Below are 144,179 nucleotides of genomic sequence, written 5' to 3' on the forward strand. Positions count from 1 at the left end.
CGAATCGGCAGTGCCATTAGCTCCAAATGGGTAGGTGAACCCTATTGACACCCTTGTTCTGACTATGAAGAGACTCCATCGTCCACGGCCACCCTAGTGCAAGAGCACCTAAGTAGTCTAGTTTGTACCTAGTGCTTCTTTCTTGTCATTTTGGCTTGTAGTTATGCTAGCCGCATCAATAGTGGTTTAATAAGACCTATTAGGTCCTTAGGTAAGGTTAGATTAGTTGCTAATTGGGTTTTTGCACCTAGGTTGCTATTATGCCTATAAGTTGCTCAATGGGGGTTAGGTTGACCAAAGTGGTAGAAAAGTTGACCAAGGGTCAAAACCATCTTGGAATGTCTAAATCAACCTAATAGGACCCCTTACTAGGTTTGGTGAACTTTTCTAATTAAGAATTTTAAGTTATAGCAAAAATTGTTCAAAATTGCAAAAGTTGCAAAATTGTAACTTTTGCAACTTTTTCTTGCAAAGTAAAAATGAGTGCAAAGAGTTAGTTAGGGGTTTGAGCATGACCATACAAGGTTTTAAACACCTATATAAGGTGTGAAATGATCTTGCTATGACTATGATTTTAATGTGCTAACAACAACATCTAATTGAAATTTGTTTGAGATATTGTTTTTTAGTTATTTTAGAGCTATTGGATGATCCAAACTCATACATATCAATGTCATAATGCTGATGGAAGCCTTGAATATTTCTTTCATTGCCAAAATGTTATGTGGGCTTGTCTCATAATAGAACTTGTTCTCATTTTTCTTTGTAAAGTTGATGTAGCAGGGTGGAGGTGGATTGCAGAGATTATTTCAAATTAAACATTACATCAAAATTTGATAATAAAGGTTGTTAAAATGTTATTCACAAATTATTGCATTTGAATCGAATATGACAAACATGATCAAAATGAATGATATTTCATAGACGTGAACAATACACATGATCCATGATAAATTGAACAATACTATCCTAATTTAATATGTAGATCATTGTGCACATAAACGAAAAAAATACATATCAAAATAAATGTATCCATAGAAAAATTACACAAATATATATCAAATTTCATGTATCCATAGACAAATTACACAAATATATATATCAAAATACATAGATCCATATACAAAATGTGGCTGATCATGCCATCAGAAAGTGTGTAGTATCAATGTTTGTGTAAACAATGTGGCATATGCCATCTCAAAATGTTTCATGACGCATCTTGTGACAACTATACTATCCTAGGTTACTGGTGGATGATCAAAATGAAACCTCTTCGTTGCACTAGGTGGATCGGATGCCTCCTACATAAACAAAAAAGGAAAACCCAAAGTTAGACTACTAAATTTATATGATTCTTTGTATCTAACATTGAATTACTTAAATGCATAATGATCTTTTTTTTAATGAAGGTTTATAGTATTAAACTTTTATCATAAATACCTCTCTCGTCAACCTCCTACATCGATCAGGAGTCCTCTCATATGTCCTCGGAAATGCTTGCACCTCACTGATTGTGGCCTATGTATGTTCAAATATGAATTTCAGATGAATCTACAACTTAAACTATAACATTATAATTCATAGCATGCTAAATTTATAACATATAATCAAGAATTCAAACTACAACTTACTTGTGTCGACTTCTCCTCAGGATATAATGGTTGCATCAAAAAAGATACAAAACTCTATCGTCCAACCTCCTGTGCACTAGGTGTTTCCTATGAGATACAAAATACTAGTTGTTATTATCACGAAAATCAGTTTTGAATTTATTTATGAAAATAAGAAAAATAAAAAATAAATGATACTTATACATACAATGGGGCTCTCAGTGCGAATGGAAATGCCAAAGCATCTATGACGTGGAATCTGCATGGGCTTATCACTAGTAGCCATGCCCTATACAATAAAGAATGTAATTAAATTTTATTACCACAAACATTTTACAAGAATGCATCAATATTTAATCAAATAGAAAGCACCTAATTACCTTTCCCCTGTCAATGGGTCCTACCTCATCCCTCGCACTCTGTCCCCCACTGACAGGTGATACCTACAAGAAAAAAGAAAGATTAAAAACCATATATGCTACAATATCAAATAGAAAAAACAATGAGAACACAACATAATGTACCGTAGATGTCTCAAGGCCAAATGAAATAGCTGAGAGCGTAATATCATCAACCTATCTAAGCTCCTCTTTAGTCATCAGCTAAACATGAATGAAAATCACATACATGTATAAGTCAATATGGGTTAAAAATTAAAATTACTCTATTATAAAGATTAACTTTAAATCTCATATGTCATAACAAAAAAATGTATGTGCATACTAACATAGAAGGAGTCCATACCTCTACATGCCCCTCCTCTCTCGTGTCAAGGTGTGTAGCCTCTGTATGCGCATCTAGTGTATCCTCGTCAAATACAAACTGATACTCAGAAAGATTACCTATGGGACCCAGACAAATATTCTTGCACGTTATGCAAGTATGGGGCACACAAACATGTGATGAGCTCATTGATGATGAACTCACACTAGCATCATCAACATGGGGAGGCAACATTGAGCTAGCTTGGGATATCAATAGGCTACTCAATCTATGGATGGCTCTAATAGTCTGAGAGCTAGCCTCTACGATGATATCAAGATGTTGCACTCGAGGAGCAGGGGAGACATTAGTAAGGGGGGCCAAAGTGTCGGCTTTCTTCCATTGGGCAAAGGCTCTATCTTAAGGAGCTCCTCCTCCTACACCCATCTTGGGCTTCATGCTCCAATAGTTCACCTTGAGGCCCAACACAAACTTTGCATACAATTTTCTAAGGAAATAAAATGGCACCTCTAAATTGTTGTGTGGAGGGATGTCAAAAACAATCCACCAACGATACCAAAATTTCACACATATAGTGCCATTTGTGTATCATTTAATTGATAGTTTGGGCTTTTTGTGGTCAACTTGTATACCAGTTTTTGGGTTCGCAAAAAGGGCAACCAAATCATCTTTACTTATATTGAGGGTCGCAACCTCTTCATAGTCCAACCCATCATCAAACATGGCATGCATTTTGTCACGCCAACAAAGAGCGACTTTTTTTCATTGGTAAGCGTTTCAATATTATCCACTATGGTGTTTAACGTGGATAACATAGGAGCCATTGTGGGTATAGTATTATATGTCGTTCACAAAGCCCTCAATTCGGTGAGATTTTCAAATATCAAATCTTTGATTTGAGGAGGGTTTTGAGGGGGTAGGGGATCGTTCGATGGATGGTTTTGAGGGGGCACTGGATCGTTTGATGGAGGGTTACGAGGAACATTATTTCTTCCCTCAGTATCATCATTTCGGTCAGCCATACCTATTTATTTGCAAAACATAATTTCTATTAAAAACAATTTAAATTTCAACAATTTTTATTAAAAAGAAACCTAATTTTTAACAAATTCAATTAAAAATAACTAATCTATAATAAAATTCATTCAAAACTTTTTTTTTTTTTAAATACTCATTGATATCGTATACCCATTCTAAGATCAGATACCGGAAAGAGGAGCTTCAAACAACAAAAAAATGCAATGTAAAACAGTGCTCAGGTTTTTTTTTTAAATCAAAGTCACAGGTATTGAGTATCCATTTTCATATCGGATAGATAAGGCTTGGTCCTAACTTTTTAGCTTTGGTATCAGGATGGGTGGAAAAAAGTCAAAGCAAATTTTGAAATGCTTTTAGACGTTTTCATACTATTTTTTTCACATCGCCACTTTTTCGTACACCATGATCCTGCACATACCCAAATAGTTTATGTAATGTTCTACATGATTTAGGACTTGTCTTATTTATTGTGATACATTTTTTGTTCAAAAAGAATATAGTTGATTCCTTGGAGAACTTGCATTTGTGTGGCCTATATAAGCAATGTAATGGATTTCTAGAGGGGGAAATGATCTTTAGAGTATTAAGATTTGATTCAAGTTCAATCACTGAAGTTTTTCTAAGCAATCAGGTTTATTTATCCTTAACCATAAGAAGGTTGTTGACAACTATTTGTAATTGATATTCTAATTGACTAATTGTTGATCTAGAATTTTCACTCCATTTTCTTATTTTTCTATTGTGTTTACTCTTATTGCATGCTTGGATAGATCTCTTTGATGTGCCTCCATCTTTGACTGCACCAATGTAAATGAAAACTTGGTCAATAGAGTTTAAATCCAAGGTCAAATGAAGAAAATGTTGATTTTAAATGCATAATTGAAGCAAAGAAGATTGTCCAATTCTATTTTTAAAAAATAAAATTTGAAATTTGAAACAAATTTGAAGGGGACCTAGAGGGACTAGGTCGACTAGGTTAGCATATTCCCTACAGTTCTTTTTTTTTCATTGTAGATGGTACCTAGAGTCTTGTACTTCTTCAATTTGATCTTGAAATTGGTACCACTTGTTCTGACATAGAGAAAAGAGAGAAAATGATTGGTAGAGAGGGGTTTTCCTTAGTCAAGGTCTTGGTTAAGGAACCAACCTTTAAATTAAAATTTAATATGTATAAAGAAAAAACCTATTAATATAAAGAAGAGTTTAGATCTAACAATGATGTTTATAGCTTCAAAAATGAACTTGGACTGTTAATGTCTATGAATATTATTTGATAGTGTTTGTATTTTCTTTAATTGTTGAGAATAATGGAGGATTCCTTCCACAAATGTCTAGATTTTTAAATACTCCTCAAATCTCTAATGTTTTTATGTTTATCAACGCATGCCTTACAAAGGAGTTGATTCACATTAATATTTGTGTCATTGAAAGAGCAATATCCTTGCTTAGTTGAGGTATCCTCTGCTTGGCTTTCATGAGGGAGAGAATCTTGTTGTAATATAAAATAGTACCTTTGAAACATGCCTTCAATTCTTGAAATATTCCTTAGAGTGTTTGATTGCTTGGGTCTAGAATTCTTACATCTAACTTCCTTGTCAAAATGAGAAGAGGTAGGCTTCTTATATAAGCTTCAAAAACATTTTGAGGCTCAGATGAAGGAAGATTAAATGAATTTGAATTTACCTATCAAACATTGAAGCTAACTCCTAAATCAAATTTGAAGAAAACCCCATGGAAATTTCCCCTAAAAGGCTTCTAAGTTTGGTCAAGGGGTCCCAATCATGAAGAAGGTGTTGAAAAGAGATGTAAAAAAATTGGGGTTGGATCAAGAATAAAAAATATAGAATCTCAATAAAACTAAAATAGGACCTAAATAAGCATTCAATTTAGATGAGTACAACTCAGGATATGTGGGGGAGGAAATAATGCATAAACCTAGAGATAATTAAAGTCTCAAGGGATACATGATTCACTTCTAACCACCACACTTAGCCAGCTAGGAGTGTCAAGAAGATCAGACTCTAAGGTATAGGTAGTTTCTTGGTCAAATAATTTGATGAGGTCCATTGATTAACTTGGTTTGTGATCAAATGATGGTTGAGTTAAAGCCAACTATGTGATTGTGAATAATCGATGTTTAATAGACAAAGGTGGAAAGATATTCAAATGTAGTTATATGTCTATTATGTGTGTGGACAAAGTAATATGAGTATTTTGATTATGGGAACTAAAAATATAGACTGGGAGGGAAAAATCCTAAGGCTAAAATGCTTATTGGCTCGAACAAACACACGACCCAAAAGAATACAGTGCAACTATAGGATGCTAGCATGCCACAGTAGTGCCTCACATGGACTGGATGCAAAGATCACAAATTTCAACATAAATATGTCAGAATAGAGTCTAGAATAATATATTAATGATTATAAGAAACAAAATAGAAATAGAATGCAATAGAGTCTATTCTAAGAGCTAAAAATGGAGAAAATACAACAAATAAATAGGTTTTTAAATATGTAATGAAAATATTTTATCCAAAGTGAAAGACATGCAATTTATGTATGTATGATGATAAAAGAGTGAGATAGAAGAAAAGGACTTGATTTGACGATTGATAATGTGTTCTAAGTGGAGTCCTATAAGTCCAAGCAAAGAAAGGAAAAAAAAAAATTGGACAGTTCGAGAGGCTTGTCTTAGTCAAACCCCTATTTTGGTGTTTCCACCTCCATGGATGGGTGAATAGAAATAATAAAATGGTGATAGATAATCCATAGATATAGATATAATGCTAAATGATGTGTAATAGTGTAAATCAAAATATAGAAATATGATCAAGAAGACAATAATATGCTTAAGACACAATAAGGATATTAGATGAACTCTCTAAATGAGATTGAGAAACTTGGTCAGAGGAGAACTTGAGTAGCTTGAACTTGTTCGCCAATGTACAAAACTTTCAAATAGAGTGGGAATGGGAGCCACAAAAAATAGATGTAGATAATCGTGTAACTGTATAGAAAGAAAAATATTAATATGAATGCTTGAGAATTCGAATGAGTGTTGAGAGATAGCCAAAATGGCATGCAAGTAGGATTTTTAACAAAACCAAATGGAATCCACGTAGGAAAAGCCATCATTTTTGGTTACAAACATAAGATGACAGGTTTGTAACGCTCAAAGGACTCTCTACCATCATTTTTGGTTACAAACATAAGATGACAGATTTGTAACGCTGAAAGGGTTCTCTACCCTTCTGCAGATTCATGGATGTGAGTCGGCTACACAGACATCTCTGCAGTGTGCATGTATATGTGGTCATCAAGACATTCTTTCATATAATATTGGCTGAATAATGAGTTGGCAAGTGACAGAGAATAGAGACGATGGCAAAATTGTGTCTTGAGTAAAGGGGAACAAAGTGTGCAAATGGACCCCATTGGGGATGTAAACTTTATGCCATTTCTCTTTTCCCCACTTTAGCCAGCATATTGTTTTGGAATGCAAAGCTACAGCACAGAACATTACCGAACTCACCTTTGGGAATTTCACTAATGGAGTTGCCCCCAATTAGGAATTCCTATTGTACTGTTGAGATGGATTTCATTGGTATGTTGATATGGTTGACGAGTTGTGTTAGTTAAACATATGACATGACTATTGGACATGTGAACAACTGGTTTGAAGTAAGTGGTTTTTCCCCACAGAGGCAATTAATGACGGATTTTCCCTTTCAAAGGAAAATGATGACGGATTGGCACCTGCAAAGACAAACAACAATGATTTGGCCTTGCAAAGCCAAGATAATAGTTTGGCCCCCACGAAGGCTTGTAATGATGAATTGGCATTGGTGAAGACGAGATGGTTGTCTAACCCTTACTAAGGTGAGATAGTGGTCTGGCTGCATGACATATAGAAGAAGATGATGATGATGAAAAATAAAGGAAGGTTCACAATAGAAAAAACCTCTCATTTCAAGTACCAAGGGAGTACAAGTGTTCTTTAGGAGAGAACAGTAATAAAAACAAGCATTTAGGAGGAAGACACACAATTGGTAATATACAAACAATATCAACTTTCATAGGTCATTCATTTGTTTATATCATCAGTCTTAAACATCTCACATTAAGGAAGAAATTAAGCTTAGAAAAATAAGTTAATTTTGACTATTTAACATTTTTAGTCGAAGAATGAGTTTGGATTAGTCCTAACAATCTTGATCATAGGGTGAAGGAGGTCGACATTACAATGAAATGGATACTAAGGTGGTCGAAGGGGTCTTGCTGGCAACCAAGGCTAGGGACGAGGCACTAGATAGGTCCTTTAGAGAAGCTCAATTGTGGCAAGAGAGAGGGATTTGTGAAGATCGTCATCAATGTTGGAATATCATCCAGGGAATCGAATATGCACATGTCAGCGCTTGAGGGAGATTCTCAAGGAGTAAGTGATGAATAAGATGTTTTTCCACAAATGAATTTGGGAGAAGCTAAGACTTTCTCCACTACTAGTACTGAAATGGGAAGAGGGACCCCATATACAAACTTGCAACATCGAGATCTTGGGACCGAGCCTTACTCATGTTTACACTTAAAAGGAGGCATGGACCTCCTATCTATTATGATTGTCTTTAGAGAATCATGGCATTTGGAAAGATGATGGCGATGCAAGGGAGAAGTGGAGACAATTTGCAATTAGAATAAAAGTGATAACTTGTGTATGAAGCATGTTGACCAACTTTGAAAGGGGGAACATTAGGAAGAGATGTATTGAGAGGTGGCTCCTACGAAAAAGAGATAAAGACTTGGACCCACTTAGAGCAAGGCCTAATGGTCACTCTTGGTATAGAGGGAAGGATGACATAGAAAGTAGGTTCCTACAAAATGACAAGAATAAGAGCAATGTTGGAGACTAAAGTTGATGCATGGGTGGATACGGGTCCTGAAGATGCACTCTCTACCTATGTGATGGCCTCTTGAGCTAGAGCTTTTTCACACCCATGTTCAAGCTACTTTCAATACAAGTGGGGTATAGTGTGGTATAGGATGAGGAGTTTGTACATGAGCAACACCATATTTCTCCATAGGTTGGACTTGCAGTGCCATAGAAGAGACTGTGGAGGATCCCATTGATAGAGGCACTGGTCGCTAAATTAGAGGTGACCTTACCCGGTACTAGTGACTCAATTACAAGTGACCTTACCCCTTTTTCCCTATGGAAGCTTAGGGAATAGGAGGATCCCTTGTAGGCTAAGTGACATGTTCCAAGGATGATTGTACGATCTTATGGCAGGACTTCCTATCCTAACCAAAAAAGTTAAGATGAGATATGTTTGGAATGATGGGGATGACCAAAGGTAGATGCACCTTGGGCTTTAGCAACATCGATGACTTGTTTTCCTTTTATAAAGAGGTCATCAGGAAAAAAGACACTATTATGGGTTATGTGACCTTTGATAGCTTTGTGGCTTTTTGTGAGGCATGTTGAGCCTCATAGGTAGAGGGGATGATCGAAGCATCAATGGCATGTAAAATCTATTCCATATCCTTGAGTATTTGGTGGACAAGGAGTGTCACATCCTACCAAGAACACAAGGGCCAGATAGGTTTAGGCAAAATGTGGTCTAGAGAAAAAAAAAAACCCATGAAATAATAATAGATCAAATCCAGTGTACTAGACCATACAAATGATCCCTTTATATGTGAATTTGAGGTATTTGTAAACCATTGAGGGGACATCTCCCATGGATATCATCTTATAGGGGATGTACATCCTGATCCTAAAGAGGTTTGACTCAAGTACCACAATGAACATAGTGAAAACTACTTTAGGACCCTCTTGGATAGTTAATGCGATGGGTCCCAAGGTAGGTAGCGATATATGTTACCGTGATGGCATCACACTCATCATATTTTCCATTATTCAAGTCATTTAAGAAGAGGGCCTCTTCCATAATCACATGAATACAACTTGAGGGGTACACCATGACACCATTGATGAAATTTAGGACATAAAGAGGAGAAGGCTCCTCATTGTAAGGCCAACAAGTTCATTGTCTTGGACAAGCGCACAACGTAAAGGACTACCTCAAGATTATAGGATGCTAGTGTGTTATGTTGGTGTCTTCTATGGATAGGACACAAAAATCACATATTTGAATAGAAAAATACCAAAATAGAGTCCAAAAAAATAGAATAACGGTGATAAGAAGAAATAGAATAGAAACAGAATGCAATAGAGTCTATTCTAAGCACTAAAAATAGAGGAAATACAACAAGTAAATATGTTTTTAAATATTTAATGATCAGATTTTATACGAAGTGAAAGACATGCATTTTATGTATGATGGGATGATAAAAGAGAGATATGAATGGACTTGATTTGACTATTTATAATGTATTTCAATCTGTGTTCTCCAAGCCCAAAAAATCTTGCACACACAGAAATAAAGGAAATTGTTTGGGCCATTTGAGAGGATTGCCTCACTCAAGCCTTGATTTTGTTGTCTCCACCTCCTCAAATAGTCAAATAGACGCAATAAAACAATGATAGATAACTAATAGATATGGAGTAATGCTAAATAATGTGTAATAAAATAAATTGAATAATAGAAATATGATCAAGAAGTATAGTGATGTGTTCAAGAAACAATGAGCATATGACATGATCTTTCCAAAAAAATTGGAAAACTTGAATGTATGAGACAAGAAGTTGGATAAGAGCTTGATTAGCTTGAACTTGTTTGCCAATGGAGAAAACTTGCAAATAGAGTGAAAATGGGATGCAAAAATAGAAGTAGATAGTTGTGTATAGAGAAAAATATATATATGAAAATGATGGCTTGAGAATTCAAATGAGTGTTGAGAGAGAGCCAAAATGGCATGCAAGAGGGGTTTTTTAAAAACCTAGATAGAATCTACGAAGGAAAAGCCATGATTTTGGGTGTTACAAATGCAAGGTGGTAGGTTTGTTATGCTCAAATGGCTCTATGCATGTCTACAAATTCAAGAATGTGAGTCTACTGTGTGAACTTCTCTATAGTGTGTATGTGTTTGTGGTTGTCAGGACTTTCTTTCACAAAATCTTGGCTAAATAATGATTTGGCAAGTGACTTGGAAGGGAGATGGTGATTGAATTATTTCTTAGACTAGTGGGGAACAAACTGTACAAATGACCCTTAATGGGGGTCTTAATTTTACACCATTACGAGATGATACATTAAGTTTTAGAAGAGACAATCTCAATCATCTCCTAATTAGAGAAAATGGTGAGAGATTTACCAAGAGAAGACAAGCACTTATCGTGACCCCTTTCATCTATTTTTTAGTGCCCATCATCTCTGTTTGCCTCAAGAAATCTTGCAAAGGTGTCAATATTTACCTTTACTTGCGCAAGAGCCTCGCAAAAGGATTCCAACTTAGGTTTAATTTGAGCCAAAGTACCCCCAACATCACACCCACCTCCAAAGTCATTAGATTGATTTGAGGCTTCTGTCATTAACACATACGAGAACCAACCATCCATGGTAATAATAATTGAGCGCAAAACCAACAAATAGTACCATCCAACCAAAAATATAAGACAAACAAAACAAGAGAAAAAAAATTTACTGATAAATGACAATGCCTAACGGATTGTTGATATTCAAGTTCAGAAAAGAGGTCATTCAAGTGTAGGGATTCTATTGAAGACAGAGATGAAGGCAATTCTTCTTGGGCATTAGAAAATAGATTCTCAGGTTGTGAAACTCCTACAAATGGATTTTCAAATGGTGGATCTTCTTCAATTTCTGGTTCAACCTCAATGTCTTCTTCTATCAGAAGAAGGTTGTTTGGAATAAATCTCCCAAAATGATCTCTTCTTCTATGCATGCAAACAAAGTATCTCTAAGCTCATCTCGTTCAAAACTATCAAAAACTAGTTGCACTAAAAACTTCCAAAAATGACCCTTATGAGAGGTTTAAATTGACACCAACCCCAACAATGATGCCAAAAATGCTTGGCCAAACATATCGAATTGGAAACTATACTTATAACTTGTGATTTGGACATTCTCAAGCAGCTACGAATGACCTATTGGACTCATTTACTATATCAACCAAGGATGTAGACTTGAAATGATGTCTCTAAAGTACATGCTTTTAATCATCTTTAAAATGTCATTACTAAGCTACAAGAGTGAAATGTTTAAGCTAACTTACTAAAATTTAAATGAAAGCAACAACTCTAATGTAGGTAACATTATTAAGCAATGAACCCATTCTATTGCCTATGTTGCAGGAACAACCACTAGTTATGTTACCAATGGTTGTAGGAGTAACAAAGTTCTATCTAATCCTAGAAAGAAAAAAAATCAATCTAAACAACTAAATTCACTCACCAAATGGGCCCCCTTGGATGAGTGAATGATTAACTCAAGAAAAAGTACTAGAAAACAATGAAGTTAAATTTTATTGATATAAAATCATAAACATTACAACTGAAAATAATAGCCTTGTATTCTAAATGTTGTTACAAGCTACAATCCCCTCTCTAAACCTTTATAGGTTCAAAGCAACAACTTATTTATAACTTCTACGAAGAATTAACTTCTACAATCTAGCCTCAACGAACAAGGATTTAGCAACATCATAAATGAATTCCACCAACATGAAACACATCCCTCTTGTTTGAACAAGTCTTCATAAGATATAGCGCGTTACAACTTCTCGATTTGTGCAACTACGTTGTATTAATCTTCAACTAACCATTGACATGGGGCAGCTACATGATTTTGTCATTACTTCTCCTTGCTTGTGCTCCTTTAAGCTCCATTTGACTTGTTCGTGCAAGAGATTAGTACACATACAATATACTGAAACACATGTCCATTCCAATAACTTCATAGAAATCATTAAATGCATATATAGACTAATCTTTTCCCACAACACTTGGCTACACGAACCTACATATTAACAGCTTGAAAGGAGAAAATATGTTATCTATCCATCAATATACACATATAATCCCATTTGTCTCATTTAAGTTCTAAGTATGACATTATATTTAGGAAACCATACGATGTCTCAAAACCATAAAAAAGTAAAGTAAGTATAGGTTTATATAGAGCATACGATAAAAATCCCTTAAACTTGAACAAGAAAAAGACCCCTTAATCAACCAAAAATTTATAAAACTTATACTATTTCATAGTCCCATCATTAGTTGTCAAGCTACTACTTTCAAGAGGTTGGGTTCACGTTAGGTTCACCAAAATGTGGAGGAAATAATGCAGCAAACTAGAGCCTAGTAGTCTGAAAGGATACACGATTCCCTTCTGCCCACCTCACTTGGTCAGTTAGGAGTGTTGAAAAGATTGGACTCTAAGGTATAGGTAGTTTCTTGGTCAAAGAGTTTAGTGAGGTGTGTTGATTAACTTGGTTTGTAATCAAATGATGATTTAGTTAAAGTCAACTATGTGATTATGAAACAACTAGAATTTAATAGACAAGGTAGAAAGATGGTCAAATGCAATTATATGTTTATTATGTGTGTGGATGAAGTGATTATTTATTATTGGAACTAGAAATATAGACTAAGAGGATAAAATCTTGAGGCCAACAAGCTCATTGTCTTGGACAGATGCACAAGCCAAAGGACTACATAGTGATTATAGGATATTAGTGCAGTGTGTTGGTGTCTCATATGGATAGGACACAAAGATCACATATTTGAATAGAAAAATAGCAAAATAAGGTTCAGAAAAACAGAATAGATGTGATAACAAGAAATAGAATAGATAAGATAAGATAAATTTATTGATGTCCAACAGAAGACCAACAAGGGTCTAAGGGACTAGAAATAGTACAAAGGGAAAACATCAGCAAGGGGGGCACCAAATGGTGTCTGCAGAAAGAGCGTGAAAGAAAAACAACAAAAGAACCAAGGGAAGGAAGAGCAACAACTAAGAACTCTTTACAGGCAAGAAGTAGTCAAGAACGGAAAGGTGTGCAATAGAAGAAAATGTGATAGAGTCTATTCTAAGCACTAAAAATGGAGGAAATACAAGTAAATAGGTTTTTAAATATGTAATGAACAGATTTTATCCATAGTGAAAGACATGCAATTATGTATGATGGGATGATAAAAGAGAGAGATATTAGTGGACTTGATTCGACGGTTTATAATGTATTCTAAGTGGAGTTCTCCAAGTCCAAAAAAACTTGTACACACAAAAATAAAGGAAATTGTTTGGGCCATTTGAGAGGATTGCCTCATTCAAACCCTTATTTTGTTGTCTTCACCTCCTCAAATAGTCAAATAGATGTGATAAAACAATGATAGATAACCAATAGATATGGAGTAATGTTGAATAACGTGTAATAAAACAAATCAAATGATAGAAATATGATCAATAAGTACAATGATATGCTCAAGAAACAATGAGGATATGAGATGAACTCTCCAAGAGAGATTGGAAAACTTGAATGTATGAAATGAGGTTGGATGAGAGCTTGATTAGCTTGAACTTGTTTGCCAACGAACAAAACTTGCAAATAGAGTGAAGATCGGATGCAAAATTAGAAGTAGATAGTTGTGTAAAGAGACAAATATGTGAAAATGAAGACTTGAAAATTCAAATGAGTGTTGAGAGAGAGCCCAAATGGCATGCAAGAAGGGTTTTTAAAAAAACCCAGATAGAATCAACATAGGGAAAGCCATGATTTGGGTGTTACAAATGCAAGGTGGCATATTTGTAATGCTCAAATCTCTACATGTCTATGAATTTGTGAATGCAAGTGCACTATGTGAACATCTCTATAGTGTGCATGTGTTTGTGGTTGTCAAGACTTTCTTTCAATAAATCTTGGCTAAATAATGATTTGGCAAGTGACTTGGAAGGGAGATGGTAGTTAAAATTGTTTCTTAAACTAGAGGGGAACAAAGTGTGCAAATGGCCCCTAATGGGGGTGTTAATTTTATACCATTATGGGATGATACATTGAGTTTCAGATGAGACAACCTCAATCATCTCCTAATTAGAGAAAATGGTGAGAGATTTACCAAGAGATGACAAACAGTTGCCTTGACCTCTTTCATCTATTTTTCAGTGTCCATTGTCTCCTTCTACCTCAACAAATCTTGTAAAGGCGTCAAAACTTTACTCCCGTAAGAACCTTGCAAAAGTATTTAGATTTAAGTTTTATTTGAGCCAAAGTACGCCCAACATCACACTTACCTTTAGGGTCAATAGGTTGACTTGAGGCTTTTATCATTAGCACATACGAAAAACCCAATCATCCATGGTAATAATAATTGAATGCAAAACCAACAAGCACCACCATCTAACCAAAAATATGGAACAAAGACTTTTTTTAAAAAATAGGAAGAGGAGAATAATTATGCAAATCAAACTTTAGAAGGGTTTATCCTTATGCAAACTAAATGCCCTAGGTTTTCTTAGCATCTTTCACTCAGGATTTTTCCACAACTACTACAACCTACATGTATTCTCTTGTTATCTCTTATCTTTTTTTCCAACCCTCATGCTTCTTGTCAAACTTATGACTATTGCAACTGATCTCTTTATAGACATATTTGTGCTTAATTATATTAAATATATAAAGATATAATAAATAACATTAATTCTTAAGTACTTTATAATAAGGTGATTAGTGTTTCATCTATCTATCATAACAAATTGTTTAAAGGATATATTTTTAAACAAACTCCTTACAATGATTTTTTGTTTTTCAATTTAATTGTGTTCGATTTTTTGACATCACGATGAGAAAGATGTAATATGATTTTTTAAACAAATTCCTTACATCTAGCTCAATTGAAATGACTTCAATTGCTCATGTCGTTGCTTTCACCAAGGCTCTTGCACCATCCCCTGATTTTGTATATTTACTTCCTTGTAATGTTCTGCCACCCGTGAAGGCCTCTTTTGTGTATGTGACACTTCCTTCTTGCACTCCTCCCATGGGTTCCCCTTCTGCAGCTAGGGCTCATGCTGCTTCGGGTACCAACGGTGCTTCTAGTTCGAGCAGTGTTATTGCCCTCTCAGGCCCTATGTCTTTTGGGATTCTCGCACATGGATTTTCCTCTGGTGGCGTCCGGATGGCATCTGTCGTAGGTGCCTTATCTGCTAAGGGTTCACCTTCATCGTCGGTAGGAGAAGTGCTACCGAGTTCTATAGCTATGTTGCCTTTTACAGGGGCTTTGGGTGTTGTTCTGTCTAGTTTGAATCATGTACCTTCCTCCTCAAATTGGTAGTCATGTCTACTGATTTGCTTCATAAGGAATTGTTTCCTGTCTGTAAATCTATTTCCTTCGGGCTTTCTATGGAGATGGAGAAGGGAGTTTTTTCACAACACCAATGTCTTCACGTCTCATGGGGTGATTTGTCATATTTTTGGGGCTTCCAGTTGAGTCTTCTACAACTTCATGAATGGATCTTCCAAAATTGGGAACCTATCTTAACTAGTATTGTTCATATTTTCCCAATGGCTTAGGATTTTATTGCAAATTTTGATAAAGTTGAGGATAAATCCAAGGTCTTGTGTGATCATTTTTTTAAGCTAGGACGACAATTTTGTGTTGATGGTCACACCTTGGTTTCATGATTTTAATCTCTCCTTTGAGCTATTTGGTAAGATATCAATATGGGCTAGACTTCCCAACCTTCCCCTTCATCTACAAACTAACTCCCTATTAGACGAAGTGGGTAAGGCTTTGAAGGAAATTTTTGATGTTGGATTCTGACTCTTCTAATATCTTTCACTCCAATTATGTTTGCATTCTAGTTGATTTGGACATTTCTAAAGGTCTCTTTACTGAGATCAAGATTGACTCTTATATAGGAACTTGGATTCAGTCGCTTGACTATGAATACATTCCCTTAGATGTTGAACATGTTTCACGATTGGTCATGTCTCTACCTAGTTAGGTTTAGAGATAAAGAAAAAATCAGCCTCTTAGTGGACAATTGTTTCTTTTCAGAATAATATTGTGAGGAAGAAGAGTTTTCCCTGGGTGGTTACGTAGAACTCTTTGAATGTTGTAGCTAGTCTACCTCTAGTAGATGAGGTTGTTCATGGCAATGATGTTTCTCATAGCTCAGGTAAGCTTCTAGCTACTTGTAGTTCTGACGCTCTTGTCCCTCACAAGTGTAGTGATGTTGATTGAGTTTTGGTTGATGATTGTACCCATGTGGTTGTCTTTGGTTCTGATGCGGTTGTCCCTCGTGAGTTTGTTGTTGTTGTTGTTGTTTGGGATATGGTTAATGGTTGTCCCCCTATGGTTGTCAATGGTTGGTTTTGTGTCTCAAGGTGGGGGTATTTCTATTTTGGATTTGATTTATTGGCAGAACGTTGCTACTAGGGTGGAATAGGGTTAGATCATAGTTAAAACTAAGAAATCTAATTCTCCTTAATCCTTCTTTGATATGACCCTTTGCTCTCACAGGGGTGAAACTAAAGGAAAATCTTAACTATACCCAATTGGTTTGGGTTGGCTTTCCTTGTAGCCCTAATTTTTTTGTTGCATGTTATAGTTCTTGGATTTTTCTTCATGCAGCATCTTGTCTTGTTGGGGGAAGTTGTTGGTATGTCCCCTTTCTTGGCCTTGTCATGTTTCATCTTGTCCTATTTCATGTAGTGAATAGTCTTGAATATCTTTAGTGGTGGGGTTTTAAGTCCCTCTAGTACCTTCTTTGTAAAGGTTTTAGGTCCCTTCAAAACTATTTTTTATTTTTTACTATTTGGTGCTCCCCCCCTGCTGGCATTTGCCCTTTGTATTATTTCCAGTCCCTTAGACCCTCGTTGGTCTCCTATTGGATATTAATAAATTTATCTTAATCAAAAACAAATTCTTTACATTTAAAGAAATCATTGAAATGGCTAGTTGTCAAACTTACAGTATGGGTTGTGGATTACCACATTCATTTTTTTTAAATGGAGACAACTTATTGATGAATTTTAGTTTACTTTCTAGGAGAAGATGAACAAGGTTTCAAAAAAGTATTCAAATATTGGAAAACAAAGGTAGTAAATAGAAGCTACAATAGCAAGAATCCAATGCTTCGGACAGGTTACAACCTTTCACACTCGAACAAAAAGGCAAATCATTCCTCTATAAATAAATCACATTTTCAAGTGTGTATGGGTTATGGGATAAAAAGTCTACTTGATGTTTCACTTAAGCAATGGAATACACAGGTAGGTTTGAATTGAAAGATGAAAAATAACAAAATTAATTTGAGAGAATTTTGGTAAACCCAACTCAAGGTGAATATTCAATTGAAGTATACTTTTCATGAAGCATAATATTAAGGAAGGTGCAAGGCATGGTTGTCTATAGGAAAAGAGTGGACCAAAGGAGCAACAAGGAAGACTAAGCCTCTAAGGTGTGTGTTTGGAGTGCATTTAGGTTGGACCTACCTTGTTAAATAAAACTTCATTTAATGATCAATTATGAACATATTTGGTTGTATGAACTATTCATATAAAGATGATCTAGGGCTACTTTGTTGGAAGACTCAGTTTTTGAAAAACAAGACTTGCTTCTTGAGGACATGGTACTTTAAAGCAAATTAAGAGAGACCAAAAAGAGAGTCTCAAAATTCCAATGAGAAGATAAATACAATGTTTCTTCGATAACTCAATAATGCTTTGTGCATAGAATGCCTCTTTATGAAGTGAGGTTGGTTCAAAAAAAAATCAAGGTCGAATGAGGAACAAATAAAAATGGTTATTTTTTTAAATTTCCATAATGTGCAAATACATATTTAATATAACCAAATTTGTTGCCTAAAAAAGTGGCAAATTGTCAAGTTGAACAAGCAAATGTATAAGAATACATCAACAAAATGCAATGGTAGACAAGAAAACACCATAGAAAATTCTTAACTTCCGTAAGGAAACCATCCCCTATGAAAGGTTTTTAAAAATACCATTGTGAAATCAATAGCTAGCGAAGTGGGTAAACTTCACTTTTAATGCTTCTACCTAAATCGTGGAGGATTCTATGTGTAAGAGGACCATGCCACAATTAGAGGGAGGTTGGAAATATCTATTTAATATTATGAAGTAGCAAGGGAGTTTGGAAATATGTTTTTTATTAAAATTAGCATCATAACAAGGGTTTGGACCCTTACACAAATTACAATTATAGTCTAGAGGCATCAAAAGATATCTACAACACACTAAGAAAAAAGTGTTGGTATTTACAAAATATAAACAATACAATAACAAGAAGGCTAGTAGGCCACCCCAATAGTGGGCAAATAAATTACCAGTTGCATGGGGAGGAGGCAAGGTTAACAAACAATTTTTCCAATGCCATCGAACAATTGTCTAGACAATGTTCTCAATAGGACCCTCACCACAAGAAGCAATAGCTCATGACACTCTTTCAAAAACTATCCACACAAGGGGCCAAGTGTTAAGATAGGTGTACATAGCCAAAAAGGGTCTCACCAACAAGAGTAAGAATAGTAGTATCCATATGGAGTTATGAGGCTCAATTGGCAATAGGAACATCACCAAGATTTGCAGGAGCTTTGTTCAAATTGAAAAATTGTTAAGCTTCTTAAAAGTTTTGAAAAAAAAGTAAGGCACCGTTTTTAAGCATCAAAAGCACAATTTGAATCATAGTAAGTCAAACATAAGATTGGAACACCCAATAGAATCATTCCTCCTGTTTGTATTGATGTATAAGAAATAACAATAGGCCAAAATAGTATTGGCACCTACTAGGTGAGCTTTTCTCCCCGAAATTAGGGATTTCAAAAGTAAAGGTAACAATGTTTGACTATGCCTACTTGTGTCAATATTAATTTCAACTTACAAGGCTCAAGAACTATTCTAGATTATAATATTATGAGATACTAGTAATCTATCATCCACAAAGCATAGTTTTGTAGTCAATTATGCATCATGCACCCCTTCAGCTTCATGTTTATTTCGTGTCACTTTTTACAACCCCATATACTTAGTATGGATCTATAACTAGGTAAGGCAAGAGATGAGGGTGCTTTAAGCACCATCATTTCTTTGTGTTCTTGTCTTGTCTTTTCTATTTGTGATATCTTGTTTTATGCTATTCGTTTCCCCATACCAATTGTGTCCTCACCTAAAACTACATATCACAAACCCCTATCCTAAATATTCACGTGAAGTATAATTTTCATCACATGAAGCATAATATTAAGGAAGGTGCAAGGCATGGTTACCTATAGGAAAAGAGTGGAGCCAATGAGCAACAAGGAAGACTAAACCTCTAAGGCATGTGTTACTCACAATTTAGAAGAAATTGGGGTGCATTTATGTTGGACCTACCTTGTTTCATAAAACTTAATTTAATGATCAATTATGAACAAATTTGGTTATCTGAACTATTCATAGGAAGAGGATCTGAGGCTACTTTGTTGGAAGACTTGTTCTAAGAAAAACAAGAATGGCTTCTTGAGGACATGGTACTTTAAAGTAAATTAAGGGAGACCAAAAAGAGAGTCCAAGTGTCTTGGAATTCCAATGAGAAGATGAAGAAAATGTTTCATTGATAACTCAATAATACTTTGTGCCACAAAAGGCCTTTTTATGTAGTGAGGTGTGATTCAAAGAAGATCAAGGTGGAGTGAGGAATAAATAAACATGGTTATTATTTAAAAAATTCCAAAACGTCCAAAAACATCCAACTAAACTAGTGAGGAGCAAATAAGCATGATTATTTTTCATGAAGTGAGGTGTCCTCACATAAACTACATATCACAAACCCCTATCCTCTCTTCTTTCTCTCTCAATTCTCTTGCTTAAACTCTTTCTATATAGTTGTCACCATATACTTTTACATCCTCATATTCTCTTAAGCATTTATCATCCATGATTTTTCGTGTGTAGTTGCTCCTATAGGTTATATCACACAGAGAACTCTTTCTCTCATCCCAATAACTCTATCATAATTAGCATTCTTCCTACGTACTTGACCACTTTCTATTTTCCTATTTATTATACTTAGAAGCTTTCTCATTGTCACACCTACCATTACCATGGAGTGAACTTGTGGTCATTATCAATGGCAACACCTTTTTTTTTCCATTTATCCCCTTTCCTAACTAAATATTATAGTTTTGCTCTTTCCTACCACCACCATCCTCATACTTCCATTTACCTCCTCTTAAATTCATGGCCTCCGATACTACAATAAATTCAAAGGATATATTACCTCCATAGTTTAGACTACCAAATGCATTCAATGAATAATAAGGTTATTCATGAGCCCTACAATGCACAATGCACACCCATACTTAAAATGCATCTTTGTGATTCCATCATTCTCTTGGATAGTGCAAGCTCCCTCAACCCTCAACTTAATTTTTTACATCAACCACTCTACATCCATATGCCTCCACCATTCCTTGTCAAAGAAACCCTCCATGAATGCTACACCACCTCACCTCTTTCTAAACCTCCACTATTATGGAGCCTTGATCTATTGCATATGCATAACTAGCCTTAGGCGATCAAATTCAATAGACTTTAAGTGAAACCAATTATAAAATGTGTGGAACATATTCTTCAAAGTATTTCATACCAAACATTGACTTATTCTTGTGTAGTACCAATTCAATGATAAAGCTTTTGTGGAAGACAGACAAAGATTCTTTAATATCCTTATAAAATCTTTTTCAATCAAATGTTAACACTTGATTCATTACAACTCAAACGTGTGCTTGCGTGGGAAAAATTAGAATCAAGTGCTTTAGTAGGATTTTTTAAGTATCCTTCCAAAATCAATTTTAATCAAATGTTACTATAATGTTTCATCCATCTTAACACTTAGATCACTACAACTCGCCCATATGCTAAACTGTGGGAAAATATAGAAACAAGTACATACTTTGCCACCACCTTTTGTACTCATTTTTAGTACCCACTTACACCATAAATAGTTGGGAGCAATTATAATCTACTTGGAGCACAAATAACCTAGTACAGGAGCATTAACAATTTTGGCTCTTTTTTTTCTTGTTTAACTGGTGCGTTTTTCCTTTACATCTCAACGGTTCATTTTGTTCTCTCACAAAGGTTCATTTTGTTCTCTCACAAATTAATCATTAGTTTGGACGGTAGCAGTTGGAAACTGGTTGGTGAGAGGTAGCAATTAGAGAACAAGTGGAAATTATATTATAGAGTGAGTTGGCGAGCAAGGTAGAAATCAGATCATGCCGTGTGGAGGAAAAGGGCAGCAATAAAAAGTGTAATGAACCAAATTTCTGAATTGCTCCTTTTCTTCTTATTATTATATTTCTTCCTCCGTGCAATCCCTCAACCCTGTCATTTGGTATCAGAGGATGCATGGGATGTTGCCATCATAACCCTACAAATCGCAAGCACTCGATTCTATCCATGTTCACACATGTATCATTTGGATGATTGTTGCAATGCACTAGAATTCATTATAAACAAAGGATATGTAACAAGAGAAGTCATAATTGTAGAGCACTAGTGTCCCATTTCTTCAAACTTGCATTTTTCTCCATAATTTCACTAAAGCCTAATACCTCAATTCGTAACTAGTAGTCATATTGAACTTCCAACGTACTTATTTAATTGGATTTTCCAAAATGGATCAAACATCTAGCATATACTTCAACACACACCATTTTTAAATCCTAGGAGATCCACCATTGCTGTTGCAAACACCCACCTTCATAACCATGGCTCCTTATAACAGCACAAATGGTCACGAACCTATTGCATTTTGACTATTTCAAGAGGAGACGTGTTATTTGGGTCTTGTATGAGATGTGCTTCCATTGTTACAGGCACACCCGTTTCCTCTTTATAGGGTTACAAATGTGAATAATTTAAGTTCCCTATATTTGAATTGACTTAAGCAGAAAAAAGGCCTTTCATCCCCTATCACATTTATCATCCTAGAAATGCATTCCCACAAATTCGACCGTCTCTTGCTTTCCCAAGAATGCCCTATTGCATCATTCAACATCATGGAACAAAGGCAATTGGTGAGAATCAAGTCAGCAGCAAAATTTGAGCTGGTTACCAAATGTAATTTTCAACATGCAACTCGTAGCACTGGACATTGCTTCAACCCAAAGTAATGAGAATTGGAATCGGATTGGAATCAGCAAGGCCGAATTGATTCGTGAATCGGCCATGAGTCAGAATCGAATTGGCTATGAATCGGCAAATTTGAAAAACCCTTGAAATTTAGAAATTTTAACAATTTAAAACTTATTCCATGCACCTTTTATTGAATATAACTTAAACACACTATAATATCATCAAATAGAATCTAACATACATAAACAAGGAACATAGATGATAAATCCATCACAAGTGTAAAATATAAATTTTATATAAATTTTAGCTTAAGTAAATAGAAATCATTGGATCATAATGATTCACAACATAGATATATAGAATCATAAATGTATGTAAGATGAAGATCTATGAAATATATGTCTATTGTAAACAAAATGAAAAGACAAGTCTATCTGCTCTAGCTCTAGCTCAAGCTCAAGTATATCTCTAACTTTTCCTCTCTTTTTGTCATACTCAACAAATAGAAGGATTTTTAGAGTTATAAGAAAGAGAAATGTGGAAAAAAATCATTAAAAAAGTTTTATTTTTTATGTTTTTAAGTTGCCCAATCAGGCTGCCCAATTTTTCCAGCCAATTTATGGCAATTCATGCCGATTCATGCCAAGAAATCGTTGATTCGATTCACCAATTCACAAAAAATTGCCTACCTTGAATCGAACTGCTTCAGAAATAACTTGAATTTAAGGTCGAGGAATCGTAGTCAAATAATATAGGGAGAATACTTCAAACTAACATGCCAGGTGGTCAGGGTCTAGGAAAATATTCTGCTCTGTAAGAAACTTATAATCAATTACGACACAACGCATTTGCAAATTGTAATATCCAAAAAGACCAGCATTAATTTTATTGGTTGAACAGTGCATTGCAGTGATAAGCCCATCACCAACAGCACCTATGAAGACCAAGCTGCCTCCTAAGCTCCTTCCTTTAATTTTCAACTAAATAAATAGTTCACCACCTCATTCATACTCTGACAGAGAAAACAGCCATCCCACATGGTTTTATCATTTATCAAATTCATTTTCAAATATGTAGACTCTTAAGGAAGGAAACATTTTATTCATTTATATAATCAATTGGTTGAAAAAAGATGCAATACACCACTAAGAATACCATTTTGATAATACAGTTCTATGAGTCGATTCTGATATTTCATTGATCTTCAGAAACCACTCTGAATTATGGTACTGATCATCTGCTCTTTCTGTGCATCAAGGCTGCATAAGAACTCTGTAGAAGACATGGGCAGAACAATATTCCAATACAGGCAATTCATTTCTTTGTCTTGTCAAGAACTTCTATATATTTCTTGGGAACTCCATATTGCTGAACTAAATGTCTTGCTAAGTCTTCTATAACCCCACCTTGAACAAGCACCTCATTTTGTCCCTTTTTACCTGAAAAGGTTTAGCATTTTAGAGATATATACCATCTGTAAGAAGAAAATTTGGAAAACATGTGCATTTTCTAAGGTCATAGATTACTAGAGGAATTGGATTGTGCAGCCATATGCTACAAAAGAAACTAATCTAATAAGGTGGACAGTCGGACATTGTTAGTCTAATCAAATATGATTGATAAGTCATTCAAAATACTGCTTGCAGTCCACCAAATTGGTGGTTAAAAAACAGTGATTCAATCAAAAAGAAGGATGATAGGGAAATCTCATTCTGTCAAGGCCTCATTAACTGTGGATCAGAAACATGGAAATAGAAAGATACACGATTTTTATGGCATTAAAAATAGACATCCAACCAAAGTTGAAATTCCAAAAGGAGACGAAAACCATTAGTTCTTATATTTATACAAACTAACATAAACGAGTAGGTCACACAATAAAACTGAAAACAATGATGGCCTCTAGAAGCTCTATAAGTAGGAATCTCAAGGAAGCTGAAGTTTAGAAGAAGCTTAAAAGAAGGCTGTGAAGAAGAGGAAATAGTTGGATTTGCCCAAAAGTAATAAATGTTGTAGCACACACTCGAAAGAGGGAACCACAGAAATTTCAGTTCACATGTAAAACCAAAAGAAAAAGAATGCAGTTTACAGAACTGTAAAAATAAAATCAGTTCATGATATATGCATACATGTTAAAACAGAAAAAAAGTTAAAACAGAAGAGATACCACCAAAATTCAAATACAATAAAATAATGACAAAAATGGGACTTTACCAGGCAGTTCTGCAACCGAAGTGCTGCAGGCAAATTTTTTTTGCAATTCAGAGGCTAAGGCATCTGCATCAATCAGAAATGACTCTATGCCTGAAACTTTTGTAACCTTTTTATTTCCTTGCCTTCGCTCAGTCATTATCTGAATAGTTTTAAGTGCACCCTTTCTCACAAATGATTCATTTCCTCTTGTCACTCGGTGGTTAGATTGCATGCGGTTCAAAAATGTTGGACCCAGATCTTTCTTGTGAATCTCTGTGGGATACATCAAACCCTTTTTCACTGTTCCTTTGTAAAGAGCATCGCATAAAGCAGCATTGAGCACTATCATAGATTTGTTATCTGGCATTACTAATTTTTCCTTCTCAACATAGGAAAAAACAATATCAGTTGCCTCTGATGCAGTGTAAAACTGATTCGGGTTTGCTCCAACAGCTTCCAGGATAGGATTAACATGGGTTGTAGATTTCCAAAGTTCAGTAACTTCAAGTTGCATCTGTGACCGAGCAACATCACTTGGAGCACTATCAGGTGCCTCAGTAAGAACAGCTTTTTTCTTCTCAGGTTTGAATGCTTGATAGTCTGGGTTTCCACGATTTACAGCAAGTAACATCACCTCCTTACGATGTTTATCTTCCTTCGCTGAAATCTACTTAAAAAGCAATATGTTAAATTAAAAGCACTTTTTTTTTAATGTTACTTATAAAGCACCTAAACTTCACTTACATTACAAGAAAATAATACCAGTTTTATGCAGCACTCGTAGAAAATGATCAATAAAGTTTGGCAAACACAGATGTGTTTGAATATGTACATACCAGTCCATGAGAAGATTTTGTCTGTAACCACTTTGAAAGTTTTTTATGAGATGATTTCTTAATGTCTAGTGTGATTCCTGGTGGCCTGCAGGCCAGGATGTGATTTGACCTTCACATATAACACCAGAATGATATTTAAACCATGAACCATCAACATAATAGGTATTGCTGACAAGAAACTGATATGAAAGGTAATAAAAATGTCTTATTTGCTGTTGGAAACAAAACAAGAAATTAAGACTTCCAAAAAAAGCATGAAAAAGAGCGAGAAGAAATCAAAAAGGAAAGTTCATTTTACATACATGGAAACAAAATATTTCATGAGATAAATATAGATATTAATTTATATGATTCCGGGAATCAGATTTTTTAAGCATTAAAAAATATAACCAATGACTATTTTGCATGACCGTATTAACAAAAGGCAATGTTTGAAGATTCCTTAGAGATAGGACTACATAGTAACCCTAAGTACTTTAATTTCCTAGTTATCTATTAACCTGATCATACCAAACCTACAACTACTTAAGTTGGACATTAGATATAATGTCCCAAAGGCGAACTCGGCCCAAAGGCGATCTCGCCCTAAAGGGGATCTCTATTCGTAGGCAATCTCGACCCAAAGGTGATCTCTGTCCGGAAGCAATCTCAATCCGAAGGCAATCTCAGCCCGAAGGGGATCTCGACCCGAAGGGAATCTCAACCCGAAGGCAACAACTTCCCGAAGGGAATATCGACCCGAAGGGATTCTTTGTCCATAGGCAATCTCGACCCAAAGGGGATCTCTAGCCAGAGGCAATCTCAATCCGAAGGCTATCTCGGCCCGAAAGGGATCTCAACCCAAAGAGGATCTCAACCCAAAGGCAACGACTTTCCGAAGGGGATCTCGACCTGAAGCCAATTGCTCTGATACCACTGTAATGTTTCGTTCTTATCTGTAGGCAAAGATTCCAGACTCAATAATTTCCTTGGTTAAACGTCAACTTGTGCTGCTTGTGCAACGGACACTAGGAGTCCGTATAGTGGATAGAGGGCAGTCTGCAGGTGTGAAGGAATGGTTCGTATGGCAATCAGGAGGGATCTGCATGGTATGGAAATCTACAAGCCATACAGTAGGAGTAAATGTTGTAGGGTTGGAAGGGAGGTCATACAAAGGAAGAAGATTCGTTGTACGGTGTGGATACCATACAAAGGAAGAGGATTTGTCGTATGGTGGTGGTGAGTGGAAGGTTGTATAGTGGGATGAGAAGGAATGGAGCGTACGGTAGTGAAGATGTATGTCGAGGGAGATCAATGTTGATTATATTTGTGAATTAAATAAAATATCCAAACGCTAATGCACAAATAATATAGAGAAGGTACGCCAAACATGAAATTGTACTTATCTTGAAAACAAATTACAAATTGTATTTGCAGACAAAGATGGTGCTCCAACTTGCCAAATACGAGCCAAGTAGTACACAGACGGAATAGGATGAGTGTTGAATCCCAGCAAAACCAAAAAGCCAAATAGGGAAGATTTTTCACTTTTGAAATGGCAAACAATACTGAACTCCAACAAGAATTCACAGTACAAAGAAAATAATCCAAATCACATACTAAACAATTACCTATAGCCGGTCATAAATTCCCCCTAAGAAGTTAACTTCCGAAGGGTTTACAAGTAACACCGACACAACACCTACAAATAAAATAAAAGATGGGTCTGAGATATACATAAATCAATCAAAAACCACAAATACAAATATTATTAACTTGGGTCCTATATTTATTAATTAAAGTAGCTAATTAAAGGTCCTTTTATTATATTATTTAAATTTTGGGACCAATTAACTAATTAATTTAATTTAATTATTACATTAAAATTTGGAGACATGACAAATCCTTGTTGCCCAAAGATTGCTTACCCTCAAGCAATCCATCAACAAACGAAAGGCCTACAACTCCAAGGTCCCAAATCAAATGCGTAGGCGAGATGAGTGAAATGAAATCAATCCTTCGCAGCACCACATTGCCATCAAACTTTCGTTGCGCCACTCTGATATAAATATTGTCGTGTCCTAAGTCACCAGAATTCCAAAGATGCCAATCATAAAATACATCGATCTCATTATATTCATCGATCTCTTCGAGAAACTTGTAACTTAGGCAAACCCTATTGCTCTTGCACGAAAGTCCCTCACATAGAAAGATTGCAATTATACATGCCTTGAGCACAGTTAAGACTCCATCATCAATCAACTGTAGCAATTGTTCCTATAAACAAACTTCACCCCATTCACTAGTTTCATGATCCCATTAATGTGACTCCAGATTATTATCCATGCTCTCCTGAAGATTAGCAGCCTTGCTCTCATCCCACACATTGAGAGCATTATGGGGTTTCACTTCAACATTGGTTTTGTTGTCAGCACCAAAATCCCAAACCAAGCACGTAAGCAAGATGAGTGAATTGTCATCAAACCTCCCCTGTACCACGTTGTTCGGCGTCCGCTGCGCCACTCTGATATAAACATTGTCGTGCCCTTCAACAAGATCCCAATGATGTAGATCGATGAAATCTTTCACGTCCTTATGTGCAACAATCTCTTTGGGTATGGTCATACACACAAACACCGACGTTGGCACAAACTTTGCCACTGACATAATCACAACAACCACTATTATATTCCTAACGAATGAAACCTCGACGAAGACAACCTCGGTGGTGAGAATGTCACTGAAGGGGAGCTTCACTGTAAGTACCTTGACAACAAGAGCCTCAGCAAAGGGTGTCGTGACGATGGGAGCCTCAGTGAAGAGTACCTTAGTGAAGGGAATCTCAACAAAGAGTAATTCAGCGAAGGGTACCTTGGCAGAGAAAGCCTTGACAAAAAGTACCTCAGCGGCAAACAAAATTTAGCTGCAGATAAAACCTCTATGGCACACAGCCCAGCCGAAGCCTCGAGGATGGATAGAACCTCGACAGTGAACAACATTTCAATAGCGATAGACGTAGCTACTAGATGAACGCAGCCACAATGATGGACACAATGATGACAGAGACCACCACGACGACATCAACAGGCACAACTATGGCAACGAACACAAACTCGATGACAGACATAGACTCACCGTCGGTGATGGACACGACGGTGACAAACACAACGATGGTGACAGACATGACGATGGACTCGGCAACGGACACGGCGGCGATGACAACAATGGACACAATGACAATGACAGACATGGCGATGGTGACAACAACGAACACGACGACGGTGACAACAACAGACACAGCAATGAGCACGATGACGGTTACGAAAAGACACAACTACAATGACAAACACAACGACAGTGACGACAACAAACACAACTATGGTGATGGATACAACCACAATGACGAATATAAAACCTTGGCAACGGACATGACCACGATGATGGACATAGCTTAGATGACAAACACACAACCTCGGCAACAAACACGACCTTGGAGACGGACACAGCCTCAGGGATGAACACAGCCTCGATGAAAGATTGAGCCTCAACAACAGACACAACTATGATGGACACAACCTCGGCAACTGATAGAACCTCCACGACAAATAGTGCCTCGGCAAAAAGCACAACCTCGGGCACAACTTCAGCGATGAGTACAACTTGATCCATCCATGTCTTCACAAGATCCATGCAAGTAACATCTTCATTTTTTTAGGTGTAGTAGAAAGATTTAGCAAATCCTCTTGGAGCAGCCTTGTAATCATGCCTTCCTTCTTGCATAGTGCCTTCCTTCTTGCATAATGCATCACACTTATTGTTGTCGTCTATTTTCTCCCACTTGTGCAAATGAGATATTAGTTTTGCTTCACAATTCTTGAAAACATTACTGACCAATCTACATGCTTCTATAAAGGGGACACATTCAAGATTACGAACAATCCATAACATAGATGTGATGGGTTGGGATATTTCATCTATCTCTTCAATGGACAAAATCATAAGGCTCTCCATAGCAACTGAAACCTTAGTATCATGATCTTCCTTGATGGTGACCAAGAAGTGATGAAACATGTCATGAACCAAATTTTGCAACTTGAGATCTAAGAGGAGGTTACCCACTTTGACATTTGCACAATTCTTCAAGATTGTAGATTTCCTGCCAAAAGGATCACCACTAATGTCATCTGGGCTCTGAAGGTTGTCAACAATCAAATGCAAGATCTCTATCATGCTGTTATCATCATACAGTGCCCTAGGAGCCGAAATTCTCAAAACCTCACTGAGACATGCTGCAATTGCCAACCTTTTTTCCTTGTCATGGTATCTCAAAAGCCTAGGTTGACTTAAGACATCCTTAATTGGTGAGAGGATTCTTTGCATAAATCTGGAAGGTAATTGGTTCACTTTACCCAAACATACTTCCAATATATCTAATGGAAGATCAACACCCTCACTGAGCTCTTTGCCAATCTTTTGTAGTGCCTTCAACCACCACTCTCCATCACTATTCGGCACCATAATGTGATCCAAATACCAAAATCTCTCAATCATCCCAATAGGTTGGCAAGCTCACCAACTCTGATACCATTGTAATGTCCCGAAGGCGAACTCGACCTAAAGGCGATCTTCACCCGAAGGCAATCTTGGCCTGAAGGGGATCTCGTCCCCAAGGCAATCTCGACCCAAAGGGGATCTCTATCTAGAGGCAATCTCAATTCGAAGGCAATCTCAAACTGAAGGGGATCTTGACCCGAAGGGGATCTCAACACAAAGTCAACAACTTCCTGAAGGGGATCTTGATCTGAAGGCAATTGCTCTAAAACCACTGCAATGTCTCGAAGGCGAGCTCGGCCCGAAGGCAATCTCGACCGAAAGGCAATTTCGTCCCAAAGGGTATCTTTGTCCGAAGGCAATCTCAATCCGAAAGCAATCTCAGCCCGAAGGGGATCTCGACCTGAAGGCAACAACTTCCCAAAGGGGATCTCGACCTGAAGGCAATTTCTCTGATACCAGTGTAATGTTTTGTTCTGATCTGTAGGCGAAGATTCCAAACTCAATAATTCCCTCGGTTAAATGTCAGCTTCTGCAACCTGTGCAGTGGATACTAGAAGTCCATATGGTGGATATAGGGTAGTCGAGATATGCACAGTATGGAAATCTACAAGCCATACAGTAGGAGGGAATGTCGTATAGTTGGAGGGAATGTTGTATGAAGGAAGGAGATTTGTTGTACAGTGTGGATACCATACAGTGGGAGTAGGGGAAATAAAGTGTCATACAGTGGGATGAGAGGGAATGGAGCACACGGTAGTGATGATGTATGCCGAGGGAGATCAATGTTGATTATATCTGTGAATTAAATAAAATATCCAGACGCTAATGCACAGAGATAATATAGAGAAGGTATGCCAAACATGAAATTGTACTTATCTCGAAAACGAATTATAAATTTTATTTGCAGACAAAGATGGTGCTCTGACTTGCCAAATCCAAGCCAAGTAGTACACAAATGGAATAGGGTGAGGGTTGAATCCCACTGAAACCGGAAAGCCAAATAGGAAGATCTTTCACATCCGAAATGGGGAACAATACTGAACTCCAATAGGAATTCACAGCACAAAGAAAATAATCCAAATCGCCCACTAAACAACTACCTACAGCGAGTCATAAATATCTCTACGGGTAAACTTCCCGAGGGTTTACAAGTAACGCCAACACGACAACACCTACAAATAAAAATGAAAGATGGGTTTAAGATATACATAAATCAATCAGAACCACAAATATAAGTATTATTTACTTGGGCCCCATATTTATTGATTAAAGTAACTAATTAAAGGTCTTTTTATTATATTATTTAAATTTTGGGACCAACTAATTAATTAATTTAATTTAATTATTACATTAAAATTTGGGGACATGACATTAGATTGCATTTATAACACAAATTTTATTGCTCTAACCCAATTAGTTGTGGATGGACATTGTCTAAACATAAAGGTTATAATTCAGAATTATCTAATGTTGAAAGCCCTGCAGTTCTACTTATGATATTGCACCCTTCCATAATAGTGTATAAAGTTTAGCAAAAAGGATTGAATAAGAAAAGAAGTAGTATTTTACAGGCAACTAGTTGCAACAGCAGATTTATGGGTTTCAGATGGTTACAAATCATTTTGCTGCAACCAGCTTCCTAGAAAGTATAGAAGTGCCCAATCAAACGATGCCTCATTATCATCTACAATTGTTTTCTTATTCTTCCAATAGGCGTGATTTGTCAGAGATGATTTAATATCTTTCTCAAAAGTTCACTGGGATTGGTACATTATGATTATCCTTACAATTGAATTAAGATATGCAAAACTCATATTAAAATCAATCTAAAAAAATTGGTCACCAAATCTGGTGCCTTTCTCTGTTTAGATTTATCATTACAGATGTACCTAGCTAATGCAGTTAATCTAATTAGTAGCTCTTTTCATCACTTCCATAATATGTGTTCTAGCAAAGCATGGAATTAATATGTCGGGACTTGCCCCCTGCAGAGTCCTTTCTTATCAAGTCTTGTTCTCATGGCTGTTGAATTGTGATTTGCTGGTAAATTCCCATATACCATCCGACTGATCATTCTGTTCCAGTTTTGTGGAAGACTGTTTGAAAATGGCATTCTTGGGATTGTTATAGACTTGACTACTGCATTATCAATGGGATCAATATATTATGCTTTTAGTACAGCTCTGATTATCCATCTATCAACCCTAAAAGTGTTCCGTTTTTAATCATCTATCAGTCCCCTGATTCAGAATAACATGTCTCATTAGAAATATTGGTAAAAGCTCATACTTAGCTCTGTAATTATTGATTAAGTTATATATGTTTGAAATTCCCGTTTCTTAACTTTGAATGCAAATGTTTTCTATTCATAAAGGGTAAATCTTGTTGATTTGCAGAAAGTTTAACAATATTAATTGCAGGGAGTTGAGAGAAAAAGTGCTTACCAGTTACTGGCAACCTCTTTTCTAAGTTTTCTAGCTCAGCTGTATGCAGAATTTTGAATTTAAAAACATTTTTGTCCCCAGACATAGCAAGTAATGATGTAAGTGATGATCATTGAATTTATCCATGATTTTCATTAATTTCTGTGTGGCAACCTATAAATGGATCCCTTTTGATTATCCCAAAATAAAATAAAGAACTCAACTGTAAATATATGCAGATAGGCTTGTAGGTAAATGCTATGAACTTGTTCAACTCATAGCTTTCTAGTAATCACAGTAGTTGTGTATTACATGTACCTGCCTAATTTTGAACAAAGTGTACGTATTGTTTTTTTTAATAAAAGTTTTAGCTGTAGATCTCTTTCCATAACTATCTAATGTTGGAACAAGCAAAAATATTTGTGGACAAATTAAAGAATGAGTTCTTCCAAAAAAATTATCAATAATCAAAATGCATGATAACACAACTCAGGGTAGCTTCCATTTAAAAGCAATAAACAAATCCAGACATTGCAGGATGTTGGGCTGAGTTTCATAAATCACACTTCCAGACTTCTGAACCATCCGGAATGCTGTGAAATCATTCCAATATTACAAAGTGGAAAATCATGGATCTTTTCTTTCAAACAAACTCCATTTCCAAATTTAAAAAATTCATTTATAAGTTAGCTTATCATATTTGTTCATCCTAAATATAATTTTACAACCATATTTCCAAAATTTAAAACATGGTCATATCTAGAAACTTCAGCGATCGGGAATTATAATTCAATATGGGAAGGACAAAAAATCAAACCCAAAACATACCATAATGTGCTTCCAGGCATGGGAAGATCTTTCTCTTTGACAGTTGTATGCAGTGCTTGAAGCAAACACTTGTCCAAAAGAGTATCTATCTCCTCTACAGTCATTGAGGCTGATTGACCTTTGCTACTACTTGCTTCTTCTTCAATATTATCAGCCACGTTTAATTCCTCCAAGTGTTTAGCAACATGCTCTGAAGGTTCATTCTTATCATTCAGCTGTACTTTTGTTTTATCATCAGGATCAAGCTCAGCTCCATCCTGCACATATACATCACCACCATTACCACTTCCCTGTTGTAAGTGTTCTAGAGAATTCAAGACCTCAGATTCAGGTGTCTCTGTTGTCCGAAAGGCTGCAACATGTGCAGGATCTTCTACAACTAAATCTTCTAGGAACCCTTGATTGGGTACGTATCGGCCTTCTGCGGACTCCCTGGAACCAATACATTCCTAGTTAGAGGAAGGGTAAATTCCACGAATCTGGACCTTACATAGTTAGAAGTTTAGAACAATGCATCATGTTACAGAAGAATTCATTCGTCTTCTAGCCAATGCTTCCCTGGTTAGAGACAAGGCAACTTTCCACAAAACTGGACCTAACATAATCCATCATCTTAGAAAAGGACTCATCTGTGTCCTCACCATAAAGTATCTCGATAATAATGTGTGATGCGCAAAGCTTTCCCACGTAATCCAGCTTTGGATGCTTCTGCACTACTCATGTATGTAACTCCTACCTACAATTGTAATTATATTATTTTGGAACAATAATAAATAAGCCATCCTACCAGTGCAGAATCCCAATGACACATGTATGTACATATTTTGAGACAAAAATTATAAAAATAACTTATATTATTAAATAAATGATAAAATAATCTTTTCAAAATGCAATAAAAACCAGAATGGAAATATCATAACACTTACAGCAATAGGATAAGCATTTCCTGGAACTTTAACTGACCAGGCCTCCCCAGCAGAGAAAGAAGGCCATCCTTCTGGAGGGATACTAATACCAGGGAACATCAAGTCTGCTCCACTGATAATAAAGCGTGAAACTTCCCCGCCTTTGAGAACAAATGAAGGTAGGAGTGTTGGCACCTTCCATAGTGCATAAACTACATTCCAAAAAGGAAAGACATAAGTCTAAAAGCCATGCCTAATGAAATCAAGCTTCTCATTCATTCATGCTTAATGCTGACATACACAATAATAATTAATGATTTATCCCAATTCCTAAAAATGGTTTCAGATTACACCTAAAGGCCCAACGATACAGATGAGTCGGATAAGTGTGAAACTGCACAAAGAATTGGTTAGTGATAACTGTGACTTCTACAAACAAGCCGCCATGTAAGCATGACTGGTATGATTAACACGAACCATTTTATGGAATGTGCCAAAGATACCTTGAAAAGGTATGCTTAACCATGATTTTCTAACAGACAGACACTTTAATCCTAAACACAGTGGCCGAAAGCATGCCACAGTCAACACACTTACACTATGCACTTAACTAAATAGTTTACTCAACTTCATAATATACACACTCCCAGAGAATATGATGAAACCAAGGAGTACACAAGCCACTAAGGAAGAGTATTGTACATGATGCCCAGAAAAATGACAGGAAACTTCAGAATGATCTGCAGCTAATGGGGAAATAAAAAGAGGATGTTCTTGTCCCATAATGGATGACTAGAGGGAACAAGATTAATATGTCATTAACTCCTTTTGAGCATATTATTTGATATATCTCAAACATGTAGTAAGCGGTACTCCCCATAAAGGCCAAAAGACCAGAAAAGGACAATCCACCTACTGATTTTCAACTAATCTCTGTGGATTCGTTACAAAACAAATGGAGTTAAAAGAATATATGTCAATTACCATGGTCCATTACGTTTTGAGCTGGATCCATTGGTGTTGATGCTGGCTCGGAAGGAGGATGGATGAGTCAACGTATTTTCCAGGGTCCATTACAGTTCCATCCCAATTGCAGTCTTCCCCAGCCATGTGGCATGAGTACACAAAGGGGACAAGTATTAATGCATCAGCCCCTCCAGGGGTGCTTCTTGAAGCTTCCATAAAAAGAAAATAAAACTGCAGTTTACAATATACAAAAAGGTTAAAGTGCAGAAATCTAGCATCTATGACTGTTGAGTTTGAAATTTTATAGGATGGAAGGGAACAAACATCTTAAAAGACTGTCGGGAGACGGAATGTATCAAACAAAACACATTTTATGATGGCACACACCATTCGCATAACCAAGGACCGTCAGTAGGAGCAGTCAAGAAGTCTACAAGAAGATGCGCTGTGCATTTTCTAGTTTTCTATAATATATCACTTTTTAAAAGTTTATTGTAAAAGAGAATATTCAATGAGCTTTGTATGTCTATTTTTTCTACGGAGTTCAAGTGGGAAACATTCATCTGCTATATACTGTTATTCTAAGTTTCTCCCTATGTTGTCTTCACCAAGGGCCTAAGTTTGGAGGCAGTGCGGGAATGGCAGTGGAACAGCGGGGTGGGGGGTTGGGATAATAGAAGTAGTTGCAAAAAAGGTGGATAAGAATTACAAATGAAAAGTGAGCAAACTAGTAAAATTTGACATTGAACAATGAGAACGTTTAATTTTGAAAATTATTTCATACTCAAGATATCATAATGATGATTACAATGACAAATAATGGAGTGAATGAAGTGTCTAATCATATCATAATGATGATTACAATGACAAATAATGAAGCGAATTAAGTCTCTAATCATTCCCAAACTCTTCATCACTAGCTGTGAGATCTGGATGGTTAAACTCCTGAAAAATGCTTGGAACTTCGCATCACTCTTCTTGCTTTTCTTCAACCCTCTAGCTCTTCACTCTCACTCTTTCACCTTTCACTTGTAGCTTTAAAACTCATACTCACCTTATCAACTTCTTTTGAATTTTTTTGCGAGCTGAAATAAGGATGGGAGGGTGTTTTATAGAGTTTGTGGGGTTTGGGTGGGACCCTAGGGCATTAGGGTTCGATTTGGGCACGATGATATAAAAAATAATCATTTTGGCCATCTAGCAGCAAGAGACGCTTAGGTCTTTGAGATGGAAAGGGGAATCCTAGGAGTTCCTCAAAAATCTTGGGGACATCCTATCAATGGCATTTGTGGCGAGAAGGCACGGGGGCATCCCTATAAATCTCCACATCTTGAAGATTATAGCATCCCCTTTTTAGCTAGTGTTAGAGGATGAGTTGTGAGCCTATCATTGCAACTCCCATGGGCTAGTGTTATTGATATAAGGGTCTCGGTTGAGCTAGTGGCTATTTTCCCACTCTAGTGGTCGAGAATGTTTAGGATTTCTCTGTTTGGGTCAGTTTGGCACAATTACTATTTATAGGAAGTGTCTATTTTGGGAAAGTCAGAGTTTCTATCCTTAGCAGGGCACCTAAACAGATTGGTAGGACTGTGGCGTTGTGGTAATGTTGTCAGAGCTTTTACTAAGGGACTTACTATTTATAGTAAGTTAGTTATGTCATATTGCTATTTTTTGCAGGGCATTTAGGTGCCAGACTCGGGTAGTATCAGAATTTTCAGTTGATAGGGTTGTGGATTTGATTACATATTTATTGATTATTATTATTAATTAAGTTATATGTCTAGTGCATTAAATGTTTTATTATAAAATGACTTTGACACCTAAGTATGGAGGGTTTACAATTAAATGTATTAATTTGAAATCAACCAAAGAAAAGAGCACAAAAGACGAGTACTATTTCAAGTTATGCAGAAAGTGAATGAATTTGAAGCTACAGGTCGATTAGAGTTTGAAGATTATAAAATGACAAACAAGAAGAAATTGACATCATTTGGGATGCTTTTGATTATTGAATTTGGGTCTTGGTTCAAAATCACAAGGGTTTCAGTACCTCAAATTGGAAGAATTGTGAATTCTATCAGATTTTCCTTGCACTTTCAATTGATTACCCATTGCCAATGAATCGTGCCAATTGATGACCTTACTCAAAGGTTGTATATGAGCTTTAAGGAGAATGAAGGGTGTAAGGGATTCTGCATTCTTCATCAAGGAGTCATCACAGGGTTTAAGCTTGGAGTTTTACTGCAGATCGCAGCATTAGTTAAGGGCTGCACCTATTTCAACTGGCTGCTATGGCTACCAACCCAGGCACGACATCATCTTAAAGCTGCAATATATCTAACAGGGCCAGTGTTTATGTCCAGCAGGCACGTTATGTTCATGTGGTGTCATCACTACGCACTCTATGCCTGATGTCCTTGAATTCTCCCTTTACAGAGTGTTGTGTCTCATTCGGGGAAATTTAACACTCATTTCAGAACCAGAATCCCAGGTTCTTCTACATTGAATTCAAATATATATTATTAGAAATGCATTCATACTTGTAAATCTTGTTTGGAAAACAAATGAACAAAAATGTTAAGGAGAATTGCATAGTGATAGGAATTATGATTGCTCAATGAATAGGCTTGATTAACTCTGAAATGCCAAGCTATGCATTTCTATTACATCTATGGTCAAAAATTTTAAAAGATTATGTTTAAAAAAAACAAGTTGCTGATGTAAACCTTGCAAAAACCAAACAAGAAATAGAGCTTGCATGCAAACTAAGTTGCGACATTCGTCCATCAAGGCCATTCATCCATCAAGGCCCACAGTCAGAAGTCAGTTTGCTGTGTTACACAGGCCAGATGGTAGAATAATGACATGATCTTGTTATTATTAAACAGAGGAATGAACGTTCCTTATATAGAATCTAGATATACAAAGACATTGTTTCTAAAAGAAACAAACGTTGACAAAAGACTGAATAGGAAACTTTCCTATACAGACAAAAGATGACTAGATGACCATCAAAGAAACATCATATCTTAGAAGATATTATCCTAAAACCCTCCCATAATGGTTATTAAACAAATGTCGGAGCATTCTGTGGTAGCTGAGACCCTCCCTCAATTGGCAAAATGTTAGACCGAGAACTTTTGCGGAAGAGTACTACGACCCGGAACAGACTGCAAGAAGCCACAGTTTTTTTGATAAAAACAGAAAAACCCAAAAATTGAAATTTAATGCATCATTTTTTTCTGAAAAAATGATAAAAACCTTGAATTGCACACAACTTTGCATGGTACAAAACCCAAAGAATGATTTTTGAGGAAAAAATTGACAAACCCAGAAAACAAAATCTCGGGCTAATATCGTGGATTACAGACAACTAGATACAATTTTAGAGGAAAACATTGATCAAAACTGAACGAGCACAGATTTTGAGAAAATGATTCGGCTGACCCAGAGAAATCTGATGAAGACCCAAAGAGATCTCAAAAAACCCAGAAGGAACCTGAAATCAGAATAAAATTCTGACAACATGGAATTTGAGGCACAAAAATTGATGTACCCAGAAAAAATTGACAACCCAATTGAGATCTCAAAATCAATGGTGTTAACCGGATGTGCGGGCCCGAGGTAAAACCCTGGCGCACAGCGTGCACGTACGTCCCGGGTGCGGGTACGTCACACACCTGCACACCACCACCACAGCTGCAGCGACGTCGCACCACAGCTACACTGTTCGATGCCTCTTGGATGCGAGGGTGTGTACACAGGTGCACGCTGGGTGCGTCCAGAACCAATGTTGAATAGTCAATTTTTTAAGTTTTTTAATATTATCTTACCCATGAGAAGTCTAGTAGTTCTATCGATGAGGACTTTGATTTAGAGGATGATTAGAGAGCTCCCACCCTTAAATTCTCATTATTGACATTTTGTAAATTCTACTCACTTTGATATGGCCAAGATACAGTATTTCATTTCACTATTTCATGCTACTCTGCTCATTGTAATCATGAGCATCTTGATCTTTATGATATATCATATTTATAATTTGAATTTTGAACAATGAATTTTGAATCTTTCATCTTTTTTATTTGATACTTCATAGTCAATGGTTGATTTACATGGTACTATGTATGGTTTATATTTTTTAATTATCATTATCATTATGTTTAAAAATTTAATGTTATTGATGTTGCACCTTACCATGAGCATGTTACTACGTTCAACTGTCAATAGCCGATAGGCTATTATACAACAAACTTCAATCAGGAAGTGCAATCTCTCACCCAAGAAAGTCATTATGTTGACAAGAAAAAATAAATCCAGTAAGTTGTTAAAGTCTTGCAGTCTTTGCACATCATAGTCTCTCGAAATTGGATTCTCTCACCTCACACGCCCTCCCAACCGAGACAAAGAACTGTCGGAGGATGGTGCCATGTCGATGTCCAAAGCGGTGGGACTTGCTGGAAGAAACCAAGGACAAGATAGAATTGATGAAATCTTTTTGAGATCAGTTTGGGAATAAGGCAGTGACAGCCTGATTAAAACCCAAGACATAGATCCTTTGGCCGAGCATCAAACCCTCTAAATTAAGTAACTTGATGCAATGTTTTGATGGTTTTTGGTTGGTCTTTGCTCTGTTGAACAAAATTTAAAAAACACTATTTTGAATGCGATTTAAATATCTATGTACAATTTCAAAAAATCCTCGTAGAACACCTGAAAAGGATAAAATTTAGTGAAGACGTCCAAGCCAACTCAATATAAAATATGACTGTCATTTATGAATGAAAATTTTTATATGCAATTTGGAAAAGAGATCTTAACACCAAAAAATAAGGAGGAATGATATAATTATTTATGTAGAGTTATTCTATGCTGGGGTGCGGAGAAAGAATACAAATTCTATGTGCCTTATGCATGCTTGATAGAGTTATTAGAAGTATTTGTTGATAAAGATGTAGCTTTTGGTTGTCATTTTTCAGCTATGAAAAAACTGTCAATGTTTATTTTATTAATTGGACACTTCCATGAAATACAAACTTAGAGATTAAAATATATTGTAGTTTATAGATGACAAGAGCCTGTTGTCTGGCATAAGTGCATGGTGAGTCTTTGTGTTGTACTATCCGCTATCATTCGAACAAAGTCATTGATATTTGTCGTCGTGTATTTTGCTAAGTTGCTTTTATATTAGCATAGTGGTGTATGAACTTATTTGCTGCAACATATTTTACATATATATAACTGTTATTTATTGAAAATAAAAATAAACCCGTATGGATAAAAATAAAAATAAACCCGTACGGACGAACTCAAACCCAACCCAAAAATATTTGGACGAATTTCAAACTGAAATCTAGAACCCGCATCCGTACGAGAATCCAAACTGGAAACTTAGCATGTAAAGTGTTTCACAAAGTGTTGAACATCTGAAAAGTAAAGCAATTTAGTGTTTGTCAAAATTAGAACCACAAGGGTTCTTACAAAGATGTCCCTATCCTAGAAATGCTATGTATCCCATAATTTTAAATATCTACTTTTCCCAACTACAGTAAATATAGTGCTAATTGGGGAATCTTGCCAAAAATCTATGATTAATAGGAATAAGGCAATACTTGATAAAACCATAAGACAATTGTCTAGTATATAACGACTGTTGTCAGGTTTCTAACTTAGATGACCTATGATTGACATTAACAATTATGAATCGAAATGCACACGCATGAACCCACCATGATGACCATATGAGTGGAAGATGCTTGGTAGCTAAGCCATATAGTTTTTAGCTTGATAAACTTTGTTAAAACCATATTGGATTTTATTTTTAAAAATTCATATGTCAAAATCTAAGAAAAAGTTCTTATCCACCAATTCTTCGGACTTCCCTATATATAATTGTTTAGCCAGTTGACTTCGACTTGAATGCATAAAATTGAATCCCTAACTCTACAAAGTGCATTCAAAAGCACTTAGAAAGACTAAAACAAACTAGTTTACCTCAAGGTCAATACAAAATACAAAAACTATTTATTCTTGTTTGTTGTCACATGAATATAGTTGACTAATTGATGAAGGTTCCAAAGTTGTTGGTTTGCTCTTCCTTTGCATGTGCATGACCCCATTTGTCATCAAGGAGATTTTTGCAATAAAGGTAAGTGTTAGTTTTTCCTTCTCCTTCATTTTTGTTTTGAAAATGAGCTCACATGTTTTGGTTTGAAGTTGTATTATTATCATTTTCTATGAATTTGTGAGATATGCTTATGTTTTTTAAATGAATGAGGTTTTATATATTTTTTATTCTCATTTAATTTAACTTTTAAATGTGTTTTTGATCATACTTGTTGACATTAAAATCCAGATTACCATGGCAGCCAATTCTAGTTTTGTAGACCAAAAACAAAATTATATTCTCTTCTTTCGACATTTGTTGAAATGGTACAACTAGTTCGAGATGGTGGGGAATGTGTTTTCATTTGCAATAGCTGTGGTATTGAGAATTCAAGGTCATACAATTGGTTGAAATCCCATTTGTATCTCATTAATTTCTTAAGAAAGCATCAAAGGTTTTCTTAGGAAAAAATTAAACCATTCCACTAGAGCAATTCATAAGCATATATTAGTGATCAAGAGACGGGAGAAGAGCAACAAGCCATAGATAAAATCATCATTTGGCAAAGAAAGGATCTTGAGGAAAGCAGCCCCTCTCATTCCCCAATCAATCCTCAACTTGTAGAGAACTACCCATTTTTAGACACTCTTGAAGATGTACCATGGCGATTACACAAAGAGACCAAAAAATAAAAAATGGAAATTCACAATGAGTCTCATCAGATTGCTGACCAACACATTGCAAGATGTATCCATGCAAATCAATTAGCTTTCAATGTTGTTTGTTCACCAAATTGACAAAGACTAATGAAAAAAATCAATGAAGCTCTAAAAAATTGACAACACCTTGGAAAAGGAGGTGAAGCTTGTAGAGCATTCATTGAATCCCAGAGAGAAGATCTGTGGGTCAAAACAAGAGTGTCCATTGTTTTCAATGGATGAAAGGATGTAAAAAAACATATCATTAATCAATATCTTTGTAGTGTCCCATAGAGAGGCAATGTCTTGAGTCATGGATGTTGAGGGGGTGATGGAGGATGGTGCATTTATTGTCGAAATCCTCATGATAGTGATTGATGAAGTGGGGCCTCAAAACTTTGTTCAAGCCACAATGAAGTATATTAAATATACTTCATCAGTTCAGCAGCATTATCACAAATCTTTCAAATACCTTGTAATGTCCACTCTGTCAAACTTATACTACAAAACTTCAGCACAAAATTGATTGGTACAAACAAATGTATGTCAAAGCTGAAGAGATCCAAATGTTCATTACCAAGTGCATATTTAGAACATACCCAAAAAGAGCTATTGAAGGTAAGTGAAACAATAAATCTTAATTAATATTTCAGTTTCATTGTAGTAAAAATGTTGTAGCTTAATTACGTTTCTTCTTTGTTTTCTATTTCCTTTTGTTTCGATTTTTGAATAATAATTCAAGACTTGTTTATGTCCACAATCATCTTACAATGACTTGTGAATTTTTAAAAAGCACTTTCAAACATGGTGATAAACCAAAAATGGTCCATATGGAGGCAACCTAGCATTAAGAGGGTAGAAAATATTAAGTGGATAACCTTAGATGACATTTAATGGAATGTGTCTAATCTCTCCTTATTTTCGCCAAGCCCATTTGAGTATGATTTATATCACTAAGATGAATAGGCAATGTTTGGAAGAGATGTATGCTAGCATCAACTCAATGATTGAAAGCTCCAAGATAATCACAAATTAGAAAGCAAAATCTTGATGAAACTTTCTTTAGGTGCACAAATTGAAGGTAGATGGAACACAATGACCACCCCACTTGGTTTTCTTGCCTTCATATTCAGTCCAAAATACAACAATGCAAAAACCTCTTTTGTACCAACGAGGCTTGCCTCATATAGAGATTTCCAAGTCAGGTGTGTGCAAGGCAACAATTAATAGATTATTCCATGATCCTAATTACAAGATTGAGTTCATGCATTTCGTACACTCCAATGAGTTACTATGGTTGTATCATCATACATTTTCACACCTACAATCTCTTGCTGTCAAAATTTAATGCAAATAAGTATTATAAAAAATTGAACATTATCTCTGAGGTTTCATTATAGTTATAATTTTAGTTCTTATATTCTATAGCTCTTAACTCTCCAACTTTGTTTTAATAGGTTGTTTGTTCATATATATCCAAGAAGAATTGGAACAAAGACTACTACATCCCATTCAATAAGACAGAACTGATTACACTCAAAAAATAGTAGTGTGCACCTATCCTAACTTGTGCCTCCTTTCACACAAGTGGCTACAAGGAAGGAGAGATAAGGAAGTGGGGTATCAAGCTAAAGCACACTAGATTGAATCCTTCCAATTCCCAATCTGCCGCAATTGATGTCGAGGACGAGTCGGTCAGCAACCATGCAAATGCCAATGGCACTGCTTGTGGTTATGTTGACATACCAATATATATAGATGTATGGTGATGATATTTTCAAAAACCAATATGATGCTGAAGCCTGATTAGAGATGGCTGGTTGTTGACATTATTTTTATTTTTATAGTACATCATGATAAGTTGATTGATTGACATTATAATATTTTGAATTTTTAAGATGGATTTGCTTATTATGCTGAATTTAATTACTGCTAGAAATATGTATGTATTTCTGATTTTTATATGTTTTTGTATGGGCAAACCCAACCCCAAATTTCTTTTTGACCAAGTCCATCAACCAAACTCCCAAAACCACACCAGAACTAGTAAAAGGATCAATAACTAAGGCCACAACATTGAAAAATAAAAAGGATGACTATATCATACAAAGACTTGATGTGAACCTAAAAAATCTTGCCAAGTTTGCAAAAAAGTTTTCAAAAGGCCAATCAGCAAATTGCAGGCGACCAGTCCATATAATGTTTCAGAGAAAACAAGGCCATGATTGTTCATACCTTCACCAAAGGCATGTAATGACCCATAATGATTATATGCAGAGAGAAAACAGCCCCTTTCCTCACCCCAGTGACACTGGTCTAAATAGAAGAATGTGATTTGTCATTCTGAACGGACTCTAATTAATCATGTACATTTAACTTTAAAATGTCCAAGGTGGTCAAATCGGCAACCATTGAAAAAGGCTCAAAATATAAAGTCAGAAGATCTCATGCCATTATCCATCTATCCAAAAATAGAAGGGAGATCGGCTATTCAATATTTTTGAAACTGGGAATTATGCATAAAGAGCAAATTCGTGCATAAACCAACAAGAATATAGTGCAGTGCATTATTGAATATATTTCACTTTCACAGTTAGGTACCTTACATAATCTCAACGGGTCAAACACATTAGAACTCCATTCATTGGACAATTTAGCTTCGCAAATCAATACTCTTATGATTCATGGCAGAAATCATTCAGATAATGGTTAAACTTATTTGGTCATTGTTATTGTGGCCTTGCAATATTTTTGAGGCAAATTTTCACCAAATCCATACAAAAATATTAATCATTCTTTGCAACCCTCTAAGGAAAAGAGGGCATAACTCTCATTACATATTCCCAGCTTCAAATCTATACGAACCCATTCAATCCTATTGTTATAAAGGATTGAAAAAGTGCCTGACGGTTCCATAAAATAGACTATATAAAACACTGAGCAAAACAATACATGCAAGCATATTAACTACCAACAAAGGTTGACTACAACAATGATAGTAGCTTCATAATATCAAATATAAAAGGAAAATAAAGGGCATGAAGAATCCTAATGGTGAAACATATATTCCTGTCATAAAGATTATACAAAGTGGAAAACTTTAAAAAAAGAGAGAATAATGCATACTAAAATATTAAATGCAGTGAGCACCTGTTGGAAAAATGTCATTTCCTCGTCCATCAACATCAAAAATCATTGGAGGTCCTCCTTCCACTGCATATACATGTACGCGATTTGTGAGCTTTGTGATTGTTATTTCTGCCTGCAAAGCAAATCAAGAAATAAGCAACAGTAACAAAATAAGTTTTTAACACAACCAAGGTGCAAAAAATGTCAATTGATAATTTCAAAATAAAATGCAGAAAGTGAATTTGTCTTTGTTATTTGAATTTCTGCCAGTAATGGAATTCAACAAATAAAAAGTAACTAAAAATATCCAAGACTGTACAAATTAAAAATCTGATGCAGATGTAACTAAATAAGTTGTTTAAACAAACACAAGAAATTATCAATTAATAATTTCAAAAATTTAATGCAAAAAATGAGCTTCAAAATTTATATTTCTGGGTGTAATGGAACTCAAATAACAAGCAGTAATTAAACATGACCAGTAAATTATCTATAAATAACTTGAAAATAAGATGCATAAATGGTGATGAATATGGTGTTAACAACATCTAGACAATAGATTATAGAACTGATGGATGCATATTGCAGTCTCCAATCTTTCATGAATAGCATAATAAATGCATGAGTGGAACTATATTCCCTTTCCTACTGACGTCCAGTGATCGATTTAAATTTCACACAAGATTAAATCAAAACCGAACTGGAACTAACTACTACTCATGACAACCCTGTACTTTCCTGTTAAAGATTTGAAAAAAATAAAAATAAAAAACTTGCTTTTTGAATGAATATTGTCTTGCAAAAGAAGTATGCATTTTGTCTGTATTCAAGAGCACAATTCTCCAAAGAATTCAAATTTCGTATACTCTTGGCCCTTGGGTAACATATATAAACAACATTTCATCGAATTCGAACTGTAACTTGCACATAGTAATAATGTCTTGTGCTTTTCTCTCAATGATTGGAAAACAAACCTGCCTTTGGATCAATGTTGTCTTGCAGAAGAAGCAAATATTTTGTTGAAATTGAATACAAAAACTGCTCTGATATCCTGTTGTATCAACGTTTATTTGTGGAAGAATAAAACTAAACAACTACGTCATAGCATTTTCAATGATTTGAATACAGCCTGCCACTACTACATGAAATTTCATCAATAACAAACAGTTTGAGGACTGAATCTAAGGGACTGTAGAGTCCACCTTAGGATTTACCTAAAACAGCAATTCCAACTCTGGATGAGAATCGCATTATCTTTACCAATAAACTTCAAAATAAAATTACCAATTGTAATGCCCTTTATGTGATTTAGGGTCTGCAAGCAATATTAATTGCTAGAAAAACTGAGATTAAAAACAAGTATCAAGAATCCATGATAGCATCTAAATCCATACAAGCATCATTCTAAATCAATACACCCTAATATCATTGATAATTGGTCAGCTATTCCTTACAATCAACCGCATTAGGAATTGTAGCATCATAAATTGCATCCCTATGCAATTTCTTGCTTACCTAGGCCCTATTTTAGCATTTCTGGCTTCGGTACCCGACATGCTTGATCTAGCTCCATTTCAGCTGTAATTCTGGCTTCTTCTTTCAATTTAAGACCTCAGGTCCCAATTTGGGACCACATGAGAGGGAGCAAGGCCCCTTGGGCACCCTGCTCCCATGAGCAGGACGACCTGGGTGCCCTACTCTCTGATGTATGGGTCCAAATTTTAACTGCTTCACAGGCAGCTTGCTTGAGCAGGAATTTTAAACTTGCATCTGCATGGTTCGAGTTTAACACCCCAGAATGTTTGGGAGAGGTGTATAAGCAAGCTATCGTCCCTCAATTTGCAATCCACAAACATCAATTCAGTCTCTCAACTACAGTTTTGCATCATAAGTCCTAAAGCAAGAGATCATGCATACAAAGCATTAAAGACAAGGAGTGATTTGCAGATATATGCATTTGTGATGGCCTCCATGATCTTCCTAACCTAAAGTCAACATCAACATCTTCATGAGCATTTCGATATCAAGAAGATTTGTGAAGGTAAAAGCATTCCATTTTTCAGACCTAGCTACACATCAACGCACTTCCAATTCAAGTTCAATTTATTTCCAAATCAAAGTTAATTCCTAAACCAAGGCTTGACTTAGGCAAACTCCTTTCTATACAACATTCCTTTTCTTGTTTGTGTGTTGGAACAAATTATGGACACGCGAAAGAGTTACTGATAAATTAGGAGAGCTACAACTTGCAATTTGTCAGATCTGGAACTGTTGGAAGCGGGCCAAGCTGGGCACCTCAGTCCAAGGAGCAAGCCAACCTTGGCACCCCAATCCCTCTGTTTCAGCATTAAATTCAAACCATAGGTCACTTATGGCCTGTGTTTCTTCTGCGATCTATCTGTTAGTTTATTGTCTCCCTATGCATGCAAAAAACCACCATTTCATTCTATTCAGACCTATTTCTTGCAGTCTTCATTTACAATAGCATAGTCATAGTCCACCCACAATGAAGGACCGTTAAATCCACTTTGCATTCTCCTCTGAATGAAGTGGGATAAGCATGAAATAGATTCCTTGTTTGCATGCATGAACTTGTGAATCTTATTTCAACTTTTCCCTACATTACATTTTGGTGAATCTGATGGATACTCACATTAATTTCTGATTCCATTTGTATGCATTTCGTTGAATTGTATCATATCATTATGCATTTAGAGACATTGTTCACTGAACATAGATTTTGGTGAACCCAGCGCATCCGACATCTCCTTTAAATCTGACTTGGATGCTAGATCTAATTTGTATGCATTTCATTAACCTATATTTATATAATTGTTATAGTCAATGCATTTAAAGGAATTTACTACACATTATGCAATGTTTAAATGGTTAATTTGTTGAGGATTTCTATTGTTTCAGCATTTTCTTCTTTTATAGCTTGGTGCATGAGTTTTATGACCTTAACCCAGACATCCAATATCTCTGTGAGAAGTTAAAGGCTTATAGCTCCCCTTAAGGGTATTGAGTCCAAATCAACATCTTGAAATGCTTCGGAGAGGTATATAAGCAAGCTATCTTCCTTCATTTTGCAATCCTCAAGCATCAATTCAAGCTTACAACTACAATTTTGCACCTCAAGTCTGAAAGCAAGAGATCAAGCATCCAAGGTATTGAATACAAGGAGTAATTTGCAGATCTACGCATTTGTGATGGCATCCATGATCTTCCTGTCCTAAAGTCAACTACATCATGTCAGCCTTAAAATTTTCATAAGCATTATGATATCAAGAAGGCCTGAGAAGGTAAAAGCATTCCACTTTTCAGATGTAGCCTCTGCTACACATCAACACGCTTTCAATCCAAGTTCAATTTATTTCCAATTCAAGGTTAATTCCTAAACCAGATATTGACTTAGGCAAACCCCTTTCTAAACAACATCTCTCTTCTTGTATGTGAAGGAATGGGTTACGAACGCACAAAAAGAGTTACAGACAGATAGGAGGAGAGCTACAATTTACGATTTGTCAGTTCTGGAACTGTTGGGAACAGGCCAATTTGGGTGCGTCAATCTATGCGATGTCCCAGCCTAAATGTTGCAGTGATGCAGATTCCTACCGGGTTAGCACCCAAGCCTAGGACCCACCCATGATCAGGCAGCCACATGCCAACAAGGGGGCTGGCTTGCGCTAGCACTCTGATGGGACAGAAATCCCACTCTTAATGCTGATAAGTGCCATTCACCATCAGTTTGGGCTTTTGGTGTAGCAGTTGTCTTTCTTAGCATCAAAGTCAAGGTCTCGAGGTCGAGCCTTATAGAGCATGGTGGGCTAAGTCCCAGCATAAATGTTGTGATGGTGTGAATTCTCGTTAGGCATGTACCCAAGGTTCAGACCCACCCATGATCGGGCAGCCACTTGTCCACGAGGGGGTTGGCCTGTGCTGGCACTTTGGGGGGACAAAACCCCCTCTTAACGCCATTGGGCACCATTCACCATGACCCTGAGCTTTTGGTGTAGTGGTTGCCTTTCTCTGCTATCTGGTATCTGATTATAGCTTATGTTTTTTGGGTCTACAACTATTGCCAATTCAAATAGAAATGTGTAGAAAATGCATATTATGCCATCCACAACCAACAACCTTCATATTTCATGCAAACATTTTTGTCCTCACACTATTTTTAGAGAGAACATAAACATGATGAAATGACAGTAATGGCAGATATATGCAGATTACAAACCACTAGTTAGAATATCTGACCTTATTTGCCAAATCAACTTAGAAGAGTGTTGTTATATAGTTCAGTTCAAGTCTCATGAAGTATGTCAAAAAGATGTCGATAAACATGCCCTGCCGATCCCTCCAAACAAGAAAGATGTATTACAATAAAATGACATATAAATCAACTCCAAAAATACATCATGATGGCTGCTAGGATTTGCTGAAGTGAAATATGCAAGGCTGTCCCAAAAACAACTGAAAATGCCGATCAAAATGTAGGACTGTTCCAAAGGTCTTCTCTAAAAAACAGAACGCCAACCAAACCCTAGCAGCCAGCATATGCATAAAAAACCCTCCTTTGGTCAAGTTGCTTCCTTACTCTATGAATGGTGTCAAGGTTAGGGTTTGAAACCCTAAGCCTTCATGTCACAATGCCACAAATGAATGCCTCCAAACTGATCTAAAAATCTACAGTGCAATGTAGCTTCAAACCTGTTCTGAAATGCAATGTAGCTCCATGGAATCCCGTGATGAATCCCTTCTTAAGTGATCTTGGTTTTCCATCCAAGTCATGCAATATCTCCAAGGGTTTTTGTCCTAGAAGATGATCCAATAGAAAGCTCTCCAAAACAAGTGAAGACAAATAAACTCTCCATATAACATATCCTTAGAGAAAGATGAGGCTCCTTTATAAAGACCTCCCAAAACATTGGTGAGCCTCCATTCTCAATGTGTGATTGAAAATCACTCTTTATTTTCTCTCCAAAAGTAACCTTATGTATTATTTAAAGTTGACATTATAATAAAGTTACTTTATTATTTTAAACTCCCATTGCTCCGAAATGACCTTTTCATTAAAATAATGATAATTTGACACTCAAGTTGTTTGTTTTATGTGCCCGAGATTTAAAACTTCTCATGCCAATTCCAACAAGCTATAGCACTAAGGTTCTCATTGGACAATTTTCATTAAAATAGTAACCTTAGTAAATTTAACTAAATTATAGCCAATAGTAAAATGACTGGAAAACATTGGAATCAAAATTTGACAACATAGAAGTGATCCTGACGATGAAAAGTGATAAATGAGCCTAACTACGTGACTTGCCAAAAATAGATGCTCCAAGAATCTTGGAGCTCAAAACAAAAGCCGAAAATAACATCTAAAAGTGTCATTTAACTCCTCTAAACCAACCAAGCTCATTGAAATTATCAAAACACCCTTGAATCAACTCAAAATGTTTGCAACAACTAGATTGCTAGAAGACCCAAAAACGGGGAAATTATAATCCAAGGAACAAGCCGACCTAGTCGGCCTAGTCCCTCTATTTCAACCTAAAATGCACACTGCAAGTCAATTACAGTAAAATGATTGAAAAGCATTGAAATCAAAATCTGACAACGTAAAAGTGATCCTAATGATATAAAATGATAAATGAGCCTAACTGTGTGACTTACCAAAAATAGATGCTCCCTCCAAGAATCTTGGAACTCAAAACAAAAGCCGAAAATAACAACTAAAACTTAAAAGCGTCATTTAACTCCTCTAAACCAACCAAGCTCATTGGAAATATCAAAACACCCCTTGAATCAACTCAAAATGTTTGCAACAACTAGATTGCTAGAAGACCCAAAAACAGGGAAATTATAGTCCAAGGAGCAAGCCAACCTAATTGCCCTAGTCCCTCTATTTCAACCTAAAATGTATATTGCAAGTCAGTTACAGTCTGCATTTGTTGAATCTTTTCTGCAATTTGTCTGTTAGTCTTATGTCTCCCTATGCATGTAAAAAACCACCACTTCATCCTATTTAGCCTTATTTCTCACATTCTTCATTTACAATTGCATAGTTATAGTTCCCTACAATAGACTACTACATCCACTTTGTACTTGAGTCATCTTGAGCCTATTAGATCATTCTCCTTCAAATGTAGTGGGATAAGCATAAAGTAGATTACATGTTTGAATGCATGAATTTGTGGTTCCTATTTCACCTTTTACCCGCGTTACATTTTGGTGACCCAATGTATGCTTGCATTACTTTTTGAACTATATGCATCTAGTTAAATCATATCATATCACTTATGCACTTAGAGACCTAGTTCACCAAACATTACATTTTGATTAACCCAACGTATCTTACATCTTCAAATCTGATTTGGAAGTCTACATGTAATTTCTATGCATTTTATTAACCTATATCTATATCATTATGTTGATGTTTGGTAGCTTTAGTTGGATAAACTATGAGACTAAAGTGCAGAAATATATATATATATATAAGTGTGAGATATTATATATATGAGATATTATATAATTAAATAATCATTTGTTATTATATTAAATTAGATAATTATGGATAGGCATGTCTCTCCGTGTCTCTTCCTTAATATAAATAAGAGTGATATTGCTGCCATTGGAAAACATATACCATAATAGGCAATTGAAATACATTTGCAGATATCACCGAAAACCAACATGGTATTATAGCTAGGTTGAAAATGTAAGAGGACGTGTTTTAGAATTACTAGCGACTTCTTCTATTGCAAAGTGGAATTAAGAGAACATCGAAGTACACAAGCAGTGATCATTCATGCTGGATGTGAAGAATCTTTAACCTAAGCATAAAGAAGAATAGCAAACCACTAGTTTTGAGGACAGATGAACAATATATGGTGAGGCTCGCTATCATTCTCAGTCATTACCTACTATGGACCAGAATGACAATGAGTGTGGAGGGAGAGCACAAAATAAAGATATTTTCTCACCATCATGTGAGGATTCCTCAACAAGCTCTGCACAAAGTAGAGCGGTAAAATGCTCATCATGTTTGAATCTGATTGCGTATGCATCTTCAAAATCTGTCAAGCCACCTACATTTAGGTTTTACAAGACCAGATTCGAACATGTAATTGCATTCAGCACTTCCTATGATGTGGTGATCACTGATGTGAATAGTTTGGGTTTTTTGAAGAAACGTGGACATTTAATGATTGCACTTGTCGGGTTCTACAAAAAGTAACTACAATCACCGACAGGGTTAAAGTTGTAATTGTGATTCAAACGCTTGACACTCTTAGTCGATAGTGTTGAACTGAAGTGCCCACGCAAGCAAGCACATGATCCTCTATTATAAAAAGATCGTGGGAGGAATAATATGTTAGTTATAAAAATAAAAAATAAAAACCCTTCATTGCCTTGATTGGAGGAGAAACATTAGATGCGGATCAGCGCGTGGATAAGGGATTCTTAGCGGGAAAAACCAGAAGACACGTAGGCATCATAGCGTAAGAAGAAATAAATTAAACTTGCATTGATCGTTGACAGTCTCCATGTTAGTCGATATAATTGTTCAAAAAAAGCCAAGACTCTCTACATGGAGTATGGTAAGAGCCAAGTCTACCAGTCATGAATAGAAAGAGGGTGCACCAAACAAAAGCATAGATACTTGAGATATTGTCATCATGGATGCCAGTGCATATCCACAAGGAAAGAAAGACAATGAAAAACCAAACAAGGTGGGTCACTGTCGACTTAGCAAGAATATAGGAGGAAGTTATTAGATGCAAGCATCACATTGACCAACGACCATCAGTGCTCTCCATTGACCATCGGCTACAGACTATTATTGTCATTCAAGTAAAAAGAACAAATTTATACCATACATTGGGAGTTGTAAATTGCATAACTGTTGTGTATGATAAAACATTGGAGAGTGTGAAGAATATATTTGGAAATTACATTAAAATCTATAAAGGTATGTCACGTGAACATGAAGGGACCCACCACCATCAGAATCAGAGACAAGGGCCCACGAAGGGTGATGGGAAAGATTAAAGATCGAATAGTATAGGACAATACCGAACAGACTCTGAACCGAACATGAAGGGTTGCTACGTGATTTGAGTGTTTGACATCCCATTAATGGGGTAGCATCACGATGCCAACCGATATTCTCTACCTAAGTTATATCGTGAGGTATGGAAATAATTTTAATGTCATTTCAAAGGTAATGATTTGAATATTCAAAATATTAATAAAAGGTATTTCGTGTTATGGTTATTGTAAATGTTATTATTGACAAATATATTATTATTATATATATTTAAGTGAGGGAAACTAAATAATGCGTACCTCAGATAGTTTTTGATTGACTTTTCCACCAACTCATTATAATGTATATTTATGTACGTGCACATAGATATAGAAATAAAGGTGACACCATAGTATTATCTTTATACAAGATTTTATCTAGTACGTACATTTAAATACAGGTACAAGAAGATAAAATAATCTTCCAAATGAAGCATGTATTTAGAATCTAGATATACATAATAATAGATACGACCTTGGGATAAAATAAATAATATAATGCCATCTCATAAATACATCTACGTGCAAGTAGATAAACATATTGTAAATTATCCTTGATTTATAACCTTCCAATCTTTTTCCATATTTATTCAATTTCTTGCTAGAAACCGAAATGCACATTTGGCATTTGATATCGATGAAGCAAGAAGACAAATCTTTTAAAACCATTCATGAGTTACGGCTTGCTTCTCCGAGTGCCTTTATTTATGAAGCCATGAGAAACCATAAGAGACAAGGAGTTGTATTTCTCCTCCCTCACGATTTTGAACTCTAATATTACGGTCACATTTTTTCCTCTCAATATTCTTGCTTGCTGAAAGTCGTGATTGGAAAACATTCTGAACCTTAGTGTTCAGAATTTCTGCTGTAAAGGAACTGGTTGATAGCGTCCAACCAAGGTTCAGTTATCTTCAAGTCTTACTGGGTTATGTGGTCAGCTTCCATATTCGATTGATGCATTTTTTTTCTACTACTGCATTTGTGTTTACAACAATAAGATATAATTCCATAAAATACCGTACAAACATCCTTGTTCAATATCATTGAATAGTTTCTTTGTGGGTCTTCCCATGTTGAGTCAAGACCGATTGATCATGATGTATTGTTACATCTTTTTCTTCTATTGCTATGTACCAGAATCAAATGGTATTCTTTTTCTGCAAGCCTTAAGATTATTTTTCCTCAAGTCATATAAGCTATGATATATTGGAACTTGGAATATTAGTATACCAGCTGAAGATCAGCAGCATGAGTTGGTTAAACTCTGAGAATTAGACACCTAGGAGTCACCCGACTGAATGGCCATGGAAGAGGTGAAGAGGAGGGAAAGAAATCTGCAATTAACATGGAAGTAAAATCAGATGTGACATAACAAACACAAATATTTTTGAAAAGGGAAAATCATTTAATAGCTCATGCATGTTCATACTTATTGTTCCCCTATTGTCAAGTCGAGCAATGGTGATTGGGTCAATGAACCCATTCGAAAGCCTTGGTCAAGGTCATTTAAGGCATGTTTTCCATATATGGTCACTTGATGTTAGTAGTGTCAATTATTCAGACATGTTCGTCCATAACTGTGCGTACAATCTAAACACCGGAATGCTCAGGTGGCTGGTCTAGAAGTATCTCAAGCCTGATCCTAGGGTAAGGAGGGTCTTTCTATTCAATAGATTGTGTAAGGATGAATATGGTCTGAGGTTGGGAGGTTAAGCCTAAGTCAATGCGTCTCCTCTTACCGATAGTCGAGGCTTGTACAACTAACTAAAGATTCACCAAATACTCCTTGTATGTTCCTCTTTCTATTTCATGTTATGCATTTACTTTACTTGTATGCAAGGAAAGATAGTTAATCGTTATTTCAGTTGATCGTTATTATAGTTATTTCAGTTATTTCAATTGATTGTTATTATAGTTATTTCAGTTGATCGTTATTACAGTTATTTCAATTCATCGTTATTACAGTTATTTTAGTTAATCATTATTTCAGTTAATGTCTCATGAAAAGGATTCAAGATATTTTGTTTCAATAGTTAGTTGAGGAAAACTCTTTCATTCCTATGTGAAACCAGATATTGGTTCTCCTTTATTTTGTTATGAAAATTCATTTGTTACATCCGGTATCAGAGTGTTGGGTTTGACACTGAGCCTAGGGCACACTACTTTCTAGTAAACTTGAAAATTCTTAGAATAAATGTATAAGATGCAAGTACATAAAACACCTCGCAAGAAGGTATGACATCCCATCTTCTAGTATCTAATTAAGAACATGCCAAACTACGATTACACTTGTTGTTCCATGCCTCAAGACAATGAAACACTGAAACAGGCCTTGCAACGAATGAAGAAGGAAAGAGTCAGGTGGACTCCTGCTAGTAAAGTAGCATATAGAAACAAACTAATTCAAAACTAGAACGCTTGCCAGGCCAATTCTCTTATGCATTTCCATAGATCTTGGATGGTGTGGGATATGTACATATTTGAAACTAAATTGAATGCAGAGAAACAAAATTTAGATTCTATAATGTAAACATCCTCAGAAGAGGAAATTTTTGTAAATAAAGGCTGCTATAAATGCAACATAGAAGTATTAAAGTTGATTAAATAAATTGGTTTATTCATGTGTTATATCCACTTGCAAACTCTTTTAATTTGTTGAAGGCATGCTTTAAAATATACACACACACACACACACACACACACAAATTGGCATAAGAATCTTGCAATTTCCCGGTTAAACCAGTAAACAAACAAAATGAGCAGCGATGAGAATGTTGCAGGTCATAATATGGTCCATGAAAATAACCCACAATCATCCATTGATTTATTATTCAGATTTTGCAAGAAACGCAACTTAAGTTGGATAATATTGAAAAAAGAATGAATGAGATGACAACTCAAATGGGGCAGAACCAAGAGGAAATGCAATCCTTGCCTCCTCCCAGAACAGAAACAAAGGTCTCTGAACATAACAAGAAAACTCTCAAGCTTCACCCACCCAAACCGAAAAACAAAAGAAACAAGAAATAGTGAGTGACCTGTCCACAGATATTAAGAAGGTCAAACCACCCAAATTCGTTGGTTCTAAATCCGAAGAGGATGTAGAGGCCTGGATAATGGAAATGGAACAGTACTTTGAAATTAGGAATTTTTCAGAAACCTCAAAAGCAGTTTGGGGAATATATCACTTTACTGGAGAAGCTGCTACATGGTGGGGAAACCCCAAGGTTGAACTAAACATTAGAACCACCAAGATTACCTGGGAAAAAATTGTGACCATTTTTAGGAGTCGTTGGTTACCCCAACCCTTTTATGACCAAAAGTTGTTGGATTTCCAAAATCTTAAGCAAGGAGATATAACTGTACATAAGTACTAGGAGAAATTCAATTGATTACTGAAGTATGTACCACCATACCAACAAGATAGGAACCTAAAGGTGAGGAAATTCATCATGGGATTGAACAATAGAATTGAAGGGACAGTTGATGTTCTCACTCCTCGAACCATGGAAGAAGCCCTAGAAAAGGCTATCAGACAGGAATATAAAATCAAGAGAGGTGATTCAATTTGGGATAATAAAAGAAAAACAAACTGGAATATAGAAAGTACAGATACTGGATCTCAGAAGAAATAGTTTAAGGATTATAAATTCAGCAAACCAAAAACAAAAGGGAATGGAATCAAGGATTCTGAAAGTAATTTCAATACAAATAAGAGTAACAAGGGCAGTGAAAAGAAGAGGCCACCTTCAGGATGTTTCACTTGTGGAGAAGATCAATGCCCTGTCAAGATCAATATCAATCAACCACACCGATCACCCCTTCCATAACAGCAACATGTTTATCAGCAAAGGATCCACGCAGCCCTTGAAAATCGACAAGCAGAACAACAAATAGGCCTAATCAAAACTCCGAGTAAGATCTACAGGAACCCTGTCTCCATCTTAATTGATACTAGAGCTTCTGCATGTTTTATATCACCTAAATTATTAAGTAGATTTTCAAAGAGCTCTAGTTTTATGGCAAAACCATGGACAGTCAAATATGCAAACCAATCAAAGGCTAAGGTAGAGCAATGTTTGTTTGAGGCTCAAGTTGACTTTCCAAATTTCTCCACTGAATTGAATTTATATGTAGCACCACTTGGGTCTTACGACATTATTATAGGCATTAATTGGCTTAGCGAGCATAAGGCCAAGGTTGACTGTCTTGCTAAAATTGAAGATTGTTTGGATGACCAAGGCAAACCGGTAAACATAAAAGGGGTTATACATGAAATTAAATCAAAACAAATATCCGCCATGCAACTTAAGAAATGTGGAAGAAAAGGTTGTGAGATCTTTGCAGTAAGGATTAAAGATTTGAGAGATGCCCCACATGAAATGAAGGAAAATTTGAAGGATACCTTCGAAAAGAAGTACCCTTATCTAAAGAAATATCAGGACGTATTTCCTGAAGAACTTCCTGGGTTACCTCCATCGCGAGTTTTTGACTTCACTATATAAATAACACCAAGAGCAAAACTAATTTTGAGAGCCCCTTACAGGATGACAACCACAGAATTAATGGAGTTGAAATTACAATTGTAGGATATGCTAAATAAGAAACTGATCCGGCCTAGTGTTTCACCATGGGGAGCCCCAATATTGTCTGTTAGGAAGGATGGAACTATGAGATTATGCACAAATTACAGAATGCTCAATAAGGTTACTATCAAAACCGATACCCACTTCCTAGAATTGACAACCTCTTTGATCAAATGAAAGGCGCTACAATATTTTCAAAGATCGATTTGAGGTCAAGATATCACCAGTTTCATATCAAGGATGAAGATATTCACAAAACTGCATTCAGAACTAGGTATGGGCATTATGAATTCACAGTGTTACCTTTTGGGTTAACCAATGCAACGGCAGCTTTTATGAATTTGATGAATAAAATATTTCAAGATTGTTTAGATAAATTTGTATTGTTTTTTATAAACGATATCCTAATTTATTCAAAAAACGAGAAGAAACATCAAGAGCATCTAGAAAAGGTTTTGCAAAGACTAAGAGAACATAAATTATACAAAAAATTGTCTAAGTGCACTTTCTATCAAAAGGAAATCTAGTATCTAGGACACATTATATCAGCTCAAGGAATAGCTGTAGATCCATCAAAAATCAAGGCAATTAAGGAATGGCCTATACCTAAAAATGTGACAGAAGTCAAAAGTTTAATGGGATTGGTAGGGTTCTATAGGAAGTTTGTCAAAAAAATTTCCAAGATAGCTTATCCAATCACATCACTCCAAAGAAAGGGAAGGAAGTTTGTATGGATTGAAAAATGTCAATCAGCTTTTGAATGTTTGAAAGAAAAGTTAAGTACAGCCCCCATACTAAGAGTACCTGACCCACAAAAGAAATTCGTCGTATAACTGATGCATCAGGGGAAGGAGTAGGAGGTGTGCTAATGCAGGATGAGCAGGTGATTGCATACGAGTCTAGGAAATTGAAGAATTACGAGCAAAATTATGCCCTTCATGAACTCGAATTAGCAACTATAGTACATGCCGTCCAAATGTGGAGACATTACTTGATTGGGAAACCTTTCGATCTTCGATTTGATCACCATGAATTAAAGTATATTTTTACCCAACCCAACCTTAATGATAGATAAAGGAGATGGCTGGAATTTCTAGCAGACTATGAGTTTGACATTAATTGCATCAAGGGCAAGGAAAACAAAGTGGCGGATGCCTTAAGCAGAAGGAGACACATTTCTGCAATGGCTATTATAAATTTCAAATTAAAAGACCAGACTCTACAACATCTAGAGCATGATGAATTTTATGCAGAGATCAACCAATCTCTCATTAGAGACCACATAATCCCAGGTATTCAGAATTTAGGATAGAAGAGGATGGATTGTTAAGATATCATGACAGGATTTATATACCCAACAAAACTAAACTTTGGAGATGATTCTGGAAGAATCCCATTTAGCTCCACATTCAGGACACCCTCGAGTGACTAGAATGTTGTCAAATATAAAACTTCTATATTTTTGGAAAGGAATGAAAAGGGAAATAACAGAATTTGTGGCAGGATGCCTAGAATGCCAAAGAGTAAAGGCAGAACATTGTTATCCAGCTGGCCTTTTCCACCCAAATCAGATACTAGAATGGAAATGGTAGATAATTTCCATGGATTTTGTACAGGGGTTACCTATGACACGTAATAGACACAACACCATTCTCGTAGTAGTAGATAGATTGACTATAAGTTGCTCATTTTATACTAGGAAATCTAATCGATGGAGCACCAAAAATCATTCATTAATTCATAAAGGAAATTTTCAGATTGCATGGAGTTCTAGAGAAAATTATCTCAAATAGGGATGGTAGGATAACTTCCAGATTTTGGCAAACATTATTTTCAGCATTAGGGACTAAACTAAACATTAGTTCAGCTTATTATCCCAAGACAGATGGTCAAACAGAAAGAGTAAACCAGGTATTAGAAGATCTTTTGAGAGTTTACTATATGCATCGGCAATACTAGTGAGAAACGTATTTACCCTTGGTAGAATTTGCTTATAACAATTTATATCAATCCACCATTAAAATGGCCCCCTTTGAGGCTCTATATGGCCACAAATGTAGAACTCCTATGAGCTGGAATCAATTAGAAGATAGAATTATTGTTGGAGCTCAAATACTTAAGGAAATGGAAGAACGGGTAATCCAAATTCATTAAAGATTGAAAGAAGCCAATGATAGACAGAAAAGTTGTGTAGATACAAAAAGAACACAGAGAATTCTCAGTGGGAGAAAAGGTGCTATTAAGAGTAAAACCTCAAAAGAGTACTATCAAATTTGGTAAGAATGCCAAGTTGGCCCCAAGGCATGTGGGACCCTTTGAAATATTGGAAATTATGAACCCAGTAGCCTACAGAATTGCCCTACCACCAGCTCTTGCAAGGATGCATGGCGTCTTCCATGTGTCATACCTTAAGAAATACATCACTCATCATGATCATATAATTGATTGGAACCTATTGCAGGTATGAGAACCAGGGGTGGTGGAAATAGAACCACTCAAAATACTCAAGGTGCGTAAGCTACGCTTACAAAATTGAGATGTGACTCAATGCAAAGTTCAGTGGGATCAGTATGCAAAGGATAATGCTACTTGGGAAGATTATCATGAAATTTTCCAAAAATACCCTCATCTTTTCTCCAGGGCTAGAGCCTGAACTTTTACTTTTTAGTTCTTTTCATTAATGTAATGGTCTGAATAGATATTTAATTTTAAGTTTTGTTGTGACATTCATCGAGGACGATGAAAAACTTAAGGGGGAGGGTATGTTACATCCCAAATTTTGACCTAATTTAAATTTATTTATAGCCATTGAATTTAATGGATTTTCTTTCATAATTTTGTGAAAATGGTAGTTAAATATATCCGTTGTATTCATTATGTTACCTGTTTAATGATAATGATCGTTATCTATTGTTTGTCATATGATGATTAGCAGTTGCCTGGTTTTGAAATTATGGTTAATAATTAAATTCCTTATCTACATTAAATGTTATTATGGATTTATCATGGAACTTGTTATTATCATGGAAAATGTTGCACAGGTGGTTGCAAGAGAAGATGAAGGGGAGAAGCATTTCTAAACGGGATCAACGAAATGGGGTACTAGCTTAGTCCAATTATCAGGTTAACAGGTATGACCTTTAACTGTCTTGGTAAGGACCTAAAGACTTGAACATCAGGATACAATCAATAGACACACATGCGCTATTAAATAAATATTTAAAATATTAGTTATTTTTTAATTAAAAATAATGTGTACCTCATATGGTTTTTGATTGACTTTTCCACCACATCATTATAATGTATATTTATGTACGTACACAGATATAGAAATAAAGGTAACACCATAATATTATTTTTATACAAGATTTTATCTCGTACGTACATTTAAATACAAGTACAAGAAGATAAAATAATCTTCCAAATAAAGTATGTATTTAGATATACATAATAATAGATACGACCTTGGATAAAATAAATAATATGATGCCGTCTCATAAATACATCTACGTGCAAGTAGATAAATATATTTTAAATTATCCTTGATTCATAACCTTCAAATCTTTTGCCATATTTATTCAATTTCTTGCTAGAAACCGAAATGCACATTTGGCATTTCAATGAAACAAGAAGACAAATCTTTTAAAACCGTTCATGAGTTACCACTTGCTTCTTTGAATGCCTTTATTTATGAGGCCGTGAGAAACCATAAGCGACAAGGATTTGTATTTCTCCTCCCTCGCGATTTTGAACTTTGATATTACGGTCACATTTTTTCCTCTCAATATTCTTGCTTGCTGAAAGTCATGATTGAAACATATTTTGAACCTTGGCGTTGAGAATTTTTGTCGTAAAGGAACTAGTTGAGAATTTCTGTCGTAAAGGAACTGGTTGATAGCGTCCAGCCAAGGTTCAATTATCTTCAAGACTTACCAAGCTATGTGATCAGATTCCAATGCATATTTTTTTCTTCTACTGCATTTGTGTTTACTACAGTAAGATATAATTCCATAAAATACCTTACAGACATCCTTGTTCAATATCAATGAATAGTTTCTTTGTGGGTCTTCCCATGTTGAGTCAAGACCAATTGATCATGATGTATTGTTACATCTTTTTCTTCTATTGCTATGTATCATAATCGAATGGTATTCTTTTTTTGAAAGCCTTAAGATTATTTTTCCTCAATTCATATAAGCTATGATATATTGAAACCTGGAATATTATTATACCAGCTGAAGATCAGCAAAATGAGTTGGTTAAACTCTGAGAATTAGACACCTGGGACTCACCCAGCGAAATGGCCATGGAAAAGGTGGGAAAGAAATCTGCAATTAACATGGAAGCAAAATCAGATGTGACATAACAAACACATAAATATTTTTAAAAAGGGAAAATCATTTAATAGCTCACGCATGTTCATACTTATTGTTCCCCTGTTGTCAAGTCGAGCGGTGGTGATCGGGTCAATGAACCCATTCAAAACCTTGGCCAAGGTCGTTAAAGGTATGTTTGCCATCTATGATCACTTGATGTCAGTAGTGCCAATTATTCAAACATGTTCGTCCATAACTGTGCGGACAATCTAAACATCAGAATGCTCAAGTGGCTAGACTAGAAGTATCCTAAGCCTGATCCTAGAGTAGGGAGGGTCTTTCTATTCAATAGATTGAGTGGGGATGAATATGGTCCAGGGTTGGGAAGTTAAGCCTAAGTCAATGCTTTTCCTCTTACCAAAAGCTGAGGCTTGCACAACTAACTAAAGATTTACTAAATACTCCTTGTATGTTCCTCTTTCTATTTCATGTTATGCATTTACTTTACTTATATGCAAGGAAAGATAGTTAATCGTTATTTCAGTTGATCGTTATTTCAGTTATTTCAGTTAATCATTATTTCAGTTATCTCAATTGATTGTTATTACAGTTGTTTTAGTTGATTGTTATTACTGTTATTTCAGTTAAACGTTATTTCGGTTAATCATCATTTCAGTTAATGTCTCATGAAAAGGATTCAAGATATTTTGTTTTAATAGTTAGTTGAGGAAAACTCTTTCATTCCTATGTGAAACCAGATATTAGTTCTCCTTTATTTTGTTAGGAAAATCCGTTTGTTACACTTATGGTTTGCCTTAAAGGTATGGAGCCTAGGCAACATCCCAAAATGATTAGATGTATATATGCAAGCTATCCTCCCTCATTTTAAAATCCACAACATCAATTCAAGCTCCCAACTACAATTTCACATCTCAAGTCCTAAAGTGAGAGATCAAGCATCCAAAGCTTTGAAGAAAAGGAGTAGTTTGCAGATCTAGGCATTTGTGATGGCATCCATGATCTTCCTATCCTAAAGTCAACTTCATCGAGCCACATCAACATCTTTATGAGTATTTTTCATGTCAAAGAGGTTTGTGAAGGTATAAGCATTCCATTTTTAAGATCTAAACTCTACTACACATCAGCACGCTTCTAATTGAAGATTAATTTATTTCCAATTCAAAATTAGTTCCTAAAACAGGGTTTGACTTAGGCCAACCCCTTTCTCAACAACATTTCTTTTTTTTTTTGTGCAAGAATAGGTTATGGGTGCGCAGAAGAGTTACAAACAGATCAAGAGGAGATCTATTGTCTACCATTCATTGGATATGGAACTACCGGGAGTGGGTTGCATTAAGGACCTCAATCCAGGGAGCGGGATGACCTAGGAGTCCCAATCTGTTAAAGACTGTCAAACTTATAATCGGACTGTGATATCAGACTGAGGTAATACTATTCTAAATGTATCAGACTGTGGTAATACTGATATGTTTTTTGATTTTGCAGGTAATAATAATAATAATAGGTCACTGCAGATATAAGTCAGACAACTATCAAATTAGAGATAATTATTTCTGCAATTTATCTCTAATGCTTGATCTGATGTATTAATGCACAGAGATAGAACCATGCATTGATTTCTATGGTTATATCTCTTGTTTGGCTCCTTATCTTATATTTGCTCCACGGGACACAATCATAGACGGACAAGTCTATTCACTATATGTCTCTTCATGAAGAGACACAATTAGATATTGAAGAGCATTTATTAAGGAACCCGATCCTAATCGGGTGTGATTAGGTTAAACTAATCATCTACAACCTTCGATCTGGAATAAACAATCATAACCACGATTTATTTGCTTGATCAAGCATGACCCAAGAGAATGAATGCTGCAGAATTTATACTTAGTCTGATAATGATAATTTGGTCAATTTCAAGAGCTATTTTGATGATGGCAATAACAGTTCTGATTATGTATGTATGTGTATGCATGTATACCAGTTCATTTGATGATGGCAATAACAGTTCTGATTATGTATGTATGTGTATGCATGTATACCAGTTCATATGAAGAACTGGTATACATACATGCACATATGTATACAGATTTTTCAGATCGATCCTTGAATTCTGACCGACACTACCATATCTTTAACACTCCCTCTTAGCTCTAGAAGATGACCAAGTATGAATTGGTTTAGACATTACCTAACACATGATATCAAGGAGTATACAAAATATCAAGTCACATGATATTTGTATATCCTAGTTATGGTATATGCACTGACATCACGTCACATTATGTCCACCATAACGTATCATGGCATGTCCACGGTATTACCTCACATAATATCCACCATGATTATCTCATAAAGAGCATATTGATACACAATAGATATCAAGTCAGCATCATATCTGTCAATAAGTCTAAGAGGTATTAACTATCAAAACATTTCCATGAATATCAAGTCAGCATGATATTTGTCATGATAGTGAACATTGTAAAGGCATCACCTTACAATGTTGTATACAAGTGTATATTATTAGAAAGATCGTCACCTTTTAGTAATATACACAAGGGACCATAAAGTCATAAAGTCACACATATGACAAAAGAGTTCACACATTAATCATTTTTTAAATGTATATGCACATTAGTACAAATAGGACAAAATTTTGTGATTTAGTCTCAATAAATTACGTTTCAACCATACCAAGTTTCTTTCTAAAGTGCTCCACTTTAACTTTGGAGAGAGGCTTGATGAGAATGTCCAATTTGATCATTTGTACCAACATATTCCAATTGGATTGCTTTCCTTTCAACCATATCCCTCAAGTAGTGATAAGGAATCTCTATATGCTTAGATCGATCATGGAAAATAGGATAAACTAAGATCTTGATACAACTTTGATTATCATAGTGGATAGTAGTCGGTTTCAAGGGTTCACCAAATAATCCCACAATGAGCTTCCGAAGCCATATCGCTTGTCTAGCTCCCATGGTGGTTGCAATATATTCTGCTTCAATAGAACTTTGTGCTATGGAAGACTGCTTCCTTCTTATCCAAGAGATCATGGCTGATCCCAAGCTGAGATAACATCCAAATGTGCTTTTTCGATCAGCCACACTTTCGGCCCAACGTGGTTGTTTCCTTTTTGTTGATGTTTTGATTTTTCTCTTGATGCTCCCTCTGATTCTCAAAATCAAGTTGGTTTTCATTTGAGACTTCTTCAAGATGCTCCCTTTGAATCTCAGGAAAAGAGTCTATTTCCATTGAGGTTAGGGCACGAAAGTGTATATGCCCTAATCTTTTGTGCCAAATATCGTTGGAGTCATATTTCATGAATGAGTGCTTGTTTAGTTTCAGTACAGAGTTTGTATAGGTATCCTTGTCTTTCACCTATAGTTTTGGCTTTCTTAAATGTAGCATTCTTTAGCCATGCCAGAACTTTCGCATCCATGAATGTGACTCTATATCCATTATCTTCTAGGGTAGATATTGATACTAGATTTCTTTTGATTCTAGGCACAAATAGTACATCTTGAAGTTGGATAGTGATGCCTAATTCTAATTTGATGTTACAGGTCCCCATTCCTCTTGTAGGATGTGCATAATCATCTCTTATTGTTACCTCTTCCTCAATCTCTTCCACCATAGTATCTAGATGTTCTTGAAATCCGGTGATATGTCTAGATGACCCACTATCAATCACCCAAGTATTGAATTTATTTGATACATGATTTGATAGTGTTGAATAGAATATAAACTTCCCAGAATCTTCTTTTGTATTTGTTTATCTAACTTCATCATAGGGTGCTTGTTTATTAGTACTATCAAGGCACTTGGCAGCATAGTGACCATATTGATCACATCTGAAACATTGAACTTGTGAAACATCTTTTATTTGACTTAATGAACCTTTTTCCATTATATTTTTCCATCCTTTTCAGTCATCTCCTTATATGACTAATTTCTTTTTGCCTAGAAAGGACTCCTAGTCCTTGTCTTCGCCTCTCTCTATATCTTTTCTTCTTCTTGTTTTTGTTGTTCGCTTTTCTCTGACACCGTTTGGTGCTCCTATTGTTGTCAACTCTCTTGTTGTAATCTTCCAGTCCCATAGACCTTTTGGTGGTTTTTTGTTGAACATTAATATTATTATCTTATCTTATCTTATCTATGATGGTTGGTATTCAAAACATCAATGTCATCATCTATGGATTTCTGTTTGTTTCCTATTGCTAATTTTCTAGCTTCCTCTTGTAGGCAGTCAGATCTTAGATGGTCTAACTTAGGTCGTTTTGACCTTGCACTTACGCCTTGTTTGAATGATTCCCATGGGTTTGGTAGGCCACATAAGGCTATTAGGGATAATTCTTTGCTATCTATTTCATACAAACCGGTTCACAATTGATCCCTCAATTCTATTAATCTCATGAAGAAGGCATTGATAGATTCACCTTTGTTCATACTTATGTGATTTAATGGTGTTTTGAGTGCAAGAGTCCTGTCAGTATTGTTTTTCTCAAATGTGTTCTCTAGAGGTTTGAAGATGAGGTATGCAGTTGTTTGTTTTGCCAGTACAAGTACTATGTGGTCTCTAACAGAATCCACTATCGATTTCTATCGATTTCATAGCTTTGTTGTTATTTTCAATCCATTGGGATTTTTCTAGCTCATCCTCAGGTTCTGTCTTTTTATCTTTTATATATGAATCTACTTTGTTCTCTTCTAATATCATCATGATCCTCAATTGCCATGCTATGAAATTGTTGGCACCTTCATGGCAATCCTTAAATCTGATTGTGTTTGTTAGATCCCAATTTTTGGCTAATTTTAAATTGCTTATATAACAATTGTGCTTTCATGTGAAGTTAGTTGACAGTTAAAATTAGTTATAATCACGTGAAATGGTAGGATGGTTAATGGTTAAGATTTCATATTATGATGACTTGTTAGTTATTCGTTATGATGTCATTATCTTGTTATTTAGAAATATTGGAAAGATGGTTACTCATTCATGAGACGTGGAATGGCAGTTAATCGTTATGATGTTTTATAATCAATAACTTGTTATAATAAATTATGATTATCTGAGCAATATTATCGTGGAGAATTTCTTCTTGCAGGGGCATGTTGAAGGGGGCAAGCATTGCCAAGAAAGGAATTGGACAAAGGACACCGCTTCAGCTATGAATAGACAAGTATGAGTTCTAACCATCAAGGCTAAGGGGTAAAACAACTAGCCAAGCAAGAATACTCTGGGGACTACCGTTCGCTACCCAGTCAATATACATACATTAATCAAAAGAAGATCACTAAACATCTAATTAAAATATGTTACCGAATGGAATTGATGATCTCAGAGCTTCATGTGATATTTTCCATGCATTAGTATAATAGTTCCATAACATCAACATATACTAGCATACATATATATATACATACATACATATACGTATACTAGCATATATATACATACATATACGTATACGTATACTAGCATATATATACATACATATACATATATGTATACTAGCACATATATATATATATGCTAGTATACATATATGTATATGTATATGTATATGTATGTATGTATATACATACATACACATACACATACACATTCATATATATACGTATATGTATATGTATATGTATATGTATATATATGTATGTATATATATACACACACACACATATATGTACATATACTTGAATTAGGCATATGTATATGTCCACATTATATAAGACGTTAAATGCGTTGTTAATATACCAAGTGTATATGTGTGTGTGTGTGTGGGCACATACATACACAAATATAGGTAGGTGGTGAATGACACTATTGTACTAAGGTATTAAGCATTTATTAATATTCCTTGGTAATAAGTTTATCTTTCACCTCGAGCAGCTATATTTCTATAATGTTCTCATCGGCCTTATATTATTTTGTTTGTGGGCATCGACATTAATACTATTTTAATTGCCACATTGTACCGATGGTCTAGTATCTTGCAACTCTTGCCACCCTCGCAAATCTTGCTCATAATTGAGCATGCAATTGAGAAGGTTAAGTCTTTCGTGTTGTAGCTCTTGAGCACACATAACATTTTCTCATCTTGGCAAAGCATACCACAGCAAACAGAGTCACTACCTCCTTTTGATCTCTTTTTTTGTTCTCATTATTATTGCGACTTGATACACATTTCTATAGGCATGGCATTCAAACACATTCTTGCTTCAGTGCATAGTCGATCAATTATTGTTATAGCCTTTCAGAGTTAAGGCATTCCGTGCATTAACAAGTGCATTAGGTTGTGTTATTACCTTTGTTTTTCATGTGAATATATGTTTCAAATAAATTGTGAGACATAGCAGAAACCATTGGGAAGTTCTCATAATGCTATTGTACTGAATATGAATGAATCGATGTCAACTTCTTACATACACACTGTATGAATGTGCCGAACTTTAACATCTCTCATCTAAGGAAAGTTTCTTCCGAAAACATAACTAGCAAGCATGCAACTTATACAAGGGTATTAGAAAAATATACTTCCTGCAATAAGAGATCTGCACCATGTAGATTAAGATTTGTAAATATTCAAACTTCAATACCAAAGTGTAATGGCAGATTCACTTAGATATCTTAAAAGGAAACTATCTTTATGTTGCCAACGCCAAAATGGCAGATATACTAGCTGTGTATATGGATACTTAAACATCTCAGATATCTTTTGTTATGCCAATTCCAGAATGGCAGATGGGTTGGCTATGATATGATGCTTTTAAAATTCAAAAAAAAATTATAATGCCACAGCCAATTAGGCAGATTTAATGGTTGTGATTACAATTATTTAGGCATCCACCCAATGAATCATCTAGGAGACCAGCATGGTCGAGATGAAGGGTGTGAGAAAGAATCATTGATTTAGGGTTATTCCTGCGTGATAAAAAGAAAGAACCATCGGTAACTAAAACAAGCAATTTGTTTTGAATAAGAACCAGTGTCAACTCATGATAGTCAATATGGTAATCTTGTTGTCAAGTTGAGCGATGGGTGATCAGGTACATGCCCTTAAAAATCCTAGGCCAAGGTAGGTTAGTGGCATGCTTGCTACTATGATCACTAGAGGTCAAAGTGCTTACAACTAGCAGAAAGGTGGAGGGAAGGCATCCTAAGCCTAGTTGGCTATATAGCCGACACTCTAACACCAAGATGCTCAGTGGTTGGACAGTGGTGCCCCAAGCCTGATTCCCAGGGTCAGGAGGATCTTTCTCAATAAAGATTGTGTGAGGGTACTTAGAGGTCTGCGGTTGGAAGGTTAAGCCCAATGGCAATGCCTCTCCTCTCTAATGCTAACCAAGGCTTGTACAACTTAGGATCAAGGTCAATGTGCAATCCATCTATAAATCAGGTACTTTACATTTACATCTATAAATCACTGTCCTAGCTAGAGAACTGAAAAATGCAATGTTAAATGAAAAAACAGAATGTGTATTCAAACTACTCCTCGAAAGAAACCCCCGTCACCCCGTATTCTTTTATCTAATTAAAAACATGCCAAAGTACAACTACTCTCTCTGCTTTGTACCCAAGGATGACGAGACATTAGCCCGGGCTCTACGCTGGATTAGGAAAGAAAGAGTCAAATGAACGCCAACAATGAAGGCAATCTTTATAACTATACTCATTGAGGCATGGAATGCCAAGCAAACAAATCCACTGCAATCCTTCTAAGGGGCAAGATATGCCCAAAGATGGAAATGGATAGAATACCCGGGAATAGGGTGTCCCATTTCTTAAAAAATCTATGTGAGCTATTTTTAATGTACCCTAAGAAGAGGGAATTGTGTAAATAAAATTAGTTGCAATTGCAACAAAAGAAAATATTCTATATTGTAATAAAATAATGGCATTTTGCATTATCTGCACAAATAATTGAACTTTCTTTTCTCTTCTTGAGTAAATGTATGAAAACATAATATTGATAAAAAAGAACCAATTATATGTTTCAAGAAAATAAAATTCATCGCAAATAATGGAAACAACGTAGAGAACGAGATGTCCAGTGGGACCATTCTCCAGACTTCTATTCCCCAAAATTCCACTCCACCAAACTTCGCGGACTTGTTGGTTCAAGTTTTACGGGAATCTCAAACCAGAATGGAAAATATGGAGAAAAGAATGAATGCCTTGGCAGCTCAACTCAGGCAAGGTCAAGAGGACACCCACTCCTCTCCCCCTCCTAAGACTAAGCAGGAGATATCAGCTTATAGAGAACATGAAACCAAACCTCCTAGAACACAATCTAAAAAACAGAAGAAATGGGAGATAGTCAATGATTTATCCACTGACATTAAAAAGATAAAGCCTCCTAGATTTTTCCAGATCTAAATCAGGTGAAGCCGCAGAGGCTTGGTTAACTGAGATGGAACAATACTTCGAGATCAGAAGTTTCTTTGAGACCTCCAAAGCTGTTTGGGGAATTTACCACCTTTCGAGGGAGGCAACCACATGGTGGGGAAACACCAAAATAGAATTGAATCTTAAGACCACCGATATCACCTGTGACAAGTTTGTCTCCATTTTCAAGAACAAATGGCTTCCTCAAACCTTTTGCGACCAAAAGCTGTTGGAATTTCAGAATCTCAAGCACGGGGATATGACAGGATAGGGTTACTGGGAGAAGTTTACCCATCTCCTAAAATATATTCCCTCATAGCAACAGGATAGGACCCTGAAGGTTAGAAAGTTTGTCATGGGATTAAACAATAGGATTGGGGGAGCAGTTGACATTCTCACCCCTTGAACTATGGAGGAAGTTCTTGAAAGAGCCATCCTTTAGGAGCACAAGGTTGAAAGGGATGATTCCGTCCAAAGCAAAAAAAGGAAAGCAAATTGGAGTACCAATGGGTCAAACTCTGGGCCACATAAACAGAGCTTCAAAAATTTTAAGCCCAACAAACTTGAATATAAGGGAACAATAACAACAAGTTTAAAGGCAACTCCAACAATGGTAGTGGTAATAAGGGAGGTGCCTGGAAAGGACCACCTAAAGGATATTTCACTTGTGGCGAAGACCACTACACCAACCAATGTGTAGACTTTCCAAATTTCTCTACAAAAGTTAATTTGTACATAGCACCTCTAGGGTCCTACGATATCAACATGGGAATAAATTGGCTCAGTGAGCACCAAGCAAAGGTAGCTTGTCTTGCAATGGTAATAGAATGTCTAGATGATCAGGGAAATCATGTGAGCATCCAAGGGATAATGCATGAAGTGAAACCTCATCAGATCTCAGCCATGCAACTTAAGAGATGCAAAAGGAAGGGGTGTGAAATTTTTGCAGTAAGGATAGAAGACTTGAGAGAACCCCTTGAAACCACTTATCAGGATGACTACATCTTTGAAGATGGGGAAATTAGAGAAAATTTGGAGAAATCTTTTGAAGAAAAATATCCATATCTCAAAAATTTCCATGATGTATTTCCAAAGGAACTTCCTGGCCTACCCCCTCCTGGGGTATTTGACTTCACCATAGATCTAGTACACAAGGCAAAGCCCATATCAAGAGCACCATATCAAATGACCACAACATAACTGATGGAATTACAAGTTCAGTTGCAGGAACTGCTAGATAAGAAACTTATTTGACCAAGTGTATCACCTTGGGGAGCCCCAATGCTAATTGTCAAGAAAAAGGACAGTACCATGATTGTGCATTAATTATAGAAATGCTTAATAAAGTCACCATCAAGAATAGGTATCCGCTCCCTAGGTTAGACAATTTGTTTGATCAAATGAGGGAGGAGCAGTCGGGTTATCACCAGCTTCGAATTAAGGTGATATTCATAAGACTGCCTTCAAAACTCGCAATGGGCACTATGAGTTCACCGTTTTACCCTTCGAATTAACTAACGCCCTGCTCCATTTATGAACCTCATGAATAGCGTATTCCAAGACTGTTTAGACAAGTTTGTGTTAGTTTTTATCGATGATATTCTCATCTATTCCCAGAATGAGGAAGAACACCAAAATCATCTTGAGACAATCATGCAAAGATTACGTGAACACAAATTGTACAAAAAATTATAAAAGTGTTCTTTTTACCAAAAAAAATCCAATATTTAGTGCATATTATATCAGCCAAGGGAATAGCGGTGGATCCCGCCAAGATCAAGGCAATAAAAGATTGCCCATTGCCTTGGAATGTGTCAGAAGTCAAATGCTTCATGGGTTTGGACGGTTTCTACAGGAAATTTGTTAGGGATTTCTCTAAGATAGCACATCCCATCACCACCCTACAAAGAAAAGGGAAGAAATTTATGTTTTGAAAATGTTGCACAAGGACTTTCCAAATTTCTCTACATTAGTTAATTTGTATGTAGCACCTCTAGGGTCCTACGATATCATCGTGGGAATAAATTGGCTCGATGAGCACCAAGCAAAGGTAGATAGTCTTGCAAAGGCAATAGAATCTCTGGATGATCAAGGAAATCATGTGAGAATACAACGGATAATGCATGAAGTGAAACCTCGTTAGATCTCAGCCATGCAACTTAAGAGATGCAAAAGGAAGGAGTGTGAAATTTTTGCAATAAAGATAGAAGACCTGAGAGAGCCCCTCGAAACCATTTATCAGGATGACTACATCTTTGAAGATGGGGAGATTAGAGAAAATTTGGAAAAATCTTTTGAAGAAAAATATCCATATCTCAAATACTTCCATGATGTATTTCCAGAGGAACTTCCTGGCCTACCCCCTTCTAGGGTATTTGACTTCATCATAGATTTGATACTCGAGGCAAAGCCCATGTCAAGAGCACCATATCACATGACAACAATAGAGCTGATGGAATTATAGGTTCGATTGCAAGAACTGCTAGATAAGAAACTTATCCGATTGAGTGTATCACCTTGGGGAGCCCCAACGCTAATTGTCAAGAAAAATGACAGAACCATGAGGTTGTGCATTGCTTATAAAATGCTTAATAAAGTCACCATCAAGAATAGGTATCCACTCTCGAGGATAGACGATTTGCTTGATCAAATGAGAGGGGGAGCAATATTTTCCAAAATTGACCTAAGATCTGGTTATCACCAACTTCGAATTAAGGAAGATGATATTCATAAGACTACCTTCAAAACTCGCTATGGACACTATGAGTTCACCGTTTTACCCTTCGGATTAACTAATGCTCTATTGCATTTATGAACCTCGTGAATAGCATATTCCAAGACTATTTAGACAAGTTTGTATTAGTTTCTATCGATAATATTCTCATCTATTTCTAGAATAAGGAAGAACACCAAAAACATCTTGAGACAGTATTCCAAAGATTACGTGAACACAAATTGAACAAAAAAATGTCTAAGAGTTCTTTTTACCAAAGTGAAATCCAGTATTTAGGGCATATTATATTAGGCAAAGGAATAGCAGTGGATCCCACCAAGATCAAGGCAATCAAAGATTGGCCAATGCCTAGGAATGTGTTAGAAGTCAAAAGTTTCATGGGTTTGGTAGGTTTCTACAAGAAATTTGTTAGGGATTTCTCGAAGCACATCCCATCACCGCCCTACAAAGAAAAGGGAAGAAATTTATATGCTCTGAAAAATGTCAAGCAGCCTTTGAATACTTAAAAGATAAGCTGATCTTTGCACCGATACTTAGGGTACCAGATCCTAAGAGCCATTTCATGGTTATAACAGATGCATTGAGAGAAGGACTAGGAGGTGTCCTAATACAAGACGACCAGGTCATCGCTTATGAATCAAGAAAACTGATAAACTATGAGCAAAAATATGCACTAAACTTAGAACTAGCAACTATTGTCCATGCTCTACAGATGTGGAGTAATTACCTAATCGGAAAACCATTTGAACTCAAGTCAGATCATCATGGATTAAAGTGTCTATTCACCCAACCCAAGCTTAATGCTCATCAAAGAAGGTGGATAGAATTCTTACCAAACTGTGATTTTAAGAATAATTATATCAAGGGTAAAGAGAATAAAGTAGATTTACCTTGAGCCGACGAAGGCTTATTTCAGCCATGGTAGCAATAAACACTAGGCCCAAAAGATGATTTTTACAATAAGGCTCGCCAAGCACTTCTTAGGGATCCTCAAGATCCCTGGTATAAAGGATACCAACTGGAAAGAGATGGACTCTTAAGATATAAGAGCAGGATGTATATACCTACGGATCCAGAGATTTGAAAGATGATTCTGGGGGAAATACATGTCAACCCTTACTCAGGACACTGTGGAGTAACCAAGATGCTAGCCGACATAAAACTGTTGTACTTCTAGAAAGGTATGAAGAAGGAAACAAAAAAATATGTGGCAGGATGCCTCGAATGCTAGAGGGTTAAGGCAGAGCATCAATACTTGACCGGATTACTACAACCAAATGAAGTCCCTGAATGGAAATGGCAAATAATCACAATGGATTTTATCCAAGGGCTACCCATTACACGAAATAGGCATAATACCATTCGAGTAATTGTGGACCGACTAACCAAGGTAGCACATTTCATCCATGGAAATTTAATAGACAGAGCACCCAGAATAGCTCACAAGTTTGTGAGGAAAAATTTTGATATCTGACAGAGATTGTAGGATAACATCCAAATTTTGGCAAACATTATTTTCAACTTTAGGAACAAAGCTAAACATTAGTTTAGCCTACCACCCAAAGACGGATGGTCAGATGGAAAGGGTAAACCAAGTGTTAGAATATCTTTTAAGAGTATATTGCATGGATCGACAATATCAGTGGGAGATGTATCTTCCCTTGGTCGAATTTTCCTATAACAACTCATATCAATCTGCTATTAAGATGGCACCATTTGAGACCATGTATGGGCGTAAATGTAGAACCCCCATGAATTGGAATAGAATTGAGGACCGAATCATCATCGGGCCCGAAATGCTTCTAAAGATGGAGGAACGAATAGTTCAAATCCCTTAGAGGCTAAAGGAGGCAAGTGACCGACAGAAAAGCTATGCAGAAAAGCTTGAAATGATGAGAAGCAAATTCTCGTCATTTCCTTAGGCTAATAGGAGGCAAGCACAGCATGAGAAGGTGAGTTTGGTGTCCCCCGCTCTCAGTTTCACAAAACTCAACTAGGATGGCGCCTCAAGGAGAACTCAGGATGTGGGGGAGCAGTTGTTATTCATCATAAGATGGTAGTTTGATTGAAGAGACCACCTCTTCCTGGGACATTGCACCAGTGATGAAACTACATGCTAAGGGATTGTGGGAATTGAAAAGCCATCCTTTTTAGATATTCAGCGGCAAGTTTTTAAGGGAGGCTCCTTTGTAGTGATTAATGCACCTAAGAAAGGTTTGAGCCCAAATTTGCAGTTTATGGTATTTTTTGAAGAGAGTCAATCATTAAGCCACGAATTCAATAAAAGATATATTTTCACAATCTTATAGATATTCTAATGCAGAAGCAAATTTTTTGGCTAACTGTGGAGCACACCAATAACACTAGCTCTTAATAGAAAACTTAGCTCTTGACTAGGGCTTCCAAAAAACAAACAAAATCAAACTCTGGGAACACTTGGTCTCATCTCAATATCTGGCATGCAGACTTTTAAGCAATCATTATTTCCCAGAGGTGCCAAAGAAGTTTTTGTTATCCTTCATGTGAAGTAAATCAAGCACTTCTATCTATTGGACTACATGTGGGAGTAGCAGATATTAGTGATGCTTTGGTGAATGTTCTTCTGTGATATATTCAATCAAATGTTTCCTGCAGATTGGCTTTGGGTAGCTAGGTGTGCAATTTGAGTGCTAGCAAGATGCTTGCTTGGTTTCAGAATGACATGTCATAGGGAAATATGCAATCGCATAAAGAAAGTTACCTTCATCTGCATGACAAAGTGTCTGATTAGCATTTGAATGCCATTTTTAACTTCCACTAGATGGATGCCTAGGGGTTTGTTAAGGAAATGCTTGGTGAGAACAATATGGAAGTTACAAGTAGCCCACTTGAAAAGGATGCAGTAGCATCTCAGGTAGGCTCATGGAATACTTCCATAGAGAAAAGATGAGTAGTTTTGGCATTTATGCAATGAAATAACCACTAGGCAGAATCTATTTACATATTAAAAAGACAAATGCTAAGTTACTCGGGTTTGTTGGTTTGACCCCAAAACCATGTTTGGGTTCGAACCATTCGAAATACTAGTCCAATTTGGGCAAAATTTGAACCAGGTTCTAGTTCCAAGGGGGTGGTTTAAACCCACAGTTCAGAAAGTCGAACTTGGGTGAATTTCATTTGCCTAGATTGAATTTGAAGCGAACTCAAGCGAATTTCTAGCAACAAACGACTTTTAAGTCATTTTTTATAACAAATTTGATATTGTTATGAGTTCCACAGCCCTAAAAAGTGAATGTAAATAGGTAATTTTGGCTTCTAACATCATTTGTGGTGTACAAATAGGCAATTGAGCAAAAGTAAGTTTGCGTAAGGGGCAGTTGGAAGATTGAAACGTGAGCTATATTGAAGTGTTTGTGTCTCATTGGTACATCTTTGCAAGCTTACAATGGCAGGAAGAGGTAAGTTCTTGTGCTATTTTGCTTTGTTTCAATGTTTTGTTTAATCTTTTTATTTTTTTCAATTGTCTTTTATTGCCAATAAAATAACAATATGTCAATATGTATACAATTTCTTATCATAGGGAAAGGAGCTTCAAAGGGATCTACATCTTCCTCAGTAGGCAATGCCAATATCCCACAAAGAATAGAAGCCCCATCCGATTCTCCTTTGTGGAAGTAAGTGGATATTATACAACCTTTTCCAGGAGGTGGTGGCTTCCATTGGAAATGTCGGGATTGTGATGTAGAAAGAAGCAGTTCACATTATCGTGTGGTAGGTCACTTGTGTGGATACCCTAGTAAAGGAGTGAAGAAATGTCCTGGAAAAAAAATGCACCTATACCAAACTCATTAGTATTAAAACATATTGAAGAGCATGAGCGAGCTGAAGAGAGTGATGAACTTAAACAAAATGCCATTGATGGCAATAAAAATAAGAAAAGAGCAAAAGGAATGAAATCCACACCAGATGTTGTGATAGAAAATCACCCCTTCTATACTACCTCGGCTGCCCCTAATTCTCAAAATGAAGCACCCATTCGAGACAAAAGAAAGGGACCACTTGAAACTGCATTTCATGCAAATGGGTTGTCTTTTAATCTTGTCCGCTCTCCATATTTCAAGTAGATGTTCAAAAGTGCTAATGAAGCACCTACAAGGTATTCAAGTCTCGATTTTAAGAGAGTACGGACCACCTTGTTGGATAAAAAGGTCAAGTTGAATGATGAGCAATTGAAGCCCATCAAGGATTCACGGATTGAGACAAAGGTAACAATTGTTTCAGACGGATGGAAAGATGCTAGAAATCGTCCATTGATCAATGTTTTGGCAGTGTTCCCTAAAGGAGCAATGTTTTTGAAAGCAATGGATTGTGAGGGGCAAGTAAAAGATGGGCCATTTATTGCTAATATCCTAATTGAGGTCATTGAACAAGTGGGTGCAAGAAACGTTGTCCAAGTCATAACAGACAACGTAAACTATTGTAGAGTTGCTGGTTTGCCGGTTGAAGAGAGATACCAACATATTTTTTGGACACCTTTGCACTTCATTCATTCAATCTTATGCTACAAAAGATTGGGAAGAGTTTTCAATGGATCCAGGAGGTGTATGCAGAAGTTGAGGGCATCCAGATGTTCATCACAAACCACCACATAACTCAAGGGATATTCAGAATGTTCTCACATTTGGAGTTGCTGAAGCTAAGTAAACTTTAACTCAAGTTAGTTAATTTTTTTTTTAAAATACTATCTTACAATTTCTGATTTTTTTATTATGTAATGATGTGTATTCTTTTATCAAGTATGTATCTAATAATTGTATTGCTTTTGCTCTAATTTATGTTACAGGTTGCTGAGACACGTTTTGCATCAAATGTAATCGTCATGAGATGACTTATGCAAGTGAAAGAGGCACTTACCAATATGGTAATCAGCAACAATTGGGCTATATGAAGGCAAAGCAACACTGAGAGGGCAAACAAAATAAGGAGGACAATACTGGATGAAAAATGGTGGGAACATGTGGAATATATCATTAAGCTCACCGCACCCATTATGATCATGCTTAGGTGTGCAGACATGGATAGACCTTGCCTTGGAATCTATGAAGCCATAGACTCAATACTTGAGAAGATCAAGCATATTGTAAATGAAAAGGAACAAGATTCTGAAAAGACCTTCAAACAATTGCAAGCAATTGTTTTAGAAAGATGGAACAAAATGACCACTCTACATTTGCTTGCCTATGCATTGATACCCAAATACTATAGCATCCAATATACTGATCTACCAAGAAGGCTACTACCCTATAGAGACATAGAAGTGTCTGATGGATACAAGGAAGCATTTCACTCTTTCCTGATGATGAAATGCGAGATTTGATTACGGATGAATTTAGACAACTTGTGGATGCAAACAATTTAAGTAATGATCCTCTTCGTCATCTGTTTAGGATGGATGCTCATAGTTGGTGGTACCTCCATGGCCAAAGATTCCAAACATTGCAGCCCCTTGCAATCAAAGTGATATCACAAGTAAGTTTAATTTTTAAAAAATTTGTTATTAGTTTCTTTTGTCTCAAAAAATTGTTATCAGTTTCCTTTGTCTTCGTAAATTGCTAGAAATTCTAAGATTCAAGATACATAATTTAAATTATATTTTTATTGTTTACATATCATGTCTTCATAGATTGCTAGTTCATCCACTTCAAAGAGAAATTGGAGCACATATTCTTTCATCCATTTAGTGAAGTGCAATAGGTTGCAATCAAAAAGAGCAGAGAACTTGGTATTTGTGCATTACAACTTGTGTCTCCTCTCGCACAAGACTAAAGAACACAAAGAAGGGGAGACAAAGAGGTGGGATGTAGATGCAGAGTTGGCGGACTTGGATGTTTCTACTTCTTGGCTTACAATTGTAGACTTTGAAGATTTTGATGCCCATACTATTGTTGTCGGTGCTGATCCCGTTGGCCTTAGCTCTATTGTTGAATCAACTAAGCCGGAAGGACTATGAGGAGGAGGAGAAGAAGATGATGATGAATATGATGAATATTAAATTTTTATACATTATGATTCATGGATCATGATTTAATTTTAATGTTTTGAATCTTCGATGTTGAACTTGAAAAAAATATATGATAGTATGATCTTGATTCATGATGCTATGACTACAACTTGCATGTTTAAAGGTTTTTGTTGTTTAAATGCTTAAATCATATGATTTTATGATACTCTAGGCTTCTAGGCTTCATAAATGTGTGTGTGTGTGTGTGTGTGTGTAATTTTTACATGTTTTTGTACGAACGAACCCAAAACCCTTTCCAAAATTTTGCTGTACCGGAAAACCGGTTCTTCGAACCCATATTTCGAATCAAACTCAAACCGGTAACTAAGGACAAATGCAATATGATCTTCTTTTGCAAACTACCAAAAAGAGGGAAAAAGAAATATCAATGGTCAAGGGAAAATGGAAAAGGAAACTCAGTCTGGAAGATAATAAAAAATGAAGCATTGGAGTGTGAAGAGAAAGAGGCAAGGGCAGAATTGGAAAGATAAAAGGACTGTGCAGGTGAAGGAAATTAATGGATCTACATGTCATGTCCCTCAAATAGCCACTACTCATCAGAAAATCATCTTATTTAAGACTCCACAACCTTCTTAAAAATGCAAGAGAAAAGAAGACTCCAGCAAATTACTCAACATACTCTGATGGCAGAATGAGGTGTGTATGCAAGAAAATCGGCCGGTGACATGGGATGAAGTGATTCCCTTTTGAGAGCAATCTAATTATATAAGATAAAGATCAGTGAATATGGAATAATCTTCAGCAAACGAGCATCTAGATGTTGACAATTAAAATTAGTTAAGGACAGGAGGACTCAAAGATGAACAATTCATTAAGAAATATAGTTAATAATAAGAAGCAGTGTATTCATTATTTCCGAAGAGGAGTGATTTAGATAAATGAAGGGATGTATTATTTTGAAGAGACACGACCTGAAGGGACATGACTCTTCCACCCAAAGAGGATATATATACACAGATATTAAAGAACAGCATTCAAGCAGGATCACTGGATCAAGGATAGTTGTTTTACAGCAATCTCACTCAAGTAAATCTGAATATCGATAAATCCATATGAAGTATCAAGGGGCCTCATTTATGAATAATACTCTTTTTTACGCTTTCTTGCTTATGGACAGTGATCCTATTTAGGGTTTATTGTTTATAAATAATGTATATATGTGATTACATAATAATGTGATCTCTTATATTAAGGAAACATGCAGTAATGTGCAGCTCTTTATGTGTTTTCTATAATCATTTTGCTAAGGGACTCCAATCATAAAGAGAAGGATAAGGATGGCAATGGAAGGGCATACGGCTATGAAATTTCTCACTAGGTAAACCCCCTCCTATGGATGGGAAAGCACCACGGGATGGCCAGGAGGGATGATATCTTCCCTTGAGCCTAGGGTAGAGGATTGATTGGATATGGAGTCCTTGCTAGGTACACCCCCTGATATGGATAGCAAAGTGCCACATCATAACCAAGAGAGATAGTATACACTTTTGGGCCTAGGATAGAGGATTGATTGGATATGGACTCCTCACTAAGTACATCCCCTCATATGAGTGGCGAAAATCGTTCTACAAAGTTTCCTAACAAGGAAACATGGGAACATGGGTATGGATTTTGAGAATCAAGAGGGTGGAGTGCCTACATTTGGGGATGGCAAGAGGTAGTTGGGGGACAAAGGTGAAGCAGTGGTGGTGGGAGCAAAACTGGGGTGAATTGAAATCTTCAAGGCAACATCTGCAACAAAACATCTTTGTGAGTGTCCCGTGATAGGCAAGTTGATTTTCTGAAGTTAAAAGCTGCAATAAGTAACAGCATTTGCCATATAGCAAGTGACCTAGCAGCATCCCTGGTGAAAGTAGCAGAGATGATGGTTTTGAGGCCGAACATTCTCGCAAAAGTCCCAAAGTCTCGGAAAGGTCACTCTACAAGAGACACCAACTTTTTTTTGGTGGGGGGGAGAGGGAGAAGAGATGCTTCCTTGCAGAACACTAATGGCAAAGTACCACATGATGACCAAGAGTAGTATCTGCTCTTGGGCCTAGGGTAAAGGATTGTGATTGGATAAGAATTCCTCACTAGATACACCCCCACATATGGATGGCAAGAACCACATGATGGCCAAGAGAGCTGATATTCACTCTTGGGCCTAGGGTAGATGATCATAAACGACTATAGGATTCCTCACTAAGTATAGACCTTATATTGATGGCAAGGAGCCACATGATAGCCAAGACGGATGATACCCGCTCTTGGGCCTAGGGTAGATGATTGTATAGAACTATTTAAGGCACCCTAATATGCCCCTTATCCTAGCCCTTCTATGGTTGAATCCTATCAATAAATTAAATATCTCTTATAATCAAATTAATGTTCCAAACCCTAGTTGAAATGATCTATGCTTTGATGTCTTTAATGAGGAAGATCTATTTCGTGGTTTGTGTCAATGATTTTGTAGCATGTTGCGTAATCTTGACCAGGTACGTGATGTTACTAATCCTATTCAACTTATTGTTCTATTTGATATTAGTGATTTAGGGCAAAAACTAGGTCATTTATGAAAGGGGACATTACACTGCATGGAGGATGTATGGAAGTTTTGAGTCTTAAATTGCAGACCACATTTGATACAAAGCAGTGTGTGAGAAACTCAAGGAGCACATCAGAAGAGAACAGAGCCTGCCATAAGAAATGGTGTATGAGGAGCCCATCTTGCAGATTTAAATACGCAAAAAAATAGTAAAACAAGCATAAGTAAGAAGAATATGTGTGGACATATGCCAAGAGGAGAAAATGTGCAACACAAAGTTAGGAGTCTATGAAGGAAGATAGCTGCAAAGAGGCACCAAGATTTAAATTTCTAAAGAAACTGCTAAGAAGAAATACACAGTGTAGAATTAGAGTCAAGGAAAAGTGAAAATAGAGGAGAGTTTGCAGGAATAGGAAGAATGAGGAGATGCTTGGATGAAATGAAGGAATGGTGAATAAGGATAAGAAGAGACAAATTTTGCGTGGTGTAAAAGAAGAATTAGGGCATAAAGCTAGGTTTTGTAGATGCACACAGAAAGGTCTGTAATTTGGTTGATTGCAGATTGAAACAAGCGCTGTTGTAAAAGATTCAAAAGATTTTGACTAAAGACTCAGCCAAGTGTATGCAAACCTATGTTACCCGGAAACGCGTTTCCTACCCTAAGCCTTGAGTTTTGGAAACCGTCCCCGTTTCGGGGACTTGGGGACGGCCGGAAACGTTTCCAAGCCGCCCCCACCCAAGCAAGAAAATCGGAAACCCGTCCCCGAAAATTCGGAAACGGTCAATGCGTTTCCAGATGGTGTTGACCGTCCCCGAGACTCCGTAGCTGTTTCCTATCCATCTTGGGGACTGCTTGAAGTTTCCAATTTTAAAATAAAATTCAACTTTAAAAAAACATTACTAGTGATATGCAATTTTTTATTATTTTCCCCTGGGGTGTAATAGAGAAGATATTAGATCACACTCTACCTAGCTATTGTTCATGATTAGTTAAATATTTAGAAACATGACAGTAATCTGAGTTTAGAAACAAACAATAATCTTAGTATCTGCCTAGAAAATTTCACTATTAAATTGTTAATATACAATACTTTTATTGTTTTCCTAGGGGTACAATAGAGAAAACATTTCACACTCTACTTTATGCAGCTGTTATTCATGATTAGCTAAATATTTTATGCTAAAGTTTCATCTTTTGAAGCTGTTATAGTGTAATATCTTCAAATAGGGATGTTAGGAAAAGATAACAAATATTATAAACTAGGGCACAAACATTATGAATATTTATTTGCATTCAAATACGTCAATTACAGCTCAGATATTATGTCAGAATCAGATCTGAGTTTATCAACTAAAGACAGTTTTTTAGATTATATTTTGAGTTTAGAAACATAAAATGATCTTAATATCTGCCCTGAAAATTTCAGTCTTGAAATACAACCTTCCTTACTATTTCTGAGATAAAATAGAGATGGATATGCAGATTTTGATACTCGACTTGCCCAGAAGTCTGCTGTCCAAAAAACATAAATATAGGGTTTACACGTATCAAACATGCAAAGTCGTCCTTGAAATGATGGCCAAGTTATAATGGCCCAAAATGAAGGTTTCAAATCCTAGTGCAATTAATTACAAAGGTGCTGAAACGCAGCACCAAATTAAGTTGCTCAGGTCAGCTATAAAATCAGCTAGCTAAAAATGTCTTTTAACAATATATATATATATATAGCCGTCCCCTGCCGTCCCCTATTTCAGCCAAAAAAAACCATCCTAGAAACCCGTTTCCTAGTCCCCCCATCCCCCCGTCCCGGAAACTCGGGGTAACATAGATGCAAACAAATATTGAACAGATGCAATTTTGTTTTGATGCTAAATAAAAGAAAAATGATTTTGAACAAAATTTGCTGGCCCATATACAAACAGTCTGAAAATACCCTCTTGGTATGGTCTGAATTAGAAAACTACCATTCAAGAGGATCTTGTCTCTACATTGGCAGAAGCAGTACCAAATGTTGTGCAGAGACTATGGTTTTTAGTCTCCAACTTCAGGGTAAATTTGGGGATATGGAGGTGCTGAGGTCCAGAAATGCCTGTGAAAGATGACACAGTGTGAATTTGCTGGTGATTGGAATGGTACAAGTGGGAGGGAAACCTTGGCAGAGAGACCCAACAAAAGCAGAGAATTGTAGCTGGTTGTGTGGAACTGCTGGTGCCTTTCTGTAAGGATATAGGATAAGTCATGGGGAATCAATGGTGTCCTGCAATAAAGGCCACCTTGAGTTATTGAGCGATTTTGTGATTCCTGCCTCAGTGCTGGGAAGCTTTATAGGTGGCAAAGGCGCAGGAAAATATCACATGATGGCACCTGGTGCCTCTTTCTCTGCACGAGGTGCACCTCTTTCTCTCCAGGTCAATTCAGAATTCAACGGCAGTGGATGATCTTACAGCTAACCTGTGACAGAAGTTGAAATGTTCAGTCATTGGGGTATCCGCTAGGACTTTATGGACTCTTTTTGCTTGTATTTGGTGTTTTTTGCAGGGTAGTGAGCTTTCTGGTCCTACATATGTGTAGTTGTTTTTACTAGGGTGCTAGGTAGTTTTAGTTAGTGATCCAAGTTTTGGTTTGGGCTTAATATATCAACGTTATGATCATTTCCTGCAACATCAATATTATGTATGTGTTCTTCTTAGGCAGGAGTCCCAGAAGAATCCCTCAAAAAAAATACATTTAAAAAAACAAATTAAATACCACCAAAAAAATTCTTGAGAATATATGAAATTGAGATGTAAATATGTTTTGGTTGCTCTTTCCGATCTTAGAGATCTCAATTTTCTTTGACCCAATCTTTAAGCTGGCTGATAGCCCGGCATATACTCAACCTCCTTGATATCGGAGGAAAGTATAGTTTCAATAAAATTGTTTTCCATTTGTTTTATAATAAAAGCCAGATGGATGTGATAGAACACGAATGGTTAAATTCAGAAGATGAATAGATTATTGTAACACTGGAGCATTTAAATACTTTATTGTCTTCCTGATCTATTCATGAAGCTCAAAGATTATATGTTCATTGAATACTCTGACAAACTAGAAACGCTACTGGAACATTTTGAAGATTTAGCAACATTTACTGGTAAAATTGGAGTGTTGTCTCTAGTTGGACTGGCAGTAGTGGTGAAGAATAATAAAACTGGTCGCAATATCTAAAGGTTCTAGTGAATGGTCGATGGCACAAATGTTCATATCCCTGCCAAATAAAGACTGCAGAAAATATCTCTACCCAAAAAGAAATACTATAAAAACTTGTGCCTATCAGCTGTTCAATATCACTTTTAGGTGTTGTTGCTACTTCTTCCCTACATCCTGAACTCATAATACAATCAAATGTAACCTCTGGCGACGCACGGTGCATACCTTAGGCGGAAGAATGACGTCAAGATCTGCATCTGATGTGGATGGGAATCTTTCGTGAATATTCCGCCTCAACTTCTTTCGGTCCGCACCAGATAGCCTTTGTAGAGCTTTGACATCGCTGGCCTTCTTGAACATGATTACTCCAACCAAAAACTCTTAAATCTTAATCAACTGTGTCGCTGCCACGCCTGTTATCGAAGCCTAAATCGACAAGGTAATGCAGAAAGCACATAATCTAATTAGAAAAGGAAAATGCATAAAAATTCAAAGGAAGCAAACATTATACAACCTGTTTCGTGCGAATAATTAAAACAACAAAGTACAGGAAATCCCGCAATGATACCACAACTCCAAGACTAAAAATTGGAAAGGTGTATAACTTAATGATTTAGATACAATCTCCTCGTTCTCAAATGCTTCAGCAAACCCTAACAGTAGATGAAAACTTTCTGTCTGCCAAAATTTCCGCTGCCAGTGCCTAGAATTTAACAATACTATCTGTGCGTATTTCGTGACAAGCAAGATTATGCTAAATGGAATGTCATAATAAGTAAACATCTGTCGGTCGGACGACAACGGCAATTGAAGGAAGAAAGATCTCTCGGAAAAATCGCATAATATTTAGTTAATATTAAATATTTAGCCACAATAATGAAGATATATTTAAAGCTCGACCTCGATCATATAACAAATCATCGTTTCAGACATCACAGAGAGCTAAACGTAGCGGAATTTCTATGAAGTTATTCATGTTTTTAAACACCAGCAAACAAATAATTCAGTGACAATTTCAATCAGAGAACTTCGAAAAGGGACGTATACGCAAATTTTCAATCAGAAACAATGTTTAGCTCACTATTCTTGGATATTTTCGCAGACGAAATGCTCACGGCACCTTCTTCGTAGCGAGCAACACGAGTCCTCTACAAATGTCTCGACTTCCTTTTTATTTTGAGGAATTCGAAGTTTATGGATGGGTTGTATCTCACCACCTGGCCGAGTGTCAATAACTAAATAGAAAATGTCGGAACTGAAAGTACCCAAAAAGTACTCTCTAAACTCATTCAGGGGGAGACATTGTGAGGTGTCAACTTGGCTCTTCTATTTTTGCCTATGCATCATATAGGAAGGAAGGGAGGGGAAGGGGGTTTTATAGTCCACGATACTATGTCATAGTTTTTGAGTTTACGTATGGTGATAGTGATATGGGACTACTTTGTACTCTTTTTCAAGAGGCGCTTGGCGCTACAAATGAGGCGTGCATACCTTACCTTTCAGTGGGATTTGAACTTGTGACCTCTTTTTCAAGAGTACAAGTTCTCCACCACTAGGCCAACTCAGGCCATATAGGACGCACTTTAGATTGTAATTGAATTGTATCTTTTGGTGCTTGATGGCAAGGGCTATGCAGGTACAAAAAGTTTGTATCTCGGTGTTTAATGGCAAGGGCTATGCAGGATCCCAAAAAAACGTTTAACGTAAAAGGGGAAACACTTGGTTTATTTTTTAAAAGTTAGAAAATGTCTATAAGAAAAATTGTTTTCGATGGCAAGGGTTATGCAATAGCCACTATCATGTTTGATGGATAATCAAAGTATAGAAGGTCAATAGGAAAAATTATGAAGTTTTTTTTAAATACATATGTGGTATAGTTAGTTGTGGTCATTTAGCAAATGATATTGTATACAATAGATGTTTGAGAGGAGAAGTGATAACTTCAAACCAATTGTGCTTTTATTTACATAGGTTCCAATTTGAGCGAAATAAAATCTTTGAATTGGGAAGATAATCAAGTTTCACAATTTGTCGGTTTGAGAGAGAGAGAGAGAGAGAGAGAGAGAGAGAGCGGGGAAGTGAGAGAATGAGGGGTAAGGAGAGACAGAAATAAATAGGAAGATAAGAGTTAGTAGATATGGAGGAGGAAAGGAGATGAGAGAGCTAGGATAGAGAGATAAATAGAGATTAAAGAGATAAATATACAGAGAGGGAGAGTAAGATAATGAGAATGTCAAAAATAGGAGGATAAAGATCTAAGATGGTAATAATAATAATAAGTGTGTGTGTGTGTGTGTGTGTGTGTGTGTGTATGTATATGTGTGTGTATATATATGTGTATATATACACATGTATATGTGTTAGTAAACAGATTCATCCTTCTAAAATTAAATACAAAGAATGACTCAAAATGCCCGAACAAAAGAATAACTACCACTAACAGTTGGAAATACTATCATGAGATTGATAGCTTTCCTCTGAATTAAGAGGTACAACTCTCTCTTAGAAAGATAATTCAATGAATTTAAATAGCTGGTTATGTCTTTTACCAGAAGACACAGAGGCTTTCTAGCATTTACCCATCACTATGGGAGAAATACAATTATAAGATTTATAAACTAGACAATGAAGAAAGAAAAATGAACAAACAACCACATGACCATCTATCCAATCTTTCATATCACAGGAGAAGTGCAGAGAAATATTATTTTATTCTGCTAACTATGAATGACAATGCAGAACTGCGCCTAAAACATAAAAGAAATGACTATATAACCATTTTCAATCCAAGAAAATCATATTCAGACTTTAGAATCTGATATATGACACCTATCATTACAGTCAAGTTGTAGAAAAATAAAAATAAAACTTCTATTCCTCCTCCCTGTTACAATCACTGCAAAATAAAAATGTATTCTCTCCTTCTTGTAGCTATAGAACTGTTGGTGAAGAGAAGAACCCCAATTGCATAGAAATCTTCACAATAAATAACAAGTTTCACTTGCATTTTGGTTCTAGTAACAATTTATTGAAAATCATTTTAATTATTCTTGTGAATAATCTTCTTTTTATCACTTTAGAATATTTAATAGTTGAGTAAATTTAAAGTTTCATAAATTATAACAAATCTATTTACCAAATTTAAAATGAATCTGATGTGCATTCTTGGATAGGTGGCATATGCTAGTAACAAATTGTTGTCATGATCTTGTGACTGTCATTGGTTATTTATATACTACTACACTTAAATAGTCACAACTTTTTATCCATGATGAATTTTGTAAAATGGCTTGGAGAGAATTTAGATAATTAGGTTTCCTCAAACATATAGGAAATTCAGCTCAATCTAACAGTTGGATTAAAAGTTGTGGCCCTCACAACACGACTGTTTTTCTGACTACAACACATTTGTATTTGTTGGTATGTTGACAGACCCGCATACAGTCCATTATAACTTTTGACCTTGGCAAAATTTTGAAGATCACTCCGGTGAAAATATAGAAAACTAGCCTCTCAAAAACATATCCAAAAATTGGCCAAATCCAATGGTGGGGTAAAAAGTTATGGCCCCCAAACCAGGATTGAATTTTCTAACTGCAAAAAATCTGTGTTCAAATTACTATCATCAAAATCAGTTTTTACTGCTCCAACTTTATAAACTAATAGATGGTGAACAATTCATGCTAGTTATTATCATTTTCTTTATGCTCTCAGCATTTGGCAGGACATGGGTCATAATATCTTTAGCATAGGAGAGCACCCTTGTATTTTGAAAGTCCCAATTTAATTTCCCCTATTAAATTGAGCATGGCTTAAATCTGATTCCTCACTAAAATATTCCTCACACTGAAATGAGAAATCACCATTATTTTCATCTTGGAATACATTGGTAATTGAGCCCTTCAAACTCAAAGCTTGAGTTTGAACTAAGACTTCTAAAAATTGGAGCCTGGACTTGAAATTGGATTCGAAACTGAAGTTGAAGTTGAACTTTGAAATCTTTGGTTCAAGTTCAAGTTCAACTTAAACTCGAGATGTTGTTCTTTTCACAAAAAGCGGGCTAACAACGCGTATATAGATGATAATCTAAAACTTGCATCATGCATATTTAACATATGTCTAAACAACTCATATGATCGGTGCATGTTTACATGTTGATATTTGTAACCTCATTGTCTTAGTAACCAATATATCTGATATCTCCCTATTAGATTTCTCATCCCACATATCGAGTTATCCATTATATCAAAATTTTGGCAATAAATCTCCCTTGTGATTGACCAAATCTCCAAAGAACCTAACCTTTGAACTTGAATCAATGCTTTGGAATGATGGACAGATGAACCATGGAGATGTATTAATGATTGTGCCTTCGAACCAATGAGCTTGAAGTTTGAAACTAAAACTCAAACTTGAATTCTGGCATGAATCATAAATTGGAACTCTGATTCTTGAACCTAAACTTGAATTGACCCAACTTTGAACTTCGAACTTGAAGTTGAACTGACCTGAAGGTTCAACTTCAACTTCAACTTAGGCATTGGATATTCTTCCATACAATTGTATTCAAGTTGGATTGTGACTGTTTAGAGATGATGGAGTGTATCACTTGAATGACAACTAAAACTTCAAGCCTTGAATTTGGACATGGAACCCAATCCATACATTTGAGTTGACAAGCTGATTGCAATTTTATGTATTGAATTTGTGTCTTCAAGACTCACAACCAATGAAATTACATTTTTTAATGTTTGAACTTATGAAACTTGAACCACTGAACCTAAATGTTTGGGCCTTGATTCTGCAAACTCGAACTTGAAGTTGAACTCAAAATTGAAGTTTCTGAACTTGATGGTTCAAGTTCAACATACCCACACAACACTATCTTTTTCACAAGTCACAGTTTATAAATCATCATTAGCAATTAAAACCAAACGAAATTTCCTCTAGAGAGCTTTCTTGGAAGTTTAGAATGTGATAGTTAAAAGCATGGTAACAATATGTATATGAGTGTGTATATATACATATACACACATATATACATGTGTATATATATACAAGTATATATGTATATATATACATGTTTATATATATGTGTGTGTGTGTGTGTGTGTGTGTGTGTGTGTGTGTGTGTGTGTGTGTGTGTACATGTATATGTGTGTGTACATATATTGTACATGTATACACACACACATATATGTGTATATTTATATATTTACAATATATATATATTTACATGTATATATATACACACATATATATGTATATATGTGTGTACATATATATACATGTATACATGTATATATATGTGTGTACATATATATACATGTATACATGTATATATATGTGTATACATATTCATGTATATTTATATATTTATATATTTACAATATACATATATATACATGTATTTACATGTGTATATATATGTGTGTGTGTACATATATACATGTATTTATACATTTACAATGTGTGTGTGTGTGTGTGTGTGTGTGTGTGTGTGTGTGTGTGTGTAAATATATAAATATACATGTATGTGTGTGTACAAGTCTATATATGTACACATGTATATGTACATGTACATAGATGTATATGTGTGTATATGTACAATATATGTACACACATATAAGCATGTACACACACACACACACACACATAGTACTATGTGCACATATGTACAATATATATTATGTCTGTGTGTGTGTGTACATGGTGAATATCTTTTGAATAAGATTCAGGCTAATTGAAAGGATTTTAATTAATGTTAACAATAACATTTGTCTGATCAATCTACATAGTATCACTACTTGCTAATACTTCTAAGGTTTTCTCTGCAATTGTAGGTTATGCCTTTAAGTCACTCATCACTCGATTGATGGCTGCTACAGTTTCACTTCTTATAAAATTATTTTCTCCTTCCATGAACAAAAATGGTTTCATCTTACTTGGCAAGTAAGGTGCTAGTTTCTTCATCATTTATCTTACACATAGTTCTTAGCATTGACTTTCGAAGTTCCATATCTTCTTCATGAATCAGTGTCTTCTAAGCACATATGTACAATGTGTGTGTATGTGTGTGTACAATATATGTAATATATATGTGTGTGTGTGTATGTGAAAATATATGTACATGTACATATATATATATATATAGTACATATATGTACATGTAAATATATATACATGTATCTTTATATATTTATTATATATATAGTACATATATGTACATGTACATATTGTACATAAATACATACATACATATACATATGTGTGTGTGTACATATATTGTACATGTATACACACACATATACATGTATATTTATATATTTACTATATATATTTACATGTATATACACACATATATGTGTATATATACATGTATATGTCTACATATACATGTATATGTATATGTACACATATACATGTATATTTATATGTACACATATACATGTATATGTATATGTGTGTGTATATATACACATACATGTTAATCTTAGATTAGTTTTGACAAGGCAGTGACAAAATACTTAGTCTTTATCTATTAGAATTACTATGCAAGCTGAGCAATCAATGTGAGTTGAATGATCAAAGCATGTCAAGCATCAGTTGCTAGAGACAATACATGTTGAGTAGTATACTTAGTCAGTTTTGAGCACCAATATGTGTTGAGCAGATAGTTCCAAGTCACTCATGAGCCAAGTAAAAAAAGTATGCTAAGTCATTTAGAGGATGAGTTAGAGTATTGAAGATATAGTGGATGTCGAGTATCAGAGACTTCAATTGTCGAGTGGTGTACATATATTGTACATGTATACACACATATATACATGTATATATACATATATATTTATATATTTACATGTATATATACATACATACATGTATATATATACATGTATATGTATATGTGTGTGTATATATACACACACGTGTTAATCTCAGATTAATTTTGACAAGGCAGTGACAAAATACTTAGTCATTATCTATCAAAATTATTGTGCAAGCCGAGCAATCAGTGTGAGTCGAATGATCAAAGCATGTCAAGCATCAGCTGCCAGACAATACATGTCAAGTAGTATACTTAGTTAGTGTCGAGCACCAATATGTGTCAAGCAGATAGTTCCAAGTCACTCATGAGCCGAGTAAAAAAAGTATGCTAAGTCATTTAGAGGATGAATTAGAGTATTGAAGATATAGTGGATGTCGAATATCAGAGACTTCAATTGTCGAGTGAATAGTTTTGGACATAGTTGTTTGTAATGGCACAAACTTCTATGTAAACCATTTTTGGGCCAACTTAACAATTGTTTTACGATTCTAGAAGATGTATACATATGTATTTTACAAATTCCTATGCAATACATGCAACCAATAAATTTAAGGGATGTTCTAAGTGGCAAAATGGATCAACCTAAGTCGTTGATTCTAACCTAACCCTAGCCCACTTGTGTTTACTTAAGGAGAACAAACCCTAAATAGTTTGTATGTGTGAAGGAAGAGGAGGAGACACAAGAGAGATGAATGCTAAGTGCAGAGAGAGCATTCATGGTGGATTTGAAGGTTGTGATAATGTTATGAATTGCAGAATCAGTTAGAGAGAACAAAGGAAAGTAGAGAGATGACATAGAAGACATATATGATCAAAAGAATCAAGTACACATTAGGAAGGAGAAGATCTTACGTCTACCAACAGAGTGCTAACCGAAAAATCATGGTGTCGAATCATTATAACAGGTGATGCAGAGAAAATCTCCTAACAGAGTAGTCTTAATAGGCTTGTGTAAATCTCTTAACCGAGTGCTTATTTTATTACAAGTTTAAGTCCTCTAACAAGGCACACTTTTAGCAGGGTATTTAAACCTCTTAATAGGGTGAGAACTAACAATCTTTGTAAGCCTTTAATAGGGTAGACCTTTCACAGGGTAGATCATAGTTTGTGGTCAAACTTTTGTAACTTTAATTGGCTACACTTTACAACTACAGTAATGAAGATTTGGGGGGGGGTCATCCCCACCCTAGTTTTACCTTCTCATTGTAGGGTTTCTAGGTAACAAATTTATTGTGTTATGTGTTATTCATTTCATACTATGGATTAACACGAGTAATTAGCTATTTTAGTTTACATGCTAAATTGTGAGATAGATGTGTGGTGAATATTTTATGATTAAAGTTTTGAAGTGCCAATTCACCCCCACTCCCCCTCTGAGTTTATTTTCCTCTTGTAATTTCCAACAACACATACATGTACATGTATATACACATACATATATACATACCATGTATATACATATACATGTATACATACATATATATGTATACATACATACATACATACATATATATATACATACATACATATACATGCATATATATATACATATACATATGTATATATATATATGTGTGTGTGTGTGTGTGTGTATATACATATGTATATGTCATATATATACATATACATGTATATAACATGTGTATATATACATGTAGATGTATATGTATATATATGACATATACATACATACATACATACATATATATATACATATATATATATATATATATATATATATATATATATATATATATATATATATATATATATACACATTAGTTGCCAGACAATACATGTCGAATAATATCCTTAGTTAGTGTTGAGCACCAATATGTGTCGAGCAAATAGTTTCAAGTCACTCATGAGCCAAGTAAACAAAGTATACTGAGTCATTCAGAGAAAGAGTTACAGTATTGAAGATATAGTGGATGTCAAATATCAGAGACTTCAATTGTCGAGTGAATAGTTTTGGACATAGTTGTTTGTAATGGCACAAACTTTTTTATAAATCATTTTTGGGTCGACTTAACAATTTTTTTACAATTCTAGAAGATGTATACATATGTATTTTGTAGTGCCTTCCCCTAGTTCACATTTTGTTTTAATTGCCAAACTCTTTTAGGCCAGTTTTATACTTGATGTTTAGTAGCATTACTTTCAGATTATCAGATATTGTTTTGCATTTAGTTTATTATATAGTAAAATTACTTGGTACTCTATATTTAATATATGTATGATGATTATTTAGTGTTTTCAGTTATCGATGATGATCAGTTAGATGGTTTATTATCACATGTGCTTTCTTATGGATACTTACCCCATACTGCATGTGTATGGTGTGTGTGTTTGTTTTCTTTATGTATGGTGTCTCTGATGTGGTTGAGGAAGGGAGTTGTAGTCACCTGCTAGTCGGGATCCACACGATGCACCACTTCATGCCATTGCATGTTTAGCTTAGAATATTGTGTCTATACATGCGTGGATTTTATGCAGGTTGCAGGTACTGGGTATCGACTTCCCTGAATTGCCAGGATGAGTGTACCCTATCGCATTATCTCAATGGTAAGAGAGGGGAGATAAATCTTAAGTTCAAATCCTAAACCTTTAAGTCATTATCCTAATTAAAAATTAGGACAAGTATCTGAGTCAAGTACCCTCTGAATGCGTCAAATGACGTTAATTCATGATTATAACCCTTTGTTTAATTTAGTATGTGTTTTGCTATGATGAGTTTTCGTATGTTGTCTTTATGAGTCTTTAGCATATTTTCTATTAATTAAGTTTAATTAAAAGATTAATTAATGATTTAATTTAATAGAAGATTATTATGACATTTTAAATTATACTTAATTAATTGAGAAATTAATTAAATAAAAGAATTAAATTTGGAGATAAAAGTTTAAAGATAAATTTAGAACGTGGTAATATTTATTTAATTTAATAATAATATATTTAGAGTTCATTTTTAAATAAATGCTAAATATTATTGTTATTTAAGTTAATTAAATATTTTATCAATTAAGTTTCTAAAAATTAGTTAAAGGTAAAAGATATTAAATTATTAAAAGATTTTAGATCGCATGATGTGAGCATGAGTTGAAAATAAAAGAAATTAATTAAAAGATAAAATAAGTGAAAATTATAATGTTATTTTAATTTCATAAAGTGCGCATGGGATTAAAAGTAATAAATGATTAAAAATAGAAGTCAAGTGGAAAAATTAAATAAAGTTATTTAATAATTCATTTAACATGCATTAAAAAGATAAAGCACAGATTAATACAAGTTAATTTTAGAGTTAACTCAGTTGAGCAAAGAGTCCTCTCGGGTGAACGCACAATTAGTGCCCCAATTTGAGGAGAAAACTCCTTATCACAACTTTGGGGTTCATTTTTGAGGGATCGGAAAATTTGGAGACAGGATTTTTGGGGAAGAGCTTTTGTAAGCAAATTTCAAAAGGAAAATTTTAGGAAAGATTTTCAAAGGAAAGATATTGAAGAAGAGTGAATTCTCTCACAGTTTTCGGGGATTTCGTATTAGCATCAGGATCAGGTAGGGTCTTGTGCTTTGATCACTGGTTAAATTATGTAATTTGAGATTTTTATCTTCTTCGTGATTGTTAAAATCAAGTCTCTGGGTTTCATTGCATGAATCTCTTGTTCTTTGGTTCTGAATCTATGATAATTGTATTGTTAAAATATGTTTAGAAGAAAAATAAATCAGTTAGGAACCCTCATCTTCTAGCTCAAAGTAAATATGATTGAATTTGGGAGGGGTTAAATTATATTTAAAAATAATAATAATATTAATATTAAAATTCTATGTGGAGAGGTAATTGTATTAGAAATGTATTTAATAAATTTTTATTAAATAAAAATGTTTTAATAAAAATATTTATAAAAATGTATATAAATTTTTTTTTTAAAAAATTGAATTAGGAGGGGGGGGGGGGGGTTTTACCCCACCCTGTCCCCACCTACCCGGAGGCTCTGCTGTCACTGTTCGCAGAGTAGTGCGGCAGCAGCAGTACAGGGTACTTGCCCGCGACCGTAGGCCTCTGCGGCAGTCGCAAACCTATGACCTGCCTGCTGCGATTTTAAATCGCAAGCAGTAGGCAGTGTTTTGTTTAATGTTTTTTTTATATATGTATTTTAAATTATTAGATATTTTTAATATATTTTAATTAAAATTATTAAATGTTTTTAAAATTATAAATATATTAAATTATTAAATGTTTTAAATTTATTATTATATTAAAATTAAAATTATTAATATTTTTAAGTTATTAAATTTTATTAAGTGTTAATTATTAAATGTTTGTTAATAGTAATAACGTCATAATTTATAATGATAATTAATTGTTTATCGATAGAGTAAGATTATTTTATTTTATTAATTAGTTTAATTAAATGAAATTCAATTAAGTTTAATTAATATACGAGAATATATAGTGGAAATTAGACATATAAATGTTGACTTTAATAAAATTGGAATTATTTATAGGGAAAGAATAATCATCATTATTTTAATAATTATCTATCCTTTGATTATTTTTAGGGAAATGATTTAATGGGGTAATTTTATATTTAAATGTGAAAAGACGAATGGGCTTAACTATAAGGATTAAGATGTAATCTTTTAAACTCAAAAAATTTACACTGGGAATGGAAACTAGAAACCTTACTATAAATTAAAATATATGTGTTTTCAAGACTTGACCAAACTGGAAGATTATCTTGTTTTCCATGTGTTGTCTATATTTGGGGTTTGGGTGGTCCTAGAGTGTTGACCAGTTTAGGTTGTTACTAGAGGCTCGGGATTGTGAATGTGATGTTATGATAATTTGGTCTTGATCTTTCTTAACCCAACCATGGTAATGTAATGGAGTGCTCTATGATATGGATGTTTTTACTAGTTGTTATTGCTTTCCAGTTTCCTTGTGTGAAGCTGAGGTGTATGCATTTGAGTTACCTGACTTAACCATTTTTGAGTCATCGATTAGTTATACTTGGGTTGTTTTCCAATTGCCTTGATGGGACTGAAGTGTTTTATTATGCTCTTGATGATGTCATGTTGTGACATGTTTGACTTGACCATTTTGGAGTCTTCGATCAGTTTTGTGTTCTATTATTGGGTTTTCTTTCTGGTTGCTCATTGGAGAACCATTGGATATTGTGATTTATCATTGATGCCTTCAGATGCTGATAGAGATTTGTTGTGATCATTATGATTATTATTTGATGTTATTCAGTTGCTCATGAAGAACCGATGTGATGATTGTGGATTATATTTATGATGTTTTCAGTCGCTTGTATAGGACTGAGGTGATTTTATTATGATTCTTTGATTTGTGATTTCATGAGCCTAGGGTAGGTTATCTATGTGTAGTGTCGGGAAGTGGCTTGCAATGGGGGTTGGGGCCCTAAGACGCTACCAGGAGAAACCCATTGTAAGTTGTTTTAATAAGTGAAAACATTTCACCTAAATACTGACTTAAATGAACCTAATAAGATAATTGTATGTTCTCTCCCATGTCTTGAGTGCTAGTACAAACTAGGATGGGGTAGAGAGAACGCTTGGTTACGACCTTGCATTCCATAGTATGCCTCGTCAATACGAGAGGATATTAGTGGCCGCAGGATCACAGGGGACCCGGGATTCCTAAGGGATTGCTCGAGTAACTTCCAACGTGACTTTTGTGATGACACTTTCTCACTTGCATAGTAGGTTTCCTACATGCCTTTGTTGTGCCTCTGGGTCTAGATGTCTATCTATGTTGGAACCTTTGAGTTAGTGTACTTTTAGGATTTTCCAGACTTAGAGAGTACTTGTGCTTTGTGTAATGTGATTTGTTATCCTCTTTGGGACTTGAGACTATCTCCTTAGCACGGTGGGAGTGGGCCATTTAGGTTCCACACGGTCGAGTGGTAGTGCTTTTTACTCTTACCATTGAGATCCGTCCATGGTCATCGTGGATGGAGCTTTCTTGGTTGGCATTTACCTTCATCTTTTCATGGATTATTAGGATGGATGGTTAGATTTTATGATGGATATTTTATCATTATGGATGTATGGATGTATCATGTATGGTGATGGTTTCATTTATTTTATTGCATGTGTATCATGAATCCGAAGAGGATGATGTATTTCTATTTTTACATATGTATATTCTTTTAAACCTTTCATACCCTGTGACATGTACAATGGATGATTGAGCATTCCGAATTAATTTGCCAAGAGGCATTCGGAACAAATGTATATTATGAACATTGGACTTTCTTATTATTCTTTCATGTGGATGCAGTAGTTGTTAGACTTAGAATTAATTAAATTTAAATGTGACTCAACATCTTGGGATCCTTAAGGAATGTAACCTGTTATGTATGTTTGTTTATGATTACATGTTATTGCTTCTGCTACTATGTGGTTGATGTGTATGTTATACTTTTTTTTTTTTTTTTTAAAATGTTTAGCAAACTTAATAGAACTTTAGGTTAATTCTTTTGGATCCCTTGGCGGGGCGTTACATATTTACGAATTCCTATGTAGTACATGCAACCAATCAAATTGAGGGATGTTTTAAGTAGCAAAATGGATCAACTTAAGTCATTGATTCTAACCTAACCCTAGCCCACTTGTGTTTACTTAAGGAGAACAAACCCTAAACTATTTGTATGTGTGAAGGAAGAGGAGGAGATGCAAGAGAGACGAATGTTGAGTGCCAAGAGAGCATTCATGGTGGATTTGAAGGTTGTGATAATGTTATGAATTGCAGAACTAGATAGAGAGAATAGAGTAAAGTAGAGAGATGAAAGAGGAGACATATATGATCAAAAGAATCAAGTACACATCAAGAAAGAGAAGATCTAACGTCTACCAATAGAGTGCTAACTGAAGGATCATTGTGTTGAATCATTCTAACAGGTGATGCAAAGAAAATCTCCTAATAGAGTAGTCTTAATAGGCTTGTGTAAATCTCTTAAGCGAGTGCTTATTTTATTGCAAGTTTAAGTCCTCTAATAAGGAACACTTTTAGCAGGGTGTTTAAATCCCTTAATAGGGTGAGACCTAACAATCTTTGTAAGCCTTTAACAAGGCAGACCTTTCATAGGGTAGATCATAGTTTATGGTCAAACTTGTGTAACCTTAATTGGCTACACTTTGCAACTGCAATAGTGAAGATTTGTGGGTGCCATCCCCACCCTAGTTTTACCTTCTCATTGGAGGGTTTCTGAGTAACAAATTTATTGTGTTATGTGTTATTTGATTCATACTATGGATGAGCATGTATAAGTAGCTATTTTAGATTACATGTTAAATTGTGATGGATGTGTGGTGAATATTTTATGATTAAAGTTTTAAAGTGTCAATTCACCCTCCCCCTCCCCCTCTGAGTTTAGTTTCCTATTGTAATTTCCAACATATATATATATGTGTGTGTGTGTGTGTGTGTGTGTGTGTGTGCTATACATATATACACACATATATGTGTATATATATAACATGTACATATACATGTATACATATGTATATACATGTATATGTATATGTTATATATACATACATACATATATGTGTGTGTGTGTGTGTATACATATTTGTGTGTATGTATATATACATGCATATGTATATATACATGTAGATGTATATATACATATATATATATATATATATGCATCTATATAAAGAGAGATGGTGAGAAAATTAGGGGAAATAGAAGGAAGGAGAGAGAAAGTGTGAGAGATAATAAAATATTCGAATGAGGAAGATAATTAGGCTTCATTATCAATAGGCTCGTGTAATATTTCCAATAAGGAGAGAGAGCAGAGAGCAGAGAGAGAGAGAGAGAGAGAGAGAGAGAGAGAGAGAGAGAGAGGTTGGGGGGGGGGGGGGGGGGGTGGTAAGTAGATAGGGATGGAGAAGGAGAGTGAGAGGGACATGTAGAAGAGAGGAAGAGATAAAGAGAGTAAGGATGGAGACAAACGTAGATGGAAGAAATCAACATATAAAGATGAAGAGGGAGGGAGAAATGGTTCTTCTCTTAGACAAGTGATATACAAAGAGTAGAGAGATGAATAGGTAATGAGATAGACAAAGAGATGAAAAAATATATATGGAGAGATAGAGATAGAAAGGCAAAGCTCAATGTAGGAGAGACATGCAAGATAGTCTCATCATCCCTTTATCAAGAGCAACCAAAACAAAAAATAAATTCAAGTATGATATTTGACATGTCATTAGTAATTCTACTTGTTAGCAATTTGGATTTTATAGTGGAGAAAGTGTAAAAAGGGGAAGATACTTGGAAATTGCATAAAATGTATCATTTTTCATTGAAAATTATTTGAATTTTATAATATTTGTTGCTTTGAGTGCATTGTAATTGATGTATTGTATTGTTTTTCTTACTTTTCTTGTTTGTACTTGTTTCTCACCTTTGGGGGTCTTAAATGACACTATATTATTAATTTCCTTATACCTTCTTGAATTTTCAATTAGATTAATAACTAGGACATAAATTGAAATGTTATATTCCCAACTTCACTCGCTTAACGCCCAAACCCAGAAGAAAGTTTGAGAAAAATACAAAATTGGTCATATGGTTAGGTTCAGGTAGACCACATGGTAGGATCAGGAAGAACAAATTGGTCATATGGCCTAAGAGTGATGCCTGTATAGCAAACATAGGCGGAGGTAACTGTATGGCAAGAGCATGTGTAGATAGGTCATACGATATCTGTTAGGACGTATGGTCTATGTGAATTATAGTGGGTTGTACAATCTTGGAAGGTTATGGTGACCGTAGGGACTGAGAGTTACAGGGTCGTATGATTTGAGAGTTGCAGTCCATACGATGGAGTTGGGAGTTGTACGAATGGGTTACAAAAGTTGTTGTTCGCAAGGAGTGAGTGTCATTAGGGTGATTTGGATCTTGATAGGAGGGAGGAGGATGATTAAGGGTTGCTTCACCACAGATTGAGCTACAATCTAAGATGCCAGAACAATGTGCATATATTTTCCAAAAATGGCAATTAATGCCAGTACAAGTGTTGCAATCCAATCTCAGATATATAGATATATGTATTTGCAACCAAATATGTTGCACGGATTTTCCAGATTTGAGCAAGTAATGCAGAGATGGAATAGAGTGAGGGTTAAATCCCACTGAAACTAGATTAGCCAAGTAGGGAAGATCTCTCACTTCCAAAATGGAAAACAACAAAGAATCCCACTAGAATTTGCAGTATAAGAAAATATAATCCAAATCACATACCAACTACTACCTACATGTCATGCTTAAATACCTTTCGGAGAAACTCTTGAGGGTTTACAAAGATAGCCGACGACAACACCTATGGAAATAATAAAAATAAAAAATGGGTTTGAGATATACTAATTCAATCAACCCATAAGAATGCTTTGATTATTTATTTATTTTATGATGGGAATATTATAGTCCTCCCATCCCAAAATTTGCTTGTCCTCAAGAAAATGCAATGTCTGATGCTAAAGAATGTGTTCACCTTCCCAAGTTGCATCATCTAGTAGCAAGTGTTTTAAGCATACCAAGTATTCCCTTAGGGTACAGTTCCATAGAGTCTTCTCTCGTACATCAATGATCTCAGCTAGTTCTAACACGAGCTTCCCTTCTTCATTGAGTGGTAGAAGATTTGTGGTTACGCGACTTTCTTCAAATAAGAGATATGAAAGATGTTATGGATGTGACTCCCTTTTGGAAGTTTCAGTTCATAGGCAACTTCATTGATATGGTGAGTTACATGATAAGGACCATAAAAATATGGCTTCAATTTTCCTTTCCCTTTTGCCTTCAATGAGGATTTCCTTTATGGATGGAGCCTAAGATAGAACAAGTCTCCACTTCAAAACTTCTCTTGATTTGGTGTTTATCAACATAGATCTTTTTTTTATTCTACGCACTTTGCAAGTTCTCCTTCAAGAATCTCAGGACGTCTTGCCCTTCCTAAAGCTAGTCCCTCACCCTTGGTATGCATATGTCACCTAGTACCATGTCGATAAATGAAATGGGTTCATACCTATATATGTTTTGAAGGGTGTCATATCAATAAACATGTTATAATTTTTTTGTAATAGTATTCCCCAAGATGCATCCATTTGACCCATGCCCATTGTTATGCCAAAATGTAGTTCTAGAGGTAGCCTTCTAGACACTTGTTCACAATATCCATCTGCCCATCTATCTAAGGGTGGTAGCTAGTACATGGTGACAATTTTGTTCTTGCCAACCAAAATAATTTTGTCTAGAAAATATTGAGAAACTGACCATCCTTGTCACTAACAATGTTTCAAGGTAACCTATGCAGACAATTTTTTTTTCTAAATAATAAGTTGGCTACCTGTGTGGCTTGGAAATCTAAGGAGATGACGTAGAAGTGTGCATACTTCGACAATCTATCAACCACCACAAAGATACAATCATTTCCATTGACCTTTGGAAGTTTGATGATGAGGTCCATATAAATACTTTCCCACTTCCATTCTGGTATCAAAAAGGGTTGCAATAGCTCATGTAACGCCCTACCAGGGAACCCAAAAGAAATTAACCTAAAGTTTCACTAAGTCTACCAAAAAAAAAATTCCACAGATAATAAACAACAACATATATAATTATAGTGGAAGCAATAACATTCACATAAACACATATAATAAAATAGATTACAATTCTTAAGGGTCCCATGACATTGAATCACATTTAAGTCTTTTTAATATTAAATCCAACACATAAAAATTTCACATCATGGAATAACTAGAAGTATGAATCCATTTAAATAATATACAATTATACAATGTCACTTGGCAATAAATAGAATGCACAATCACCCATTGTACAAGTCACAGGGTATGAAAGACTGAAATAATATACATCATGAAATAGATTACATCATCTTGTAAGATCTATGAAATAAAATACAATAGAATACTGTACAACCATCTATCATAGTACATAAGGAAAAAAATGAAAGAGAGTATAGAATAGGGAACTCCAACCACGACATTGAACTGTCGGATCTCAATGGTATAAGAAAATGCACTACCACTTGACCTCGTGAAATCCAAGAACGTCCACTCCCATTGCACTGTGGAGATAAACTCAAGTCCCATACATATATCAAACTCATAGATCACAATTAACATCTAGGTCAAGGAAACACCTGAAAGAAAACTATCTCAAAGGGCACCAAGACACAAGTATCAACTAATCCTAGAGGCAACAAAGACATGTAGGAAATCTAGTATGCAAGTGGCATTGCATGAGCCAACTCTAAGGTTACTCGACAATCTTTTAATACTCTGGCCCCCTAGTGTCTCTATGCAATGTTAGTATCCTTTCATATAGACAAGACATACTAACAAGTCAGCTCTAAGCTTACCCTAGTAGTCTTTTAATACTCCAACCCCCTAGTGACTTTTTGTGGTACCAATATCTTATTAATTCATTTTAAACCCATTTAATGAAATGTTAACACTTATTAAAATAACCTAGACTAGGTTACCCATTAGCCTCTTTAGGGCCTCGACCTCCATCGCAAGCCACTTCCCAACATGAAATATAGAAAACCTACCCTAAGCTCAACAAAAGAAAAAGATCTCAAATGATTATAAACCACACATCAGTTCTTAAACAAGCAATTGGATAGTACTGAAATATTACTGATCATAATTACACATTCCACCAATACGATCACCCTAATAGGACTAATCCAAAATCAAGTACACATAAACCAAATCCATGTCATAACATGACATCACTAAAAGAAATCATTTAATAAACTCAGTCCTATACAAGTAACTGGGGAGAAATCACATATAACTAATCAAAGACTCAAAAGGTTATACCAAAAAAGTCACACCATTCACTTCAATTCTACACAAGAGATAATGAAAAGCATTAACAACCATCTGAACAAATTCCTCATAGAATACACATGACACATTACCATGGTCAGGTATAAAAGATTGTAATCAAAACATCCTCATGACATCACAGAATAAAACTCCCAAGCCTCTGGTAAACATCCTGACTAGCCAAAGCTAAGTCAAACCTAAAACCTTAACACTAGTAAATCACACACCACATAAAGTACACACAATGTAACTTTTCCAATACATAAGGTTTTGAAAACACAAAGTTTTGATTTTCACTAAGGTTCCAAGCTTTTATTTTCATTTCCAAAATATTACAGTTCATAATGTTTTCAATCTCAATTAGAGTTTTAGTTTCCATTTCTCTAGTTGTCAGATTAACTATGGTTTCCAAGTTCACTAGAATTCCTAACGATTCAACAATTCATATAAAGTTGTTTAAACATTGTTTGATAGTTCAATTTTTTATCAAAATACAAGATTCAATGAACAACCAGTTAATAGTTTTCATCTTTTTAAAGTATGATAACTACTAAGGTTTTCGAATCATAAAATTTCCCTAGTGTTATAAATCAATTTCATATAAAATTGTACCATTAAGTTTCATAATCCATTTAGTTTTGAAAACATAATAGTTCAAGGTTCACTAAAGGTTTTTAGATTCTCATTTTCATTTTCAAACACAAGATTTGATGTTCAAAACTAGGGTTTCAATTTTCATCTTCCTCAAGTATTCTTTCTATTTGAGTTTTTCCTAAGTTCACAAATATGATAAGATTCAAAAATCTTAATTAAAAGTGAATTAAATAGGACATTGAACTATCAACTAAAACATGAGTTTACCAATTAACAATTCACAATATACTGATCAAATACATTTTAATAATAAATTTATTTAATATTATTAAAAATAAATTAATGATCATTAATTTATTAATGATAATAATTATTTATTTAAAATAATAATTATTAAATTATTATTAAACAATTATTAAATTATTATTAAACAATTATTAATCTATTAATAAAAATAATAATCATTAATAATATTATATTTTTCCAAAGTTATTAATATTTAATATATTAAAACTTATTAACATTTAATATATTAAACAAAATATTTATTAAAATTAATATTAATTAAAAATATTAATAATAATAATAAACTAAATTTAAAACTATTAAAAAAAAACCAAAACTTACCTATTTTACTTTTAAAGCTTGTGGGCTATTCTACTATCGTGGTAGCTCTGCTAACGTAGTAGCAAAGTACTGCCTACGACAATACCTATTGCTACGGTAGCAGAGTCTGTCGTGTGGCAAGTTAAGGTCGTTGGCAACCATTATCACTGTTGTGCAGGAGGGAAAGAGGAGGGGAGATGGGGGTGGTGGCCCACCTCCCACTTCTTATTAATTATTATTATTATTATTTAAAAACAAAATCCTCTTCCACGCCCCCTGTACAAACAAGTAATATCTCGTTCAATTTTACTTTTTAAATATTTACTGATGTGATTACATAGTAATTACATTATTTGATTTTATTTTTTTGATAAATTTGTAAAATAGACTTGGTATACAAATTCGAGTCAAAAAGTCAAAATTGATAAAATAAACTTGGTTTTCATTTCAAAACCCACATCCCGATTTTAACCAAACCATATAAGAAACCTCAAATTAACAAGGGTTTCAAAACCTCCATTCATTACAGATGCTTTTGAAAACGAAGAACAATAATTTCAACATGAGGGTTTCAATTTCTCAAAGCATATACAAATATTTCTCAATCGAGGAACAATAACTCACATACAAGGGTTTCAAATTCAATTCAATACTGAAAACAGATTCACAAACATGAAGAAGACAGAGAAAAATAAGAACGAGCATCTATTGCACAAATCCACAAGATCCGATACTAAAATAATGAATGCACAAAACTCGCAAACAATTCCCTTCCTTTCGAAATCCTCTTTCCAGAAATTGCTCCTCAAAATTCCATGGTAATTGCAAAATGAGCTCTAGATCTCTAATAAAGAGTTCTCCCCTAAATTTAGGACTTCCATTGTGCAATCATGCAAGAAGACTCATTCATCTTTATCTGTTATTATATTATTATATTTTAATATTCATGCACAACTTTATGCAATTTAATTAAAATATCTTTATTAAATACTTTTCTTTCTCTCTTCAATTAATTTATTATATTTTAATTTCATGCATACGCTTTATGCAATTTAATTAAAATAAACTTTATTAAATTTATATTTTCTCTCTCTTATTAAATCATGAGATGCTTTTAAAAATAATATTTATTAATTTAAATAATAATACTATTTAGAGTTTATTATTAAAATAAAAATCCTAAGTAATTATTATTAAATTAAATAAATATAAATATGCATAAATTAGAACTTTACTAAAATCTTTTAAATTTAATTCCTTTATTTAATTAATTTCTTAGTTAATTAAATATAATTAAATACTAAATTTTCTTTATAAAATTTTCATTAAATTATCTTTTAATTTGATTTAATTATAACTAAAAATCACAACAAACCCACAAAACCAAATACGACAACTCAATTGAAGACAAAGAACATAATCAAACTCCAGGGTCAAAATCACGAATTCACGTCACTTGACGAATTCAGAAAGGTGAAACTAACTCAAAAACTTGTCCTATTTTCTAGGACAATTGGCTTAGGTTAGGATTCAAACTCAGGAGTTATCTCCCCACTTATACCCTTGAGATACTACGATAGGGTATGCTCATCTTGGCAATTTAGGGAAGTTGATACCCAATACTTGCAATTTGCATAAAATCATGCATTTACAAACACATATATTCTAAACTAAATAGGTAATGGCAGGGAGTGGTACATCATGTAGATCCTTGCTAGTAGGTGACTATGACTCCCTCCCTCAACCACATCAGGAACGTCAAACATAAAGAAAATGTCCATGCACACCATACACATGCAAGTATGGGGTAAGTAACCATATAACTGCATATAAATCATTCCTCTATCTAACATTATGAAATAACTAAAATCACTGAATGAACATACATCTATCATTATCAAAATAATCACGTAATAACTAAAATAACTAGGTAACTCATCACATAAATCAACTGAGTATGAAATATCATTTGATCAAATTTGGCAATCAAGTACTAATAACCATAAAAAACAATCAAAAAATTGGCCTAAAAGAATCTGACATACAATCATAAAAGTTAACTAGGGGTAGGCATTATAGCCCGACAAGTAAAGTGTGTTTGGATTTGTTTTACTGGCAAACTAAACATTCTTGTACATACTACAAAACATCACCTTTAAGTCCCTTCCATGAAAACCTCTCCCTAAGCTATCTATAGGTTTTGAGAAACCTTGAGTGTTAGGCCAAGGGTGAGGTATATATTTCCTTCAGGATTTTCTACTTCAATTTGGATTCAAGCACTAAATATATATGATCCTTATAGTAAATGATGTCATCCACAAACTTGTATCGATCATCTTGAGTGTCATCTTCTATTAGCTTACATTAAAATGTATTTTTGGAATATTCCACCAATAAGTGTGCTTTCTAGTCGGCTAAAATTTGAGACAGTAAGCAAATGACGGGTTTTCTTGACAAAGAATCTATTGGAATTCTTTAGAATAACTAAAAGGGGGGTGAATCATATATCCAAGGTCCAAATGTACAATTAAAACTTTTCATGGCTCAGTGAACCCATAAAACATTTATCATCATGCATACATCCATAAGATTATGCAATCACTTAAAATTTGTAGATTACTGTCAAATCAATTTGCAAAAATGTAAGCATGAAACATAATAGATTCAATAACACACTTGACATAATGATTTACATGGAAACCCAATTTGGGAAAAACACTAGTAATATGCTACTCTTTCTCACTCTTCTGAAATGATACCCTATGAAAGGCCAACCCTATTAAAGGTTGCAATGCACACTGTTAAATGTGACCTAGTTAAAGGATTTCAATCACCCTATTAGGAATGAGCCTTGTTAGAGGACTTTACACCATTCACTTGGAATGTCACTTTGTTAAAGGATTTATAAATGATAGCTCAACCTTAATCCAAAGGATTTAGCTCAGATTAATTACAATTATTAGAGAGTAACAGTAAGGCTTGATCTGATAACAACTTACAATTCCATTTGTAGATTGCAGATCTTTGTTTCAGTCCTCCATTCTGCTTGGCTTGCACACACTTCAACTCTAATAGCTTGTTCACCCTTCAAGCACCCATATCCTTAAGCCTTTTTGCTCATCATGCCAATGCAGACTCTTCACTTAGGTCACTGAATGAAGCAATACCCTAGACTCCTTGTCTTCCTTAGGTTCTCGCACATGAAAACCTTTGCTTCTGAACAACAATCCCTATAAATAGATAACTAAGATATTTTTCCATTTATTCTCCATCGTCCTATTTAGGGTTAGGTTAGAATATGTAGGATTCAATGAATCTACCCCTTATTTTATTTCATCCCTTTCTAAAAACTTCTCCTTCAGTCCTCTTGAATTCGCCTCAAAATAGTTTACCATGGATTCTGTGCCACCAGCTCATCAACCTTATCTTTCACATGGTTCACACAATCCAACAAAACAAACTTGTCTACTCCGATCTATCAAATTCACGATCTTTCAAATAATTTTGACACTCGACAATAACTTGCTTCTAATGCTCGACACATATTGCATTACTTGAAATCCTTTGTAAAATCACTAGGCATGAACTAAAATTTACTGATGCTCAACATCAACTAAATTTTACTCGACATCTACTATTTTACTCAACATACACTAAAATAGACTTTTACTGAGCTCTAACTAATTTTTTGTTTGGCTTGCACTGACTTTTCTCGACACCTACTATCTACTCGGTCAAGCTTGGTAGAGAAACTTTGTTTAACTTGTATTCTAAGCTTACTTAGTGTAACCAACCTTTGCAACCTTAAGTAGATTATCAATGCACTATGTTATTACTGTCTTAGTTGATTGTTGTCTAACTCAACCTTTCCTCTAGGTGCTATTGTTACATCTTTTGATCAAATCCTCTTCATCAATCAAATAAGTGATAGTACTTAAATCATATAAATAGTTATCTTACCAACAACTGGCAGGTTTGACATCAGTGACAAAACAATGATTGAAACACATTTATCATATTTGTATCAATCTATTTTCAATAGCATTTGCAACCACATTGTTCTTTCTCTTCACATATTCAATGTTGAAATTAAAAGCCTGAATCTTACTTACCCATTTTTGTTGCCTCTCATTTAGATCTTGTTGCTCCAGAAAATATCTCAAACTATTATGGTTGGTACAGATGACAAACATGGCACCCACCAGATAGTGTTAGAACTTGGTCAGTGCATGCACAATGGCCAACATCTATTTGTGATAAATGGAATATAGATGTTCCATTTGTGTAAGCTTTTGATTCTCATTGGCTATAGGGTGTCTATCTTGCATCAATACCATGCCAATGCCCTCTTCAGATGCGTCACACTCTAGAATGAATAGTTGAGTGAAGTTAAGTAAGGCAAGAACTAGACAAGTGCATATTGCTTTCTTTAACTTATCAAAAGTGTGTTGCATTTTTTCATTCCACTAGAAGGAGCCTTTCTTAGTTAGATCTGTTAATGGTGCACTAAGCTTAGAGAATCCTTTTATAAACCTTTGGTAATTTTTGCACAATCCAAAGAATCTTTGCAACTTAGAGATCGATTTTGGTGGGGGCTAGTCAAGGATAGGTTGAATCTTCTCCTAGTGGACCTGCACTCCATACGTAATAACAACATTCCATGGGTACAATATTTATGTAGTTATGAATTCACACTTGGATTTCTTGAAAAAAAAGATTGAGCCTCCATGATCCCTAGGACTTCATTGAATTGTCTCAGGTGTTCTTCCCAATTTTTGTTGTAAATAAGGATATCATCAAAGAATATCAACAAGTACTTACATAATTGTTTGTTGAAGATGTGATTCATGCAAGAATGAAAAGTAGTTGGTGCATTCGTTAATTTGAACGACATGACCAGGAACTCATAATACTTGTAGTGATAAGGAAAAGTCATCTTCTCCATGTCTTTTTCCTTCATGCAGATTTGATGGTATTTAGAACGAAGATCTATTTTAGAAAAATAAATTGCAACATGTATCTCATCCAGCAATTTATCGATCCTGGGAATGGTGAATCTAATTTTTTTGTCTTCTTATTCAATGCACAGTAGTCGACACACATGTGCATCATCTCATCCTTCTTTTTTACCTATACTACTAATGATGCAAAAGGGCTAAAGTTGGGATAAATCCATCCTTTCTCGAGTAGCTCTTGAATTGTCTTCTCCATCTAATCTTTGAATTTTTTGGGATGGTGGTATAGTGTGGTGATAACTAGTTTGGCTCCATCTTCCAAATTGATGGTATGCTCAAACCCACAGTGGGGAGGTATGCCATGAGGAATGTCTATAAAACTTTATCATGGGTACTCAAGATATTCTAAAAATCATCATCCCAATGGGATGTTCATTGTCCTTTTATTAGTTTTATCAAAATAAAACAATGTGCAACCCATGCAATGTCATCATGTTGAAAAATGGCCTCCATCTACTATGTCAAAACCTCCTTTGGTCCCTCATTGGCCATCCCATAGAGAAAAACCTTCTTTCTATCAACAAAAGTGAATTCCATCTGCTCGAAAATTTATGTGTGTTCATCTAGTGTCTCCATCCACTGTATGCCCATAATAACCTCCATGTCATCCAAGTCCACTATAAAGAAATCCTTCATCACAATGTGATTAGCCATGGTGATACTTAGTTGGGGAATAAGGTGCCTGCAAGGAAAAAGTGTTCCCCCAATGACCTTTACCTAGAATCTTGTGTGTGTCTCTATAGGCAGACCTCTTCTTTTCACCAAAGATGAGTTTATGAAGTTTAGATTGGCTTTGCTATCAAGCATCACAATGACCCTCTATCCTTGAAGGGTTCCTTGTACTCAAGATAACATACATCTAGGGCTCTCAACCAGGGTGATGGTTCCTCCACATTGTACCAATGTGATGACCCTCTCCATACGATTCAAATTAACCATTTTGGAGTCCTTGTGGGGTGACTATCCTTTATGTATAGATTCTCCTAATTGTCCTCATCATCAGACACAAATTCAATGTAGCGTATTTTCCCTTTACTGAGGCATCTATGCCCAAGTTTCCATGACTCCTTACAAATGAAACATATGTTCTTCCTTCAAAGTGCTTGTTTGATAGCTCATCCAACAAAGGCTTCTTTGGTAATAGTTTTTTATCTTTGTCCCTTGGAAATACTGGTAGTTTGGAGTGGAAGTAACCTCAAGAGGATGATGTCGATGATGATTCCACGCTTTATGCCTTTTTTATGTTCTTTGAAAGGGTGACAAGATTGAAAATTTTTACCCAGCCTCTTAATAGTTTAGTTAGTCCATCATTGAAGAGCACTATTTATATCTTTTCGAAAATGTCAATAACTAAAATCAAGAATTTTAGAAATTCTCTGATGTACTGGTCAACAAATCTAGTTTGCCTCAATTGTACCAACTCTTTAAAATTAAGTTTTTGATCTTTACCATCAAACAATATCTATCAATATTTTAGTTAATTTTGCATAAGTATTTACTTGGTCATGCCCCGGCATGATAGTGCCATGATGCCACCATTCATGCGCTACTCCCTCCAAATGGAGTGTTGCAAATTTAATTGCTTCTTCTTTTAGCATTAGATTAAGCTGGAAGTAAGTATTGACCTTCATTACCCATGCTTGGACAGATATGGATCCAGATCCATCAAATAGTGACAAATTTACCTTACTCAACTTTCTTTTGAGATCATTGTTAAAATGTCCTCGATTTTCACCTCTAAATATCACATTCTCAATTTTGTGTAATCTTTGTAGGATATATCATCTTCCAAGTTTGCATTTTTTTAGTCTTATTTCAAATATTCTTGTACTTCCTCAAAGGTTGGTTGCCTTCCTTTGTTTGGTACCTCTGTTTGTGGAGGGAAAGTCAGGATGGAAGGTCAAGAGTGTGCTGGATGAGGATTTGCCTTATCTAACACCATGTTGGCACTGTGACCATTTTGTTCCCCAGACATCTTATTATCTGCCTATTTCCTGAGAGTTTCTTCCATAAGCCATTGAGTGCCATTGATCTATGCATGCTTCCTTGAAAGTTCCCTTAGTAGTGCCATGAGTTTGGCAGGAGTGGGTTCTTGATCTGTTATTCTATCAACTGAATGGGATCTCCTACTTTTCTGGCTATAAACTTTCATTCACTATCCATAGGCTAGCAGGATCTATGGCTTTGATACCACTATAATTTTCCATTCTCGACTTCACTTGATTAACACCCAAACACAAAAGCAAGTTTGAGAAAAATATGAAATTGGTAGTATGGTTATGGTCAAGTAGATCCTATGGTAGGATCAAGAAGAACAAGTTGGTTGTACAGCCTAAGAGTGATGCCCGTATGACAAAGATAGTTGGAGGTAACCATACGGAAAGAGCATGTGTAGATAGGTCATACGGTCTTGGAAGGTTGCAGTGACCATACTTTCTAAGAGTTATAGGGTCATATGGTTTGAGAGTTGTAGTCTATATAGTGGAGTTGGGAGTTGTACAAACAAGTTAAAAAAGTTGTTGTTCGCCAGGAGTGAGTGTCATCGACATTATTTGGGTCTTTGTAGGAGGGAGGAGGATGATTGAGTGTTTCTTCACCATGGATTGAGCTATAATTTGAGATACCATAACAATGTGAATATATTCTCTAGAAATTCCAATTAATGCTAGTACAAGTATTACAATTTAATCCCACACACACACACACACACACACACACACACACACACACACACACACACACACACACATATATATATATATATATATATTCAAACAAATATGGTGCATAGAGATCTAAGCAAGTAATACAGAGATGGAATAGGGTGAGGGTTGAATCCCACTAAAACTGGATTAGCCAAGTAGGGAAGATCTTTCACTTTCAAAATGGCAAACAATAGAGATTCCCACTAGAATTCACAGTATAAGAAAATATAATCCAAATCATATACCAACTACTGCCTACATGTCATGCTTAAATGCCCTTTAGAGGAACTCCTAAGGGTTTACAAAGATAGCCAATGACAACACCTATGGAAACAAGTTTTTTTAAAAATGGGTTTGAGATATACTACATTAATCCGCCCATAACAATGCTTTGATTATTTATTTATTTTATGACAGGAACATTACATAAATTCAACTTAAGGAATGACTATCCAAACTGATTTTCTATCCTTATGATGAGAAGGTTCATTTTCTTGTCCACCTAGGGATGTGAACAATGGATCTACATTATATGTGCATTAAGTCACTATTATAACCATGGTACTCTACAATTCAAAAAAATAATGTTGAAGGATTAATTTGGAAATTGAAGTATCTGGGATGCTTGATGAAATTCAAATGCTAAACTAAGACTAAAAAAACCATTGTAACAAAGTTTAGGTTGTTTAGACAAGAACATACTTTGTCTTCTTTGGTTACATGAAACTTCTTCCAAGGATACAAGAATAGACAAACTCCAAAACTTACAAACTAAGCTGAAAGAAAATAATGTTGAAATGACTAAAGGATTACTCACCAAGTGGGCTCCCTTAAGTGAGTAAGTCCAAAACTCAATTACATGCCATTCTGCTCAAATTTTATTACTGTATTCATATTGTTGAAAAGTGTTGGTTACAAAACATGCTTGGACTTGAACTACATTGAAAAATTGATAATATCATTACATAAAAACATCTAACTTTTCTGAGAGCTAGGTTTTAAAGGAAAGAAGCTTCTTATTTATAACAAGAACTTGCAATCTACCTAAATATCATGAGAATAGGTGAACCAAAACTATTACAAAACTAGAAAGAAAGAAGAATCCATTCACTACGTGAGGAACATTATATATGTTCAACAACATATAAAGTAGTTATAGACTCTACTACTTCCTAGATTGACTCCTCATTAAGGGTAACAATCAAACTTTCTTAACATGAGCTATGATTAGTTCAATTAGAAGACTTCTTCAATTGTCAACACTAGTTGAGTTGTAGGATTGAGTTGTTGTGATATTCTTGGGTGTATTGCAATAGATTGCATTATATGTTATGCCATTTTTTTTGTCATTAATGTCAACATAGTTATTTTTTTGATAGAATTGATAGTTTATTTTGTGGAGAGATCGGATCCATGTGATTTTTGTATTGATAATTAGATGGTGCACAATTGTAGATGGATTCAAGAATGTTTGTAAATTTTCATCACTAGATGGTAACGATTATTGTTATAATTTGAGTAAGCTACAATGTCTTGATCAAAAATTGGTCATTATCATTTTTTGGATTTTTTGGTGATGACAGTGTTGTAGTATTTGGATTGGTTAAACAACATTTCTTGTGCTAACATGGTGGTATTCTTAGGAGTTGGCAATGTGTCCTTAGCTAGAGTTGTTCATGATTTAGAGATGAGAAAGATATTTTTCATTGATAACAGTCATTGCTTAGTGATGTTCATGATGAATTGTGCAGAGTTGTTCATGGATTCTAATATAGAGATGTTCTTATTGTTGTTGTGGTATTTCATTGTGATTTTTGTTATTTCTAAATGGTGTCATATTCTTATTCTTGAATCACATTGAACTATGTGATAAAATATAAAGATTTTATGAAGCATGTTGATACATTCTTGGATGACTTGGTCAATTGGTGTATTTTGTTGGATTGTGAGCATAATCTAAGGATCATGGTATGTTGGAGATTATTTGTTTCGATCCTAGATATGCCTTAATCAACATATATTTTGAGAGCATTGATTATTTTTGTGTTTAAAGTCTTGATCATGGATGACATAGTTTACATTGATGTATTGTATAAAATGATGAAATCATTTTGTAATTGGAAGAGATGGATCATAAGATGAGTGTATGAGGTGCGAAGATGTGCAAGCATGTTATATTAGTGATTGGAAGCACAAATGTCAGTGGAATCTATTGAGATAGAGAGTTTATGTATTTTATTAGAGTTGTATTAACATATTATACATGTCATTAGTCAATTCATAATCTAATGGATTACCATCCATAGTGGATTATTTTCCATTATAGGTTTTGTTGACCTTGTCTTAATCTCAAGATTTTTCCCTCAAGGTTGTTTTACTTTTGTATCTTTGAGAAGTTAGCTCTCGGTAGTGATCCTCATTGCATGTACATTTCTCTTGTACTTTTAACAAGGTTTATGTGCTAGTATATTATCTAGTGGGCTTTATCCTTTCCATGGTTTTTCCCCTAAGAAGGTTTCTACATAAAATAATCAAGTGTTATGTGGTATGGTGTTGTTGTTTTCTACGTCTTAATTCTTATATTTTAGATCTAAGTTGTTATGGGTGGTGAATGAATTAATGGATCAAGTTTTATCACACAACTAATTCACCCTCATTTCAGTTGTGAGTATTTTCTTGTTATTCTAAAAATTGGTATTAGAGCTTGATCCTATTTTTGAAGCTTTACCACTTGAGGAGATTTGTGATGGCATCCTTTAAGAAGGATAGCTTGAAAGTTTGATGGAAGAAACTATACACTTTTGAAAGGGAAGATGATCACTCATTTCATTTGCATGGGAATAGAGTATTAGAAAGTTACAAAGAAGGATTACAAACCTCTTACTAATGTATCTCAAGCTAGTATTACGTGAGATTTGTTGAAGCATTATACAGTACCTTATCATTTCATGCAATATGGACGAAATTGGAATCATTGCATGAAGCAGACACTTATGTGAAGTAAGTAAAGTTGTATAGTTTAAAAGGAAAGCTTGAATATTTTAGGATGATCAAAGATGAAAATATTAGTACATATTTGCATAAGGTGATGAGCTTTCTTGTGGAATTAGATGTGCTAGTGGAACCATTGATGAAGATAAAACAATCTCAAAGATACTAAGATCATTTCCACCCACTTATGACAATAAAGTTTCTATAAGGTAAGAAATCAAAATATATCTAAGGTGAACAAAGATTCATTGGTTTTTAAGTTATATTCTTTTAAAATGAGTACATTTAGTGATAGAATCTATATTTAAATATGTTTTTCTAAGGATAAGAAAAAATATGAATGTGGTGAAATTTCTTCAAGATGTTCTTCTTCTAAGTGTGGATTTGGATATGCAAAGGATTTGAAAGAGATGGAAGAAGAGGATATGAAGATAAAAGAGTTGGAAGCTTTGATTTCAAAAAGAGTACCTAAAGATGCAAGTAGGTATGAAGGTAAATCACCTTTGAAAAGTGTTTCATGTAATAATATTGGTTATTTATCCTCTAGATGTCTAAAGAGAGCACCAATGCATATGCCTAGAAATTTTTAGCCTAAATATAATTTAAAATGTTACTATACTAGTGAAGGTGTAACTGATGATGAATCAATGCAGAATGAGGAGGAGATTGTATTCACTTCTATTAGAGATGAGAGCCCTAATTTTCAAAATGAAGAAAAAATCATAGTCATGTTGAAAATAAGGATGAGTGGATGACAGATAACAAATTTTCACATCACATGATAAGAGATAAGAATAAACTTGTGAAGTTTGATAGGTATGATGGTGTTGTTGTCAAATTTGGTGATAAAACTCCTTGTTTAATCAAAAGAAGATTTTCTATTAAACTTGATGATAAGAATAGCAATGATGATGTTCTATATGTTGAAAGATTGAAGCTAATATTTTGAGTGTTGGAAAACTTGTCAACAAATGTTACAACTTACAATTCAAAGATGAAATGTTTTCAATAGTTGATAACTCTGGAAATGAGAATACATCAAGAACCAAGACCAGTGGTAATAATTTTCATTTGAATAATATGGAGAATATTTGTTTGATTGCTAAGATTGATGATAATTAGTTGTGGAATAAGATATTTTTTCAAGTAAACTTTGGTAACATTATGAAGATAAGTACTAAAAATGATATAAGAGATTTGCCTAGATTGTTGAAGCCTAACCATGCAAAATGTAAGGAATATTAGTTGGGAAAGTGTAATGTCCCCTTTCTAGGATGACATACATTTTTTCATAGATTTGTCTACTACTGGAGTTCTCATAGGCTAATTGAGTGTGTAGGGGAATCATATAGGGCATATAGACCCAAACATGAGCTTTTCAGGCCGGTTTGGGAAGTCAACAACAAGTTCCTAAAATTTAGGAGGGATCCCTAATTTTTAGGGACTGATTGGGAGTTGTCTAGGAGGCTTCCAAAGACCATTGGGGACATTTCAGAGACATTGGATGCATCTCCTATTTTTAGGAAGAACTCTCACTTCACTAACACACACTCTAAAGATGCACACAATAGAGGAGATTCAATAGTACTCAGTTTCAGAGTGACAGACTCAATCTCCTACTTTGTAGGAGAATCCCTAGATTTTAGTAGGAGACTACCAGTTGGCTCAGATAGATCAGGCATCATCCACAATCAAGAGGTTTTAGTTGGTTTTAGTTTTTGAGCTCATTTGAGTATTTTATGAATAAACTAGGAAATATTTTATTATTTCCTAAGTGGTGATTAAATAAATAAATAATAAAGTGATTTAATAATCACTTATTATTATTAATGTTAAAATAGAGTGAATTATAATAAAAGAGCCCATGTAATATTATAAAGTAATATTATGATTACTTTATAATAGAATAAGTTATAATAAAAGGGTCCATGTAATATTATAAAGTAATGTTATGGTTACTTTGTAATAGAATAAATTATAGTAAAGGGAAAAATAAAACCCTAATTTGAAATAAGGGTTAGGGCTGGAAATCAAAGTGAATAAAAGAACCTTTTGGGCTCATTTGGAGGTGTCCAAGTCATTATTTTCATCACAGATTCAAAGCAGAGCTCTGATTTCAGAATTGCAGCCATATTGTTCTTCAAGTACGAAACCTCTTGAAGAAAAGAAGTTGGTCATTTCTCCAAGTTGTCTACAGATTGAAAATTTAGTGATTTACCAGCTTTGAGAGCATATTGGTCATATGAAGGTTAAGGAATTGAAGACAGTTTGTGGAGGGAATTTTTGTATGATAGAATTTCAACAGATCCAAGCTCAAGAACAAAAACTCTTGAGCTTTATTAGGTTGGATGCTTCCCCAATTGGTTGGTTGTACATCCTTCCAACAAGGCTGAAGTCATAGGTTAAAAAGAGTTACACATGTTAGGTGATTGGTGGTGCAAATTGTTGGAGTTGCTTTTAGTGTTTTTGGTGTTTGAGAAATAACCATTTTAGTTGGCGACTCATTTGGTGTAGATCATAGCCATTCTAGACTTAGGGATGACAACCCTTACAACCCTTTGTTGAGACATCACCCTCAACAACAAATTATCAACGTATATAAATTTATTTAGAATTTTTTACAGTGTTGAAGTAACAATATAGGTGTGGAGTTAATTAAGAGGAGGTCAATAGTGCCATTCTTGTTTGTAGAAGACTGAGATGATGTAGATCAGGACTTTGAATCAATTCACATCAGCCTAGGACTTGCGTCATCAATAGATCAATCATCATTGAGTCAATACGACATGAATTTTAGGCTTTTCCAAGCATCACCAACATTGGACAATTGGTATTAGAATTGATGTCATCCTAGTATAGTAGTAACAAAAGTAATATATTTATTCTTTACTATTTAGGTTTCACAATTTTGATGACATCAATTCTTGGTCTGGTAGCTTTAGTAAATTATTTAATTGTTATTTTCTAGATTTGGTGTTTGCAATCTCAGTTATATGTTCTAGAATTGTCTCAACTTATAGTACTTTATTTATTGCATTGGATTTATAAAACAAATAGAAAACATCAAAATAAACATGACTTCAATATTTTGCAGAAGAACCAAAATAACATTATCATGCTGATCAAAGTTGAAAATTTGAAAACAATATCCTCTGTCTTTAGCCTTATATCTAGCTGGGACATTTTAGTGTTATCAGAGCATTGAACCTGCTAGCCTGTTGGGTTGGTTACAAGTCAATACCATGGCTAGAATTAAACATGGGTGCTCTAAGGTTTCATCTCTATCAATACGTACAAGCAAGATGCCTCCTGCTAGGGTTGTTAATAATGCAATAATGAGCAGCTACCATCAGTATTGTTCTCTTTCTCAGGAGATACAAGACATGCTTGCATTCACACAATTTATGAGTATACCAAATCAATTTCATTTGATTTCCACATTCAAATGATGATGGGTTATTGTGTGTGAATCTAAACGTTGATGCTAAAAATTTTAGACATGGCCAAATTCCAGAAAAATTATGATGTATTAATATACTAGATGTCGAGGATGATTTGGTATCCAAAAGTTTATATTAGGAGCAAGGAAGAATCAAACAATAGAAAAGAAAGTATTAGGAGAGAAGATAAGTGAACAAAGGAAACAAGGACCAGCAATAACCAACAAGAGGAATTACATGATGAAGATCTTGAGGGAGTATCAAAAGAGGATATTGAAGAGAGACTTGCTCTTCAATGGCAGTCCACATCCTTTGCTTATGGCTTTACACATGTCCATAAGCTTGTTTTGGAGAACCAAATGAAGGTTGGTGAAGGAAATGTCATTGCAGCCTTGTCACATTTTGACAGTTCCCATAGGTTAGTAGAGAGCTGCATTTGGAAGGTCCAACTTGAGGGAAGACATAAATGTAAATAAGAGGCTTCATCAATCTCTGATTTGCATGTGCTTAAGACAACCATGGATGCAATGAAGAATAACTACTTAAACCTCCTTTCAAATAGAGATCATCTTCTTGACCTTGGTGTTATTTACTCTATTGCTTTGAGGGGGAAAGAAGAGGAGGTTGATCAACTTATTTCAGAACTTGTTAAGGTTAAAGAAACTCTAGGAAATTCTCAAGTAGCTCTCCTCATGGCAGAAAATTAGATTGAAAAATTGAGTAGGGAGTAAAGTTTAATCCATGCTTTACCTAAAAAATCATAAAATCAGTGGGAGGAACATTGTGTGGAGTTGAGTCTACTCCATTCTACTTTAGCTCAATCAAAAAACCTGCCTCTTGCAACAACCCATTCATATAGACAACATATTCACGAGTTGATTGAAGAAAAGGAACCACTTGATGATACATTATCTAGTGATATCAGTAGTTCCATTAATACTAAGGATATATAAAAAGATTTCAAAGAAGGTATAAAGAAAGATTCCAAAATTTTGAGTTTGGATAGAAGAAATTTTACTTCCCATTCTCATTAGTTTGCTGCCTATAGTCTTGAAGAAGTTGATGACATACATTCATTCATTATTGATAACCCCTTTTATGAGATGAATATTGATTTGATATTAGATAACCCACTCTTTGAATTGGATGATGAGGAAGCTCTTGATCTTGATGACACAAATGATATGAGGAGCTCAATCTTGGAGTATGATTATGAAGTTGAGCATACACTTGGTGGGTTGACCACTCAAGAGTTGTGCCTCATGGGCATGGATGTCACATATAATTATTTTAAGAGGCAGCCTCATGGTTTCCTTTATGGGGCATAAATAACCTTTCTAATTGGTGACTTTATACTCTTAAATCCATTGAGGGTTAGTGACTATCGTATTGGGGATCTTATGACTCATTCAAGCTTTTCACTATCTACATTAGGTTTTAAATAGTATGGGAGTGTTGGGAGGTACCCCTATAGGTTAGAGATGGAGTGGGGAGTGTTTGTTGTTGATTGGAATTGGTTTAATAGCATGTTTGATATCACTTGTGTTGTTGGTCAAAGTTATGATAGTGAGATATGGTGGTCATAGTTAGTTTTTAGCATGCAAGATATTACTCACCTATAGTTATGGTGTCTTGCATAAATAGAGGGTTACTTGATAGTGGTAGTGATAATATGAAGTTCTTCTACATCACATACAGTATGAAATATCTTTTGTTATGGGACCTAGGTGTTGATTCGTGAGATACATCGCTTTACATAGACTTCCATATATTGCTTCATGGTTTGGAGTTTTTGGGCATTTTTGTCAAAATGGAATAGATGGTTGTATGTTTGAGAGATATGGAGGGTTCCATGTTGTGGTTGAGCATGTTATTTTTTCAGTTTCTTGGATTGCATTAGGTTCAAGGATTGTTAGTAGGGACCTCACAGAGAGGCATTGGCAATATGGGTTTGCACATCTATTCAAACAGGTGCACTATGAATGTGTTGCATTTTTTTTGAAATTGGTTTGGAATCTAGGAATCGACATGTATAATACATTCCTCCAATGGATTCATGGGGAGATGCTACACTTTGACGATCTTGATGTTTGTATCAGAGTAGTGCAACAATTGGGTGGAGCAATATGTTCCAGATTTATATGGGAATTCAACAATTGGTTTTTAGTATGTAGATGCAAATTGCTTAAGGACAAGAAATATTTGGGAAGGGAGGATTGTAATGTCCCCTTTCTAGGATGACAAACATTTTTTCATAGATTGGCCTACTATTGGAGTTCCCATAGGCTAATAGAGTGTGTAGGGGACTCATATAGGGCATATAGACCCAAACATGAGCTTTTTAGGTCGGTTTAGGTAGTCAACAACAAGTTCCTAAAGTTTAGGAGGGATCCCTAATTTTTAGGGACTGATTGGGAGTTGTTTAGGAGTCTTCTAGAAACCACTGGGGACATTTTAGAGACATTGGCTACATCTCCTATTTTTTAGGAAGAACTCCCACTTCACTGACACACACTTTGAAGATGCACACAATACAGGAGATTCATTAGTACTCAGTTTCAGAGTGACAAAATCAATCTTCTAGTTTGTAGGAGCATCCCTAGATTTTAGGAGGAGACTACCAGTTGGCTCAGATAGATCAGGCTTCATCCATAGTCAGGTGGTTTCAATTGGTTTTCGTTTCTAAGCTCATTTGAGTATTTTATGAATAAACCATGAAATATTTTATTATTTCCTAAGTGGTGATTAAATAAATTATTAATAAAGTGATTTAATATGCACTTATTATTATTAATATTAAAATAGAGTGAATTATAATAAAAGAGCCCATGTAATATTATGATTACTTTATACTAGAATAAATTATAATAAAAGGGTCCATGCAATATTATAATGTAATGTTATGATTACTTTGTAATAGAATAAATTATAATAAAGGGACAGATGAAACCCTAATTTGAAATTAGGGTTAGAGCTAGAAATCAAATTGAATAAAAGAACCTTTTGGGCTCATTTGGAGGCATTCAAGTCATTATTTTCATCATAGGTTCAAGGCAGAGCTCTAATTTTTAGAATTGTAGCCATATTGTTCTTCAAGAACGAAACCTCTTGAAGAAAAGAAGTTGGACATTTCTCCAACTTGTCTATAGATTGGGAATTCATTGATATTCCAGCTTTGAGAGCATATTGGTCATATGAAGGTTAAGGAATTGAAGACAATTTGTGGGGGGAATTCTGTATGATAGAGTTTCAACATATTTAAGCTCAAGAACAAAAACTCCTAAGCTTTACCAGGCTAGTTGCTTCCCCAATTGGCTAGTTGTACATCCTTCCAACAAAGGCAAAGCTAAAGTCACTGGTTAAGAAGAGTTACAAATGTTAGTAGATTAGTGGTACAAATTGTGTTAGAAATGCTTTTAGAATAATTGAGAGGGGGGGTGAATTAGTTATTCAAGGGTCAAATGTCCAATTAAAACCTTTTCATCACGTAAAGTGAGCCTATAAACCTGTTCATTCATCCAAGCTTAAACTTTCCTACTTAGCAAGTTACTATAAATCAACATGCAAGCATAACACATGAAAGATCAACACATAATACAGTGATTTACGTGGAAACAAAATTTGGGAAAAACCACCAGTAACATGCTACTCAATTCTCACTCTTCTGAAGTGATGCCCTGTGAAAGGCCTGCCCTGTTAAAGGCTACAACACACTATTAAATGTGACTTGGTTAAAGGATTTATCCACCCTGTTAGAAGTGGGCCTGGTTAGAGGACTTTAGAATATTCACTTGGAATGTCACCCTATTAAAGGATTTACGAATGGTTGTTAAACCAACCTAAGTCCATAGGATTTTATCCTAGCTTGCATAATTGTTAGAGAGTAACAATAAGGGCTTTTGACTTGACACAACTCACAACTTAACTTGTAGATTTTAGATCACCATTCAACTCATAACATTGCTTGGCTTTTAGTCTCTACAGCTCTGACAACTTGTCCTCCTCTCAAGCTTTGTCTCCTTGAGTCTTCATGCTCGATGTACCAGTGCAATCTTCTCTCTGACCACTAATCAAAATCGATTCTTTGTGCACTATTCTTCCTTCTCCTTGATTCCTTCTCCTTGACACCTTTCAACCACTTCACAATTTGGCACACTAGCAACTCTAGCTTCTTGGCTTATGACTCCCTAAATAGAAGTCTAGAATTGCTTTTCCCGCTCAATTCTTCCCTCCTTTAATTTTAGTTCAAATGGATTAGGTAGGATTCATTGAATCTAACGCATATCTTGCTCCTTCTAGAAACATCATGAAGAATCCTCTTGAATTCAGTCAAAAATAGTTTACATAAAATTTTGTGCCACTAGCTCATCATCCTTATTCTCCATCTGGTTCACAAAATTCAAGATAACAAACTTGTTGGCTCAGATCTAGTGAATCTTTGAATTTTCCAATAATTCAGCAGCTTGACACTATTGAAATTCTAGTGCTCGACACATACTGTGTTACTCGACATCAACTACATTTTACTGATGCTCGACACCTACTATGGATTCACTCGGCATCCACTAAGTTTTTCTAATGCTTAGCACCTATTACTCTCCTTAGCACCTGAACATGCTCAACTCCTTCTATATCACTCGACACACACTAGATTTTTCATTTGCTTGACACTAATTAAAAATCTACTCAGCTCGAACTAGCTTGCTCGGCACTCACTATTGAACTTAGTTAAGCTTTGCAGTCAACCTTGTTGCAACTTATTCCTCCAATTTTTCTAAGTGTAGCCAACCTCTGTATCTTCAAGTATGTTATTGATACATCATTTTACCATTTTCTTAATTGATCCTTACACTTCATTACAAAACCATAATTCAACCTTTCCCTTAGGTGCTTTTGTTACATCTTGTTGATTAAATCCTCTTCATCAATCAACTAAGTGATAGTACTTTGATCTTATAAGCAATTGTCATTCCACCAACTAGCAGGTTTGACATCAATGACAAAACAATGATTGAAAACATTCTTTAACATCAATCTCCCTCTTCACAATCAATCTTCTTCATTCTTCAACAATGATCTATTCAATCAGATTTCCAATAGATTGTTGGAACTTTTTATGTTTTTGGTGTTTGAGAAATAAATTTTTTAGCTGGTGGCTCATTTGGAGCAAATCACAACCATTCTAGACTTAGGGAAAATTTTATTTAGAAGTTTTTGCAGTGTTGAAGTAGCAATATAGGTGTGGAGTTAATTAAGAGGAGGCCAACAGTGTCATTCATGTTTTTAGAAGACTAAAACACTACAGATCATGACTTGGAATCAATCCACATCAACCTAGGACTTGCATCATCAATAGATTAGTCATCAATGAGTCAATATGGCATGAATTTTAGGTTTTTCCAAGCATCAATAGCAATGGACAATTGGCATAAGAATTGGTGTCATCCTGGTATGGTAGTAACAGTAGTAATATATTTATTGTTTACCATTTGGGTTTCACAATTCTAATGACATCAATTCTTGGTCTAGTAGCATCAGTAAATTATTCAATGATTATTTTCTAGATTTGGTGTTTGCAATCTTACTTATATGTTCTAGAATTGTCTCAATTTATAGTAGTTCATTTATTGCACTAGATTTATCAAACAAATAGAAAAATTCAAAATAAATAGGACATCAACATTTTACACAAGAACCAAAACAACATTATCATGTTGATCAAAGTTGCAAATTTGAAAATAATATCCTCCATCTTCAACCTTATATCTAGCTCGGATATTTTAGATATAAGAGATTTTCTTGGATTGTTGATAACAATGCAAAATGTAAGGAATGTTAGTTGGGAAAGCTAATAAGATCTACATTTAAAAGCAAGACACATTTTTCATATAGATTGTTAGATTTGGTGCTTACAAAGTTATCTAGTCCTACAAGGACACAAGCTAATATGAAGATAAGTATTTTATTTGTTTCATTATTGATTATTCTTGAATGATGTGGCTTACACTTTTTAAAGAGAAATTAGAAGCTTTTGAAAAAGTCAGAATCTTTAGAACTATGGTAGAGACTAAGATAAATTTCTAAGATTAAATAGAGGTGGAGAATTCACTTTCAATGAATTTATTGCTTATTCCAAAAACAATGGAATAAAGAGACAAATGTCAACCCCTTGAATCCCTTAGAAAAATGGGATTGTAGAGTGAGGGAAAAAAAACTATCATTGACATGGCAAGGACTATGATGCTAGAATGAAATGTATGTTAGATTTACTAAAGAGAAGCCATTAGCATTATAATCTACACATTGAATAGAGTCTAGATTAAGAATGAAATTGATAAGAAACCTTATTAGTTATGGTATGGCCATGTCCCTATTGTAATGTTTTAGGATTTATAGGTACTGAATAGGGGGGGTGAATCAACACAATTAGATATTTTGAAACTTTAACCACTGATCTATAAAACTAAAATACTAACTTCCAAATGACTAAACATAAAACTGGTATCATAAAATAAAGCATAATAAGATCAAATCACCATATATAAGCAATGCATGATACAATGATTTTAGCTATGCAAAAACCCTTGTTAGAAGGTAAAAACCATAGTGGGAATGATGCCCACAAATCTTCACTACTAAAATAAATGAGTTTCCCTATTAGGAGCATACAACTTCCCTTTCTCAGGGTTCAACCTATTAGGAGTTTCTTTGTACACTATTAGAAGTACAAATAAATTTGCTAAGATCTACCTTGTTAAAGACTTTAAACATCTCTTTTGAGACTCTAACCTATTAGGTTATTTACAAGTAGAACTATTAGGGTTCACCTGATTCAGAGATTTACTAGAAGTAACTGTTAGGAAACATTTAGATCTCTAAATTAGTTATGCAAGTCCTTATTGTTGGCATAATTGATTTGGAAATGGAGTGATGATGTGATTGATGACATAACTATTGAGGAAATATCATGAAGTGATTGTTGGCTATTGTTGGCAAATATTTTATAAAGGTTGGAAAAAGATTTGATGATAGGTAAATTAGTTATATTATTGTCATTGAAGTCAACTATTGACTAATTTTTTTAACATATTACCACATATTCATTAGAACAAGGAATGAGTTAAAGTGATAATTAAGTGTTTCTATTGTACAAGAAGGTTTAGTGATTTGTCATGATGTAAAGTCTATGATAACACCCTTTTACATGAAGAACTCAGTCAGTTATGATTGATGGAATCAAACTAGGCAACTAAAGGCAGTTAATGATGAACAAATAAATGATTTAAATGTTTGCTCAAATATAAAAATAATTTGTTGGATCAATCATTAGATATGATGGAGGAAGATGTCAAGTTGATATGGTTAAGATAACACCTAAAAATAATCAGAGATAAATGTGTTTCATTCAATTGGAAGTGATACTAATAAGAATAGGCAAACATGTGAATTGGACAATTGAACATGTAAAGAAGGAATTATTGATAAACTGGAAGTGAACATGTAAGATGGTTGAACAAGTACAAAGGATAAATAGGTGAATAGGTAAACAAAGCAGGATTGTTGGTAAACAAAGAATAACTAGCAAACATTCAAGGTGTGATCATAAGATTTAAATTATTACTAGGGCCGATGATTAGATTTAGAAAGATGGAAGGATATTGCATGATTTATGGAAGGAATTAATTACAAAATAATTAATGTAATATGTTTAAGGAAGACTCTTCAAGAATTTTCTACATGGTCAAAATGGCTTACATAGTTGAAATAATTTATAAGGTATAAATTGAATGTGAGTCAATGATGTTAGGAGAAAATGAAGAATGAATGATTAGATTCATCGTAATCAATAGAAATCATTAGATTTAGGTTTAGGGTTTACAGTTAAGGTGATTTCTACTTAAGGGTAAAGAAATAATGAACAAATTGTTGGTTAAAAGTGCAATTTGAAGTTGGAGAAGGTTGTGGTCACATAGGAAGTTACAAAATTAAGTGTGATCAAGCTAGTGTGTCAAATATAGTATGTTGTTGAGTTATAGAGATTCATTAGATATGATCTAATAGAGGTAGTACAAATTACATATTACATTTCATATGTTACTCTCTAATAGTTTTAGCAAAAAAATCCCTTAATCGAGAGGGTCCTAATAGGTCCCACTGTAAAACTGTCTAACCAGGTGGCATTCTTAAAAGAGTGTTTAAAATACTCTAACAAGGATACTCTTAGTAGGTTAACAATTTTGACAAGTATTGATGAAAATCCCTTCACTAGGTAGCACCTAACAATGTTGTTGTCATCTAACCGAGAAAACTCCCAACAAAGCCTACTCCAAAAGAGTACACAATTTGTGAGCATCATTCTCACAACATGGTTTTCACCTTAATAAGGTTTCCATGAGATATATATAGTGTTATACTTGTGTGAATTTTTTCTATGTATTGCATGTCATTTAAATTTTACTTTATCTATTGTGTTGATTGAAAGTTTAAGAGGTTAAAGTGATAAGTTTAATCAAATTGATTGGGCAATAGTTTAAGTTAAGTTTGTGATTACAGATTCACCTCCATCCCTCTCTCTCAATAATCATTCCTATACTTATAATTGGTATCAAAGCTTTTCTTTTCGTAATTTAGGAAGCTTAATAGCTAAGTGTAAAGATCTTGAAGTTGTATAGGAAGAGGCACCCAAGTTCACACAGGACAACTTCAACAAATGGGCAAGCAAAATAAGGTTACATTTTCCAAGTCTTGCAGACAAAAAAAATGGTTCCCTACTAAAAAGTACACACAACCTAATAGATCCCCTACTATAAATGATAGAAGAGAAGTATTGATCTAGAACTCAACGATGATACAAATTGAATGTTAGATAACTGAGAGGGTGGGGTGGGGGGGGGGATGGTGTAAATCATTATGTTTAGTTATCCTACAGTCCCTTCAAACAATTTTAGTACCAAAAAAACCTCATAAACATTCACTTGGTATACTCATTCAACTTATCAATTAACTCACTCAATCAGTTTACTCCAAGTTGTCATTCATTGTTTTGTTATAACTAGCTAGCAATAATAAAACTTAGTTATTATGAACCATTAACTTAGTTATTACCGAGTTGCAGTAAAATGTAAATTAACTTGCAACATAACCACATTCACACATTTGGCACCAAGATTTTTTACATAGAAACCCTGTAAAGGGAAAAACCACCTAGGATCGACAACCCAAAATTTTTACTCTTCTAAAGTGAGCTCTTCTAGGAGCCAAGCTTGTTAAATGTTTACATACACATTGTTAATGTGGCCTTGTTAAAGGATTTACACCAAAAGATCATCTAGATATTATCACTCCTTGATCTTGTCTAAAGATTGGTCTACTCTAAAGGACTTATAAACACCACTAATCAATTACCATATAGGATTTGACAGACTTTCTAGGTCCACTTGGTTAAGATATTTTCTTACTACAATAATTAGAAAGTAACTTTGACTCATGCCTTATAACTTCTCAAACATTCTTGAATTCCATCAAAAGTCAGCCTTAGATTCCATCTTTACAAATTTATTTTTCTTATTATTACTTGGTGAAAATAACATTTCACTCTAATAGTATAGTACTCGGTCAATACTAAACTTCCACTTTACTTTTCCAACTGCTCAGTGAACACTGTAGTCACTCAAATAATACTATCTTCCATCTATTACCTTTCCACTTGGTGTAGCTTGTGTAGCTCAATACATTATGATATTTCATGATTGTGAAATAATCAAATCAACATTACATTATCATTGTCCAACTCATTCAAGGTACCATTGAATACCATATTAATCAACTCTATCTTCATCATACTTTCTTCAAATCCTCTTCATCAATCAAATATTCTTCATTAATCAACTTGATATAGCACTCTACTGAGTTATCATAATATCTATCCAACTAAGACTTTGACATCAATGATAACATAACAAATGATATGACTCTTCTACATGCATCCATAGCATCATCAGTTACATTATTAGGTGGGGCTAACATTGAAAGTGCTCTATCTGATATAGAATATGTTGATTTCAAGCACATGTGGGATAAACTAATAAAGGTACATGGAAGTGATGAAAATATATTTAAATCTAAATTCAACTATCTTAAAGGTAAGTATGATGAAATGATGATTCAAGAAGGTGAAAACATTTCTCAATACAATACAATACTAAAGAAGATAATTATTGTAATCAGAGGACTTGGAGGAAAACTTGAAGATGATGAAATTGTAAGTAAATTTTTGAGAGCTCTTACACTTAGATATGCAATTAGAGTATCTTCTATTTAAGAGTTAAGGTCTATTAGCCTTGATAATGTTACATTGGAGTCATTAGTTGGGAAATTGACAACATTTGAGCTTATAAGAAACTTTGATAATAGTACCTGATATTGAATTTGTTTTTCAAGATACCCTAGCACTTGGTTCATCTAGAAAAGGAAAAGTTATTGCTCATAGTTTTGATGACTATGATATTCTATTGGCTGAAGAGAAAGAATTAGAAAAACTTGAAGTTGTAATAGCTAAGACATTTTTGAAAGTTAAAGGAAGATACAAAGGAAAAGGTTCCCTTGCATATCGGACTTGGAGATAGATTGGTCGTTGGTGTAGGAGAAGCTATTCCTCCACTCTCTGAAGCATCCATAATATCTAACTCTTAATGAGTTCCACTCAAGGGAATTTGTACCTAAGAGAAATTTTTTAATAGGTAGAAGTAATTTCTTATTTTAAATAAGCCCATTTGTAAGACCTAGTCCCCATTTTGTGATCAATAAAACATGGGTTTTTTTACTATGGTCATTAGGCACATCTTAGTCCTAGGATAGGGTAGGTGTGTTCTAAGGCTTCTAAATTGTGTACTCAGTTAACATAGGAAATCCCTTTCTTAACCAACCAAACTCAGTTAACATTGAATGCTCAACACATACGGGGAACTATCTTCAATGCCCGACTAAACTCAGTTAACACTGATTGCTTAGTGAAGCCTTATAGTTTCTCATTACATTTAACAAAAATTCACTTAATCACTCCAAATGGTCACAACCTTTGAAAATAGGTTGGATTAGTTGGGAAAGGTCTTCAAATTTCCCCTTTAGGTGTGTGGAAGACAGAACATGTAATTTTGCAATTTGAATCAATAAAAGATCCCATTTTCCCTTGCAATTCACTGCAAAATGTAAGTGTATGGATTGGCATACATTCTCAGAGACAAATGAATGTTTGATTTTAAATATTGATTGTCTTAGTAGAAGAATACAAGTGGTTTGAGGTTCTGAAGTGCTCGACATTAAAAGATATCCAAGTTTCTTTCTCGAATGCACCAAAACCCTTAATTCAATGACTAATTTTGGCAAAAATGCCCTACTTGCATTTCCACCATGGGAATTTCATGTCCCTTAGTAAAATTAAAGTTAGGAGGATGTACCATAAGACTCCTGAAGGATGTGATATGGAAAGAAAGGCATCTAATTTTACTAGCCAACCCCAACCCAAACATCTCTATGTGTTTAGTGTAGGACAACAGGTGTTGAAGTGTTGCAGGTACTTGGAGGATGGATGAAACCTCTCTAAGGATGGACTATGATCTCTTATAGATTCCTACATGTTTCCAATGAGTGTCTTAACCTGGTCAATTATCTAACCTGTACTTCCTTCACAAACCCTATCAATTAGGCCCAATAAGGCTCGTTGTTGCATTTTGGGTAAGGGGGCTAGTTGGTCAATTGGGACCTAAAAGTTTAGAATTAGAAGCTCCTTCCAAAAGGGTATCCATATATGAACTTTTTTTGGGTTCCTTTGGAAAAATTTCAAAATAATCATAAATTCCTTGTTGATAGGGCTAATTGGGGCTCTTAGGCCTAAAGCCAATTTTACTTTTCATAACCTTTGGGAACAAGATAGGATATTCTAACCAATTTTTTTAAGTTTATTGAATTTCTAGGAACCTTTTCATTCCCCTTGAACATATAGGTTCCCATTTGAAGCATAAACCTACTATTTGGTGTTTTTGTGCTATTAGACTTAAAAGTACTCATTTGGGTGCCTAGGCCATGTTTATGAGCAACTTTATTCTAAAGGTGTAGAGCCCTCTCGTGACTCCATTTTGGGGTACTTGAAGCAATCTAAGGTCAAACCACAACCTAGTTGCCTTTGCAAGGGAGTGCTCTATATCAAGTGGTATCAGAGCAACCTATATCCCTTACGACAAAGGATTTGATAACACCATTGAAGAAGAAGATGATGTAGGGTTATCTTCAAGGATGACCAACGTAGAGATAGTGAAATACTTGAGAGACCAAAAACTAAGGCAAGATGAACAAAGAGACAAGGAGATGCAGTTGATGAGGCAAGAAATGGATAAGCTTAAAGATGAGCTTCATAATAGAACTAGTGAAAACTCTAAAGAAGTCAGACAAGGGAATGATGAAGAACCCCTTGAGAAGGAGGAAGAAGAATGTCCTACTGACTAGAGGCTACTTGTGAGGACTCTAAAATCTATGGAGTGGAGAACCATGGATGTTAAGCTTGACTTGCCCACATACAATGAGAAGATGGACCCGAAGGCTACAATGGATTGGGTAGATGCCCTAACCAATTTCTTTGATTGTAAAGACATCCCTAAGAACCAAAGGGTGAAGATTGCCAAGTCTAGACTCAAGGACTCTGTACTCACATGGTGGAACTTCAGTCAAGATGACATGGTTAAGAATAACAAGAATCCAATCACCACATGGAAGATGATGGTGGCTCTACTTAGAGAGACCTATGTCCCTAAGGATTATGAAGTTAAACTTCATAAGAAGAAAACAAGTTTGAGGCAGAAATAGATGGATGTCTCTACATACACTAAAGAATTTTAGAAGTTAGTGATGAAATCCAAACTTGTATAACCTGAAAGTGTAAAACTTGCTAGGTATATGCAAGGACTAAGGATTTCCATTCAAGATGAACTAAGCTTGACAAGTCCTACCATTTTAAACCACTACTACCAATTGGCTCTTAAAGTTAAAGAGAAGTTCAAAAGAAGGAAAGAATGATAGAGGAAAAGGAAACTATGGGGGTAAAGGAACAAAAGGCAATAGACCTCAAGGAGATTCTAACAAGGAGAATATCCAAGGAGAAAGAAGTTCAAGAGGCGGATACAGAGGAAGGAGAGGCAATGGTAGAGGTAGAAGTGGTGGAAGAAACAATGGGAAGATCAAATGCTACAATTGTAACCAGATGGGCCATTGTACAAACAAGTGTCATGAGAAGCAAAATAATCAAGGAGAGAGAAGAATTAATCTTGTTCAAGAAGAAGAAGATGAGGAAAGTGTCAAAGATTGTACTGGTGAAGAAGGGCCTACTCTCATGATGAAGAGGACATTGATTCAAGCACCCATGCTAGTGGAGTCTCCACAAAGAAAGACTCTCTTCAGGACCAACTACAAAAGCCATGGAAAGGTATGTAAGGTAGTTATTGATTCTAGTTCTACTAAAAATATTGTATCTAAATAAATGGTAGATAAGTTGAATCTAGAGAAAATACCCCACCCTAATCCCTCCCATGTATCTTGGTTGACAAAAGGGCAAGAAACACTATTATATGAATAGGCTTGGGTAGATTTTTCAATAAAATATTATAAAAATACAGTCTTTTGTGACATTGTAGACATGAACATTTGTCACCTTTTGCTAGGTCATCCATGGCAGTATGACCTTAAGGCCAAAAATGATGGTGTCACAAACAAATACCGAATTACTAAAGATGGTCACAAATATAATCTTCTTCCCAACCCTGACCCTCCCTAAGAGAAACCCAAAGAATAGTTAGTTATCATGGCAAGTGAACAAGAGATGATGAATATCATCCAAGACTCTCAAATAGGGTATGCCCTAGTCGCCAAACCTAAGATGAAAGTAGTCACTGTAGAAGTCCCTAAGGAAGTAAATAATCTACTACATAAGTAAAAAGGGATACTTACATGAGACACTCTAGATGAACTCCCACCATTGAGGGACATATCACACTAGATTGACTTCATATCAGGTGCTTCTCTTCCCACAAGCCTACATATAATCTCACCCCTGATCAAAATGTAGAGGTATCTAGACTGATCAATGATCTATTGACTTAAAGACTCATTCAAAAGAGTCTCAACCCTTGTGAAGTTCCTAGTGTATTGGCCCCTAAAATGGATGGAAAATGGAGACTTTGCACTAAAACTAGGGAAATAAACAAAATAATAGTAAGGTATGGGTTTCCTATACCTAGGATTGAAGATCTACTAGACCAACTTGGAGGAGTATTCTACTTTTCCAAAATAGACCTTAAATTAGGCTACCATCAAATAAGGATTAGGCATGGAGATGAGTAGAAAAGAACATTTAAAACCACTCAAGGGTTATATGAATGGCTTGTCATGCCATTTGGTCTAATAAATGACCCTAGCACCTTCATGAGGCTAATGAATGAAGTACTTCATTACTTCATAGGTAAGTTTGTAGTGGTCTATCTTGATGACATATTGATCTTCAACAAAACCAAAGAAGAGCATATGAAACAAGTTCTTCAAATAAGACATGAAAAGAAGTTAGTAATCAACCTTGAAAATTGTGCATTTATTCAGATAGAATTGACGTTCTTGGGCTTTGTCATCTCAAAGAGCACCTTAAAGATGGATGCTGAAAAGGTAGAGACTATCATTAATTAGCAAAAACCTAAAACAGTAGGGGAAGTCAAGAGATTCCATGGATTGGAAATATTTTATAGGAAATGTGTCAAGAACTTCAGTCACATATGTGCACCTTTATTGGATACCATCAAAGGAGGTAAGAAGACAAAGTTTCAATGGACAACTCAAGTAGATGAATCATTTCAATACTTGAAGGGTAGAGTAGCACAATATCCAATCTTGGCACTACCTACCTTCAAATTATTCACATTGGAGATTGATGCTAACAATCTTGCCATAGGAGCAATTATTAGTCAAGAGGGAAGACTAGTGGCTTTCTTCTCTGAAAAACTCAATGATGCCAAGAAGAAATAAAATACATATGACCTAGAACTATATGCTATGGTTTAGGCTCTCAAGAAATGGAGACACTACTTGCTTCCTAAGGAATTCATTGTCTACACAAACAATCATACACTAATCTTCTTGAATAGCCAAGACAAATTAAGTTCTAGACACATGAAGTGGGTTGAGAAACTCCAAGCCTTCACATTCTCAATAAAACACAAGAAAAACACTGGAAACAAGGTAGCAGATGCTCTCAGTAGGAGAGTCACCTTGGTGGAAAAGTTCAAGTGCAAAGAATGGGGATTGATACCCTTAAAAATATATATAAAGATGATCCAGACTTTGGGGAAATCCATAAGGAAGCGGTTAGGATTCATGGATTACCAACATCCATTATCTCTGATAGAGATATGAAGTTACAAGGTCATTTTTGGAGGACCTTATGGAAAAAGTTGGTTACGAATTTATCTTTTAGTTTTCCCTACCATCCAAAAATAGATGGGTAGACTAAAGTAGTCAGTAGATCATTAGGAAACCTTCCAAGGTGTCTAACATTGCAACATGAGAAGACATAGGATGTGATCCTCTCCCAAGCAGAATTTTCCTTCAATGACTTAGTGAAGAGGTCAACAGGGAAGACACCATTCCAAGTGAATTATGGACTTCATCCTAAAGGACTCATGGAATTGAGAGATTTATCAAGTGATTTCAAAACTAGTACACAAGGTGAAGAATTCTTAGCATGGATCAAACAAATTCATGATCAAGTCAGAGACACTTTAAATCAAAATATTGCAAAATACAAACAACACTCAGACAAGAGAAAGAGACATGCTTCTTTGAAGGAAGAAGATCAAGTATGGGCTTATCTGAACAAAGAAAGGCTACCAAGGGGACATACAAAATTGTAGATGAGGAAGAATAGACCTATCAGATATTGCACAAATTTGGGGAAAATGCATATGAAATTTCATTGCCCCCAACCATATCAATTTATCCTATTTTTAATGTTTATGATCTCACCCCTTTTAAAGATGATGTAGGAAGTAGTGATATAATGAAAGATGTTGATGAACAGGAAGAATGGATCAAGGATATTCCACTTAGCCAACCATATTAGTTGGAGAAAATTTTGGATTCCAAGGTGGTAAAAAAGACAAGAAAGAAGACCTACACAAACTACTTGGTCAAATGAAAGGGTCTTCTAGACATAGATGCTATGTGGATGAGTGAAGAATGAATTTCCAAGCATGGCATTTTTGTTCCACAACTATGCTCAAGTGGTACTTGAGTTTTTCAAGCAAGGGAGTATGGTGTAGGAGCACCTATTCCTCCACTCTCTAGAACATCCACAATATCTAACTCTTAATGAGTTCCTCTCAAGGGCATTTATACCTAAGAGACATTTGTTAAAGGTAGAAGTAGTTTGTTGTTTAAAATAATCCTATTTGTAAGACCTAGTCCCCATTTGGTGATCTATAAACCATGGGTTCTGTACTATGGTCATTAGGCACATCTTAGTCCTAAGATAGGGTAGGTTTGTTCTTAGGCTTCTAAACTATGTACTCAATTAACATAGGGAATCCCTTGTTAACCAACCCAACTCAGTTAGTATAGAGTTTATGCTAACATTCCTTTGTTAATTGACCCAATTTAGTTAACACTATCTCCAAATTTGAAAACACTAAATGCTTGGAACATACGAGGAACTATCTTCAATGCTCAAGTGAGCTTGGTTAGCGCTGACTGCTCGGTAAAGGTTGACAGTTTCTCATTAAATTTAACAAACTTTCACTTAATCAATCCTAATAATTGAAACCTTTGAAAATCAGTTGGATTAGTTGGGAAAGGTCTTCAAACAACTCTTTTAGGTGGGTGGAAGATAGAACATATAATTTGTAATTTGAATCAATAAAAGATCCCATTTTTTCTTGTAATTCATTGTAAAATGTAAGAGTACGGATTGGAAAAGACAAATGAATGTTTCATTTTTTATATTGATTGTCTTAGTAGAATAATTCAAGTGGTTTGAGTTTTTGAAGTGCTTGACATTAAAAGATATCCAAGTTTCTTTCTCGAGTGCACCAAAACCCTCAATTCAGTGACCAATTTTGGCAAAATGCCCTAACTTGCATTTCCACTATGGAAAATTCATGCCCCTTGGTAAAATTTAAGTTAGGAGTATGTAACATAAGAATCATAAAGGATGGGAGATGGAAAGCAAGGCATCTAATTTTACTAGCCAGCCCTAGGCCAAACATCTCTATGTGTTTGGTGTAGGACAACAGGTGTTGAAGTGCTATAGGAATTTGGGGGATGGATGAAACCTCTCTGAGGGTGGAATATGATCTCTTATAGATCCCTAAATGTTTTCATATGAGTGGCTTAACCTAATCAATCATCTAACCTTTACTTCCTTCACAAACCCTATCAATTAGGCCCAATAAGGCTAATTGTTGCATTTTGCGTAAGGGGGTCAGTTGGTCAGTTATGAGCCTGAAAGTTTGGAATTAGAAGCTTCTTCCAAAAGGGTATCCATGTATGAATTTTTTTTCTAGGTCCTTTGGAATAATTTCAAGCCAAACCCTAAATTCCTTGTTGATAGGGCTAATTGGGGCACTTAGGCCTAAAGCCAATTTTGCTATTCATAACCTTTGGGAACAAGATAGGCTATTCTAACCCATTGTTTTGAGTTTTTTGAATGTCTAGGAGCCTTTCCATTCCCCTTAAAACATATAGGTTCTCATTTCAAGCATAAACCCAATATTTAGTGTTTTTATTCTATTAGACCTAGTTGTACTCTTTTGGGTGCCTAGGCCATGTTTGTGAGAAACTTTATTCTAAAGGCGTAAAGCCCTCTCTTGACTCCATTTTGGGGTACTTGAATTAATATACTGCAACACCACAACCTATTTTCCTTTATAAGGGAAAGCTCTACATCAATCATTTTTCTTATAGATGCCCTAATAAAGACAATAAGGACAATGATAATGAAAATAAAGACAAGCACAAGAAATTCAAGAACTATAAGGACACCAAAAAAAAAGTAGGCTACATATTTGAAGATGATGGAAGTGATGATGATTCTAATAAAAACATAGATGATGAATAAATAGGATTTTTTGTAGTAAAAGAAGATCCCTCTACTTGTGAAGAAGAGACTAATGAAGAAAAAACATTGATTTCTAGTGTGAACAATAATGATGATTGGATCATTGACAGTGGATGCACACACTGTAGGACCAAAGATAAGAACAATTTTATTAGAATATAAGAATGTGATGGAGGCACAATCATATTTGGTAATGAATCACCTTGTTTCATAAGAGCTAAAGGTTCTATTTCTCTTAATGAGAATATTACTTGTAGTGATGTCTATTGGGTTGATGAATTGAAGTATAATCTGTTGAGTGTATCTAAGTTGGATAATGAAGGTTTGAAATTTGAGTTTAGTAATGGTAAATACAAGACATCAGGAAATTCTTTGAATTGGTAGGTACTAGTGAATTGATGTTCTATTGGACATTGTTTGATTTATAAAGTTGAGGAATGGTGGATGTGGCATATAGGTTTTGTCATGTTGACTTTGACAATATGATAAAGGTTAATAAGAGGAAATGTGTTAGAGGGATACCTAATTTAGTCAAATCTAAGAATGTTATATTGAAAGAATGTTAATTAGGAAAGATGACAAGTTCAAGCTTTGCTAGTAAGGTCTATTCTTCAAACAATATCCTAGATTTGGTACTTACCAATTTATGTGGTTGTATTGGTCATGAGAGCTATTATGGTGATAAATACTTCATACTATTTTTTATGATTATTCAATGACGATGTTAATCATGTTTCTCAATTATAATTTTGGTGCCTTTTATATGCTCAAGATTTATAAGGAAAGAGTTGAAAGGAGACGAGTAAAACTCTCAAACGTCTTAGATATGAGAGAGGAGCTGAATATACTTCACATGATTCCAATGCATTTTGTAATGAATATTGAATCAAGAGGCAACTGACAACACTGGGAACACCATTAAAAATGGAATTATTAAAAGGAGGAACATATCCATAGTGGAATGTGCAAGGACGTTATGTTAGAAACGGGGAATACTTAGAGCACTATAGATATAATTAACAATCTTTATACATGCATATATGATCAAACTAAAAGGTAAACATAAACATAACACAATGCAAATCATAACACTATAATTTTTTAACTAGGGAAACCCTGGCCAAGGGAAAACATTGATGAGGTGGTACCCACAAAATGATCCACTGATCAAAAGTATCTTGTGAAAGGTATTGACCTTGTTAGGAGTCTATTACATCTGTATAGTTTATTTGTCCTTGTTAGAAGCCCACTAACCAAACATGCATATACAATAGTGCAATCTATATACAAAAGTTGTAGATACAAAAACCTTTATAATATATTGCTGATATCTTAAATATATGGTTTCTCCTTTGTAGATTTCTTCACAGAACTAACCATACATCCATAATGTATTATACTATCTATAATATCACATCAATATTGATCATACTAAGTACACATTCAAGCATTATATCATTATAATACAATGCCACACATATTAAAACAAAAGTGTCTTCCTTTATACCAAACTACTTAACCAGCCAACCTTCAATAACTTGCATGTTTCCCAAAACCTAAAATTACTTTTTTCTAAGTGAGGGTTAACATCTAGGATGTCATCCCAACTTTATTAAGTCATTTTTTCTATAAACCAAAATAATCCCTTAGCCAAAATGTCTTTGCTTTGGCATCTGCTTTGTTCTACTAGTCATAACCTACACCTGGTAAAATGTCCATATCTTTGTTCATACAAAAATATTCTTGAGATATTTTAACCACATTCTTTATACATCTTTCACTACCTTCCTTCAACCATGCATAGTTTTAAGTGCTTCTAGTAAACCGTGCTAAAGCAAAAACCTTGATTGTTTACAGTTTTCAAGAATAACACAGACAAATTTCTAAGTCCAAGTATCCAAAACAACATGAGATGTTTTTCCTTCTTCATAGAAGGTATATATTTCCATAACTAATAATTTGATATCATTCTTATACATCCTATTAGCCAAAATTCCAATAATCTCCCCCTTTGGCATTGATGACAACACATGGGAAAATTGGCTAAGTTACAAAAACTTCAAAATTATGGCCTTTTGAAAAAAAATTTAGCCTTATGAATAATTTCAAAAACTGTGGATCATCTTCAAAATGTATACCATATTATATTCATACTTTATCCTTCTTATAACTCCTTATACATAATAATTTTCTTATCCAATACTCTCCCCCTCTGACACAAATGGCAAAGGTGAGTATAAATATATATACATGTCAAAATTTTGTCACCTTCCTTTCTTCAAGATGATTGCAAATTTATGAGTGTCATGCACTCTCAAAAATTTTGCTTTAGGCTAGTGAATTCCTTATCATATGTGTCCTTTATTGCCTCAGATATAATGATCAATGCATATAAGCCAAATTTTTCTAACTCAACTACATTAAGATCATAATATATCAATCTTCCATATGACTCTTTTGTATTGGTATATTCTTTTAGCTGTCTTTGTACATGATCAATTCTCAAAGTAAGGTGTTCTCTTAATAGTAAAAAATTATTTATTGTTCTTTCCTTTTGTAATTCAAGTAGCCTTGGCTCATCATGAAATTTTTTTATTTCTCTTTCCAAATTTGTGATTTGTGCATTTGAATTTTTTAGTTTATCCACAATGTTTTTCAATTCTATCTCCTTGTTCTAATTTCCTTGTGAATGCTTTTGGTGTACTCAAATGAAAGAGCACATTTTCCATATATATTCTTGCCTTCTTGCATAAATATCCTCAATTCCTTGATACACATATCAAGAACTGATAAATCATTGGTGATGGTGTTGCATACAATGCCGAATAAATTTTCATCATGAGTGGTTTGAGCCTTAAATGTTGTAGCTTCCACTAATGTAGAAAACTTCTTATCAAAATTTTTCTAAACTTTCTCTACTCTCTTTTCTATATCAAGCTCATTGATCTACACTATAATGGTGTTTTGCATCCTTTTTTTAATCTTTTCAAGTGTGCCTAAAGCACTTTTTCTCATTATGCTAGTCTCCTCTAATATCTTTCCAATAGAAATGTTGGAATTACAATAGGAAAGGTAAACTTCTAAGGGGGGGGCGAGGGGGGGGGGGGTTGAATTAGTAGTTCAAACTTTTAACCCATAAATATTCACCACACATCAATCTCACATATTCAATAAGTAAATTGAAATATCATGTAAATCATGTACATCTAAAGAATGTAAACAAGTAAGCATTCACATGCATATATGATACTAGATATGATTACCCAGAAACCCTCCAATGAGAAGGTAAAATTGGGGTGGGGATAATACCCAAGAATCTTCACTACAACAGTAATAAAGTGTACCCAATGAAGGTTACAATGTTTGAACATGAAACATGATCTACCCTATGAAAGGTCTACCCTGTTAAAGGCTTACAAAGACTATTAAGTCTTACCCTGTTAAAGGATTTCAACACCCTATTAAAAGTGTGCCTTGTTAAAGGAATTCAACTCACAATAAAGTAAGCACCTTGTTAGAGGATTTCAATATAGCCTGTTAGGACTACTCTATTAAGAGATTTAACCAATTCACCTGTTAGAATATCTCAGCATTGATCTTGCGGTTAGCACTTTGTTGCTTGATGACATATCACCTCTAAACTGATATATTCTTGATCCTTCTTGATCAAATGTCTCTCTGTTGTTCACTATTTCCTTCTTTTGTTCTCCTTTAATTGATTATGTAATGCAATTTCATATCATAATACCTTGGTCACCATGAATGCCCTGGTTTGTGAATGCAAAACTCTCCTTGAACATTCATACAATTCCTTTCACTCTCTCTTGAAATTTAGGGTTTTTCCTCCTTAAGAAGACCTAGGTGACTTAGGATTAGGTATAAATCAATGATTTTGATTCATCCATTTTGTTGCTTAAAACTTCCCTTTACCTGATTGGGTGCATGTAATTCATAGGGATTCCAACTTAAGATTCATCCTTATCACCAAAATATTGAAATTCAATTTGCAAGTTGACTCAAAAATGGTTTACATAGTAGTTTGTGCCAATACAAACAACTATGACAAAAATGTTTTACTCGACATCTAAATTCTCTGATGCTTGGCATATATTGATTTCAATACTATGACTTGGCATTTAAATGACTTGGCATGCACTATTTGCTTGGCTCCTAAATCACTTGGCATATATTGTCTACTAGGCACTTGAATAACTTAGCACATAAGTGACTCAAAACTCACTATTGACTCAACATGCTCTAACTTATACATGTTGTGTTTGGCATGAACTAAGTAAATGACTTAGGTGTATAGACACTCACTTGTCAAAACCAATCTGAGATCAACAATCTCCCCCTTGACATGAGTATCAAAAACACTTGGTCATGCATTAATAATTTTATTCTTATGATCATAACATATTATAACTATTCAAATTTTGTACAAAATTTCAAAATATCAAAATTTTGTGCCAACTTATACCTCAAAATCTTATAACCACCCTAAGTTGTTTCATTTGGTTCTATATACAAAATGCTACTTCTGCTAAGTATTTGATCAATAGTTGTTCTTTGCTTGCTCTCCCATGCTTGCTCCCCCATGCTCTTTCTCCCACTTAGCTTTGTCTCCCCCTTTTCGACACTGATGTCAACGGGTTATACGCTAATAGTGTGTTTGTCGAAGAAAGATTTGTGGACCTCAAGAATAATCTTAAGAGCGATGTCCCAATTGTCACAAGCTACCTCCAAAGACTTAATTTGGATGGCCAACTTGGTAGCAAGGTGTACTAGGCCATCTAATGTAGAAAGATTGGGGTCTTTCTTCATAAGAGTTTCCACATAGCCTAACTCCTTGTGCAAAATATCCATGTGAGGAGTCAATGTAGTCTAGATGCTTATTAGTTTGGCCCTTATGTTGGCTTCATCAGTAGATAGTTCTATTAGTTGACTCTAGGTTTGCAATAGGGTCCTCAAATCTTTCTCACTTTGAGCTGGAGTCATTGGAAATTTAGCTCCAAATGACTACATTTGAATTTCCAAGCTCAAGATGTGATTCCTTATTACTTGTGTGAAGAGTGTGGGATTACATAGTTTGGTGTACAAAGAGAAAATTTTCTCAAGTACCGTCTTCACACTATCTATCTTAGTTGCCAATGCAACTTGTGTAAGTGCTATATCACTGGATATATTCTCATTCACTTTATGATGAAACTTTTTCTCAAACCATTCTAATAATTTTGCATGATTATCAAGGTCTACATCACTTACCTTTTCCACTACATTGGTCAATTGTTCAAGAATTGGCTTGGTTTCATCTACAGTAGGTAGACAGAATGCATCTACGAAGATGTCTTTGATATCAAGAAAAGCTTGCTTTTGCCTATGCTCCCTTTTAAGTAGTTCTTGATGTTTCTTTCTAGCTAGTGCTTCTTGAAGTATACCCATCTGCTCAATTGTTATTGTTGCATTATCATATTTTAGAAAAATAGTTGCTTCATCTAGGTTTACATCTCCATATGGTATTGCCTCTTCTGCCTTTGATGAACTTGGACTCAGCACTGAGAATTGTAAAGGTGTTCCATCTGTGCTTGGCCTTTGAAGAGTGTGATTGGAAGGAGTGCCAGATGTTGGTAAAGTTATAGTACTTGAATTATTGCTAGCTCCTTCGACTTGTCCTTCTTTGTCTCATTATTTTTGATTGCACCTTGAACTTGTGTTGGAGGTGTAGATGAATCTATCTAACCTATTTGACTATGTGGTTCATTAGTGACTTGTGTTTCCATTTTATCCCTTCCAAGTATCTCAACCTTTTCTGGTGCAACTTCTGGCACATTTTTTGAAGATTGTACACTAGTGACTTGAGGGGTGATTGTAGGTGGTTCTTATGTTTTCACCTCCTCCCTTGTAGTTTTAGTCACTAATTTCTAAAGTTCATCTACACTCACCAATATAGGTTTGCTACACAATTTAGCCTGTAGTTTAGATTGGTCAAGTATCTTTTTCAAGTCTTCCTCTATGAGGGGATTCATGTTCTAAATAGTGAGATTAGAAACATCTTTTACTATGATAGTTTTAGTACTTACACTTGTTATTTATGGAGGGCTAACATTCAACATTTGTGTATCTTGTAAGCTTTGTTCTTTTGCTGCTCTTTCTCAGCTATTGCTTGATCGGCTACATTCATTTCGGTAGATCCCTCAATCATGCCTTCACTATTATCATCATCTTCATCATATTTAACCTCAATAGGCTCTTGCTCTCCTGCTTTGACTATAGATAGCCTATATGTAATTTTCCACATTTGTGTGGTTTTTGTTGGCCAAATTTTCCTTCCCGCCAAAATCACCATATTTGAATTCAAACATAGTAATGTTTATGTATTCAAATTCAAATAAATGGGGCACAAAATATTTTATATTAAAACCTTATGTTATATTGATTGGCTATGTTTTTCCATCTCGTGGGCCCATATTTTCCACACCGTCAGATCTTGCGTAGATCCACAGTAGGTACTTTCCCACATGATAGAATTGCTCAGTGTTTAATGAATGTGGGGAAGTGATCTTTTGCCACACATCCTAAGTGGGGCATTGTTTCTTTTTTGTGGGCCATCTTTTAACCAACTAACATGTTAGGCTGACAATATATATGGTTGGCACTTTGATTGGCCAACGCTTTCCTGCATTCTAAGTTTTGTCAAAGTTTCTGACAATGTGGGCAAGCGACATCATGCCATGTGGATTGGTGGGGTTAGTTTCTATTTTTTTGGGCCACGGTGTGGCTGATCTGATGTGTCTAGTGAGCTGGCATATGGGTGGTTCCAGTTGGATGCTAGGTTATGCTAAGGTGGATACTAAGTGATTCAAAAAATAATGGGGTAGGCATAGTATAATTGGGATCTTCCATGATCATTGATCTTGCAGAGATTGACGATGAGTGCTTTCTTGCATTCTAAAGTTGTGAGGAAATTAAATAGTACAGGAATGCAGCTGATCACCACA

General features: G+C 35.0%; 1 protein-coding gene across 10 annotated transcripts; it reads right to left on the bottom strand.

The window, feature by feature from the left end:
* Nucleotides 1-23,296: 23,296 nt before the first annotated feature.
* LOC149570007 (eukaryotic translation initiation factor SUI1 family protein) lies at nucleotides 23,297-86,200 on the bottom strand. Of its 10 annotated transcripts, none has more exons than XR_016362878.1 (10): nucleotides 86,049-86,133; nucleotides 85,193-85,393; nucleotides 45,074-45,185; nucleotides 34,175-34,365; nucleotides 33,890-33,984; nucleotides 33,249-33,680; nucleotides 25,465-25,573; nucleotides 24,650-25,295; nucleotides 23,591-23,874; nucleotides 23,297-23,447 (listed from the first exon to the last, which is right to left on the bottom strand). XR_016362878.1 is itself a non-coding variant. In XM_089822667.1 (9 exons), exons 2-9 carry the CDS (start codon nucleotides 85,325-85,327, stop codon nucleotides 23,750-23,752), a joined length of 1,845 nt encoding a protein of 614 aa, XP_089678793.1. In that variant the 5' UTR covers nucleotides 85,328-85,393; nucleotides 86,088-86,200; the 3' UTR covers nucleotides 23,297-23,749. The 10 variants fall into 10 exon arrangements, 6 of the variants coding, with proteins under 6 accessions (XP_089678793.1, XP_089678791.1, XP_089678790.1 ...); XR_016362879.1 differs by lacking the exon at nucleotides 86,049-86,133 and adding an exon at nucleotides 85,868-86,013; XR_016362880.1 differs by lacking the exon at nucleotides 86,049-86,133 and adding an exon at nucleotides 85,573-85,958.
* Between the last annotated feature and the right edge of the window lie 57,979 nt (nucleotides 86,201-144,179).

Source organism: Cupressus sempervirens, chromosome 3, assembly GCF_028749045.1.
Source record: "Cupressus sempervirens isolate cs-2001-9-10 chromosome 3, ASM2874904v1, whole genome shotgun sequence".
NCBI lineage: Eukaryota > Viridiplantae > Streptophyta > Pinopsida > Cupressales > Cupressaceae > Cupressus > Cupressus sempervirens.

Bases quoted from the DNA above. Each gene is read 5' to 3' on its own strand.
- LOC149570007 (XM_089822667.1), bottom strand. From the start codon at position 85,327: ATGTTCAAGAAGGCCAGCGATGTCAAAGCTCTACAAAGGCTATCTGGT. The intron at 34,366-45,073 runs GTGCTCACTGCA...TTTGGAATGTAG, and splicing joins AAATGACATTTTTCCAACAG to TTTATGCACTATGGAAGGTG. The intron at 33,985-34,174 runs GTAAGTGTTATG...TTACAATTGTAG, and splicing joins GAAATGCTTATCCTATTGCT to GTAGGAGTTACATACATGAG.